Source organism: Rhinoraja longicauda, chromosome 40 (assembly GCF_053455715.1).
Source record: "Rhinoraja longicauda isolate Sanriku21f chromosome 40, sRhiLon1.1, whole genome shotgun sequence".
NCBI lineage: Eukaryota > Metazoa > Chordata > Chondrichthyes > Rajiformes > Arhynchobatidae > Rhinoraja > Rhinoraja longicauda.
This window is the reverse complement of record NC_135992.1, coordinates 8,425,329-8,569,507: the sequence shown is the minus strand read 5'-3', so window position 1 is coordinate 8,569,507 and position 144,179 is coordinate 8,425,329. Positions and strand designations below refer to the sequence as shown.

General features: G+C 45.6%; 5 protein-coding genes and 1 long non-coding RNA gene across 8 annotated transcripts in view; 4 read left to right on the top strand and 2 right to left on the bottom strand.

Annotated features, from left to right (window-relative positions):
- Positions 1-6,463, top strand: part of LOC144611612 (cytidine deaminase-like) — a 9,966-nt gene extending 3,503 nt beyond the window's left edge. The window contains exons 2-4 of the mRNA XM_078430820.1: positions 3,440-3,551; positions 3,819-3,876; positions 4,391-6,463. Coding sequence (XP_078286946.1) covers positions 3,440-3,551; positions 3,819-3,876; positions 4,391-4,504 — 284 coding nt within the window. The 3' untranslated portion in view covers positions 4,505-6,463. The remainder of the gene's footprint in view (positions 1-3,439; positions 3,552-3,818; positions 3,877-4,390) is intronic.
- Positions 6,464-6,824: 361 nt separating this feature from the next.
- Positions 6,825-32,478, top strand: LOC144611396 (uncharacterized). The gene is made up of 7 exons (XM_078430467.1): positions 6,825-6,909; positions 22,859-22,972; positions 23,613-23,850; positions 25,247-25,411; positions 27,875-28,016; positions 28,729-28,824; positions 31,382-32,478. The coding sequence occupies exons 1-7, from the start codon at positions 6,825-6,827 to the stop codon at positions 31,466-31,468; spliced, it is 927 nt and encodes a 308-aa protein (XP_078286593.1). The 3' UTR covers positions 31,469-32,478.
- Positions 13,987-19,759, bottom strand: LOC144611572 (cytidine deaminase-like). The gene is made up of 5 exons (XM_078430734.1): positions 19,711-19,759; positions 19,185-19,332; positions 17,768-17,879; positions 16,891-16,942; positions 13,987-14,088 (listed from the first exon to the last, which is right to left on the bottom strand). The coding sequence occupies exons 2-5, from the start codon at positions 19,324-19,326 to the stop codon at positions 13,987-13,989; spliced, it is 408 nt and encodes a 135-aa protein (XP_078286860.1). The 5' UTR covers positions 19,327-19,332; positions 19,711-19,759.
- A 17,266-nt stretch (positions 32,479-49,744) lies between the features above and the next one.
- LOC144611593 (uncharacterized) lies at positions 49,745-53,348 on the top strand. Of its 2 annotated transcripts, none has more exons than XR_013549544.1 (3): positions 49,745-49,866; positions 50,790-50,890; positions 53,119-53,348. It is a non-coding gene; the product is annotated as an uncharacterized LOC144611593 (long non-coding RNA). The 2 variants fall into 2 exon arrangements; XR_013549545.1 differs by lacking the exon at positions 49,745-49,866 and adding an exon at positions 50,126-50,181.
- Positions 53,349-56,650: 3,302 nt separating this feature from the next.
- Positions 56,651-110,894, bottom strand: LOC144611577 (branched-chain-amino-acid aminotransferase, cytosolic-like). 2 transcript variants are annotated; one of them, XM_078430747.1, is made up of 11 exons: positions 110,871-110,894; positions 72,153-72,227; positions 70,337-70,537; positions 69,301-69,411; positions 68,670-68,789; positions 67,429-67,592; positions 66,273-66,415; positions 64,939-65,024; positions 62,467-62,607; positions 60,634-60,708; positions 56,651-59,553 (listed from the first exon to the last, which is right to left on the bottom strand). In XM_078430747.1, the coding sequence occupies exons 1-11, from the start codon at positions 110,874-110,876 to the stop codon at positions 59,512-59,514; spliced, it is 1,164 nt and encodes a 387-aa protein (XP_078286873.1). In that variant the 5' UTR covers positions 110,877-110,894; the 3' UTR covers positions 56,651-59,511. The 2 variants fall into 2 exon arrangements, with proteins under 2 accessions (XP_078286873.1, XP_078286872.1); XM_078430746.1 differs by lacking the exon at positions 110,871-110,894 and adding an exon at positions 89,965-90,084.
- sacs2 (sacsin molecular chaperone 2) lies at positions 107,141-140,910 on the top strand. The gene is made up of 8 exons (XM_078430466.1): positions 107,141-107,297; positions 110,881-110,970; positions 116,776-116,860; positions 117,086-117,197; positions 121,500-121,646; positions 121,984-123,454; positions 126,366-126,454; positions 129,908-140,910. Exons 2-8 carry the CDS (start codon positions 110,903-110,905, stop codon positions 140,908-140,910), a joined length of 12,975 nt encoding a protein of 4,324 aa, XP_078286592.1. The 5' UTR covers positions 107,141-107,297; positions 110,881-110,902.
- The last annotated feature ends 3,269 nt before the right edge of the window (positions 140,911-144,179 follow it).

Below are 144,179 nucleotides of genomic sequence, written 5' to 3'. Positions count from 1 at the left end.
GCTGCACCATAGAGAGCATCCTAACGCATGGCATCCCTGTGTGGTACCTCAGCTGCACGGAGGCAGAAAGGAAAGCTCTACAGCGGGTAGTCCATAGAGCTCAGAGGGCCATCGGAACACAGCTACCAGACTTGGAGGGCATCTACAACACACGATGCCTCAGAAAAGCCACCAGCATCCACAAAGACTCTTCACACCCCTGCAACAGTCTGTTCGAACTCCTTCCATCGGGCAGACGATACAAGGCCTTCTATGCCCGCACCTCCAGACTCAGGAACAGCTTCATCCCCAGGGCCATAGCTGCTATGATCCGGTCCTGCTGAGCCGGAGGGCCACAACGCATAGATCAACTTGCACTTTACCCTGTCCAAAACTGTTACAACTGTTTCGTTGGGTTGCTGCTGTCTAAATTACCTAAATTATTGCATCGTATGGGAGGCGCATTCCCAATCTCGTTGTACCCCTGGGTACAATGACAATAAAGATATATTGTATTGTATTGTATGACATGAAGCTGGGTGGCAGTGTTAGCTGCGAGGAGGATGCTAGGAGGCTGCAGAGTGACTTGGATAGATTAGGCGAGTGGGCAAATGCATGGCAGATGCAATATAATGTGGATAAATGTGAGGTTATCCACTTTGGCGGCAAGGACAGGAAAGCAGAGTATTACCTGAATGGTGGCCAATTAGGAAAAGGGGAGATGCAACGTGACCTGGGTGTCATGGTGCACCAGTCATTGAAAGCAAGCGTGCAGGTGCAGCAGGCAGTGAAGAAAGCGAATGGTATGTTAGCATTCATAGCAAGAGGATTTGAGTATAGGAGCAGGGAGGTTCTGCTGCAGTTGTACAGGGCCTTGGTGAGACCGCACCTGGAGTATTGTGTACAGTTTTGGTCTCCTAATCTGAGGAAAGACATTCTAGCCTTAGAGGGAGTACAGACAAGGTTCACCAGATTGATCCCTGGGATGGCAGGACTTTCATATGAAGAAAGACTGGATAGACTAGGCTTATACTCGCTGGAATTTAGAAGACTGAGGGGGGATCTTATAGAAACATATAAAATTCTTAAGGGGTTGGAGAGGCTAGATGCGGGAAGATTGTTCCCAATGTTGGGGAAGTCCAGAACTAGGAGTCACAGCTTAAGGGGGAAGTCTTTTAGGACCGAGATGAGAAAACATTTCTTCACACAGAGAGTGGTGAGTCTGTGAAATTCTCTGCCACAGAAGGTAGTTGAGGCCAGTTCATTGGCTATATTTAAGAGGGAGTTAGATGTGGCCCTTGTGGCTAAAGGGATCAGGGGGTATGGAGAGAAGGCAGGTACAGGTTACTGAGCTGGATGATCAGCCATGATCATATTGAATGGCGGTGCAGGCTCGAAGGGCCGAATGGCCTACTCCTGCACCTAGTTTCTATGTTTCTATGTATCTCACTGCCTCAGAGTTTACCTGGCAGGTAGCTGGCTGCCTCAGAGTTTACCTGGCACAAAGGTTCACCTGCACCTCCTCCAACCTGATCTATTGCATCCGCTGCTCTAGACGTCAACTTATTTACATCAGCGAAACCAAGCGCAGGCTCGGCGATCGCTTCGCTCAACACCTGCGCTCGGTCCGCATTGACCAAACTGATCTCCCGGTGGCCGAGCACTTCAACTCTCCCTCCCATTCCCAGTCTGACCTTTCTGTCATGAGCCTCCTCCAGTGCCATAGTGAGGCCCACCGGAAATTGGAGGAACAGCACCTCATATTTCGCCTGGGCAGCTTGCAGCCCAGTGGTATGAACATCGATTTCTCCAACTTTAGATAGTTCCTCTGTCCCTCTCTTCCCCTCCTCCTTCCCAGATCTCCCTCTATCTTCCTGTCTCCACCTATATCCTTCCTGTATCCCGCCCCCCTGACATCAGTCTGAAGAAGGGTCTCGTCCCGAAACGTCACCCATTCCTTCTCTCCCAAGATGCTGCCTGACCTGCTGAGTTACTCCAGCATTTTGTGAATAATTACCTGGCAGGTAGCTCGCTGCCTCAGAGTTTACCTGGCAGGTATCTCTCTGCCTCAGAGCTACCTGGCAGGTAGCTCGCTGCCTCAGGCAGAGTTTACCTGCCAGGTAGCTCGCTGCCTCAGAGTTTACCTGCCAGGTAGCTCTGTAAATTGCCTCTGGTGTGCAGGCCTTTGGTGGAATCTGTAACGAGTTCATCAGAATGTGTGGAGAACGAAAAATGGGATCAATGTAAGGTTAGTGTGAAAGGGTTTACACGAATGACATGGACTTGATGGGCTGAAGGGCCTGTTCCTGTGCTCTATGTATCTCTCTATGACTTTAGCTTAACTTCTTCCCGAATTAGTAGGAGTATAACAAAGGTGCAGATGCCTGGGGAGCCCGTGTAGGTGAGAGGGGGAGGGAGGGCAGAGCCGCGGGACCAGCAGTGGGTGAGGGGAGGGGAGATCCCTGATGCAGACCCTTTACATTAGACTTTAAAGATACAGCGCTATCTAGTCAAGTCAAGTCAAGTCAATTTATTTGTATAGCACATTTAAAAACAACCCACGTTGACCAAAGTGCTGCACATCTGACTAGGAAAAAAAAAAGAAACACAGTGGCAGGCAGCCAAACACAACGGCGCGGCCATCTTGAACAAAATGTTAATTCAATCACCCACAGTCCAACAACAAAAGCATTAAATAAGCATCAAAATTACACCCCCAAAAAAACCCCCCAAAAACACAGTCCAACAATAAAAGCACTAAACAGGCACCCAAATTACCCAACCCCAAAAACCCCCAAAAACACAGTCCAACAATAAAAGCATTAAATAGGCATTCAAATCACACAACCCCAAAACCCCCCCAAAACACAGTCCAACAATAAAAGCGCTATCTACCAAAGCCAATTAACCTACAAACCTGTACAACTTTGGAGTGCAGGAGCACCTGGAGAAAACCCACGAGGTCAATAGACAATAAGTGCAGGAATAGGCCATTTGGCTCTTCGAGCCAGCACTGCCATTCACTGTGATCATGGCTGATCATCCACAATCAGTAACCCTTTCCTGCCTTCTCCCCATATCCCTTGACTCCGCTATCATTAAGAGCTCTATCTAAATCTCTCTTGAAAGCATCCAGAGAATTGGCCTCCACTGCCTTCTGAGGCAGAGAATTCCACAGATTCACTTCTCTGGGTGAAAAAGTTTCGGGGAGAATGTTCAGACAGCACCCGTGGTCAGGATCGAACCCGGGTCTCTGGCGCTGAGGCAGCAGCTCTAGCTGCCGCGCCACTGTGGGTGAGCCCCTTGGGTGAGGGGAAAATCCCTTGGGGGCTGCATTGGGAGAGGTGAGAGCCATGGGGAACCACCGTGGGTGAGTGGGGGGGGGGGAAGGGGAAGGCCTGAGGATGCGAGTCAGTGGTGAGGCAGAGAGTGGGCCTGACCTGTGCTCCTCACTCCTCAGGTTGCAATGTGGAGAACTCGACCCTGACGGTGGGAATCTGTGCAGAGAGGGTTGCCATCTACAAGGCCGTGTCAGAAGGCTGCACCAAGTTCAAGTCGATCGCTGTCGCCAGGTAACCACCATCGCTTTTAGTTTTCACTAGATTAAGTGGACCCGTTGGGCCCAAGCCTCTCCTGCATTGGTGCAGCAGCACCCCTGTCCCCCACCCCTGTCCCCCACCCCTGTCCCCCACCCCTCTCCCCCACCCCTCTCCCCCCCCCCCCCCCCCCCCGCCGCCCTGCCTGTCCCGCTGAGTTACTCCAGCTTTTTGTGTCTACGGTTTAAACCAGCATCTGTAGTTCTTTCCTACAGATTTTAAACATGTCCTGTTGTGTTCCAGTGACAGGAAGGATCACTTCATCACTCCATGTGGATCCTGCAGACAGGTCATGAGTGAGGTGAGAACTCAGTGAACGCACATCCCGACGGCACCCTCACCTGTAGGGTCAGGACACTGGGCTGCAGACAGAACCAGTGGACAGTCTGGGCCTGCGGACAATCTGCAGACAGTCTGGATCTGTAGAGAGTCTGGGTCTGTGGACTGGACAGTCTGGGCCTGCAGACAGGGGGGTCTCTGTATTGTTGGGGATCAGGGTCATGTTTACAACCTGTTCTGCAGCCTAAGAATTCCATTGTTCAACCTGGGACATATAACAATAACAGCCTCTTGACTCTTGGACACAACGGGGTTAGAATCTTAGAATCTAAGAGTCGTCTAGACTGCGGTCTGTGGATACTTTGTGGACCGTCTGTGGACACTATGGGTCTGTGGTCGTTCTCGGATTCTGTGTCTCACTAAAAAAGTTTAGGAAGGAAGATTTGCCAGCTTGGCTTTGAAGAATAGATTGGTGTCTCGGAACCAATGTATCTCCCTCTCACGCACTCTCTCTCTCTCCTCTCTCCCCCAACCAGTTTGGAACAAAGTGGGAGGTGCACATGACGAAGACCGACATGTCCCACAAGACCATGACAGTTGAAGAACTCTTGCCCATGTCCTTCGGACCCAAGGACTTGGAGACCATGTGACGGGGCCGGTGGGGAGTGGGCTGAGCATTCCCATGGTGTGGGATTGTTCAGGCCAGGAACACGGTCCGGATAATAAGGACCTCACTCTTTGTATCATTTTATCAATTGTATTTAATTCTGCAGTGTATTTTGTAACACGATAGTTGTATATTTTAAAAGTCCTGAAGACATTAAAGGTAATTAATAACTAAATTATAGTTTGTTATAATTATATATTATGTTATATTCATTATAATAAATTTGTTTAACATAATGAACAAATTTCTTCGATCATTCCGGCTGGTTTAATGCACATTATATCAAGATAGAGTGAGATTATTGATGATGTTTACATGGAAACTTTGTCTAACCCGCTCCATGCTTACACTGGGAGGGTCTGATTGGGGGGGTGGGTGGATACCTAGGGGAGGTTTATGCTGCATTTAACCTGTGGTGTACCTACACCAGGAATGCCTGATGGAGGCAGTATAAGGAGAGCTTTACATTGTACATAACAGCACCGTGCATTTGTGACACAGCGTGGAGCAGAGTGACGCAGAGGTCCTGGGTTCCATCCTGACCTCAGGTGCTGTCTGTGTGGAGTCTGCGCGTTCTCCCCGTGACCGAGAGGGCTTCCTCCGGGAACTCTGGTCTCCACCCACATCCCAAAGACGTGCAGGTTTGTAGGTCAATTAGCCCTCTGTAAACTGACCTTAACACGTAGGGGAGTGGATGATAAGTTGGGATAAAATAGAACGGGGGGGGGGGGGGGGGGGGAGAATTAATGGTTTGCGCAGACTCGGTGGGCCGAAGGGCCTGTTTCCATGCTGTATCAATCAATCAATCAACGCAATAATACTGAAGATAGATACAAAAAGCTGGAGTAACTCAGCGGGACAGGCAGCATCTCTGGAGATAGAAGGAATGGGTGATGTTTCAGGTCGAGACCCTTCTTCAGACTGATGTAATAATATTTGATCAATAATAAAAAATACAATAAATTAATAAACCTTAATATGCGGAAACCACAACAGTCAGTATTGCAACCAAAGACACGGACCAAAGAAGATCATAGTTGCTGAGGTTAGTGTACATCAGGAGCAATGGGATAAACAATGTGTGTGTAGGAACTGCAGGTGGTGGTTTATACCGAAGGTAGACATAAAATGCTGGAGTAACTCAGCCAGTGAGGCAGCATCTCTGGAGAGAAGGCACCCACCTCATGGGCAAGTGGGAATGTGCAATGCAGTCTTGCCATTGGCACCCACTTCCTGTAAATGAATAGTGAAACTGAGAATCTATGCTATTAGTTGATATAGTTAATTAGAGATATTGATATTTTGTTGTAGTTGAGATGGTTTCTTTTGTTGTTTTAGCTAATATAAAATGAATGCTTATTTTCAGTGGAAAGCAGTAAGATGGATGCTTGTGGCAGAAATGTTATCCTTGGGAACAGAATGTGTTTGTCCCTTTACGAATGATAAGGAGTATACAGAAGAGTAGGGGTATTGTCCTTAAATTACTCTCCCACTACTCTGTCTGACTGTGTGCTGTGTATTGAAACGGTAAAGCAAGGTCATGCAGCTGCGAGATTGCTCGTGTATAGAGATAAAGAAAGTTTCTTTCTTAATAACAACTCCTTATGTGGGTGCGTGTGAAAGTAGGAAAAGTTTTGAATCCACTCTAGGTAAATTGATGCGTTTCCCCAAAAGCATGTGACATATTAATGGTTTGGTTTCTGAGCATGTGACCTGTATTAATGATTTTGTTTTCTCTGTAACCATGGGAATTGTATTAGATTTGTAATTGGTCCTTAATTTTACCTGTTACGCTACTTTTTCCTTTCTGTATAAAAAAAAGTAAACAATTGTGGAAAAGTTGTTCTTCCCCTCCCATGAGTTGAGATCTTTTCAGACACTAGTATTGTGTCTGGAGATCCTCACAGGAAGATCCCCATGGTGGAATAAATCTGATGTGCTCATCCAGTATTACGTGTGATTATTCAGACTGAAGGTAAAGAACTTGATTTATCAAAACAATTAATTAGAGGAAAATTCACTTATCCCAGAGGAGAGTGGAGGAAAGAGGGGAGGGGAGAGTGGAGTGAGGGAGGGGAGTGGAGTGAGGGGAGGGGAGGGGGGGTGGAGAGGGGAGGGGGGAGTGGAGAGGGGAGGGGAGAGGGGGGGAGGGGGGAGTGGAGGAAAGAGTGGTGGAGGAAAGAGTGGAGGGGAGTAGGGTGGAGGGGAGGGGGGGGGAGTGTGGAGGAAAGAGTGGTGAAGTGGAGGGGGGTTTGGAGTAGAGAGTGGAGGGGGAGGGGAGGAGGAGTGGAAGAGGAGGAGCGATGGGGAGGAGGAGGCGCCGCCTGCTGTCCCCGGGCCCCGCCCTCAGTGCCCGCGCTGCCGGAGGAGGAGCAGCAGCGGCGCCGGGTGAGTGAGGGGGGGGGGGGGGGGGGGGGGGGGGGGAGTGGGCGGCGGAGAGTTTAGGCCGCAGCCCCGGCTCTCGGCGTTGGCGGTCGGGGACACAGAGTGGTCACTCCTCCCCTCCCTCTCCCCTCCCTCTCTCCTCTGTCTCCCCCCTCCCTCCCTCCTCTGTCTCCCCCTCCCTCCCTCCTCTGTCTCCCTCCCTCCTCTGTCTCCCTCCCTCCTCTGTCTCCCTCCCTCCTCTGTCTCACCCACACTCCCCCCCCCCACCTCCCCCTGTCTCCCTCTCCCCACCTCTATCTCCCCCCCCCCACCTCCCCCTGTCTCCCTCTCCCCACCTCTATCTCCCCCCCCCCACCTCCCCCTGTCTCCCTCTCCCCACCTCTGTCTCCCCACCTCTGTCTCCCCGCCTCCCCACCTCTGTCTCCCCGCCTCCCCACCTCTGTCTCCCCGCCTCCCCACCTCTATCTCCCCCCCACCTCCCCCTGTCTCCCTCCCCACCTCTATCTCCCCCCCACCTCCCCCTGTCTCCCTCTCCCCACCTCTGTCTCCCCACCTCTGTCTTCCCCTCCCCACCTCTGTCTCCCCACCTCCCCCTGTCTCCCTCTCCCCACCTCTATCTCCCTTCCCCTCCCACACAGACTGGTTTGGGTGTGTTGTGCTGGGTGTGTTCTCTGGGTGAAAGTAACCTGATAATTTTAGACCTGTTTACTGGAAACCAGACGTCATCTTCAGAGTGTAATCAAGTATTGACTATAAAGATGCCCTCTCCCATGCCCACTCCACCTACTACTCTCAAATAATTCACTCTGGCTCCGGAAACCCCAAAACACTCTTCTCTACAATAAACAAACTCCTCAGCCCCCTGGACACCATCTCCCAATCATTCACAGTTGACAAATGCACCACTTTCCTTTCATTCTTCCAAAGCAAAACAGACAACATCTACAGCACCTTAACCACCAACGCACCTGCTCCCCCTCAAACCACCTGCCCCCCCTTATCCTGTCAGCCCCTGCCTCAGTTCTCCCCAATCTCCACCACCGACCTCTCTGACCTCTTCACAGGAATAAAAACTGCCACCTGCTCTCTGGACCCCATCCCCTCCAGCTTTGTCAAGGCCTGCCTTCCTGCTCTCTCTCCACTTATCACTGCAACAATAAACTCCTCCCTGTCCACTGGCATCGTCCCGCCATCCCTCAAAATCGCTGCTGTCACCCCCATTCTGAAAAAACCTGGTCTAAACCCTGACACCCCAAACAACTTCAGACCAATCTCCAACCTACCCTTTCTGTCCAAAGTTTTGGAACGTGCTGTAGCTTCCCAACTAAAATACCACCTCTCTACCAATAACCTGTATGAAACTTTCCAATCTGGATTCCGCTCAAACCACTGTACTGAAACTGCGCTCCTCAAAATCACAAACGACATTCTCCTCTCCTCCGACACTGGCAACCTCAACATCCTCATCCTACTTGACCTCAGCGCCGTCTTTGACACCATAAATCACTCCATTCTCCTCACCCGACTTGAAACCTCCCTTAACATCACCGGCACAGCCCTATCCTGGTTTAAATCTTACCTCTCTGACAGACACCAGTTCATCTCCATTAACAACTGTAAATCCCCCACCGCTCCCCTCCCCCAAGGTGTCCCCCAAGGCTCAGTCCTTGGCCCCCTCCTCTTCATCCTCTACCTGTTCCCCCTTGGTCAATTAATCCGCCGTCATGGTCTCAACTTCCACTGCTTCGCCGATGATATCCAGCTCCTCATCTCCACCAAGTCAATCTCCTCCACCACACACTCTACACTGACAAACTGCATTACTGAAATAAAATCTTGGCTTCAATCAAACTTCCTCAAACTCAATTGCAACAAATCTGAAATCATCATCATTGGTCCAAAAATGCTCACCAAATCCACCCAAAACTTCATCCTCAACATTGATGGTCTCCCAGTATCCACCTCACCTCACATCCGGAACCTTGGAATCATCCTTGATCAAACCCTCTCCTTCGACAAACACATCAAACACATCACAAAGACAGCCTTCTTCCACCTCAAAAACATTGCCCGTCTCCGTCCATCCCTCTCCTCCACAGCTGCAGAAACCCTCATCCACGCCTTCATCACCTCCCGTCTCGACTACTGCAACAGCCTCCTCTATGGCGCACCCTCAAAAATCATCAATAAACTTCAATACATTCAAAACTCCGCTGCCCGTCTACTCACACACACCTCGATCCGTGACCATATCACCCCCGTCCTTTATAAACTCCACTGGCTCCCCATCCCCCAGAGAATCCAGTACAAAATCCTCCTCATAACCTACAAAGCCCTCCATAACCTGGCCCCATCCTACCTGACTGACCTCCTCCACAGGCACACTCCCACCTGCACCCTCCGCTCTGCCGCTGCCAATCTCCTATCCCCCCACATCCGGACTAAACTCAGATCCTGGGGGGACAGGGCTTTCTCCATCGCTGCTCCCACCCTATGGAACTCACTACCCCAAACCGTTAGAGACTCCCCCACACTCACCACATTCAAAACATCGCTGAAGTCTCACCTGTTCAGTACTGCCTTCAACCACTGAAGGTCACCTCACCTACTGTCTCCTTTCTCTGTTCATTTATTTATTTACTTATTTATCTATTTATTAATTTCCCTATGTTCTCAAAATCTCTGTAAAGCGTCTTTGAGTATGTGAAAAGCGCTATATAAATAAAATGTATTATTATTATTATTATTAAGTATTTACCCTGCTGTTTATCGCACTGTCCCGTGTACCGCAGCAGGTGTGTATTTTGGGCGTGTGTCCAGGTATTTGTAAAACAAAGGTGACAGGGTGGGGTTGTGTGGAGACACCCTTTGTACCGTGGCCTTGATCATAATCTTGAGTCATGGGTAGAGCTGCTCGTGCCAGTGGGATGGCGGGTGAGAGGAGTGGGAATCTCTGGTGAAATTGTCCCCTCTATAGAGATGCTGAGATCTCCAAAGATAGACTCAAAAAGCTGGAGTAACTCAGCGGGTCAGGCAGCATCTCTGGAGAGAAGGAATGGGTGATGTTTCGAGTCGTCCCCTCCTCCCTCCAATGACACCCTCTCTCGCTGATCCCTCTTCTGTGATTGACCACCGTCTGCTTTGTTCTGTCGTTTTCACACCTTGCCCTTCCATATCTCTATTCTCCCTCTCCCGTGACTCGTCTCGAACCAAAACGTCACCCATTCCTTCCCTCCAGAGATGCTGCCTGTCCCGCTGAGTTACTCCAGCATTTGTGTCTAACTTCGGTGCAAATGCATAGTTCCTTCCTACACATTTTGTCTGCTCCACTGCGGGTCTCCTCAAGGTACGCCAACTTTGAAGAAGTTCTCCTCTCTCCGACCCTCTCTCGTTGCTCCCCTTCTGTGATTGATCACCGTCTGCTTTGTTCTGTCGTTTTCACACCTCCCCCTTCCATAACTCTAGTCTCCCTCTCCCCTGACTCCCAGTCTGCCCAGTTCTTCAGTTGGACCCATTGTGGATGACCCAGTAGACCATCTACTGGGCCGGTGTGAGGAGATGCACTACATGAGTCTCTCTGGGCCTCAGGACCCCTCTCCAACTGGATTTCAGGTGAGGAGCAGTCATGCCTCCCCATAGCCTGACTTCTCGTTCCAGCCCGTTGACCAAATTCCTTGGAAGAACTTGGGGATGGCTCCTCTCCGAGTGATTCTGGGGGTGGGAATATGATGGCCTATTGGTGCGGTTAGGGCACTTGCCCCACAACGTTTGGGGAGCCGTTGTGTGATCGCCAGAGATGAGACCAATGGTGGTCTCCATTGTGGCCCACTCTGTTCTGCCTCTTCCTTTGGTTTAGTTCATTATTGTCGCGTGTATCGAGGCACAGCAAAAAGCTTCGTTGTTGCGTGCTATCCAGTAAGCGGAAAGACTTTACACGATTACAATCAGGCCGTCCACAGTGTACAGATACGTGATAAAGGGAACAGTATTTAGTGCAAGATAAAGATAGTCTGAGGGTCTCCAATGAGGTAGATGGTAGGTCAGGACCGCCCTCTAGTTGGTGGGAGGCTGGATCATTTGATTGGTAACAGCAGGGAAGAAACTGTACCTGAATCTGGAGTTGTGCACCCTTTCACCCTTCTGTCCCCTCTTGCCTGATGGGAGAGGGGAGAAGAGGGAGTGAAACAGGAACTGGTGTGGCACAGTTTCCGTGCCAAAGACCTGGGTTCGATCCTGACTACGGGTGCTGTCTTTACAGAGTTTGTACGTTCTCTCTGTGACCGCATGAGTTTTCTCCAGGTGCTCCTGTTTCTTCCACACTCCAAAGACGTGCAGTTTGTCTCTTGCCCGGAGTTGGGGAAACAAGGACCAGAGGACATAGGTTCAGGGTGAAGGGGGAAAGATTTGATAGGAATCTGACGGGTAACTTTTTACACAAAGGGTGGTGAACATATGGAACGAGCTGCCGGAGGATGTAGTTGAGGCAGGGACTATCCCAACGTTTAAGAAAGTTAGACAGGTACATGGATAGGACAGGTTTGGAGGGAGATGGACCAAGCGCAGGCAGGTGGGATTAGTGTAGCTAGGACATTGTTGGCCGGCGTGGGCAAGTTGGGCTGAAGGGCCTGTTTCCACGCTGTGTCACTCTATAAATCTATGACTCTAAACAAAGTTGCAATCGTAATCCAGCTGTCCCTGAAATCTAGAAGGATGAGAGGGGATCTTATAGAAACGTGTATAATTCTTAAAGGATTGGACAGGGTAGATGCAGGAAAAATGTTCCCAATGTTGGGGGAGTCCAGAACCAGGGGGCACACAGTTTAAGACTAAAGGGTGGGCCATTTTGGACTGAGATGAGGAAAAACTTTTTCATTTATTTTGTGAATCTGTGGAATTCTCTGCCACAGAAGGCAGTGGAGGCCAATTCACTGGATGTTTTCAAGAGAGAGTTAGATTTGACTTTTGGGGCTAATGGAATCAAGGGATATGGGGAAAAAGCAGGAACGGGGTACTGATTTTAGATGATCAGCCATGATCACATTGAATGGCGGTGCTGGCTCGAAGTGCCGAATAGCCTACTCCTGCATCTATTGTCTATGTTTCTATGTTTGTAGGCTATTTGGGTTTGTTAGGTTATTACACAAAATAATTGTCCTTAGTGTGTGTGGGTTAGTGTATAGGTCTCTAGCGTTGTGAGACAACAACTCTACCGCTGAGCCTCTGTGCCGTCCGTCAATATGGTGACCAGAACTCATGGCACGATTAGATCGGGTAAATGGACTAAGAGTTTTGCCCAGAGTAGGGGTAACGTTTTTACACCAAAGGTTGTGGGTGTATGGAACGAGATGCCGGAGGAAATAGTTGAGGCATTTAAGAATCATTGAGACAGGTACATGAATAGGACAGGTTTAGAGGGGTATGGGCCAAGCGCAGGCAGGTGGGGGGGTTAGTGTAGATGGGGGGGCATGTTGGTCGGCATTGGCAAGTTGGGCCTGTTTCATAAGTAATAGGAGCAGAATTAGACCATTCGGCCCATCGAGTCTACTCCGCCATTCAATCATGGCTGATCTATCTTTCCCTCTCAACCCCATTCTCTTGCCTTCTCCCCGTAACCCCTGGTGATGAATTCCACAGATTCACTACCCTCTGTCTAAAGGCTTTCCATGTTGCATGACTCCATGAGTCTGTGACTGTAACAGCACCCGACACTGGAGATGGACACAGAGAGCTGGAGTAACTCAGTGGGTCAGGCAGCTTCTCTGGAGGAAAGGAATAGGTCGAGACCCGAAACACCGCCACCTATTCCTTTTCTCCAAAGATGCTGCCTGACCCGCTGAGTTACTCCAGCTTGTTGTGTCTGTCTTCAGTTTTAAACCAGCACCTGCAGTTCCTTCCTACAAGATATTGGAGGTGTTGGCCGTGTCGGCTCACATGCTCCACACGCCCATGTGCCCTGCCTTTTGTATACATTGTATGGGCTTGGTGCATTCCAGAGATACTTTAACAAAGCTCCTGCCACTGTGCGCTACGTCACGGGTGGGTGGAGGAGCACTGATCTGGTATCGTGTGTCCATGTATCCTGTGCGCACACCTTGGGCCTCACCTTCATGGGCTCAGAGGACCAGGCCTGGTAGAGGCTTCCTTCCCCTGGATCCGGCAGCAAGGATATTCGTGGGAGAAACAGCCGAGGGCTGGCCTGGAGGGTCGCGGTCTTGTGGATTATCCACGGATTATTCAGCTGTGCTCACCACCCACCCTGACCTGAGGAGGTAGGTCCCCTCCCTCCCCCCCCCATCCCCACCCCCAGGGTGGGGCAGACTGCCTGAGGGTCCCTGGCCTTCCACGTCTGGCCTTGGGGGTGGGGGAGCTTCTGGCCAAGTGACGGGGAAAAGACGAGACGCTTGGTGGGGGGTGGGGGAGCAGGAGGAGAGGGAGGGGGAGAGAGGGAAGGGATGAGAGGAGAGAAGGAAGTGGGGGGAGAGAGGCAGAGGCGGAGAGAGGGAGGGAAGGGAGAGAGGGTGAGGGGGAGAGAGGGAGGCTGAGGGGAACAGCCCCTTCTCTCTCTCTCTCTGCCACTCTTCCTCCATGCCTCTGCCTGCTTGCTCATCTCCCTTCCCTCCCTCTCTCCCTCCCTGTCCACCTCCCCCTCTCGGTCACTCTCTCTGACATGTCTCTCTCTCTCTCTCTCTCTCTCTCTCTCTCCCCCCCCCCCCCGCACTGTTAGTCCCATTAACTATTTGCAGGGTGGTGAGATGTCATCTATAGGTACATACATGTAAAGACCTGTCACGTTGCAGGCATCTTACTGTGAGGCATTTTGCATTCTGGTTCAGTTTGTTGATGATCCGAAGCAAATCAATGGCAACCACTTGCATTGTATAAATGTGTATTTGAGTTTCTGGGCAATGGTACAATTTAGCTTGAGTTACACACCATCATTTCCTGCAGAATCAAATGCAATTGGAAAAAAATCCCAAATGCTGTGCTAAGGATGAGCTTTGCTTCCTCTATGCGGACATAGTTGCCGCTGTGGGCAAGTCAAGCTCAGCATCCCCCAGCATTCGGTTCATTATCCAGCCACTATTTCGCTTCTCCTCCCGAAGACATCGGCAGAAGCTCGGCTAGTGGCACAGTCTTGGGTTTACCATCCACTTGCATGTGGATGTCTATCTTGTCTCCGAACTGCCGGGGGGAGGGAGATAGGGAAGAGGGGAGAGGAGGGAGAGAGACACAGGGAAGGGAGAGGATGATGGAAGGGGGAGAGAGAGAGAGAGGGAAGAGAGGTATAGGGAGGAAGAGGGAGGAACAAATGAGAGAGGTGGGGGAGGAGAGAGATGGAAGGGGGAGAGAAAGTGGGAGAGAGAAAGAGGGGGAAGAAGCGGGAGGGATAGAGAAAGGGAGAGAGAGAGGAGCGAGAAAGGGAGGGAGTGAGGGAGAGAAATGGAAGAGGGGGACGAGGGGGGGAGAGAAGAGAGTGATAGAGAGGGGGGGAGAGAGAGAAGGAGCAAGCAAGGGGGAAAGGGAAGAGCGAGGAGGGGAGAGGGAAAGAAAAGGAGGAAGCGAGGGAGAGAAGGAACGAGAGAAAGGTGGGAGAGAGGAGAAAGGGGAGGGAGAGAGGGGATGAGAGGGAGAGTAGTGGGGAGAGAGAAGAGGTGAGAGAGGGAAGAGAGGCAAGGAGGGGAAGGGAGAGAGAGAAAGGGAGGGGGAGATGGGGAGAGAGAGAGAGAGATCAGGACAAATCTTACTGCTTCTCTTTCTGAAGCTTGCACTCTCTTCAGCCGGACTCGCTCTCATATCATATCATCATATCTATACAGCCGGAAACAGGCCTTTTCGGCCCTCCAAGTCCGTGCCGCCCAGCGATCCCCGTACATTAACACTATCCTACACCCACTAGGGACAATTTTTTTTACATTTACCCAGCCAATTAACCTACAAACCTGTACGTCTTTGGAGTGTGGGAGGAAACCGAAGATCTCGGAGAAAACCCACGCAGGTCACGGGGAGAACGTACAAACTCCTTACAGTGCAGCACCCGTAGTCAGGATCGAACCTGAGTCTCCGGCGCTGCATTCACTGTAAAGCAGCAACTCTACCGCTGCGCTACCTTGCCGCCCTCTCCCCATCTAACGGCGGGGATGGGAACTGCACCCAGGCTGGGCTGGGCTGAGGACCATTGAGCCGAGCAGCCTGGGTGGGGGTGGTGTTTATGTTCATCCCCAGTGTCGGGTGGGGGAGGGGTGACCCTGAGTAGTAGCCCCTGACCCATCACTGCCAGACCCCCAAAACAAAATCAAAATATTCAGCAGGCCAAGCATCATCGAGATACTAGGAACCGGAGATGCTAGTTTATAATAATTTATTCACAAAATGCTGGAGTAACTCAGCGGGTCAGGCAGCATCTCAGGAGAGAAGGAATGGGTGACGTTTCGGGTCTGGACCCGAAACGTCACCCATTCCTTCTCTCCTGAGATGCTGCCTGACCCGCTGAGTTACTCCAGCATTTTGTGAATAAATACCTTCGTTTGTGCCAGCATCTGCAGTTATTTTCCTACACTACCTAGTTTATAATAAAAGGCACAAAGTCCCAGCCTCAACTACCTCCTCTGGCAGCTCGTTCCATACACCCACCACCCTTTCCACACAGAGGACGGTGGGTGTATGGAATGAGTTGCCAGAGGAGGTAGTTGAGGTAGGTCCTATCCCAAACAGGTACATGGATAGGACAGGTCTAGAGGGATATGGGCCAAACGCAGGCAGGTGTGACTAGTGGAGATGGGACATGTTGGCCGGTGTTGGCAAGTTAGGCCGAAGGGCCTGTTTCCACGCTGTATGACTATATGACTCTCTAAGTGCTGGAGTAACTCAGTGGGACAGGCAGCATCTCTGGGGAATATGGATATGTGATGTTTCCGGTTGGGACCCTTCTTCAGACTGAGGATCATCGAGTGAAACAGTCAATGTGGGGAGAGCTGTGTATTTGCATTTCCAGATGGTGTACGACAGAGTGCCACATAAAAGGTTTGTATGGAGGGGAGAAGTATTTTAACATGGATTTAAGTGTGTAAGAAGGAACTGCAGATGCTGGTTTAAACCGAAGATAGACACAAAAAGCTGGAGCAACTCAGCGGGACAGGCAGCATCTCTGGAGAGAAGGAATGGGTGGCGTTTCAGGTCAGGTCTGAAGAAGTGTGTTGACCCGAAACGTCACCCATTCCCTTCTCTCCAGAGATGCTGCCTGACCCGCTGAGTTACTCCAGCTTTTTGTGTCTTACATGGATTTAAGATTGGTTGTGACGTTGACTACGGAGAGTTGGAATTACCAGGTCTTTTTCAGGCTGGTAAGATGTAACTAGTGGAGCATCAGGAATCTGAGGGGCAACATTTTCACACAGAGAGGGGTGGGTATATGGAACGAGGAGGTAGTTGAGGCAGGTACTGAAACAACATTTAAAAGACATTTGGACAGGTACATGGGTAGGGTAGGGTCACATCATAAGGCATAGGAGTAGAATTAGGCCATTCGGCCCATCAAGTCTACTCCACCATTCAATCTTGGCTGATCTGTCTCTCCCTCCTATCCCTATTCTCCTGCCTTCTCCCCATAATCTGACACCTGTGTTTGGTGGAATATTGGCCAAATGTGGGTCGGTGTGGGCTCTTGTTGGTCGGCGTGGGCTCGTTAGCCCCAAGGGGCTGTTTCCAGGCTGTATGGACTCGATGACTATCAGTTCTTTCCCTATAACATTAATGATTTATATAAATGACTTGGACGATGGGTGGGTATCAAGGTTTGCCGGATTCATGAAAGCAGATGGAAGGATGTGTTGTGTTGAGGCTGCTTGGAATGTAGATGGGGATAATGATGGGGGGAGTGAGTGGGTGAAACCTGGCAAATTACGTTGAATGTGGGAACGAACGTGTGAGGTGGGCAACTTTGTTGAGGGGAACCTATAAGAGGAACTCTTCAAAGTGTGGCCTCACCTCTCTCAGCACCTGTCGACAGCCACCGCAAGGGGTATAGTCCTTTTTATCACTGTAAGACAGAGGATGTGGTCAGCAACTCACTGCTACAGAGGTTGGCGCGCACACACACACACACACACACACACACACACACACACGCACGTACACTCAGACACATACACACAGACTCACACACAGACATGCACACACAGACACGCACACACACAAACATGCAGACACTCAGACACACACACAGACTCACACTCAGACACACACACAGACATGCACACAGACACGCGCACACACACACACACACACACGCACGTACACTCAGACACACACAGACTCACACAGACATGCACACAGACACGCACACACACAAACATGCACACAGACACTCAGACACACACAGACTCACACACAGACATGCACACAGACACGCACACACAAACATGCACACAGACACTCAGACACACACACACTCACACTCAGACACACACACAGACACACACAGACTCACAGACACGCAGATACACGCACGTACACTCAGACACATACACAGACACATACACACAGACACACGCACACTCAGACAGACACGCGCACACACACACACGCACGTACTCAGACACATACACACAGACTCACACACAGACTCACAGACACGCACACACACACAAACATGCACACAGACACTCAGACACACACACAGACTCACACTCACACACACAGACTCACACACAGACTCACAGACACGCAGACACACACGCACGTACACTCAGACACATACACAGACACGTACACACAGACACACGCACACTCAGACACACACACACAGACACGCGCACACACACACACACGCGCGCACACTCGGACGCACACACAGGGTCAGTACCTGCACACGCCCAGTGATTTGAACTTGAGGCATCCCTCCGACACAGCCTTCCACACGGCCACTTGCTCGGCACAGGCCGACAGGCTTGGGGTGGCGTTGTCAACACTGCAGCCTGCGGGCGGGAGAGGTCAGGCCAGTTAGAGGCTCACAGGCCCACACATTCTCCCCCTCACCTGGAGGGGCTGTTCCAGCAATTCACGAACCGCTGAGAGTCATAGAGTGACACAGCGTGGAAACAGGCCCTTCGACCCACCTTATCCATGCCAGCCAACATGTCCCATCTACATTAGCCCCACCTGCCTGCATTTGGCCCGTATCCCTCTAAACCTGTCCTACCCAGGTATCATTCTAAATGTTTCTTAAACGTTGCAATAGCACCTGCCTCAACTACCTCCTCCGGCAGCTCGTTCATTACACCCACTACCCTTTGCGTGAAAAAGTTCCCCCTCGGGTTCCTATTAAATCTTTCCCCCCCTCACCTTAAACCTATGTTCCCCCTGGTTCTCGATTCCCCTACTCTGGGCAAGAGACTCTGTGCGCCTGCCCGATTTACTCCTCTATGATTTTGTACACCTCTATACGATCACCCTTCATTAGGGTTGCCAACTGTCCCGTATTAGCCAGGCTAAATTAGTTTGTCCCGTACGGGACCGCCCTTGTCCCGTATTAGTAGGGTTGCCAACTTCCTCACTCCCAAATAAGGGACAAAGGGGCGGTGGCGTCACCTTGTCCCGTATTTGGGAGTGAGAAAGTTGGCAACCCTACCTCTCCATCCTCCTGCGCTCCAAGGAATAGAGTGTCCCAGCCTGCTCAACCTCTCTGTAGGAGATTCATTCTGTGTCCCATGCAGTTGCTCCAACGTGGTCCTGTTGATCCTTGCTGGCTTCACACAGCCTGTCTACCCCCCACCACCACTTCCTGTACTGTCTCTGTACCTGGCTCCATTACGCTCAGTGCCCTGGCCAGTGACTGGAGGTGGGCACATGGTACCCGCACTTAGGGTTGCCAACTGTCCCGTATTAGCCAGGACATCCCGTATTTTGGGCTGAATTGGTTTGTCCCGTACGGGACCGCCCTTGTCTGGTATTAGGCCCGGGGGGGCGCTGTGGGCCCGAACAGTGTAGGCCAGGACCGTGTAGGCCCGGACACTGTAGGCCAGGACAGTGTAGGCCCAGACGGTGTAGGTCCGGAGGCCCGGGCGCCGCCTGACAGAGATTGCGTAGCAACCCGCCTCCTGGCCCCGGCGGCCGCCATTGGTGGAGTGGGAGCACGTGGCCGCTGGCTGTGTGAGGTTACCTGGGACGCGGGGCGGTGACGTTACCTTGTCCCTTATTTGGGAGTGAGATAGTTGGCAACCCTACCTGCGCTGTAGCAGGGGGATGATGAAGTGCTGGCTGGGCTGGGTTGGGTTGCTCACCTGTGAATGTCTTTCCATCCTCGGTCAACAGAGCAGCACCCACGGCATTTTTGCTGTGGGGACAGTACGCACACCCCTTGGCCTCTTGGCTTTTCTTGAGTAACTTTTCTGCCTCCTCGGACTTATTCTCAGGAGTACACATCTTGCTCTGTCATGGACAAAGGTCAGGGGTTTAGACAGTGTGGACTTGGCCAAGGAAGACGCAAGAAACTAGTAGAACAGTGAAAGGCTTGAATAGAGTGGATGTGGAGAGGATGTTTCCACCAGTGGGAGAGTCCCGGGACCAGAGGTCACAGCCTCAGAATTAAAGGACGTGTAGGGAAAAAAAACTGCAGATGTCCATGGGCATCGAGTACCCGTTGGATCATCACCTCCAAAGTCTCCCCTCCACCTCATGGCCATTAATACTCAACGCTTGACGTAAAAATTGGCCATTGGTAGCTAATATCTAACCCTTCCGGAAGGAGATGCTGTGTACAACCAAGGGTTAAGCCACCCACTGAGGATTGCTCCCCAAACCACTTACAGTAAAATGTCCTGTTCAGCGATCCGAATCAAATCTGTGTCAACCTTTCTGGGTCTGAGCCCGACTGAGCCCTCCAGCACTGAGCGATGTTGACAGTATCCAATTCACAATTGGGCGTCAAGGCAACTGGGCCAAACAATGGGCAGGGTGACCTTATAAGGAAGGAGGGCAATAAATGACCCAACAGAGGATGACTGTGGAGTGGGGGGGGGTGCCGTTACCACGTGACCGCCCAATATGGGCGTCCTCTCCACGTATGGAGAGTATGCTCATACGTCCCACCAACCCACTGCTAATTGGACAGGGGCTGCCATGACCCATGCATCACAATGGCCCTGTTCACCCGGTGGGCAATGTTGACCAGAGGGGGATAGGAGCAGATTTTGGCCATTCGGCCCATCGGGTCTGTTCCGCCATTCGATCCTGGCTGGTCTTAGAGTCTTAGAGTGCTATACAGTGTGGAAAACAGTACATCTGCAGTTTCCTCCCACAGATTGAGAGGTTCTTGATTGGTAAAGGTTACGGGGAGAAGGCAGGAGAATGGAGGGAAGAAGAAAAAAAAAATTTTTTTCTTCTTCCCTCCATTCTCCTGCCTTCTCCCCGTAACCTTTACCAATCAAGAACCTCTCAATCTGCATGAAGGAACTGCAGATGCTGGTGTACATCGAAGATAGACACAAAAATGCTGGAGTAACTCAGCAGGACAGGCAGCATCTGTGGCGAGAAGGACCCGAAACATCACCCGTTCCTTCTATCCGCAGATGCTGCCTGTCTCGCTGAGTTACTCCAGCATTTTGTGTCTAGGAACCCCTCAAACTGCACTTCAAAAATAAACGTGTAATCTGGGAGAGACCAGCAATTTTAGCAGCAATATATTATCATGAATATTCTCCTCTGATCTCGTTGGGCAATCAACGAGTATTTAGAAGATCACAGCGGCTCTCGTTTATATTAAAAGGAAAATACCTTCCCCATTCCTTCTCTCCCGAGATGCTGCCCGACCTGCTGAGTTACTCCAGCACTTTGTGAATAAATACCTTCGATTTGTACCAGCATCTGCAGTTATTTTCTGATACCTTCCCTGTTCAAGTTGACCTTTGCTGAGAAACAGGCCAAACTAGTTTAGTTTAGAGATAGAGCACGGAAACAGGTCCTTCAGCTCCCCGAGTCCGCGCCGACCAGCGATCCCAGCACACTAAAACTACCCTACACACACTAGGAACGAGTTACATTTATACCAAGCCAATTAACCTGCAAACCTGTGCGTCTGGAGTGTGGGAGGAAACCGAAGATCTCGGAGAAAACCCACGCAGGTCACGGGGAGAACGTACAAACTCCGTACAGGCAGCTCCTGTAGTCGGGATCGAACCCGGGTCCCTGGAACTGTAATGCAGCAACTCTACCGCTGCGCCACCCTGCTTGCCCTCGCTTGGCTCATTTCTTTTTATATGTTTCCGCAAGTTTCTGGCTACTAAAATGGCGCCGTGACGTACTATGGTTTTTAGGGTCGAGTGGTCTATCTTGCTCTGCTCTAGTATCTTTGGTTCTAAATGTGCATATTTTCCTGGTTAAAATATGGCACCAAGTTTCTTCCAGTTGGCTACCTACTGGCCCAGCACTGACACAGTGTGCATCAGCTTTGTTCTATTTAGTGTAAGAGGAAGTGATTATTCAGCTGTGTAAGTGCCCCACTGTGCTGTGTCCTGAAGATAATATACGTGTGCCTGTAATCCTTTCGGATTCATCGTAGGCCTCCACTTTGAATCTTGTCGCTAAGGTTGCCAACTGTCCCGTATTAGCTGGGACATCCCGTATTTTGGGCTAAGTTGCTTTGTCCCGTACGGGACCGCCCCTTGTCCCGTACTAGTAGGGTTGCCAACTTCCTCACTGCCAAATACGGGACAAGGTGATGTCACCGCCCCGCGCCCACCTTATCCACACCGGCCAACATGTCCCATCTACATTAGCCCCACCTGCCTGCATTTGGCCCCTATCCCTCTAAACCTGTCCTACCCAGGTACCATTCTAAATGTTTCTTAAACGTTGCAATAGCACCTGCCTCAACTACCTCCTCCGGCAGCTCGTTCATTACACCCACCATCCTTTGCGTGAAAAAGTTCCCCCTCGGGTTCCTATTAAATCTTTCCCCCCTCACCTTAAACCTACGTCCCCCTGGTTCTCGATTCCCCTACTCTGGGCAAGGGACTCAGTGCGCCTGCCCGATCTATTCCTTTATGATTTTGTACACCTCTATAAGATCACCCCTCATTAGGGTTGCCAACTGTCCCGTATTAGCCGGGACATCCCATATTTTGGGCAATATTCGTTTGTCCCGCACGGGACCGCCCTTGTCCCGTTGCCAAATTCCTCACTCCCAAAGAAGAGACAAAGGGTGATGTCGCCGCCCCGCGCCCCACGTGACCTCACCCAGCCAGCGGCCATGTGCTCCCGCTCCACCGCCGGGCCTTGTTGTCATGTCTCAGGTTATCAGATCCGGGCGGCACGGTGGCGTAGCGGTAGAGTTGCTGCCTTACAGCGAATGCAGCGCCGGAGACCCGGGTTCGATCCCGACTACGGGTGCTGTCTGTACGGAGTTAGCACGTTCTCCCCGTGACCTGCGTGGGTTTTCCACGAGATCGTCGGTTTCCTCCCACACTCCAAAGATGTACAGGTATGTAGGTTAATTGGCTGGGTAAATGTTTTTTTTTTAAATTGGCCCTTGTGGGTATAGGGCAGCGTTAATGTGTGGGGAACGCTGGTCGGTGCGGGCCCGGTGGGCCGAAAGGGCCTGTTTCCACGATGTATCTCTAAACGAAACTCATCGTGGCTATCCCTCGAGGTCGAGGATGACGGTCTACGTTCCGATGTCAGAACAAAGACGCCTGTGCGTGCGTTTGTTTAACGTGTACTTGATGTTGCACTCCAACAAGCGCACGGTCCTTCACAAACCAATCAACTAATTCCAATGGCAAGGGAACCATGACGATTGGAGCTGGTAGATCTGTTGCAGCCTTCATCCGCCTTCACAGCCTTGAGTTCAAGATAACTTTGTCCGCCGTTGAGGTCTTTTACATTGGATCTATGTTTAGTTTTGTTGGAACTAAACGAAACTATGTATTAAACCTCTTCTCCCGTCTTATCCCACCAGGGATCTGGCTGACCGACGTGACAATGGAGTGCCCAATATGTGCACAAGACTTTCCTGAGAGCCAGATTGAGCATCATGCCTGGCAGTGTATGGAACAGCATACACCCACTGAAGGTGAGCAGTGAATGGCAACGAAGCACAAAGGGTCCAAAAGAAGGACTTGTAGAAGGTCTCTTATAGAGACGTGTAAAATTATAAAGGGACTAGACAACCTAGATGCAGGAAAAATGTTCCCAATGTTGGGGGGAGTCCAGAACCAGGGGCCACAATCTAAGAATAAATGGGAGGCCATTTAAAACTGAGGTGAGAAAAAACTTTTACACCCAGAGAGCCAGGGGCCGTGCTCGGTGGCTCCCTCTGCAGGCTGCGGCCGGCCGGGGGGCATGCTCTGTGGCTCCCTCTGCAGGCCGCGGCCGGCCGGGGGGGGCATGCTCGGTGGCTCCCTCTGCAGGCCGCGGCCGGCCGGGGGGCGTGCTCGGTGGCTCCCTCTGCAGGCCGCGGCCGGCCGGGGGGGCCGTGCTCGGTGGCTCCCTCTGCAGGCCGCGGCCGGCCAGGGGCCATGCTCAGTGGCTCCCTCTGCAGGCCGCGGCCAGCCAGGGGGCGTGCTCGGTGGCTCCCTCTGCAGGCTGCGGCCGGCCGGGGGGGCGTGCTTGGTGGCTCCCTCTGCAGGCCGCGGCCGGCCGGGGGACGTGCTCGTTTTTTTGCCGATTTCTGCTCCATAATGTCGCTCCCGTTTGTGCTCCATTCACTTCAGAACGGGCCCAGGAGGGTGAGGCGGTGGGCGAGTGCCCACTGTGTTTCTGCCCGTTCTCCGCCGAGCTGATATTGGAGCACGCTGCCCTCTGCAACGGGCCCAGTTACGTGGCGTTTCCGGAGCCAGCCTTCTCCCGCCAGAACCAGCCGCAGGAGAAGGATCTCCCGAGCTGCAGTCAGCGTCCACAGCAAGATGGCCCCACCCTGCTCACCCGTAACATCATGCATCTGTTTAACAGGTACTGATCACTTATTAGTTGAGTTTAGTTTAGAGATACAGCGCGGACACAGGCCCTTCGGCCCACTGGGTCCGCACCGCCCAGCGATCCCCGCACACTAACACCATCCGACACACACCAGGGACAATTTTCACATTTATACCAAGCCAATTAGCCTACAAACCTGCACGTCTTTGGAGTGTGGGAGGAAACCGAAGATCACGGGGGAAACCCACGCAGGTCACGGGGAGAACGTACAAACTCCGCACAGACAGCACCCGTAGTCAGGATCGAACCCGGGTCTCCGGCGCTGCAAGCGCTGTAAGGCGGCAACACTACCGCTGCGCCACCGTGCTGCCCAAATTCTTCCCTGTCTTTGCCCTTTCCCCAGGGCTGGTGTGTGTGGAACAATCTCCAGGAGCAGCTCAACATCGGAGAGTGTTCCCAGGAATGGGTCAGTGTTTTGTGGAACGTCCCGAATAGTGAAAGGCTTGGATAGAGTGGGTGTGGAGAGGATGGTTCCACCAGTGGGAGAGTCTAGGATCAGAATGAAAGGATGTTCCTTTAGGAAGGAGATGAGGAGGAATTTCTTTAGTCAGAGGGCGGTGAATGTAGAATTCTTTGCCGCAGAAGGCTGTGGAGGTCGAGTCAGTGGATATTTTTAAGGCAGAGATAGATAGATTCTTGATTAGTACGGGTGTCATTTGTTACGGGGAGAAGGCAGGAGAATGGGGTTAGGAGGGAGAGATAGATCAGCCGTGATTGAATGGCGGAGTAGACTTGACGGCCTTATTCTGCTCCGATCACTTCTGACATGAACTATCTCCGGGATATATCTTTGGAAGCTTGGCATTCAGAGAGTCATTCTGGGAGTGGGCTCGTGTTTGTGGAACACTACCCATAAACCACCAACACACTGCTCTCCCCACTGTGTCTGTACACTGTGTCATGGGAGCACTCAGCCCCACAAACCCAGCCCCATAAACCCAGCCCCATCTGCCCACAGACCTTTTAGGTTAGTTTAGAGATACAACGCGGTAACAGGTCCTTCGGCCCATCGGGTCCGCGCCGACCAGCGATCCCCGCACACTAACACTAGCCTATACCCACTGGGTTCAATTTATACATACACCAGGCCAATTAACCTGCAAACCTGTACGTCTTTGGAGTGTGGGAGGAAACCGAAGATCTCGGAGAAAACCCACGCAGGTCACGGGGAGAACGTACAAACTCCGTACAGACGGTGTCCGTAGTCGGGATCGAACCCAGGTCTCCGGCGCTGCATTCGCTGTAAGGCAGCAACTCTGCCGCTGCGCCGCTGTGACTGCCCTTGATGGGCCGAATGGCCTGTTTCTGCTCCTATCACCTACCTTATGATTCCACAATCCTTCTGAGTCCTCGTTGTTCTCTTCCTCAGCTATGTCAACGGAACGGACCCTGTGGCTCCAAGTGCTGTAGGGTGGAGCGTGTCAAAACCCAGGAGTATTCAGGAAGGAGACGGAGAATCACAGGACATAGATAACGTGGTACATCATCTTGTGAAAGTGGGACTCCAGTTAGACATGGATGTTGAATTTAATCGGTAAGTTGATGGACATCGGTGTTCAGTAAGGCCTCTCTCGGTCATGGCTGACCACGGGTGATGCATCCTGGGTGTTGGCTGCTTGCTCCACACCTCGGCTAGAGCAGTGTGGATGTGTGGTCGGATGCAAGCCTGGGCGATGTCATATGAAGAACAGGCTGTTGCCCATGCAGCACGTCCCCCCTCTCCACGTCGCTGATCGATCCAAAGGAACAGCAGAGCCGTTACAGTTTGGCACCAGCGCCATCGCAGGAGCTGCCAGAACGATGTTGTGGACAACGACGAACTGCCTTAGGGACTCCCACTCCCGATTGTTCTTGAGATTTACTCCTGGATCGTTTTCCGTGACTGGATATTGGCCACAAGGCAGTGGAGGTTTAAGACCAGAGTTTTCCCTCTCCTAGATGGACTGCCTTCCCAGGCTGACGAGCCGCATCTGCCCGAGGGGGCGGGAGGGTCTACCTTACCCTCTGTAGCACCCGCCCACTGCGGCCTTCATCCATCCGCCTTCCCAGCCGTTGTGACGCTCCACTAACGTCAGCCATCATCCTCCGCCCTGTTCCACCGTCGAGGTCTTGGTCGGATCGATCTTTGTCAGGGACCTCCCTCCCCCTCGACCGTACCGCCATGGGTGACCCTACCAGCAGCGTGGTTCCAGACGGCATCGCTCTCAGGATCTCAGGACCACGCGAGCTTCCCCACCACCACAAGGTGACAATCCACGGGGAAGATGGGTGTTGTAAGACCACAGATATCCCTTGACTTTGGCTTCCTTCCGCGCTTCTTTCACTGAGGTTATTTACGGTGGAGATTCCGCCAAGCCTCTGCCTTCCCCAGCAAGGGATTCCCGGACGGATTCTAGGATGAATAAAGAAAATTCCCATTTAGTTTAGAGATACAGCATGCAGGCCCTTCAGCCCACCGAGTCCATGCTGACCACTGCTCACCCATTCACACAGTTCACAAACTGCTCCTGCCACCTTGCTGATCAATGAATGCATCGGGCAGTCATTTCAGTGCTTATTTTTTTATAAGCCATGGCAGCAGAATGAGGCCATTCAGCCCGTCAAGTCTACTCCGCCATTCAATCATGGCTGATCTATCTCTCCCTCCCAACCCCATTCTCCTGCCTTCTCGCCATAACCCCTGACACCCGTACTAATCAAGAATCTATCTCTGCCTTAAAAATATCCACTGACTTGGCCTCCACGGCCTTCTGTGGCAAAGAATCCCACAGATTCACCTCCGTCTGACTAAAGAAATTCCTCCTACTTCCTAAAAGAACGTCCTTTAATTCTGAGGCTGTGACCTCTGGTCCTAGACTCTCCCACTGGTGGGAACATCCTCTCCACACCCACTCTATCCAAGCCTTTCACCATTCGATAAGTTTCAATGAGGTTCCCCCCTCATCCTTCTAAACTCCAGCGAGTACAGTCCCAGTACTGTCAAATGCTCGCGGTACGTTAAACCAATCATTCCTGAGATCATTTTCGTACGAAAGGAAACGGGAGCTCCCAGAGAAATCCCACACGGTCGCAGGGAGAACGTACAAACTCTCTGTACAGACAGCGCCCGTAGTCAGGATTGAACCTGCGCCCCGCAGGTTCTGGCGCTGTAAGGCAGTAACTCTACCGCTGCACCACTGTGCATATGTGCTGCTCATTATGCCATTCACCATGTGCTAGAATAACTTGTTTAGTTTAGAGTTAAAGCGCAGAAACAGGCCCTTCAGCCCATCCTGTCCGAGCCGACCGAGCGATCCCCGCACATTAACACTGTCCGACACACACTAGAGACTATTCACAATTTTCCAAAGCTAATTAGCCGACACACCCGCACGTCTTTGGAGTGTGGCCGGAAATCGGAGCACGGCGGCACGGTGGCGCAGCGGTAGAGTTGCTGCCTTACATCCTGACTACGGGCGCCGTCTGTACGGAGTTTGTACGTTCTCCCCGTGACCTGCGTGGATTTTCTCCGAGATCTTCGGTTTCCTCCCACACTCCAAAGACGTACAGGTATGTGGGTTAATTGACTGGGTAAAATGTAAAAATTGTCCCTAGTGGGTGTAGGATAGTGTTAATGTGCGGGGATCGCTGGGCGGCGTGGACTCGGTGGGCCGAAGGGCCGGTTTCCGCGCTGTATCTCTAAATCTAAATCTAAAAAATCACCCGGGGAAAACCCACGCAGGTCATGGGGAGAACGTACAAACTCCGTACAGACGGCGCCCGTAGTCAGGATGGAACCCGGGTCACGGGGAGAGCGTACAAACTCCGTACAGACGGCGCCCGTAGTCAGGATGGAACCCGGGTCTCTGGCGCCGTGAGGCAGCAACTCTACCACTGCGCCACCGTGCATACAAATGCTCGTCATTCTACTAGCCATGTGCTGGAGTAAAGAACTCGCCGGTACGATCCATGAAGTGCAGGCGGCAGCCATCTCATGGTATTCCCTGTTACTTTGCAGGTTATTGCAGCCCCTCCTGAACAGCGGGAGGCCTCTTCAAGTGCTCCAGTCGTTGATAAAGAAGCTTTTCGGCAAAGGCAACTTCACCAGCGTTGTGCCATTCACCTTCCTCTTCTACCTGGCAAAGCGTTTTTTGGGAGCAGTGAGTACCCGTGTTGTGGGATGGTGAAGACAGCTTCCAGCAGTGGGTGGCATCACCCCACGCTGCCAGCCTTGCATGAGCCTTTCACACCTTCGCTGTGACTTCCATGGAATTGTATGGAGACATGGCTCAGAGACAGCTTTCCCTGGTACCTGACCAGGTCTTTGGGAAAGTCCGATGCACCTTGAGTCAGTACCAGAAGGAGTGGCAGTTCAGAGAAAGGTCAATGAGTGCTGTATAGCATCGGGTATTCAGGTTAATGGTGGATCAGGGCGGCACGGTAGAGGGAGACGATGTGGCTGCACTTTAATCTCTTACAGTTCTTCACCAGATCATGGATTTAGTTGTACAGACACAAACAAGCGTGGCGCGGTGGCACAGCGGTAGAGTTGCTGCCTCACAGCGCCAGAGACCCGGGTTCCATCCTGTCTGTGGGCGCCGGCAGGATCAAACCATGGCCTGCGCGGGTTTTCTCCGGGCGCTCCGGTTTCCTCCCGCAGGCGTGCAGGTTTGTAGGTTAATTGGCTTGGGTAAAGATGGTCAGTTGTCCCCGGTCGGTGCGTGCATGATAGTGTTAGTGTGGATGACCGCTGGTCGGCACGGACTCGGTGGAACTGAGGGCCTGTTTTTGCGCTGTATCTCTTAGAAGCAAAGTCTAAAGCTTGCGTAATACTGAACGCGGCAGACTAGTTGGTCTGGTTCTGTTTTTAAGGTCGTGGAGGTGGAATCGTTGGCCGGTTTGATGAAATGGTTGGAAGTATTCATCCCTGAAGTGGTGGTGCCGTGGATCGGCAGGATGGGCGGCTGGGTGAGTAACCGTGCCGGCCACATGTGGTGTGGTCATCATTCTTCAATGGTGTGGTGTCTCGGTACACTGGCCAGCTCACCTTCCTGGAAGTGTTACCTCTTGCTGGGAGGGCATTGCCTCTGGTCGAGAGGTGTAGAGAGCCCTGAGTGCTGCCCCCTTCAGGCCTACGGACGCACCTCTATCCAGTTCAGTCTGAAGAAGGGTCCCGAACTGAAAAGTCACCCGTCCCTTCTCTCCAGAGATGCCGCCTGTCCTGCGGAGTTACTCCAGCATCTTGTGTCTATCTCAAGATTTCAAGATCAATTTATTGTCACGTGTACCAATTAAGGTACAGTGAAATTTGAGTTGCCGCACAGCCATTCTGTGGTGGTTCTTTGTTGTCAGGTGTACTTGGAACGGTGACATTTTACGTCTTGCAGACAGGATACAAGTATGCAAAGAGTCACCACGTAAAGGGCACAGAGAAAGCTACAACAATACTCAATACAGTCCCTCTTCCTTCTCACTCCCCCTCCCCCCCGAATCCCTCTTTGTTCTCGGTGCCCCCCCCACCCACCGGATCTCTCTTTGGGTCGAGTTGCATGGGTGCCACCCCTTGTCGGGCACAGTTGCTTGGCCACTATCCCTTGTAGGGGAACAGCTCCTTGAATGCTGCCCCCTGCTGGGGTACAGCTCCATACACACTGCCCCTTGCAGCAGTCGAGTGATGTGGGCACTGATTTCATAGAAAATAGGTGCAGGAATAGGCCATTCGGCCCTTCGAGCCAGCACCGCCATTCAATACGATCATGGCTGATCATCCAAAATCAGTACCCCGTTCCTGCTTTTTCCCCATATCCCTTGATTCCGTTAGCTTTAAGAGCTAAATCTAACTCTCTCTTGAAAACATCCAGTGAATTGGCCTCCACTGCCTTCTGTGGCAGAGAATTCCACAGATTCACAACTCTCTGGGTGAAAAGGTTTTTCCTCATCTCAGTCCTAAATGGCCGACCCCTTATTCCTAAACTGTGACCCCTGGTTCTGGACTCCCCCAATGTTATATCTTGCACGAAATGTTGTGCCCTTGTTCTACCTACGTCATCGGTACCCACATGGACCACGACAACTGGATCTTTCCCCTCCCACTCCAAGTTCCCTCATCTCGGTGGGCGGCTTGATTGTAATCATGAAAAGTCCTTTCTTTGCCTGGATAGCACGCAAAGAAAAGCTCTTCACTGCACCTCGGTAATCGAGATCTTGTGATGATGGCATCCGTTCTCCAGGTCACTAAAGCACGCACCCATGTGTCGTAGAGTCGCCCGTAGTCGGGATCGAACCCGGGTCTCTGGCGCTGTAAGCGCTGTAAGGCAGCGACTCTACCGCTGCGCCACCGTGCTGCGCCACCGTGCCGCGCTGTTGGCCCATGCTGAGGGTTGAATCGTTCCTCACGTTGTCCAGTTTCATCTTAAAGCAAATTTAGTTCAGTATTGTTTAGAGAAATAAATGTGTAGAAATCCAAATGTGGATTCCTTCAAGGCGACGGACACTGAAGTTAGTGTAGGAAGGAACTGCAGGCACGAAAAGCTGGAGTAACTCAGCGGGTCAGGCAGCATCTCTGGGGAGAAGGAGTGGGTGACGCTTCAGGTCAAGACCTTGTTCAGACCGAGTGCCCTGATGTGTGTAAACCTGTGGGAAGGCGTGCCGGCAGTTTCTGATTAGACTGTGGCGCATTGTTGGTGGTGGAGGTGGTTCATTCTCTGCTCCCACCCCATCCCGTGCGTGGTCCTGTGCAGTGACTGGTGGTGTTGTGTTGTGTGGCGGGAGCGTTAGTCTCCCCATGTTGTGCTTGCCCGGAGAGTGTGTGGTGGTGTCATGGCGACGAGCCATGACGTTGATACGCAAATATCGTGACGTGTGTATCAGGTGACTGGAGAGTGGAAAGCTGTGCTAAATGCTGCACGGCCTGGAAACAGGTCGCAGTGAGGAGAAACAATGAGAAATAAGGAGAAAATAAGTCATGCAACATCCCACAGATTGTGTCTGCTTCATTATTGCACATCTGAGACGGAGATGTGGCAGGTGGGGTTGTGTAGAGGATCTTATCGAAACGTATAAGATTATTAAGGGGTTGGACACGTGAGAGGCAGGAAACATGTTCCCAATGTTGGGGGAGTCCAGAACCAGGGGCCACAGTTTAAGAATAAGGGGTAGGCCATTTAGAACGGAGATGAGGAAAAACTTTTTCAGTCAGAGAGTTGTGAATCTGTGGAATTCTCTGCCTCAGACGGCAGTGGAGGCCAATTCTCTGAATGCATTCAAGAGAGAGCTCTTAAGGATAGCGGAGTCAGGGGGTATGGGGAGAAGGCAGGAACGGGGTACTGATTGAGAATGATCAGCCATGATCACATTGAATGGCGGTGCTGGCTCGAAGGGCCGAATGGCCTCCTCCTGCACCTATTGTCTGTTGTCTAGACGGAGCTTTGCTGCATTCCACCCCTGCGGTTCCTGCCTCCAAGCTCGGGTCCCCCTGCACATTTCCCTGAGAGTAACGGTCTTGTGTCTCTCTCTCTGTCCACAGGGAGTGGTTGTCTGTGCTCTCGGTGCGATCCTGGCCGGGGGCCTGTTGGTGGGGCTGAAAATGCTGCTCATGAATTCCAAGTCATAGATTAGTGACCCTGCCAGCGCCATATCAGTGCCCCAGGGCCATATCCACGTCCTAGACCCATATCAGCCTCCTACACCCGTATCAGCTTCCCAGACCCGTATCAGCTACCTAGATTCATATCAGCTTCCCAAGGCCATATCAACCTCCTAGACCCATATCAGTCTCCTAGATCCATATCAGCCTCCTAGATCCATATCAGCCTCCCAGACCCGTATCAGCCTTGCACAATCGTATCAGCGTCTCACAGCCATATCAGCCCCCTGGGCCCCTGTCAGCCTCCTAGATCCATATCAGCTTCCCACAGTTACATCAATCTCAGACCCGTATCAACCTCCCACAGGCATATCAGCGTCCCTCAGCCATATCATCCTTCCACAGTTATATCAGCGATCAAGAGACATATCATCCCCCCACAGCAGTGTCGGTGTCCCAAAGCCTTGGAGAGCGGTATCGGCCTCCCTCAGTCGGATCAGCGTTCCGGAGCAGTATCAGCGTTCCGGAGCAGTATCAGCGTTCCGGAGCAGTATCAGCGTTCCGGAGCAGTATCAGCGTTCCAGAGCGATATCAGCGCCCCACAATTTCTGCAGCCACACGGCTGCTCAGTTCCCCTCATACGTCGGCCATCGTTGATGCCCCAGTCCCCAGGTGGAGGGGAATTGCCAAGAGAAGACATCACTACGGTCCTCAAGGACAATTCTGCATCTACCTTCACAAGGGGAAAGCACTGATGTTACGGAGAAAGGGTATGAAGTATTCCCATCAATAGAGCAGAGAACATACTTTGTTCAAGATGGACACAAAACGCTGGAGTAACTCAGCGGGGCAGGCAGCATCTCTGGAGAGAAGGAATAGGTGGCCTTTCGGGTCGAGACCCTTGTTCAGTCTGCCTGTCCCGCTGAGGCACTCCAGCATTTTGTGTCTATATCTTCGATGTTAAACAGTATCTGCAGTCCCTACCTACACACATTTTGTTCACTTTGACCCTCTTAGCTCCCCCCCCCCCCCCCCCCCCCCACTGCCTGAATTTGTCCTACCCACCTCCTCATTACTCAGAAGTCCGTCATAGAGTCGTAGAGCGATACAGTGTGGAAACAGGCCCTGTGGCCCAACTTGCCCACACCGGGCAACATGTCCCAGCTACGCTACGTTCATAGAACACCAAACAGTACAGAACAGGAACAATGTTTGTGCTGAACACCCTGCCAAGTTAAACCGATCTCATCAGTACCTTTTTCCTCAGCCTAATCCCACCCATAACCTCGGTTAAGAGGAGAAGGCACAACGAGGAAATAAATGGGGGAATTGGACTGACGAGCTTCATCAACTGATGAGTGAAAGGATTTCCTTGTATGTTGCAAGGAACCTTGAGAAAATACAGTAGCTGTTTTTGTTAACCGCTGATAGGTCCACTTCCCTGTGGAGGTTTTTATTTCTCAATGGCATGCCTTTGCCAGGAATAATAAAATCTTTATTTAACTTTTCAAAGCTGAGACACAGCCCTTATCTAAGTTCTTATACTTCCGTTGTTTCCCAGTCCCTCTATTTCTTAATTACACACAGTACAACAGCAGAACTACAATTGGGTTTCCCATGCCACCAACGATGATTTATTTGTTATTTCTTAACAGGCCTCCAACTAGTTCTGAAGCAAGATTATTATTTTACTACTATCTAATGTCATGCTTTACCACTGCCGCACTTTTTCCATTCTGCCAATCCTTCTGAAATATTCCTTTCTACTAAATCATGTGAGGAATACATCTAAGATCAACATTTTGTGTACAAAACCATGAGGGGAGTAGATCGGGTAGACAGACGCACAGAGTCTCTTGCCCGGAGAAGGGGAATCGAGAACCAGGGGACATGGGTTTAAGGCTGAGGGGGGAAAAGATTTAAAAGGAACCTGAGGGCTAACTTTTTCGTACAAAGGGTGGTGGATGTATGGAACGAGCTGACGGAGAAGGCAATTGAGACAGGGACAATCGTAACATTTATAAAACATTTGGACAGGTATATGGATAGAATACGTTTAGACTAGAGGGATATGGGCCAAACGCAGGCAGGTAGAACTAGTGTAGATGAGACATGTTTGTCAGTGTGGGCAAGTTGGGTCGAAGGGCCTGTTTCCACACTGTATCACTCTATGACTCTGTGATGTTGGTCACCTTGCTTCCCTTGCCTCTGTAATGGCTACGAGGGCAATCTCATCTGTGTCTTTATATCGAGAGCCTTTCCTTTTGTCTTTTAGTTCCTTGCCTACAGACACAGAATGAAGGGGTAACTCAGCGGGACAGGCAGCATCTCGGGAGAGAAGGAATGGGTGACGTTTCAGGTTGAGACCCTTCTTCAGACTGAAGAAGGGTGGTCTCGACCCGAAACGTTTACCCATTCCTTCTCTCCCGAGATGCTGCCTGACCCGCTGAGTTACTCCAGCATTTTGTGTCCACCTTCGATTTAAATCAGCACCTGCAGTTCTTTTCTGCACAGTTGCTTGGCTATGTTGTGTTACACTTGTTATCATCTGCTCCCACCCTTGCCGTCACACGTTGCTTAATGTTAATGCCCGCACAGTGCTGCCACTTTGCTCACTTTCACCCTCCCAGTTCCCCCCGTCGTAGAGTGATGCAGCATGGAACAACTTGCCCACACCGGCCACCATGTCCCATCTGCACTAGTCCCAGCTGCCCGCGTTTGGCTCACATCCCTCCAAACCTGTCGTATCCACCACGCGGTGCCCTAATTGTCCCGAGGAAAAATTGTGCCGGTGTGGTTCAAGGGGGGCCTGGTCTCCAATGGAACAACTCCCTCTTACCCCAGCGTTGCTACCAAATGCCCCAATGGATGGACCAGGCACTCCCCCCAAGCAGGTCTGGAGTCCTGCACTGAGCTCTCTCAGCTGGTTGACTATCTGTCAGTTTGCAAGTGGCTTAACATTGATATTCTTGCTATTGAGGGCGTGCAGCGTAGGTTTACTAGGTTAATTCCCGGAATGGCGGGACTGTCATATGTTGAAAGACTGGAGCGACTAGGCTTGTATACACTGGAATTTAGAAGGATGAGAGGGGATCTTATCGAAACATATAAGATTATTAAGGGGTTGGACACGTTAGAGGCAAGAAACATGTTCCCAATGTTGGGGGAGTCCAGAACCAGGGGCCACAGTTTAAGAATAAGGGGTAGGCCATTTAGAACAGAGATGAGGAAAAACTTTTTTAGTCAGAGAGTTGTGAATCTGTGGAATTCTCTGCCTCAGAGGGCAGTGGAGGCCAATTCTCTGAATACATTCAAGAGAGAGCTAGATAGAGCTCTTAAGGATAGCGGAGTCAGGGGGTATGGGGAGAAGGCAGGAACGGGGTACTGATTGAGAATGATCAGCCATGATCACATTGAATGGCGGTGCTGGCTCGAAGGGCCGAATGGCCTCCTCCTGCACCTATTGTCTATTGTTCTGCTGGTTAATTTAACCCGTCTAATCCTCCCTATGCACTCCCTCCCTCTCAGGTGTAACCCTTGTCACTGTGCCAGCCATTCCTGGCTAATTATGGAGGGACAGAGGCTCTCATCTCGGCCTTGCTCTCCATTGCAGGTTTAAGGTGAGAGGGAAAGGGTTTAAAGAGGGACAGGTTTTTCACACAAAGGGAGGTGGGTTTGCGGAACGAGCTGTAGGCCAGCAAGGTGGCGCAGCGGTAGAGTTGCTGCCTCACAACGCCAGAGACCTGAGTATGATCCCGTCTGCGGGTGCAGTCTGTACGGAGTTTGTACGTTCTCCCCGTGACCGCGTGGGTTTTCTCCGGGTGCTCCAGCCCCACCCCCCCACACTCCAAAGACGAGCAGATGTGGAGGTTCATTAGCTTCTGTAAGTTGTAAATTGTCCTAGTGTGTGTAGGATAGAACCAGTGTACGAGGTGATCGCTGGTCGGCACGGATTCGGTGGACCGATGGGCCTGTTTCCACGCTGTATCTCTATAGTCTAAATTAAACACTGATGTGCCAACTTCTCATTTCCCTGTCTTGAACAAACCCAGCGTAGAGCTTGACGTTAGACACAAACTGCTGGAGTAACTCAGCGGGTCAGGCAGCATCTCTGGAGAGAAGGAACGGGTGACGTTTCGAGCGAGCCGAGACCCTTCTGTGTCAGAGCTTCTTTGTGTCTTCATCAAGGACTGTAAATAAAGTGCCTTATACCAAGACTGGGCAGAGTTTAAATTATTCTGATTGTGTTAATATAATTCTATTGTCTTTGATGAATGAATAAATTCTGAAGTGTTTAATATTTGACTCGCTTGTCGTCTTGCTGCCCTGGGTGGAGTGTGGTGATGGGCGGGGGATTTGGCAGACAGGATGAATTTCCTGGGATACTCAAGGAAATTTGAGCTGCGCGTTGTTTCCACAAACCGTTCTGTTGCGAGGGATGAGACTGGCGCCCGGAGGAGGGGCAGAGAAGGGGCGTTTCCACGGGGGCGCTGGGCACCACGCTAGCAGGACCAGGGGACCTCCAGCAGATGGCGGCACTGTGGCGCAGCGGTAGAGTTGCTGCCTTACAGCGCCGGAGACCCGGGTTCGATCCCGACCATGGGTGCCGTCTGTACGGAGTTTGTACGTTCTCCCCGTGACCTGCGTGGGTTTTCTCCGAGATCTTCGGTTTCCTCCCACACTCCAAAGACGTGCAGGTTTTTGGGTTAATTGGATTGGTATTAATGTAAATTGTCCCTAGTGTGTGTAGGATAGTGTTAATGTGTGGGGATCGCTGGTCGGTGCGGACCCAGTGGGCCGAAGGACCCTGTTTCCGCGCTGTATCTCTAAAACTAAACTGAAATAGAGAGCCCGGCACTTAGTTCCACGAAACCCACAATGCCAGACCCAGCAAGAATAACATCAGACGGTCATGGTTCTCAAGCTCCTGTACCTTCTTCCTGATGCAGCCTGGCAGCAAAAGGAGAGTGCAGAACGATGATCACGGAGAGATGGAGTCCACAATGGTCCATTGTTGGCTGTGGAGACAGTGATAACACAAGAACACAAGAAAATAGGAGCAGGAGTAGGCCAACCGGCCCCTCGAGCCCGCTCCGCCATTCAATACGATCATGGCTGATCCTACCCCAACCTTCTTCCCACCCAAAAGAACCGTGTGATCTCCTGGGAGAGGCGAAAAACCGGATAAAAACCCAGGCCAATTTGGGGGAAAAATCCGGGAAATTCCTCTCCGACCACAAGCTAGGCGATCGAAACTTGTCCAGGAGATTACTCAGGTCTTACTATACTAACAATAGCTCATGTCCACTTCCCAGCCCGCTCCCCGTAACCCCTAATTCCCTTGTCTTTTAAAAAACAATCTATTTCTGTTTTAAATGTATTTAACGTTCCTGCTTACACAGCTCCCTGAGGCAGCGAATTCCACAGACTAACCTCCCTCTGAGTGAAGAAGTTTCTCCTTATCTCAGTTTTAAAAGAGCCCCCTCTTATTCTAAGACTATGCCCCCTAGTTCTGGTCTCCCCGATCATCGGAAACATCTTTAGCGCATCCACCCGATCAAGGACCCTCACGATCTTATACGTTTCAATAAGATCGCCTCTCATTCTTCTGAACTCCAATGAGAAAAGTCCCAACCTACTTAACCTTTCCTCGTATGTCAACCCCCTCATCCCTGGAATTAACCGTGTAAACCTTCTCTGCACTGCCTCCACAGCAAGTACATCCTTTCTTAAATATGGACACCAAAACTGCACACAGTATTCCAAATGCGGTCTTACCAACACTGTATACAGCTGCAGCAAAACCTCCCTACTTTTATACTCTATCCCCCTGGCAATAAAGGCTAAGACTCCATTGGCCTTCCTAATCACTTGCTGCACCTGCATACTAACTTTTTGTGATTCCTGTACTAGTACCCCCAGGTCCCTTTGCGTTGTATTACCAAGCAGCTCCTCCCCATTTAGAAAATAACTTTATGATTTTTTTTCTCCAAATTGCATAACTTCACATTTATCAGTATTAAATTTCATCTGCCAAGTCGCTGCCCACTCTCCTAGCTTATCTATATCCTTTTGCAGGCTTTTTCTATCCCCCTCACTCCCTGCTTTTCCTCCCATTTTTGTGTCATCTGCGAACTTGGATATATTACACTTGATCCCCTCCTCTAAGTCATTTATATAAATTGTAAACAGCTGGGGTCCCAGCACCGACCCCTGCGGGACCCCACTAGTCACCGATTGCCATCCCGAGTATGATCCATTTATCCCAACTCTCTGCTTCCTGTTTGAAAGCCAACTTCTACCCATGCTAATATATTACCCCTAATCCCATGATTTTTTATCTTAAGTAATAGTCTTTTATGTGGCACCTTATCAAAAGCCTTTTGATAAGGTGCGGCCTGGAACCACAACAGCCTGACCGCGGGAGAAGACGGCAGGGGAAGGGAAAAGACATTGTGGCCTTCCATCACAGTGAGGAGAGGACTGGAGGAGACTCACTGTGATGGATGTTTCTTTTTTTGTGTGTTTTTGGGGTTGTGTAATTTGCCTATTTTAATGCTTTATTGTGTAATCTGCCTATTTTAGTGCTTTTATTGTTGGACTGTGGGTGACTGAATTTCGTCCAAAAAACTTTTTTGGATTACAAATAAAGCTATCTTGAATCTCTCTTGAATCTTTTGGAAGTCCAAGTATACCACATCCACCGGTTCCCCTTTATCCACCCGAGATGTTACTTCCTCAAAGAATTCAAGCAAATTAGTCAAACATGACTTCCCCTTCGTAAAACCATGCTGACTCTGTCCAATTATGTTATGTTTATCCAAATACCCCGTCAGTATTTCTTTAATAATGGTCTCCAACATTTTACCCACCACAGATGTTAGACTAACCGGTCTATAATTACCAGCCTTCTGTCTACTTCCCTTATTAAATATAGGTGTTACATTAGTCATTTTACAATCCACCGGGACCCTTCCTGACTCCAGGGAGCTTTGGAAAATTATCACCAATGCATCCACGATCCCCACCACTATTTCTCTCAAGACCCTAGGATGTAATCCATCAGGCCCAGGGGATTTATCCGCCTTAAGCCCCATTAATTTACCTAATACCATCTCCTTAGTGATCTTAATCGTGCTTAACTCCTCCATTCCTATAGCCCCCTGTTTATCCAGCGCTGGAATATTTTTAATGTCTTCTATAGTAAAGACTGATACAAAATATTCGTTTAATGCTTTTGCCATCCCCATCTTCCCCACCAACAAATTCCCCGTCTTATCCTCCAATGGACCAACATTTACCTTAGCCACCCCCTTTTTCTTTTTATATAACCATAAAAACTCTTGCTATCAGTTTTTATATTTTTCGCTAATTTACTTTCATAATCTATTTTTCCCTTCTTAATTAATGTGTTTGTTATTTTTTGCTGACTTTTAAATGCTTCCCAATCTTCTGTCCTGCCACTATATCTGGCTACCTTATATGCCCTTGCCTTTAGCTGAATACTATCCTTTATTACTTTACTTAGCCATGGTTGGCTGCCCTTTACTTTACCTCTTTTTTTCTGCAGTGGAATATAACGAGTGAAACTAACGAGTGAAACAGTGGAACTCAGCAGGAGGACAGTGAAACTAGCAGGGCGACTAGGGTGGGGGAGGGAGGGATGGTCTCTATGACTAATGTTTTCCAGTTCAGGCAACATGCTGGTAAATCTACCCTCTCCAGCCTAGTCACATCCTTCCAGTTCGGGTTAGTTTCTTGTCACGTGTACCGAGGTACAGTGAAAAGCTTTTTGTTGCGTGCTAACCAGTTAGCAGAAAGATAATACATGATTACAATCAGCGTATTTACAGTATACAGATACTTGATAATGGAATAACGTTTAGCGCAAGGTAAAGCCAGCAAAGACCGAGGGACATCAAAGAGGTAAATGTGTAGGAAAAAAAACTGCAGATGCTGGTTTAAATCGAAGGTAGACACAAAATGCTGGAGTAACTCAGCGGGTCAGGCAGCATCTCGGGATAGAAGGATTAAAATGGATCAAATTCATTTTTTTAATCATCAATCTACACACAATACCCCAGAATGAAGAAGCGGAAACAGGTGTTTAGAAATTTTTGCAAAGTAATTAAAAAGAAATAACTGAAATATCACATTTACATAAGTATTCAGACCCTTTGCTATGCCACTCAAATTTGAGCTTAGGTTCATCCTGTTTCCATTGATTATCCTTGAGATGTTTCTACAACTTGATTAGAGTCCACCGGTGGTAAATTAAATTGATTGGACATGATTTGGAAAGGCACACACCTGTCTATATGAGGTCCCACAGTTGACAGTGCACGTCAGAGCAAAAACCAAGCCATAAAGACGAAGGAATTGTCCGTAGACCTCCGAGACAGGGTTGCGTCGAGACACAGATTTGGGGAAGGTTATAAAACAATTTCTGCAGCATTGCAGGTCCTGAAGAGCACAGTGGCCTCCGTCATTCTTAAATGGAAGAACTTTGGAACCACCAGGACTCTTCATAGAGCTGGCTGCCCGGCCAAACTGAGCAATCGGGGGAGAAGGGCCTTGGTCAGTGAGTAGACCAAGAACCCGATAGTCACTCTGACAGAGTTCCAGAGTTCCTCTGTGAAGATGGGAGAACCTTCCAGAAGGACAATTATATCTGCAGCACTCCACCAATCAGGCCTTTGTGGTAGAGTGGCCAGACGGAAGCCAGTCCTCAGTAAAAGGCACATGACAGCCCGCTTGGAGTTTGCCAAAAGGCACCTAAAGGACTCTCAGACCATGAGAAACAGGATTCTCTGGTCTGATGAAACCATGATTGAACTCTTTGGCCTGAATGCCAACTGGGGGAAACCTGGCGCCATACCTATGGTGAAGCATGGTGGTGGCAGCATCATGCTGTGGGGATGTTTTTCAGCAGCAGGAACTGGGAGACTAGTCAGGATCAAGGGAAAGCATGAACAGAGCAAAGTACAGAGAGATCCTTGATGAAAACTTGCTCCAGAGCGTTCTGGACCTCAGACTGGGGCAGAGGATCACCTTCCAACAGGAAAACAACCCTAAGCACACAGCCAAGACAACGCAGGAGTGGCTTCGTGACAAGTCTGTGAATGTCCTTGAGTGGCCCAGCCAGAGCCCGGATTTGAACCCGATCGAACATCTCTGGAGGGACCTGAAAATAGCTGTGCATCGATGCTCCCCATCTAACCTGACAGAGCTTGAGAGGAACTGCAGAGAAGAATGGGAGAAACTACCCAAATACAGGTGTGCCAAGCTTGTAGCGTCATACCCAAGAAGACTTGAGGCTGTAATCGCTGCCAAAGGTGCCTCAACAAAGTACTGAGTGAAGGGTCTGAATAACTTATGTAAATGTGATATTTCAGTTATTTCTTTTTAATTACTTTGCAAATTTTTCTAAACACCTGTTTTCGCTTTTTTATTATGGGGTATTGTGTGTAGATTGATGATTAAAAAAAAAAGAATTTAATCTATTTTAAAATAAGGTTGTGACGTAACAAAATGTGGAAAATGTGAAGGGGCCTGAATACTTTCTGAATGCACTGTATTGTAGATGGACGGGCAGCATCTCTGGAGAAAAAGAATGGGTGACGTTTCAGGTTGGGACCCTTCTTCAGACCGAGGAAGGGTCCCCGCCCAAAACATCACCCATCCTTTTTAGCCCGAGATGCTGCCTGACCCGCCGAGTTACTCCAGCACTTTGTGTCTATCTTCGTTGTAAACCAGCATCTGCAGTTCTTTGCCCTAACATGAGCCCCAACGGTGAATGGGAAAGTGGTTCAGAACTAACTGAAGAAGGGTTCCGACCCAAGACGTCGGCTATCCATGTTCTCCAGCGATGTTGTCTGACCCGCTGAGTTACTCCAGCACTTTGTGTCTATCTTCGGTATAAACCTGCATCTGCAGTTCCTTTCTGCACCAAAACACCAGCGTTTTGAGACATGGGTTCCCCTGACTACACCTGTCTCATATCACCGGAAGGAAATTGGTCATGAATACTTATCTAAACAATATAACAAATCAAGTCATATTTCCACAGAAAAGTCACGTTATTTTATGATACCAAAACAAGACGTAATCTGTTTCCTTATCACATCTGCCAGGAGATCTATTGATTTTTGAGAAATAGCAAGTAAGGCAAATCAATACACCAGCCGTTTACCAAATTAACCATCCGCAGGTTGGTCAATTACTTCCTTTATTTGCATAAAGTGATTGGGTCGCCCCGTTAAACAGAACTAGGGAGGAGTGTTGGAGACATTGAGAAAGTTAATGAGTATAAACAGGAAGGATTATGAATGCTAGACAACATTGTGAAATGCATGCTAATCACGTCTGTGTGCGTATGTGAGATCATTTATTGTTGAGTTGTGTAGGAAGGAACTGCAGATGCCGGTTTAAACCGGAGAGAGAGACAAAATGCCGGAGTAACTCAGCGGGACAGGCAGCATCTCTGGAGAAAAATAATGGGTGATGTTCCGGGTCGAGACCCTTCTTCAGACTTTCAGGTCACCTATTCAGAGACGCCGTCTGACCCGCAGAGTTACTCCAGCTTTTTGTGTCTCTCTTCATTTATGTTTGGGACTGACTAATGTAATGAAAATGTGTTTCCATCTGTGAGTGTACACACACACGGCTCTCTCTGCAGATAGACACAAAATGCTGGAGTGACTCAGTGGGACAGGCAGCGTCTCTGGAGAGAAGGAATGGTTTCATCCAGAGAGTTGTGAATCTGAGGAATTCTCTTCCACAGAAGGCAGAGGCCAATTCACTGGATGTTTTCAAGAGAGAGTTGGATAGAGCTCTTGGGGCTAATGGAATCAAGGGATATGGGGGGAAAAGCGGGAATAAGGTACTGATTTTGGATGATCAGCCATGATCATATTGAATGGTGGTGCTGTCTTGAAGGGCCGAATGGCCTACCCCTGCATCTATTTTCTATGTTTCTATGTTGACGTTTCGGGTCGAGACCTTCTTCAGACTCTCTCTCTCTGCAGTGCTTGTGAAGTTCATTAAGCAGTAACAAAAATAGAAGAACCCAGTGCAAACATTGCTAAGCTGCAGGATAGGTGTAGAGGTTGTAGGAAGGGAATTATGTGAAGTTGAAGATTAGTTTATTGTCACCTGTACCGAGGTACGGTGGTGAAAAGCTTTTGTTGCGCGCTAACCAGTTAGTGGAAAGCCAATAGACAATAAACAATAGACAATAGGTGCAGGAGGAGGCCATTCAGCCCTTCGAGCCAGCACCGCCATTCAATGCGATCATGGCTGATCACTCTCAATCAGTACCCCGTTCCTGCCTTCTCCCCATACCCCCTCACTCCGCTATCCTTAAGAGCTCTATCCAGCTCTCTCTTGAAAGCATCCAACGAACTGGCCTCCACTGCCTTCTGAGGCAGAGAATTCCACACCTTCACCACTCTCTGACTGAAAAAGTTCTTCCTCATCTCCGTTCTAAATGGCCTACCCCTTATTCTTAAACTGTGGCCCCTTGTTCTGGACTCCCCCAACATTGGGAACATGTTTCCTGCCTCTAATGTGTCCAATCCCCTAATTATCTTATATGTTTCAATAAGATCCCCCCTCATCCTTCTAAATTCCAGTGTATACAAGCCTAATTGCTCCAGCCTTTCAACATACGACAGTCCCGCCATTCCGGGAATTAACCTAGTGAACCTACGCTGCATGATTACAATCTAGCAGTCCACAGTGTACAGTCTAGCAATCTAGCAGTCCACAATCTAGCAGTCCACAGTGTACAGATACGTGATCAGGGGAATGATGTTTAATGCAAGATTAATTCCAGTAAAGTCCGATTAAAGTTAATCCGAGGGTCTTCTCGCTGCTACTATCGGGACTAGCTCTCTAGTTGGTGGTAGAATGGTTCAATTGCCCGATAACAGCTGGGAAGAAATTGTCCCTGAATCTGGAGGTGTGCATTTTCAAGATTGAGTGGCGGCAGAGATCTGGGTGGATTCGGACCTCGGGTGCTGTCTGTGTGGAGTTTTCACGTCCTCGCTGTGACCTTATGGGTTACCGCAGGGGCTCCCGTTTCCTCCCACATCCCGAAGACGCGAGGGTTTGTAGATTAATTGACCTCTGTTAAATTTCCCCTCGAGTGTAGGAAGCAAATGGAAAAATGGGATAACATAAAACGAGTGTAAACTGGCGATCAATGGTTGGCGTCGAGTCCATTTGTCTAATCTGTGTATCTAAACTAAACTAAACCGATAGAGAAATAAGTTACAGAGAAATCGTGCACCTGTAGGAGGTTACATATAATGATCTCATGGGAAATGACACATTTTTAAAGCTAATACCAGGCTGGTTGAGCAGTTTGCTCTCTGAAGTGATAAGACCGATGTATACAACAGGATAAGGAAAGGAAATTTACAATTTCAGAGTATTCCAGAATGGTTCACGTTGAACTGTATTTGAAACGCTATCTCGATGCTGGGAAACACACACGTGGACATTGCCAGCAGGGAGAATCCACTATCATTAAACCATTAGATCCCTTTTTGGTGGACGCAAGGAACTGCAGATGCTGGTTTATTTTTTTAAAAAGACACAAAGTGCTAGAGAAACTCAGCAGGTCAGGCAGGCAGCATCTCTGGAGAACATGGATAGGTGACGTTTCGGGTCACTGAATACTTTAATAAATTGTGGCGCAGCGGTAGAGTTGCTGCCTCACAGCGCCAGAGACCCGGGTTCAATCCTGACTACGGGTGCTGTCTGTACGGAGTTTGTACGTTCTCCCTGTGACCACGTGGGTTTTCTCCGAGATCTTCGGTTTCCTCCCACACTCCCACAAAGACGGACGGGTTTGTAGGTTAATTGGCTTGGTATAAATAAATGTACCAAGAAGAGGGTGTGACACGGATGAGACCGGTTCCTGATGAGGCAGCGTGAGGTTTAGATGGAGTCAATGGAAGGGAGGTTGGTTTGCGTGATGGTCTGGGCTATGTCCATCCACGTCCCTAAGATGTGATATCTCCATCCTGGGGTTGCAGGGTAAATGGGTTAACGTTTAGTGCAAGATACTGTAGATAGAAACATTCCAGTTTCTCTGTCAAAATGCCACCATTTAGAAACATAGAAACATAGAAAATAGGTGCAGGAGTAGGCCATTCGGCCCTTCGAGCCTGCACCGCCATTCAATATGATCATGGCTGATCATCCCACTCAGTATCCCGTACCTGCCTTCTCTCCATACCCCCTGATCCCTTTAGCCACAAGGGCCACATCTAACTCCCTCTTAAATATAGCCAATGAACTGGCCTCAACTGCCTTCTGTGGCAGAGAATTCCACAGATTCACCACTCTCTGTGTGAAAAAAAACTTTCCCATCTCGGTCCTAAAAGACTTCCCCCTTATCCTTAAACTGTGACCCCTTGTTCTGGACTTCCCCAACATCGGGAACAATCTTCCTGCATCTAGCCTGTCCAACCCCTTAAGAATTTTGTACGTTTCTATAAGATCCCCCCTCAATCTTCTAAATTCCAGCGAGTACAGGCCGAGTCTATCCAGACTTTCTTCATATGAAAGTCCTGCCATCCCAGGAATCAATCTGGTGAACCTTCTCTGTACTCCCTCTATGGCAAGAATGTCTTTTCTCAGATTAGGAGACCAAAACTGTACGCAATACTCCAGGTGTGGTCTGTACAACTGCAGCTGAACCTCCCTGCTCCTATACTCAAATCCCCTCGCTATGAATGCCAACATACCATTCGCTTTCTTCGCTGCCTGCTGCACCTGCATGCCTACTTTCAATGACTGGTGTACCACGACACCCAGGTCTCGTTTCATCTCCCCTTCTCCTAATCGGCCACCATTCAGGTAATAGTCTGCTTTCCTGTTCTTGCCACCAAAGTGGATAACCTCACATTTATCCACATTATACTGCATCTGCCATGCCTTTGCCCACTCGCCTAACCTATCCAAGTCACGTTGCAGCCTCCTAGCATCCTCCTCACAGCTAACACTGCCCCCCAGCCTCGTGTCATCCGCAAACTTGGAGAAGTTGCATTCAATTCCCTCGTCCAAATCATTAATATATATTGTAAATAGTTGGGGTCCCAGCACCGAGCCTTGCGGTACCCCACTAGTCACTGCCTGCCATTCTGAAAAGGACCCGTTTATTCCTACTCTTTGCATACGTTGGTATCTGAAAACTGGCTTATCACAATGTTTCAAAGATGGCAGCCCTTGAACAATAAAATTAATATGAAATGATCTGAAGTATTTGAAGGAAAACGTCACGTCTTAATTGTGATTGCTTCCTTCGAATCCATAAACGGCATCTGTAATCTGACTGTATTTATTCCATACCTTTATGACTGTCTCCAGTTGATATAACAATGTAGTCATTCTAATTGCGGTTAACTAATTCATCTTTTCGTCTGGTTTACATTGTAGGATATTCTCCAGAACTATTACACTTCATAATTTCCTGTCATTGTTTCCACTTAATTCTACTTTAATGTTATCGCTTGATTTGTTATAATTTATTAGTTTATCTTTGCAATGCGTGTTTCTGTTCACACTTATAAAACGAATTGTTTTATATTAGTAGAAGGTGTAGATAAGATCACATTTCAATTGTTATTGGTGGGGCGGTTGGCAGTCAGAGAGCAATATAAAGCAGACCACTATCAGAGAGCAGCACAGCTTTGGAAGGACTGAAGGTTTGACCGAGAGGAACATCCTGAGAAACGCTCTGGTCAGTCTGTACCTGTTTTAATTTCCATACTGTTCTTTTCTTTGGTTGCAGCAGCCTCCAGAGATTTCTACAAACACCTATTTCCTTTACCATCGTTACTCTTTTAGCATATCTTTCATTCCTTGTTCGTTATCTCTCCACATCATCGTCTCCATCTCTCTCGTTTCCCTTTCCCCTGACCAGTCTGAAGAAGGGTCTCGACCCAAAAACGTCACCCATTCCTTCTCTCCAGAGATGCTGCCTGTCCCGCTGAGTTACTCCAGCTTTACGTGTCTCTCTTTAGTCCCTATATTTCTATGTATTTTGTGGGTCAATGATTAGTTTGGTTTAGCTTAGTTTATTATTGTCACGTGTACCGAGGTACAGTGAAAAGCTTTTTTGTTGCGTGCTAGCCAGCAATCACAGTGTACTGATGCAGGGCAGAGTATTAGGTTAAGTACAGGATAAAGTCCGATGAAAGATAGTCCAAAAGTCCCCAATGAGGTAGATGGGAGGTCAGGATCACTCTCTAGTTGGTGAGAGAACGGTTCAGTTGCCTGAGAACAGCTAGGAATTAACTGTCCCTGAATCTGCAGAGAGTGAGATAGAGCTAGCGGAATCAAGGGGTATGGGGAGAAGGCAGGCACGGGTTACTGATTGTGGATGATCAGCCATGATCACAGTCTCCTCCTCCTGCACCTATTTTCTATGTTTCTATGTTGTGCGCGTTTTCACACTGCTGCTTGATGGGAGAGAGGAGAAGAGGGAGTGGCCGGGGTGAGACTGGTCCTTGATGATGCTGGTGGCCTTGCCGAGGCAGCGTGAGGTGCACATGGAGTCAATGGAAGGGAGGTTGGATTGAGTGATGGAACTGTTCCCAAGCCACGCTGTGATGCATCTGGAGAAAATCACTACGTTATTAGAGGTACACTTTAACATTGAAATAGTGGGATTGTTTGATGTTACTCAACTAGCGGTCAAGTCAAGCGAGTTACACCTTTAAACTGCAATGTTTCCTGCACTTTCCGAAGCGTGGTGATGGGTTTTCAAAGAAAGGAAAGCATTAGGAATATGCAGCAGGCCCGGCAACAGACTGGTCCAGGTGGCACCTGTGAGTCTGTGGAATTCTCTGCCACAGAAGGTAGTTGAGGCCAGTTCATTGTCTATATTTAAGAGGGAGTTAGATGTGGCCCTTGTGGCTAAAGGGATCAGGGGGTATGGAGAGAAGGCAGGTACGGGATACTGAGCTGGATGATCAGCCATGATCATATTGAATGGCGGTGCGTACAGGCTCGAAGGGCCGAATGGCCTACTCCTGCACCTATTTTCTATGTTTCTATGTTTCTATGGCACAGCGGTAGAGTTGCTGCCTTACAGCGCTTACAGCGTCAGAGACCCGGGTTCGATCCTGACTACGGGTGATGTCTGTACGGAGTTTGTACGTTCACCCCGTGACCTGCGTGGATTTTCTCCGAGATCTTCGGTATCCCCTCCCACACTCCAAAGACGTACAGGTTTGTAGGTCGATTGGCCTGGTATAAGTGTACATTGTCCCTGGTGTGTATAGTGTTGGTGTGCGGGGATCGCTGGTCGGTGCGGACTTGGTGGGCCGAAGGACCACTCCAGAGGTACCTTCTCTCCAGAGATGCTGTTTCCGTGCTGTATCTCCAAACTAAATCTCCCCCCCCCCCCCCCCCCCCCTCACCTTAAAACCTATTTCCTCTGGTTCTTGATCTCCCTACTACTCTGGGCAAAAGACTGTGCATTTACCCGATCTGTTCCTCTGGTGATTCCAGCACCTGCAGAATGTCTCCAGGTCCCCTTTGTCAGGCTTGGAAAGGTGAGAAATGTGTTTTAAATTGCAGAGAGAGGAGGAGATGGCGGAGAGAACATGGGACTGTCTGTGACGAGGGTGGAGATGAAAGTTGCTCTGGTGACGCAATGCTCTTCGTAGCTTCTGGTTAATGAGGGAAGTTCGAGATTTAAAACAACAATGGGACTGAGAATCAGAAGATAGACACAAAATGCTGGAGTAACTCAGCGGGACAGGCAGCATCTCTGGAGAGAAGGAATGGGTGACGTTTCGTGTCGAGACCCTTCTTCAGACTGATGTCAGGGGAGTGGGTGTAGGAAAATTACTGCAGATGCTGGTACAAATCGAAGGTATTTATTCACAAAAGGCTGGTGTAACTCAGCAGGTCAGGCAACATCTCAGGAGAGAAGGAATGGGTGACGCTTCGTGTCGAGACCCTTCTTCAGACTGATGTCAGGGGAGCGGGTGATACATAGAGTTGGCGGTACCTTCTCTATGTACCGCCCACTCCGCTGGCATCAGTCTCGACCTGAAACGTCACCCATTCCTTCTCTCCAGAGATGCTGCCTGGCCCGCTGAGTTACACCAGCATTTTGTGTCCATCTACGGTTTAAACCAGCGCCTGCAGTTCTTTCCCACACATAGTTGTTGGAAATTTGAAATCTATTTGAATCTGATGGCTGTAGAAAAGTAACTGCTCTTAAACCTGGTGGTGTTGGACTTTAGGTTTCCGTGCCACCTGCCCGAAGGGGAAATGCACGGCCCCGAAAGACAACAGACAATGGGTGCAGGAGGAGGCCATTCGGCCCTTCGAGCCAGCACCACCATTCAATGTGATCACGGCTGATCATTCTCAATCATTACCCCGTTCCTGCCTTCTCCCCATACCCCCTGACTCCGCTATCCTTAAGAGCTCTATCTAGCTCTCTCTTGAATGCATTCAGAGAATTGGCCTCCACTGCCTTCTGAGGCAGAGAATTCCACAGATTCACAACTCTCGGACTGAAAAAGTTTTTCCTCGTCTCAGTTCTAAATGGCCTACCCCTTATTCTTAAACTGTGGCCCCTTGTTCTGGACTCCCCCAACATTGGGAACATGTTTCCTGCCTCTAACGTGTCCAACCCCTTAATAATCTTATACGTTTCGATAAGATCTCCTCTCATCCTTCTAAATTCCAGTGTATACAAGCCGAGTCGCTCCAGTCCGATGTTGGGGATTCTCGATGATAAATGCCACCTTCTAAAGGCAGTGCCTCACGCAGATGCTTTTGATGGTAGGGAGTGGCGTGCGTGTAATGGACTGGGCTGGGTCAACCACTCTCTGTTCCCTGTACAGGTGCTCCTCGACTTACGATGGGGTTGTCGCAAACCCAAAATATCGTAAGTCGAAATGCATTGAATACACGTGATCACGTGTCCGGAAGCGAGCGGCGGGTCGCTGCCGTTCGCACCATCGCAAAGTCGAAATATCGTAAGTCGAAGCATCGTAAGGCGGGGAGCATCTGCACATTGTATCAGCCATCTGCAGTTATTTTCTTGTACATTGGAATGATCAGTCAGGATACTTTCTAGGGCAGGAGGACTGCCGTGAATTTGGCCCAAATGTCCTCTTTCCGAACGACATTTAACTCCCAACTTTTAATGTGTTGAACAGATAGATCAGTGTGAATTGCTGCCATGTCCCACATTGCATTCGCACTGGCCCTTCTGCTAATTCTGTCATTGTCTGCGACGAGCTCGATCGAGGGAAGACCGGTGGAGCTGGTCCACAGCAGAGGACACAACGCCAAACCCGGCCAAGCCACCCACCGGCATGTCACCCTCTACGTCCAGATCAATAACGAGGGGCAAGTCAGCAAGACAAGGCATCAGAGCGACCACAGTAAGGAAACAACCACTTCAACTATTCCCCTAATGAAGTTTTGCTTGTTTGTTGATGAATTGCCTGATTTAGAGCGTTTGAAAACCAGGATTAGAATACAGCCCCAGACAATGTAATACAGCACAGGGATAGGTTCTTTGGTCCACAATGCTTGTTCCAATCGTGGTGGTAAGATAAACTAATCTCCGCCTACACTTTGATCCATACCCCTCCTTGGTGATCACCATACTTTAGGGCGGCAGGATGGCGCAGTGGTTGAGCTGCTGCCTTACAGCACCAGAGGCACGGGTTCAATCCTGACAACGGGAGCTGCCTGTAAGGAGTTTGCACGTTCTCCCTGTTCCAGAACAAGGGGGGTCACAGTTTAAGGATAAGGGGGAAGTCTTTTAGGACCGAGATGAGAACGTTTTTTTTCACACAGAGAGTGGTGAATCTGTGGAATTCTCTGCCACAGAAGGTAGTTGAGGCCAGTTCATTGGCTATATTTAAGAGGGAGTTAGATGTGGCCCTTGTGGCTAAAGGGATCAGGGGGTATGGAGAGAAGGCAGGTACAGGTTACTGAGCTGGATGATCAGCCATGATCATATTGAATGGCGGTGCAGGCTCGAAGGGCCGAATGGCCTACTCCTGCACCTTTTTCTATGTTTCTGTGTTTCTATGTGACCATGTGGGTTTTCTCCGGGTGATCCGGTTTTCCTCCAACATTACAAAGACGTGCAGGTTTGTAGGTTAATTGGCTCCGGTAAATTGTAAATTGTCATTCGTGGGTAGGATAGTGCTAGTATACTGGTCGGTGTGGACACGGTGGGCCGAAGGGCGCTGTTTCCACGCTGTGTCTCTAAAGTAAATTAAACTAAGCTTTATGCACTTTGTCGTAGATTGTGAAGTGAGTAAATGTACTGACATTCCCTGTTGTTTTTCAGCTCTGATGGACATTGAGTTCACCAACACTGGTATCTTGATTAAAGGGCGAAAGAGTGCTCGTTATTTATGTTCCCACACCAACAACACTCTCTACAGCACGGTGAGTAGAAAGACATGAAAACCACCCTCCTGTTAGGAAGCAGAGAATCCCATGGTCACCTGTTTGATCGTTACATTATGCCTGGTAGGCACAAAATGCTGGAGTAACTCAGCGGGTCTGAGACCGTACCTGGAGTACTGTGTGCAGTTTTGGTCTCCAAATTTGAGGAAGGATATTCTTGCTATTGAGGGCGTGCAGCGTAGGTTTACTAGGTTAATTCCCGGAATGGCGGGACTGTCATATGTTGAAAGACTGGAGCGACTAGGTTTGTATACACTGGAATTTAGAAGGATGAGAGGGGATCTTATCCATAGGGAGAAATGTGAGGGGGATGGGTAAGAGTATGGAGACCACAGCTAAAATCAAACCTTTCCTCCAATTCGACGACACAGAAAAAATCATTCACGCTTTCATTTCCTCCCGCCTAGACTACTGCAACTCCCTATACACTGGGATCAGCCAATCTTCCCGGTCCCGCCTGCAACTGGTCCAAAACGCCGCAGCGAGACTCCTGACGGGTGCCCGTAAAAGGGACCACATCACCCCGATTCTGGCCTCTCCACTGGCTCCCTGTACGGTACAGAATCAACTTCAAGCTCCTCCTATTCACGTATAAAGCCCTAAATGGACATCCCCCCCCCCCCTACATCAAAAATCTTCTAACCCCCCTCTCTAAGTCCAGGTCCCTCAGGTCGGCCGACTTGGGGCTACTCACTATCCCGCGGTCTAGGCTTAAGCTCAGGGGTGACCGCGCTTTTGCGGTTGCAGCTCCTAGACTGTGGAACAGCATCCCTCTCCCCATCAGAACTGTCCCCTCCATCGACTCCTTTAAGTTCAGGCTCAAAACCTATTTCTACTCCCTAGCGTTTGAGGCTCATTGAGGAGGCGCTGTGAACTGTTTGCGTGCTACTCTGTATGTTTCATTTTTTCCCTTAGTACCTAATCAAATGTACAGCACTTTGGTCAACGTGGGTTGTTTTTAAATGTGCTATACAAATAAAATTGACTTGACTTGACTTGACAAGGGTGCTGGTTTAAAAACAAAAACACTAATTGCTGGAGTAACTCGCCGTTTCAGACAGCATCTCTGGAGAACATGAGTGATATTTCAGTTTGGGACCCTGTACAGACTCCACCTGTAACGTCACCTATCCATGTCCTCCAGAGATGCTGCCTGACTCGCTGAGATTTGGAAAAGGCAGCAAAATTGCCACTGCCCGCATGTGTAAATACGCAAGAAGAATTGCATTGAGCAGCTGTGATAAATAACGCACCGTTTTTCGTTCAGAGATACAGCGCAGAAACAAACAGGCCCTTTGGCCTGCGATCACTGCACATTAACACTATCCTGCACGAGGGACAATTTACACTTATAATTGTCCAAGCCAATTAACCGACAAACCTTGTTGGAGTCTTTGGAGTGTGGGAAGTCACGGAGAACGTACAAATTCCGTACAGACAGCACTCGTAGTCAGTGAGAAAATAACCAGATGCTGGTACAAATCGAAGATACTTATTCACAAAATGCTGGAGTAACTCAGCAGGTCAGGCAGCATCTCAGGAGAGAAGGAATGGGTGACGTTTCGGGTCGAGACCCTTCTTCAGACTGATGTCAGGGGGCGGGACAAAGGAAGGATATAGGTAGAGATAGAGCAGGAGAAATCACAGAGGGGGAGCAGGGAGAGCATGTTGCTAAAACTCTCGTCGAAGAGAGGAGGAGATCAGGATCGAACCCGAGTCTCTGGCGCTGCAAGGCAGCAACTCGACCGCTGCGCCATCAGCAGTTACAATAGACAATAGGTGCAGGAGGAGGCCATTCGGCCCTTCGAGCCAGCACCGCCATTCAGTGTGATCATGGCTGATCATTCCCAATCAGTACCCCGTTCCTGCCTTCTCCCCAAACCCCCTGACTCCGCTATCCTTAAGAGCTCTATCCAGCTCTCTCTTGAATGCATTCAGAGAATTGGCCCCCACTGCCTTCTGAGGCAGAGAATTCCACAGATTCACAACTCTCCGACTGAAAAAGTTTTTCCTCATCTCAGTTCTAAATGGCCCTACCCCTTATTCTTAACCCCTTACTCCAGGCACTGAAAGTGGAAGTGGTGGTGTGACCAAAAGATTGGTTTGGTTATCAGAAGAACTTGTAATTAGACCTGCGAACCTGGAGCATTTATTTCAGCTTCACTCCACAGTAGTCACGGCTCTTTTGAAATGTTTGTTTGTTTCAGTTTCAGCTGATGGAGAACTGCAAATTTAAGGAGGGAGGCGCCGACACAGAGTTGGAATCCGCCTGTCCACAGTCGGGACAAATCAATCCCGATCGAGCAGATCCACTGGGAATGATCGAATGTTGAGTCGCTTACACATCAGGAGTTCAGCGATAAATGGGGGCAACAGCCTCGGATGTTATTTATTTAAACCCTTAATCATCAATGTTAATGAACCGTTATAGTTATAAAGGAGAAGATTGTTTACATAATGTGAAAGGCTGAAACTGGTTTATTTTGATAACCTTTGTATATAAACGTTGTTCGTTATTTGCAAGGTCTCTCTTACCTTTGCATTGTTTTCTTCTGCCATGAAATTGGGCCTCTGGTTCAGTGGATCTTAACCGTCACATGTTCAGGCGTAGAGTGAAATTGTATATTTGTCCTGTGCTGTGGAGTTCAGTGAAGTCTTGCCATACCCAAGCACAGTCCTTCAGGGAAGGATGTGTAGGATAGAACTGCAGGTGCTGGTTTAAATCGTAGACACAAAATGCTGGAGTAACTCAGCGGGACAGGCAGCATCTCTGGAGAGAAGGAATGGGTCGAGAACCTTCTTCAGACTTCCTCATCAGTCTGACCCGAAACATCACCCACCCTTTCTCTCCAGAGATGCTGCCTGTCCCGCTGAGTTACTCCAGCATTTTGTATCTATCTTCCCTTCAGAGTTCTGGTTGAGCCCACACAACCCTTAATTGCCCCCGCCTGGAATGGTGTAGCAATTCTTTGGCCGTAATATCTCAACTATCCTTCTGCCCCCGCAGATGCTGCTTGACCAGCTGAGTTTAGTTTAGTGATACACCGCGGAAACAGGCCCTTCAGTCCACTGAGTCCATGCCAACCATCGATCACCAGTCACACTAGTTCTCTGTTATCTCACTTTGAGTAATTTACAGAGGGCCAATTAACCTACAAACCTGCATTTCTTTGGGATGTGGGAGGAAACCGGTACACCCGGAGAATACCCACGCGGTCACTGGGAAAACGTGCAAACTCCACACAGACAGCCAAACCCCAGGACAGGATCGAACCTGGGTCTCTGCTGCTTTGAGGCAAGTTTTACCATGTTCTTTCCAGTAGTTTAGTGCTTTCCTGTAGATTCCAGTATCTGCAGTCTCTTGTATCACAACACAACGGTTTACATCGGCTGGCATGCTCAAGAGGTAATAGTCACAAGGAAAATGCCACTGTGCTTTCAGATAACTTTGTCACTGGGTAGCATTAACATTACAAATGGGAGGGTTTAAGAACTAATGCTTCAGGAGACCGTATAAGCCAGCAGGAAAGTGCTTGCCTCTAGTCAGATTCCATCTCGACACAGTTGTACAGGCTAGACAGTTACAATCCCGACCCCCGACCCCCCCACCACCCACCAGTGAGAAAACACAAAACACCTTTTAATTCTTTTATTTTAGAATGAAGGAATATAGTGTGATTAATAGTGTAGGCGACTATGACAACCTTTGTAAAGAAAAAAGACAGATTTATAAATAGCACTTGGGAACGAAAGACATAATTCAAAGGTGTATAAATACACTCTCGGATGAACTAAAATACAACTTACAGGTAAATATCAAAGCCCAATGAATGCTGCCAGACACATTAAATAGGAAGGGATGTTGGTCACCTGCAGCAAACCAGAATAACGTAAGGTGCAGCTTTGAGAGTTTAATGGAAGCATTTTTAATTAAACTCCCAAAGGAACGTTTTGGATTTTTGGAGATGCAATTTCACTGATATTTTGTTGATTTTGTCAGGACTAAGCCCAAACAGTTCCAATCCATTAACTTCCCACAGAGCCATGACATGACATTTCATGAGTTAGAGATAGTGAAACAAGGGCACTGTAAAAGCCCTTGGTAAGGACACATGTGGTGCAGGTTCTGGGTTTTGCCAAGATCCTTCAGACAGCACAGATGCTGGTGGTCTGGTAAAGACCTTGAGTATTAGACAAGATGAGCCCCGACAAAGAAAGACACAAAGTGCTGGAGTCATGTAGGTAGCAGGTCAGGTAGCATCTCTGCAGAAAAAGGGTGGATGACATTTCGGGTAGGGACCCTTCTTCAGTTTGATACTGAACACAGAAAGTCTGTCCGTACCAAGGGCTTTTACAGTGTGACATGGACCAAACTCAGGCAAAGGGGGCTCGTTCAGGAAGGCGCCTTGCTCAGTATTGCCTCCGTATCTCTTTTATTCCTCCTTCCATGCAGTGACTCCTCTGACTGAGGCACTCCCTACAGCTCCATGCCTGCCTCCCCCAACTCCAAACTGAGCACCTCGCTGTGTAAATCACCACTCTACGTCTAGTCATCGAATCGTACAGCACAGAAACAGGCCATTCGGCCCACCAAGTCTGTGCACTGCTTTACACCAATCCCATTTCATCCCCCCCCCCCCCCCCCATTCCTGTCAACTCCCACACATTCTACCACTCCCCTGCACACTTCAGGCAATTTAACAGCCTACCGGCCCGCACGCCTTTGTAGTGTGGGAGGAAAGTGGAGCACCCGGGGTGACGCACTCTATCACAGGGGGGAATGAGCAAACTCCACACAGACAGCACCCAAGGTCAGGATTGAATCTGGGTCTGATCCCGCGAGGCAGCTGCTCTACCAGCTGTGCCACTGTGCTGCCCTTACCAGTACATTACCTAACCCGAAGACAGACACAAAAAGTAACTCAGCGGGACAGGCAGCATCTCTGGATAGCAGGAATGGGTGACGTTTCGGGTCGAGACCCTTCTTCAGACTAACCTGGCAGGTGATGAGAACTGCAATTTGGTGGGTTGCCTCTTTACAATGATCACTGGGTAAAACAGTGCTGAAGATGAATTAAAGGATGGGTTTATTATGTAGCTTATAGATAACATAACTGGGACAGTTATTTCTGAGTTTACCCAGTTGGACTCCTTTATTTACTGACACAGCTAAATCCAGAATACCTAGTTGTCCCAAGCTGCAGTTTGTCAAACCACACTGTCACACCCAAGGATTAAGTGAAAATGGCATCCTGCTACAGGGACTCGGAGGTCAGCTTGTTACACTACAGCTGTTCATCAGTACCCAGACAGGAAGAGAAACCAATAGCCATTAGAGTGGAGAAGCACATTGGTGCAGCCTGTTTTAGATGCAATGGTTCAGAGGTTTCTCAATGGACACACAGACGCACATGCACACCGACACACCTACATGCACACACACACACACACCCACATGCACACACACACACACACCCACATGCGCATACACACCCACATGCGCACACACACACACCCACATGCACATACACACCCACATGCGCACACCCACACACCCACATGCACACACACCCACATGCACACACACACCCACATGCACACACACCCACATGCACACACCCACATGCACACACACAGACGCACATGCACACCCACCCAGATGCACACCCACACCCACATGCACACCCACACGCACACACACCCACATGCACACACACCCACCCACATGCACACCCACATGCACACCCACCCACACCCACACACACATGCACACCCGCACACACCCACACGCACACCCACATGCACACACACCCACATGCACACACACACCCACATACACACAGATGCACTCACATATACACAGATACCCCACGTACACACATAAACCCATAGAGGACATGCAATGAAATGCAGATAAGTTTTAGTTTTAGAGATACAGCACAGAAATAAGGCTCCTCAGTCCACACCGATCACCAATCACCCATTCACGGCAGTTCTTTATCATCCCACTTTTACATCAACTCCCTCCACACTAGGGGCAATTTACAGAGGCCAATTAACCTACAAACCTGTACATCATTGGAATGTGGGAGGAAGCAGGAGCACCCGGAGAAAACCTGTGTGGTCAAAGGGAGAACATACAAACTCCACACAGACAGCACCCGAGGTCAGGATCGAACTTGGGTCTGGCGCTGCGAGGTAGCGGCTCTCCCAGCTGTACCATGGTGCTGCCCAACATCCACTTACTACAACACTGGGGTTCACCCATGTTCAGAGGCAGACTGACATAGGTGGATGTGCAGCGGTGAAGTTGACCATGAATACAGACTCCCTCAATCAACTAAATGCCTCCTCAGAAAGCAGGCCGTGCACCACAAAGGTGAGGCAGCCACAAGGCCTCATCTCGCAGATTGAGGTTGCGGACGGGCGATCTCAAGAGTTTCCTCGACACAGGGCAGCTGGATGGAACTAACTGCATGGAGGGCAAGAGATGCTTTCTCAGTAACGTCTGCTGCTCATCAGTGGGGTTATGTGGCGGCAGTCTCAGTCCATCGGCCAAGGTCAACCCGTTAAACAAACAGGGAAAGCACTGAGAATGCTCATGTGACAGTGGAACAAGAAAGGCCAGGTTCTTGATTGGGGGAAGACTGCACACTGACCATGAAACAGATGAGGCATTTCTGCCATCATTCACCTATTAGCCTCCTTCAGCACTGACCGAATGACTGCCGAAGTGCAGCCGTTTGTGTTTTTCTGTTCCCTGTCCTTGGGGCAATCACTGCACTGGTGCTGAGGACAGGGATACTGTCAAGTTATCACAGGTTACCTTAACAAGTTGCTGTGGTTTAGCGAGCAAGAGGAGGGGAGGTTCTACAATACACTTGATGCAGCTTTGTCATTAAAAAACTCAATGTAGCGTTGACTACTTGTACCATTGAGCTCCATCAATAAGCTATTAGCACCACCACAAGTCACAGTAACACGTGCAAATGTGCAGCATTAAAAGTAGTGCTCTAAATTTTTTTAAACTCTCATAGAATGCAGCATAGCTTCCATTGCACATATAAAGACTGATTTGTTCCAATTTTGTGCCACTCGGAAAAAAATACAACTTGTTTTGTGCGTTCTGACACCATTCTGTACAAAAACATGCGATTGTAACAGTAGTTGAATTAACTAGTGCGCTGGAGGCCTGGACTAAACACAGAGAGACCCGAGTTCAAATCCTACGTGGGTGGGATTTAAATTCTTTGCAAAGATGACCACGAAGCTGCTGGATTGTGGAAGAGACCCACCTGGTTCACTAGCGATCTTTGGGAAAGGAATGCGTCACGATTACACTGTCTAGTCTGTGTGTGAGCCCAGCCTATTGCAACGTGACCGACCCGACAGTGACCTAACCAGCCTCTTAGTTCAGGGAAATTAATGCTCCAATCAATCTTGCCAGCAATGTCCAGATCCCAAATAAAAATACATTAAAAAGATAATTTGCCATAATGACATTCTGATGGTCTTAGATGCAAGATATTTTTAGTGACTGTCAGGCTGTTTAACTCAGGGGAATGAATCCCCAATGTGCCTGACCTCTATTCCCATCCCCAACCGGTCCACGACTCTGACCTAGCAGAGCCAAGAGATTCAGGCTCTGTACTGCATGGAAAAAGGCCCTTCAGAACCACCGAGTCCATGTTGACTATCAGACACTGTAACACTATTCCTACATCAACCCCATTTTTAATTCTCCCTACATTCTGGTCAACTCCCTCCCCAAGATTCTACTACCCAACTCCACACTAGGGGCGATTCACTGTGTTAATTAACCCACCAACACGCTCGTACTAGGGACCTGGGAAGAAGCCGGAGCTCCCATCAGTAAGAGAGGGGGAACATGCAATTCCACGCAAACAGCGTCTGTGGTCAGGATTGAACCCGGGTCTCTGGTGCCGTGAGGCTGCGGCTCTACCAGCTGCGCCACTCCTTTTGATTCAGACGGCTCTGGTTGATGTCGTCTGCGAGAACTAAAATGAAAAGCTGAAGAGCTTCAGCAAGGCGGTTGTTCAAATCTCGGCAGTTGACAGGTGGCTGAAGGAAAGGCCAAGCTAAACCAATCGGTTCAACACTGCAGATCAAAGCCATTAATTGATCATTCCTGTTTTTCAGTCTCCTTCTGATTCCCAGCATTTCCTGATCGTCAGAAGCAGCAGACAGGAGCTGAGGACTTCTTCCTGCACGACCGATCTCCTCCAATATCGCCAGCTTCTCACTTCAAAGCCACAACCAACTCCAAGTTCTACGAGTGTCAAGAGCATTTGGAGAGTCACTGATACCAATTATTGTTTAAGTTGCAACAAGTTCCATCCCCATACTGCGCAGCAATTTACTTGATAAGCGATTAAAGGCGACTAAGGCAGACCAAAGAATCTAGAACAAGATAGCACTGCTGAATCCACTTTCCGGACTAATTCTACAACCAGACAAGATTAATAAAGTCTCCAAGATATTCCCTTGAGAAGCAACACAAAGCATTGAAAGCATTCCCAGTACAGACCGAGCTGCCTCTGGCTTTGGGTTGTGTGGAGAGGAAACCAGATTTCCATTATTCAGATGACCAGCTTTGTCCACTCGCTGGAGGTCCGACCATACTGGAATTAAAACAGAAACATATCTTTACCATGCACCTTAGTGTTAAGATCAAACCCCAACATTACATAGCTCTTCCCAGTTATATTGCAGACACAGACAAACAAACAGTAAAGGCCTCCACTATTGAAGTGGAGTAGTATTGAATGTAGAGTTAAAGTAGTCTTGAAATGCTACTTTCCAACAGTAGTGTAAACTGATCCACTCATACAGTGCGGAAGGCTGTCAAACTATACAGCGAGATATAGGTCAGGTACATGAATGGCAAGTGGGAGGTCGAATGCGAGGGCAAAGTGCACAGGTAGTGGCAAGACCCGTAACAACATTGACGTACAGAGGGGCCGTGGGGTCCAAGCCCATAGATCACTGAAGGAGGTGATAGAGTGGAAAAGTAGATAGAGTGGTAACGATGGCGTATGGCATGCCTGCCTTCATCGGTCGGGGCATTGAGTATAAGAGTCTAGACGATATGTTGCTTTGGTTAGGCCGCATTAGGACCGTTGTGTGCATTTCTGGTCACCCCACTTCATGAAGAATGTGAAATCTTTGGCGAGGGTGCAGAAGAGGTTTACCAGAATGCTGCCTGGACTGGAAGGTATTAGCTTTAGGAGAGGCTGGACAAACATGGACACTAGTTCTATCCTACACACTAGGGAGAATTTACAGAAGCCAATTGGGCCACAAACTTGCATGTCTTTGGGATGTGGGAGGAAACCGGCGCACCCGAAGAAAACGCACGTGGTCACAGGGAGAACGTACAAACTCCGTACAGACTTCACCTATAGTCAGGATTGAACCTGGGTCTCCGGCGCTGTAAGGCAGCAACTCTACTGCTGTGCCATGGTGCCGCGCTTAAATATATATTTTAAAAGTTTACTTCAAATCAAAACTTTGCCTCATTTTCACCTCCTCCTTCAGGGAACATTTTATAACGTGCTGTGGTGCATAATATCACAAGATTCTCTTCACTGAAATTCTACCCAAGAATTGGAATGAAGATATGAGCCATCATTAGCTTCAGCTGACACGTGCCAATAGGATTCATTACAAGCTGCTGTACATATAATAGTCCAAAGTTTTACCTGAATGTCTGTCAATTCTTTCAAGAACCTTTTAGCTAACTCTGGGCCATTCTCCATGGTGGGAATGTGATAGTTCTAAATAAAGAAAAAAGAGCAACTTGAGAACTGTGTTATTTTACAATATTCCACCGTCATTAAAAACACCAGTTTTGTGGCATTAGAACTATTTTAATCACATTCAGTATTGCGACTCTCAAATTTCTAACGCTTGTTTTTTTTTCCTTCCGCGTATTTGAGCGTTAATTAGTACATGTGCCAGAGTTTATGGGGAGAAGGCAGGAGAATGGGATTAGGAGGGAGAGATAGATCAGCCATGATTGAATGACGGAGTAGACTTAAAGGGCCGAACGGCCTATTTCTACTATTCCTTATGAGCCCCAGTCATTGGCACTTGGTTCTTTGACTTTCTTTATCACTGGTGCTTAATTCCTGAGCATTTTTTTTTTTTAAACGTAATTTGCTGATGTTGACAAACTAACTGCATGGATAAGCCAAGCAGGTTATTAAGGGGTTGGACACGTTAGAGGCAGGAAACATGTTCCCAATGTTGGGGGAGTCCAGAACAAGGGGCCACAGTTTAAGAATAAGGGGTAGGCCATTTAGAACTGAGATGAGGAAAAAAAATTTCAGTCAGAGTTGTGAATTTGTGGAATTCTCTGCTTCAGAAGGCAGTGGAGGCTAATTCTCTGAATGCATTCAAGAGAGAGCTAGATAGAACTCTTAAGGATAGCGGAGTCAGGGGGTATGGGGAGAAGGCAGGAACGGGGTACTGATTGAGAATGATCAGCCATGATCACATTCAATGGCGGTGCTGGCTCGAAGGGCCGAATGGCCTCCTCCTGCACCTATTGTCTATTGTCTATAAAGTTTGGCCAGCAGCTCTAATTGCATTCAATTCATTGCCTCGGACAGGTCATATCGTTCACATGAATGACTGGAGTCTCCTGAAATAGACACTCCATTCCCAGGGCTGTTACAGGAAGAGTTACCAAGTAGACAGGGGAATGAGGCTAAAACCTCCTCGAAGAAATGCAAGCCCCTACTTACGGCTGGGAAACCCAGCCCCTGTGACCACATGGGATGGAAAAGGAACATTCAGGGAGAGCATTGTGAAAAATCTGGGAGTGCACAAAAGCCGAGTGTTAACTGCTCACAACTGACCTGCCTCAGCTACCTCGTCTGGCAGCTCGTTCCACACACCCACCACCCTTTGGGTAAAAAAACTTTCCCCTCAGGTGCCTATTAAATCTTTACCCCCTCACCTTAAACACATGTCCTCTATGTGTAAAGAGTGTTAGTGGGGGAATAATAGGAGATATCATAACAATCAGCACCTTGCATGGAACAATATGTTCGCATTGGACACTCCCCAGTCCAGGAAAGAAATTGACTAACACAAAGTAGTCTGAAGAAGGGTCTCGACCCGAAACATAACCCATTCCTTCTCTCCCGAGATGCTGCCTGACCTGCTGAGTTACTCCAGCATTTTGTTAATAAACACAAAGTAGACATTCTTTTGGGACCAAAGGTTAAACAACCTGCCCTGGCTCAGTTATAATCTGGTTTAAAATGTTATCAGATATTTGTCATTGGAATCAACTGAACCATGGGCTTCTGTCTGAAGAAGGGTCCCGACCCAAAACGTTACCCATCCTTTATCTCCAGAGATGCTGCCTGACCCGCCGAGTTACTCCAGCACTTTGTGTCTATCATGGGCTTTCGTCTGTCTGCTTGCTGGGTGGAATTTCAGTTTCTTACTCCGCTTTTCAACCCATTAGCTTTAATGATGCCACAAAGCATTTCAGAGAGTGGGGTTCCATCAAATGGACTCACCTGGTTCAGGTAAAGGATTCGATCGACTGGACACACAACACACGCTGTGCCTGCACCAAAGACTTCCTTCACTCGATTCTCTTGCAGTCCTTTGACTAGTTCATGCATCGTCAACCCTCGCTCTGAAACCTTAAACTCTCCCTGGAAATAAACAGTGTTTAATTATGTACTATCAGTGGATATTTTTAAAGCAGAGACAGATAGATTCTTGATTAGTACGGGTGTCAGATGTTACGGGGAGAAGGCAGGAGAATGGGGGTAGGAGGGAGAGATAGATCAGCCATGATTGAATGGCGGAGTAGACTTGATGGGTCAAATGGCCTAATTCTAGTCCTATTCCTTATGAACCACCTTCTGCATTCTGACTCATGACTGCTTGTTAATCTGCATTCATCCTCCTCCAGCCACACAATGACAACCCCAAAATGCCCCACTTTACGTCATTGAGTTTAGTTTAGTTAAGTTTAGAGATACAGCAGGGAAACAGGCCCTTTGGCCCTCTGAATCCATGCCGACCATTGTTCACCCATTCACACTAGTTCTATGTTATCCCACCTTCGTTCACATCAGGGGTGATTTACAGAGGCCAATTAGCCTACAGACCCTCGTGTCTTCTGGGATGTGGGAGAAAACCGGAGCACACAGTGGAATGAACGTGCAGCTCCCAAGTTCAGGATCAAATCCAGGTGTCTGGCGCCATTAGACAACGGCTCTACCAGCTGTACCACCGTGTGGCATTCCCTCATCCAAAAACCCACCCGCACTGGCCCAGGGCATGTAGGGCTGGCAGGAACCATGAACATCGCCTGACATTTACAATTAAAATTGAGACCGCTTCACACATCTTCAAAAGTCATAAAAGTCATAAAAGCCATCTTATCATCCATATAGAGCAGGCAAGAGGATTTCTGTTTACCCTTTCCCTAGCCAAGAAATAAAGTCTTCAGTAGGTCTTATTTTGTAACAGTACGGACACAGGTCGATTCCAGTCTGTGCCACAGCACTGATATGGAGTCAGGAACCACAATTTTGAAAGCACCCACTCTCGTGAAGTTATTGGTGTTCACTGATATCTCTGATGAAATAACCCAGTTTGTTGAGTGACAGCTGCGTGAAAATGCCTGACTGAAGTGTTCTTCAGGAGATGGGAAGTGTACATGAGATGGCAACATGCAGTTTACAACATGATGGCCAGACTGCAATGCTGCACCAGTGTGCACCATGCATCCGGTGTACAACTCCACACCGATCTGCAACCAGGCATTCATTCCACACAAAAGATCCCGTTGTTTAGACTCCTGAATCATGCAACTGATTATTCAGGCATTGGGCAGCGAATTACACTGGATACAAAGCCTGCTTTCTGGACTGACTAGAATAAACATTGACACACACTGCCTAGTACTTTGACTCTACCTATTATCTTATCATATCATATCATATATATACAGCCGGAAACAGGCCTTTTCGGCCCACCAAGTTCGTGCCGCCCAGCGATCCCCGTACATTAACACTATCCTACACCCACTAGGGACAATTTAAAAAAAAAACATTTTTACCCAGCCAATTAACCTACATACCTGTACGTCTTTGGAGTGTGGGAGGAAACTGAAGATCTCGGAGAAAACCCACGCAGGTCACAGGGAGAACGTACAAACTCCTTACAGTGCAGCACCCGTAGTCAGGATCGAACCTGAGTCTCCGGCACTGCATTCGCTGTAAAGCAGCAACTCTACCGCTGCGCTACCGTGTCTTGTGACACAGATATTCCTCAGTGGGGCAGTGGTAGAGTGGCATCAGACATCCGGATTGGATCCTGATTACGGAGCTTGCACCTTCTCCCGGTGAGCGTATTGATTTTCTCCTGGTGTTCCGGTTTCCTCCCACATTCCAAAGATGTGCAAGTTTGCAGGTTAATTGGCCGCTGTAAAATTTGCCTGGAGTGTGTAGTGTGAGCGTGTGATGATCATTGGTCGGCACGGACTCGGTGGCCCGTGGGACCTGCTTCCACGCTGTATCTCTAAACTAAACTCGCTGCTTGAATTCAGTGGCAGCAACTCCGTTATCCAATCTGTCAGGCAGTGTGTGACAGAGGCAGAACTTAAAACAACACGGAACTAGCTAGCTTGGGAGAGTGATGGGATTTGATTAGAGAAATCCCACCCAAGGCGGAGGCAATGAGAGTGCATGATATCACTGTGATGACATCACATGAAGGAAAGCTTTACATTTCCTTGGTTATCTGTTGCCTGCTCCGATTTGTTCTGGCCTTTTCCTGCCTCCAGTTCCCCCCTCCTCTACTTTCAACCCGAAGAAGGGTTCCGACCCGAAACATCACCTGTTCCTTTTCTCCAGAGATGCTGCCTGCCCCGCTGAAGTTGCTCCAGCACGATGTGTCTATCCTCGGTATAAACCGGCACCTGCAGTTCCTCCCTACATGCATGAAGATTTATTGCTGACATGCCAACATACCCACTGCCGTGCCAGGTCCAGCAAGCTCTGCCTTGTGACGCCCGGAAGGATTGTACCATCCAGTGGAGGAGTGAGCAATTCCACCTCTGGAGGAGGAAGTCTAGAATTACTCAACAAGAAACCAAAACATTATCACCTCTAGTCGGGCATACGTCCCCAACCATCTGCTTAACATGGACGACAGCTCTGGGAACTGACACACTTAAAATCCACAACCAGTTATCAGCAAGTGCAAGTGAAAAGGCAGACCCTGTATGGGAGAGGCAGGAGGGAGGGGACGTAGGAGGGAGAGAATTAGGCCAGGGCTCTACAATACGCGGTGGCGCAGCGGTAGAGTTGCTGCTTTACAGCGAATGCAGCGCCGGAGACTCAGGTTCGATCCTGACTACGGGTGCTGCACTGTAAGGAGTTTGTACGTTCTCCCCGTGACCTGCGTGGGTTTTCTCCGAGATCTTCGGTTTCCTCCCACACTCCAAAGACGTACAGGTATGTAGGTTAATTGGCTGGGTAAATGTAAAAAAAAAAAATTGTCCCTAGTGGGTGTAGGATAGTGTTAATGTGCGGGGATCGCTGGGCGGCACGGACTTGGAGGGCCGAAAAGGCCTGTTTCCGGCTGTATATATATGATGATATGATGATATGAATACAGGAGGGAGGTAAGGCTGGTCAGGCTTCACAGTGAATGAAAGACAGGCAGGGATGACCGCACAGGACATGCAGGGGAATCAGGTCATGGCCCTACACAGCAGGAGGGAGACAGGGCAGGGCCAGGTCTCAGTACACGGGAACGGAAAACAGCCTGGTTCCACAGGGCTGGAGAGATACATAGGCCAGGCCAGGCCTCACAATGAGGGAGAGGCAGACGGGCCAGGCCAGACAGGGAAGGAGAGAGAATCAGGCGGCAGGTGGGTGACAGGCCAGGGCTCACAGAGCAGGAGGGAGGCAGCATTGGCCCCACAGGGATGGAGAGGCAGGCAATACACGCCAGGCCTTGCAGTGAGGGGGAGAGAGGTAGACCTGGCCACACAGGGCAGGAGGGGGCAACAGGCTGGCCTGCAGGAGGGACAGAGGCCAGGCCCGGTCTCGCAGTGAAGGAGAGATAGGCAAGTTAGGCCTCACAGGGCAACAAAGGCTCCACCAGGCTGGAAGACGTAAGAGGAATGCAACAGGAGGAAGGCAAGATTACAAGAATCTTGAACTGTGGCTATTAGGCTTGTAAAATGTGGGCTTGGAAGGTATATATAAAGGCAGCAGTGTGTGTGAGTGCATTGGATAAGGGCTTGCACTGATACTAGCGGGCTGGGTGTGCAGCTGGCATGGCCTGCAATACTCACCGCCTTGCTCGTTCTTCCAATAGATGAAGATGTTCATGGTCCCCACTTCTGTGACCTCGTGCTTGTCTCCATAGAGCCACAGCACCTGCTGGCAGCCTTGCTTCAGAGCTTCATTCTGAACATAGATCGTGGGGCCGTAATTTCTACACGGTGAGGAAGTAAGTGAGAGGAGAATTTGGTCAGAATTTACACAATATAACCCTTAGAAACAGGCCCTTCGGCCCACCGAGTCTCCGCCGACCAGCGATCCCTGCACACCAACACTAACCTACACACACTAGGGACAATTTACAATTATACCAAGCCAATTAGCCTACAAACCTGTACATCTTTGGAGTGTGGGAAGAAACCGGAGCACCCGGAGAAAACCCACGCAGGTCAAGGGGAGAACGTTCAAACTCCGTACAGACAAGCACCCGTACTCAGGATGGAACCCGGGTCTCTGACGCTGTAAGGCAGCAACTCTACCGCTGCTCTGCCTTTAACCTGATGATTCAATTCTTGCGATCCTCTTGCCCATCATTCTGGACACAGACAGCGTGACAAGGATCTTGCACTGGAGTTTTACAAACTGGGATAATTTAAGCATAATCAAGTTAATAATTAAAATGAAGGTGCTAAGTCCTCAAATTGCCCTCCCCTGCTGCTTGGATAGTCTTTCTGCTGATTGGATGGCAGGCAACAAAAATGCTTTTCACTGTACCTCGGTACATGTGACAATAATAACAGGCCAAACTAAACTAAATTCTACTCATCACAAGTAATTTTGGTCACAACACATCCCGGCACACCCAGAATGCTGGAGTATCTCAGTGGGTCAGGCAACATCTCTGGAGAAAAGGAATAGGTCACGTTTTGGGTCAAGACCTTTCTTCAGACTGAAGGGAAACTAGTGGTACGAAGAGGTTTAGAACAAATCCGAGCCGGCACCGATGGCCAAGGAAAGGTGGAGCCCACAATGGTCCATTGTTGGCTGTGGAAGAGGATTTTCATGGCTCAGTGCTGGGAGTTTCCGATCCCGGTGCTCCAGTGTCGGGGGTTCCAATCCCCGTTGCCCAGTGCCAGAAACCCCTGATTTTGACATTCTCTCTCCATTAAATCATATCTTTAAAAGTGCCATCTGAACAAGGACCTCATTCCTTTCGAGCTCACTTACCCTCCCATTTTGCAGTCACCCACGCCTCCTTTCCAAGCACGCACAAACTTCGGATCAGCAAGCAGCGAGACAGGGTTGAAACTTCCTGTCGCAAAATAGGGTCCAACAGGCCCAATGATAACAAAGAGTAGGGCGTGGGTAGTCCGAGACACTCCGAGGGAAGGCTGGGGAAGAGAAAGCAAATGTGCAGCGGTGAATGTGTGGCCCACAACAGTTGCTTCTTAGTGAGCGTTTAGCTGGCGCCACTTGCTGTGGTGCAAACTGTCCCATCTTCTCAAAGGAAAGCTAAATAATCCAGTGATCAGCACAATATCTGGGGCAAAATCCGCAGAACGAGTGGCTAGTGGTAGAGTTGCTGCCTTACAGCGCCGGAGACCCGGATTCGATCCCAATTATGGGTGCTTGTCCGTACGGAGTTCGCACGGTCTCCCCGTGACCGCGTGGGTTTTCTCCGAGATCTTTGTATTCCTGCCACACTCCAGACGTACAGGTATGTAGGTAAATTGGCTTGGCGTATGTGTAAATTGTTCCTAGTGTGTGTAGGATAGTGTTAATGCGTGGGGATCACTGATCGGTGCGGACTGGGTGGGCCGAAGGGCCTGTTTCCCCGCTGTATCTCTAAACTAAACTAAACTAGTGTTCAGTGGCTGCACAGTGTAGAAAGGGTTGAGGAGTGTGCGGGGATGGGATCACATTGCGTGCATTAATAACAAGGGAATGCAAGTTTAAGGTGGATAAGGTAAGGTCAGAGAAAATTATCTGCTTCAATGGAATCCATCTGTATTCTGTGATATCTCGATTGAAGCAGTTACACTGTCTTTTATACAATTCAACTGCACACTTTTGTTTTAGTTTTTACTTTTAGCGATACAGCAACGGAAACAGGACCTTTGGCCCACTGTGCCAATTAGCGATCACTGTACACGAGCACTATCCTACACGCGAGGGACAATTTGCAATTTTACCGGAGTCAATTAACCTACAAACCAGTACGTCTTTGGAGTGTGGGAGGAAACTGGAGTTCCCGGAGAAGACCTTCGCAGGTCACGAGGAGAACATACAAACTCCATACAGACAGCACCTGTAGTCAGGATCATACCCAGGTCGTTGGCGCTGTAAGGCAGCAACTCTACCGCTGCGCCACCGTGCTGGTGGTTTAATTAAGTTTTGTTTAAATAAGCAACTGGTAGGCAAATCTCTTAAAACACACGGCACCGACATGCAAAACAGAGGCCTCCTACCTCAGTGCCAATGAAGGTGGGTCGGATGTAGAGACTTGCTTTATCAGAATACGGGACCCATTCTCTGTCGACCTCAATCAGTTTTCGAATACACTCCGTCAACTCTCCTTTGTCAAATTCCTATAAACACAGGCAAACAGGCAGCAATTCCCAGAAGTTCTAGCAAAGAAAGTATCAATTTCTAAAGGGCAGCATGCACAATAATGTACCTTGCAATAAAAGTGTAAAATTATACCATGAACAGCTTCAAACACGTGGTGTCAAAGAGGCCACAAGGATGCATGGAGCCTGCTGGAAATGGAAATTCAGCACCACAGGGTGCTATGATTTGAATTAAGTGGCTTTGTCAAATTGCAGTTTGTGTCGTTGAACCAGGTAGGATTTGCCAAACAAACCAGCAGGGCTTTAATTGAATGTATTATTCAAATAGTTACATCTTGGACAATGCAACACCCTCTCAGTACTGGATTGAACGTTTGCAAGTCCTGGCGTGGGAGCTGAACACTGGAACATCGCTCTCCACATCTGGCATCGTGACACACCACGTCATCCCCTGCGAGCACTGTGAATTGTTGCGTGTCTTTGTCTTACTCTCTTCAACGCGGAGAATGTAAGCGAGTGCCCAACGTACCGGCAGACTGGCTCTGACCGCTGACCGGTGCATCCGCTCCATGTTCAAGTCCGGTCGGAACATGCGAATCTTGTTGTCCACACCACGAAAAGCCTTCATACCTTCAAACAGCTGTTGGCGAAAACGGGAGGAGGAAAAAAAAATGTTTTGTCTTCAAATTGTCCCATGTGCCCCCCCCCCACACACACACACATTCGATGACAAAAGGACACTTTCATCAACCATTCCTTCCATCCCCACCAAACTTCCCTCCAGGACCAACATCCCAAGTGGGGTTGATTGGCGTAGTTTTAATGGAGCCGATGTCAGGATATCTAACCCTTGTCTATCAGGGTTCACAATGCATCTGCTGGCCAATTTTTTAACTGATAGTATTGGAGATTCAGCATGGAAACAGGCCCTTCTGCCCACCGAGCCCACACTGACCAGTGATCATCCCCATACACTAACACTATCCTACACACCAGGGACAATTTACCATTTTTACCGAAGCCAATTAACCTACGAACCCGGACGTCTTTGCAGTGTGGGAGGAAACCGGAGCACGTGGTCACAGGGAGAACGTACAAACTCCATGTAGATAGCACCCGTAGTCAGGATCGAACCCGGGATTCTGGCGCTGCAAGGCAGCAACTCTACCGCTGCACCACCCCAAAGTTCTGACACAGAAAGGAATGAATGGTTGTGGATGGAAGAAATGAGGAGTGGGAATTCCGAATCATGGTTCAGAGAACTGCAGGATGCCATGGGAAGGGCAAGTTCAGTTTAGTTTATTGTCACATGTACCGAGGTGCAGGGAAAAGCTTTTGTTGCGTGCTGTCTAGTCAGCAGAAAGACAATACATGAATACACTTGAGCCATTTACAGTGTACAGATACATGATAAGGGAATAACGTTTAGTGCAAGGTAAAGCCAGCAAAGTCAGATCAAGGATAGACCGAGGGTTACCAATGAGGTAGATAGTAATTCAGCACTGAGGTATTGGCCCTGGTGTTTAAAAGTATTACTTCTCGGATCTTGTAAGGAAATTGGTTACCTCTATAGAGTAGTGCAGAACTGAAGATGCAGGATGAATTGAGAGGTTCTGCAGAGGTTTAATATGGGGTTTGCTCCAGCCCTTCTCTGCGTCCCATTCCACTGTCAACATATGGTCTGAAAACGACTTGCCGAACACCAGGGTGTCGTTGTCGGGCTTCTCCCTGGGTTGTTTAGTGAGTTCAATCTGCAAATCAGCCGCCTGTTCGAAGCAGGAAGACAAAGAGTATTGTGTTATTGAAGACAACTGCAGCATCAACTCTGCCTGGTATCCTGCGTTTCCCTTTCCTCTGCTGGTGAAAGGTCATCAAACTCGAACATAGACTCTACACATAAGGTCAAAGGTAGGAGGGGCAGCATTAGGCCCATCAAGTCTACTCCGCCATTAAATCATGGCTGATCTATCTCTCCCTCCTAAACCCATTCCCCTGTCTTCTCCCCATAACCCTGACACCCGTCTTTCTCTTCCAGCTTTCTGCCCCCTGAGCTTTTCCATTTCCCAAAACGTTCTCTACAGATGCTGCATGAACCACTGAGTTACTCAAGCACTTTGGACCTATTTTTGTACGCTGATCAGATCTGCTGAGTATACCTAGCATTTTCTGTTCTATTTCCAGTATTAGATTGGTTTTGTATAATATTAGTTGTCTGGTAAGCATTTTCTGCTCCTTTGCTACTTCATAGCCTATTTTGTGAATAACATTGTAGGCCTACTTCATATCCTATTTTGTGAATAACATCTCAAATGTTTCCATTTTTCCACCAGTTTCCTTTCCCAATTCCATGACCACCTCTGAATAGTCTCCCCACTCATTTCCTCCCAGTGCGAGAAAACTGAAGCTTGGGTCTCGGTCTTAGTTTCTTTCCAAAGGTTTCTAGCTCCGCTAATCACTCCTTGCTGGTCCTTACCTCCCCTAAGGATCTCTGACTGGCCATTGAAGCCAAACAAGGTATTCCTGGATTTCTCTCCAGAAGAGTTTAGGTGAAGATGCTGGAGGTAAGGAGGTGCTGTGTACCTTCCTTCCATTCATTCTGAATCAGAATCCTGGCTGTTACATACCCCAGATAGACACAAAATGCTGGAGTAACTCCGAGGGACAGGCAGCATCTCTGGAGAGAAGGAATGGGTGATGTTTCGGGTGAGACCCTTCTTCAGACTGGGAGTTAAGGGTAAGGGAAATGAGAGATATAGATGGCGATATATAGAAATATAGAACAAAGAAATGAAAGATATACAACAAAGTAACGATGATAAAGGAAATAGGCCATTGTTCATCATCGTTACATCACCTTTATCATCGTTACTATTTTGCATATCTTTTATTCATTGTTCTTTATCTCTACATCATCGTCTATATCTCTCGTTTTCCTTATCCCTAACTAGTCTGAAGAAAGGTCTCGACCCGAAACGTCACCCATTCCTTCCCTCCAGAGATGCTGCCTGTCCCGCTGAGTTGCTCCAGCATTTTGTGTCCATCTTTGGCTTCAATAGATGCTCAATCACATTGCAGGATCACTTCAAACCTGATCCTCTGCGTACACAGGATCCTTCAGTAGGAAGGTGATCAAGGGCATGGATGTGGGTAATTGACCCTAGCACTCCAAGCCCCCTGATGCTGTCCAGGATGATATTAGCAAACACTGCACCAAGCTGGGCCACAACCTAGGTTTTAACCAGGAGAGTAACAGTGGTACATCACTGTATGGTGGCCATATGTTGACACCTGCACTATATTGAGAACGAGCTGCAAATATCGCAAAGCTACAAGAACCGGTGGCAAGGTACCGTTAAAACACAATGCAACATTTTAGGTCACCTTAAATGCTGTGCAAACAGATCTCCGCGATCCATTGGCTAAACGATGAGGAGGGGTCAACTGCCTCAGCAAAACCTGCAAAAGAGAAAATTAACATGAGATTAATTCGGGTGAAACAGTGGCACAGGTGGTAGAGCTGCTGCTTCACAGCTTGAGAGAGCTGGGCTCAATCCTGACCTCAGGTGCTGTCTGTGCAGAGTTCGTAAGGTTTCCCTGAGACTGTGTAGGTTTCCGTTGGATGCTCCGGTTTCCTCCCACATGCCAAAGACATATGGGTTTATAGGTTAATTGGCCTCTGTAAATTGACCCTAGTGTGTAGGGAGTGGATGAGAAAGTGGGATAACATACAACTAGTGTGAACAGGTGATCGATGGTCAGGGTGGATTCGGTGGGCCGAATGGCCTCTTTCCACGCTGTTTTAAAACTTAAAACGAAATATGAAGTTACTGCTGAAGGAGAAACTGCACTGAAAACAGCTGTTCTCTGTGATAATTTTCAGGCATTTATACGCAAGCTCTATTAATTGCCTTTTAAATAATCACCAAACAGCTAATAGTTCCAAAAAACGTTTCTTTAACCTAATTTGTGCTGTCAGCCCAGCTACAACAGATTACACATTTTAGCAGTTAAATAGTTATAGGTTTATCTTATTTATCTGAATGAGTAACGTGTGACTAATTGTAAGACTGTGAAAAATGCCCTGCAGGGCAACCTAAAAACTAAGCTAAAATGATGTGTTCAATTCGGATACAGACTGAAAGAAACAGTGAGTTCTTAAAGTTGAAGAATTCTCTGTTGAGCACTGAAGACTGCAACATATGCAGATGTAAGATGGCGGTGAATCTGTGGAATTCATTACCACAGATGGCTGTGGAGGCCAAGTCAATGGATATTTTTAAGGTCCGCCTTGGCGTAGATGGAAGAGCAGACCAGGGCATGGCAAAGCTAGTATACTGTATCTCACTCTTTCTTTCTGTCAGGTCGGAACTGCCCCTCATCACTTTGCAGATACACACAAAATGCTCGAGTAGCTCGGCGGGACAGGCAGCATCTCTGGATGGAAGGAATGAGTGACCTCACCGATCCATGTTCTCCAACGGCTGCTGCCTAACCTGCTGACTTACTCCAGAACTTTGTGTCTATCTTTGGTATAAACCAGCATCTGCGGTTCCTTAATTCTACACTCTATTACAGGTTACAACTTATTTTTCAGAATGTGCCAATCAAGGCAATAGTTATTGGTCACCCCGATATGCCATTTTATTTTGCACTAAATGTTATTCCCTTTAGAAATGTACCTGTACACTGTGAACGGCTTGATTGCAATCGTTTATAGTCTTTCCGCTGACTGGTTAGCACGCAACAAAAGATTTTCACTGTACACGTGACAATAAAGTGAACTGAACTTAACTACCCCACAGGATGCCCTGTCAGCATTGAGGATGGAAATGTCCTTGCTCCTCCTTCTCATGTTAACAACTAATTTTTTAATAGACAGGCAGTACAATGTGGATATCAGTCCTGGATTCACTGAAGCACTTGTTATACTTTTCATTAATCTGTCTGGGAAATATGGTGAAATCCGAGGTAGCAGCAGCAAGCAGCAGTAGCAGCAGCAAGCAGCAATAGCAGCAGCAAGCAGCATAGCAGCAGCAAGCAGCAAGCAGCAGTAGCAGCAGCAAGCAGCAGCAAGCAGCAAGCAGCAGCAAGCAGCAGTAGCAGCAGCAAGCAGCAGCAAGCAGCAAGCAGCACCAAGCTGTGTTGCTTGGGAAGTAGTGTGTGGGGATTGTGTGGGGATAGTAAGGAGTAAGACCTGTGTGATCTCCCGGACAAGTTTCGATCGCCTAGCTTGGGGTCGGAGAGGAATTTCCCGGATTTTTTCCCAAATTGGCCTGGGTTTTTTATCCGGTTTTTCGCCTCTCCCAGGAGATCACTCAGTTCTTTTGGGTGGGCGGTTGGAGCGGTTGGAGCAGCGGCCAGGCGGTAGGTTTAGTAACCGAGCACGGGGCTTTGTTTGGAGAGTATGACTGCCAGGGCAGTTTTTTGTTCTGGGTGTCAGATGTGGGGAATCTGGGAGTCTGATAGTCTTCCAGACATCCACATCTGCGCCAGGTGTGACGAGATGGGGCTCCTAAGGGACCGTATTAGGAACCTGGAGCGGCAGATTGATGACCTCCGTCTGATCAGGGAGAGTGAGGAGGTTATAGATAGGAGTTACAGGGAGGTGGTCACTCCTAGACCACGGGAGGTAGACAAGTGGGTCACTGTTAGGGGGGGCAAGGAGCAGAGGCAGGGACTAGGGAGTACCCCGGTGGCTGTACCCCTTGGAAATAAGTACTCCTGTTTAAGTACTGTTGGGGGGGACAGCCTACCTGGAGGCAACGACGGTGCCGGGGCCTCTGGCAAGGAGTCCGGCCCTGTTGCTCAGAAGGGTAGGGAAAGGAAGAGGAGAGCGGTAGTAATAGGGGACTCTATAGTGAGGGGGTCAGATAGGCGTTTCTGTGGACGCAGTCGGGAGACCCGGATGGTGGTTTGCCTCCCTGGTGCCGGTGTCCGGGATGTGTCTGAGCGTGTCCAGGATATCCTGAAAGGGGAGGGAGAGGAGCCAGAGGTCGTGGTACATATAGGTACCAACAATATAGGTAGGATAAGGGAAGAGGTCCTGAAAGGAGAATTTAGGGGGCTAGGAAGAGAGTTAAAAAAAAGGACTTCCAAAGTAATAATCTCAGGCTTACTGCCTGTGCCACGCGATAGTGAGAATAGGAATGGAGTGAGGTGGAGGATAAATACGTGGCTGAGGAACTGGTGCAGGGAGCAGGGTTTCAAGTTTCTGGATCATTGGGACCTCTTCTGGGGGAAGTATGACCTGTACAAAAAGGACGGGTTGCATCTGAACCCGAGGGGAACCAATATCCTGGCGGGGAGATTTGCTAAAATAACTGCGGAGACTTTAAACTAGTACGGTTGGGGGGAGGGACTCAAACACAGATAGCTAATAGGCAGTGTGTGAGGCAGGAGGCAGAAAAAGGAAACACTCAGACCCAATATGTAGGAGAGAAAGAAGGGAAAAGAAATAAACTGAGAATAAGAAATGATGGGTCCCTTAAATGTGTATATTTTAATGCTAGGAGCATTGTAAGAAAGGTGGATGAGCTTAGATCCTGGATTGACATCTGGAAGTATGATGTTGTGGCGATCAGTGAAACATGGTTGCAGGAGGGTTGCGATTGGCAATTAAATATTCCAGGATTTCATTGTTTCAGATGTGATAGAATCGGAGGGGCAAGAGGTGGGGGTGTTGCATTGCTTGTCAGGGAGGATATCACAGCAGTGCTTTGGCAGGACAGACTAGAAGACTCGATTAAGGAGGCTGTTTGGGTGGAACTCAGAAATGAGAAAGGTTTAACAACACTTATAGGGGTGTATTATAGACCGCCAAATAGGGAACGAGAATTGGAAGAGCAAATATGTAAGGAGATAGCAGATATTAGTAGTAAGCACAGAGTGGTGATTGTGGGTGATTTCAATTTTCCGTATATAGACTGGGAATCGCATTCTGTTAAAGGGCTGGATGGTTTGGAGTTTGTAAAATGTGTGCAGGATAGTTTTTTGCAGCAATACGTAGAGGTGCCTACCAGAGAAGGGGCAGTGTTGGACCTCCTGTTAGGAAATGAGATGGGTCAGGTGACGGAGGTATGTGTTGAGGAGCACTTTGGGTCTAGTGATCACAATGCCATTAGTTTCAATATCATTATGGAGAAGGTCAAATCTGGACCAAGGGTTGAGATTTTGGATTGGAGATAAGCTAATTTTGAGGAGATGAGAAAGGATTTAAAAGGAGTGAAATGGAAATTTTTGTTTTATGAAAAGGATATAATAGAGAAATGGAGGATATTTAAAGGTGAAATTTTGAGAGTACAGAGTCTTTATGTCCCTGTTCGGTGGAAAGGAAAGAATAATAATTTGAAAGAGCCGTGGTTTTCCAGGGAAATTGGACACTTGGTTCGGAAAAAGAGGGAGATATACAATAAATATAAGCGGCAGGGAGTAAATGAGGTTCTTGAGGAATATAAAGAATGTAAAAGGAATCTTAAGAAGGAAATTAGAAAAGCGAAAAAAAGATATGAGGCTGCTTTGGCAAGTAATGTAAAAGTAAACCCCAAGGGGTTCTACAGATATGTCAATAGCAAAAGGATAGTGAGGGATAAAATTGGTCCATTAGAGAGTCAGAGTGGACAGCTATGTGCTAAGCCGGAAGAAATGGGGGAGATATTAAACAATTTCTTTTCTTCGGTATTTACCGAGGAGAAGGATATTGAATTATGTGAGGTAAGCGAAACAAGTAGAGTAGTGATGGAAATTAGGAGGATTAAAGAAGAGGAGGTACGGACACTTTTGAAAAATATAAAAGTGGATAAGTCTCCAGGTCCTGATAGGATATTCCCTAGGACATTGAGGGAAGTTAGTGCAGAAATAGCAGGGGCTATGACGGAAATATTTCAAACGTCATTAGAAACGGGGATGGTGCCGGAAGATTGGCGCATTGCGCATGTTGTGCCTTTGTTTAAAAAAGGTTCTAAAAGTAAACCTAGCAATTATAGACCTATTAGTTTGACGTCTGTGGTGGGAAAATTAATGGAAAAGATACTTAGGGACAATATATATAATTATTTGGATAATCAAGGCCTGATTAGAAACAGTCAACATGGATTTGTGCCTGGAAGGTCATGTTTGACTAATCTTCTTGAATTTTTTGAAGAGGTTACCAGGGAAATTGATAAGGGCAAGGCTGTGGATGTAGTCTATATGGACTTCAGTAAGGCATTTGACAAGGTTCCACATGGAAGGTTGATTAAGAAGGTTAAATCGTTGGGTATTAATAGTGAGGTTGCAAGATGGATTCAACAATGGCTGAATGGGAGATACCAGAGGGTAACGGTTGACAATTGTATGTCAGGTTGGAGGCCAGTGTCTAGTGGAGTACCCCAAGGATCTGTGTTGGGTCCACTGTTGTTTGTCATTTACATTAATGATCTGGATGATGGTGTGGCAAATTGGATTAGTAAATATGCAGATGATACTAAGATAGGTGAAGTAGTTGATAGTGAGGTAGATTTTCAAAGTCTACAGAGAGACTTGGGCCTTTTGGAAGGGTGGGCTGAAAGATGGCAGATGGAGTTTAATGCTGATAAGTGTGAGGTGCTGCATTTTGGTAGGACAAATCAAAATAGGACGTACAGGGTAAATGGTAGGGAATTGAGGAATGCAGTGGAACAGAGGGATCTGGGAATAACTGTGCATTGTTCCCTGAAGGTGGAATCTCATGTGGATAGGGTGGTGAAGAAGGCGTTTGGTATGCTTGCCTTTATAAATCAGAGCATCGAGTATAGAAGTTGGGATGTAATGTTAAAATTGTACAGGGCATTGGTGAGGCCGAATCTGGAGTACGGTGTGCAGTTCTGGTCGCCAAATTATAGGAAGGATGTCGATAAAATGGAGAGGGTACAGAGGAGATTTACTAGAATGTTGCCTGGGTTTCAGCACTTAGGCTACAGAGAGAGGTTGAACAGGTTGGGTCTTTATTCTTTGGAGCATAGAAGGTTGAGGGGGGACTTGATAGAGGTTTTTAAAATTTTGAGAGGGACGGACAGAGTTGACGTGGGTAGGCTTTTCCCTTTGAGAGTGGAGAAGATTCCAACAAGGGGACATAGCTTCAGAATTGAGGGACAAAGGTTTAGGGGTAACATGAGGGGGAACTTCTTTACTCAGATGGTGGTGGCTGTATGGAATGGGCTTCCGGTGGAAGTGGTGGAGGCTGGCTCGATTTTATTATTTAAGAGTAAATTGGATAGGTATATGGATAAGAGGGGATTAGAGGGTTATGGTCTGAGTGCAGGTAGATGAGACTAGGTCAGGGAGAATGGTCGGCGTGGACTAGTAGGGCCGGACAGGCCTGTTTCCATGCTGTAGTTGTTATATGTTATGTTAACAGATGTGATCTTCCTGTGCGTCTGGCAAAGAAACCAGTGAGTATGTACAGGAAGGAACTGCATATGCTAGTTGACACCAAAGATAGACACCAAATCTGAAGTAACTCAGCGGGACAGGCAGCATCTGTGGATAGAAGGAATGGGTGATGTTTCGGGTTGAGACCCTTCTTTAGACTTCTCGACCCGAATCACCCATTCCTTCGATCCAGAGATGCTGCCTGTCACCTACGTAAGGACAAAAAGCTTCAGATCCAGAAAGATACACTCTCTAAATGCAGTCTTCAGCCTGAAACGTTAGCCGTTTCCCCACAGATACAGACTGACTTGCCGTGTGTTTCCAGCATTTCCTATTTTTATTTAGGATAAACCCCTTTTTGTACAATGCAAACTTCAATTGATTTGTTGAGTTATTCACATCAAGTATTGTTATCCTTGCACTATATCTGGCGATAATATTCCCATTCCCACATTTTGCGGAATTTGGGACGGGTTCCCACGCAATAAACGCTTTTCACTGAACTGTAATATATTGATGTATCAGAATCTCATGTTGATAAACTCAATATTTAGCTGCATTCTGAAAATCAAAACCTAAAGGTCAACCTAAAGAGCTCGCTTGGATTCCAGTCAACAATTCTCCTTCAACTATCAATAATTTCTACTATTTCATTAATCTTTTGTTAGATCTCACTGCTGCTCCCACTTTCATCAACACAACAGCAGTAATTTGGACTTAAAAAGGAATTCATTTGCAAGCATCGCGAGACAGTTTGAGTGCAACATCTGATTTAAAAAAAGGTAAATGTACAGAGTGCAGAAGTTTCAGAATCGTGCACAATCTGACACTGAAGAGGCGAATCAAAAGCATCCCAATTGCAGCAACAGCACAAATCATTGGATCACACGACAAAGGAACAGAACTAGGCCATTCGGCCCAGTGAGTCTGCTCATGGCTGATCTATTTTTCCCTTTCAACCCCCATTCTCATGTCACCTCCTAATAATCTTTGACACCCTTCCTAATCAAGAAACTATCAATCTCCGTTTTACAAATACCAATGACTTGGCCTCCACTGCCGTCTGCAGCAAGGAATTCCACAGATTCACCACCCTCCGGCCAAAATCATCTGTGAATATCAGCAAAATACTTCAGAAATGAATCCTACAGACTGATCTTTGAAAGAAAGTGAAATAATTCAGCCTGACAGAAAATTGCCGGTTAGAGCAGAACTCATTAATTCAAATTCCAACCTCCACACAAAGCAGACTTCAACAATCATTTATTGCTCAGGCACATTTGCATTTTGTCTGCTCAGCTATTCAAAGGTTAAAGAAAGGGATCTTTTCTGATATAAACCTCCCTGCTTGGTTCAAAGTACATTTCTCTGCCTTTGGTCACGTTGAAAGGAGAGTGAAAAACTCATAAGAAGCTTCGACGGAGAAGGGAGTTAGATCGAAACACAGCTTTACACACAGCATGTTTATTCTACATTTTTAGCCTTGGGAATTATCCAGGAAGAATCAAGGTAAGAAACCTTTTTTTTTCCACTCACGCATTGAAACTTAGGTTTCAATGCAAGGGGTGATCGGTTACAGAAGGAAACATGATCCAAACCTACTGAGTTAGAGATTGTAATATATTGATGTATCAGAATCATATGTTGTCTCCCCAATATAATGTCTTTGCACTGTAAAAGATATTGCATTAAGCAGTAGAGTCTTAGAGTCACAGGGCGTGAAAACAGGCCTTTCGGCCCAACTAGCCCATGCCAACTAAGATGCCCCATCTATACTAGTCCCACCTGCCTGTGTTTGGCCCATGTCCTTCTAAACCTATCCTATCCATGTACCTGTCCAAATGTCTTGTAGATGTTGTGATAGTATTTGCCTCAACAACCTCCTCTGGCAGCTTGTTCCATACTCACACGACCCTTTGTGTAAAAACGTTGCCCCTCAAGTTCCTATTAAATCTTTCCCCATTAATCTTAAACCTATGTCCTCTGGTTCTTGATTCCCCTACTTGGGTAAAAGACTATTCATTTAACCTATTTCATCCCCTCAAGATCATATACACTACATGATCTTATGCACAGTAAACGTGAAAACTTCTTCAAAGCAGTCATACTTTGAGGAGATTTTGCAATGGAGCAGTAAAAACAACTTCTTCAAAATAGCCATACCTTGAAGAGATTTAGCAGTAAAAAGTACCTATCTTTTTGGGGAACCTTCTTGAAGAAAGGTCCTGATCCAAAACGTCACCTGTCCATTTCCTCCACAGATGCTGAGTTACTCCAGCACTTTACGTTTTGCAAAATACATTGCACTTTGGCCAAGGCGAGCATGCTAGTGTACTGTACCCTCAACTCCTGACACTTGGTGAATGAGCCTGTAAAGGTGCAGACTGCTCTCTTCCATCAAGCCCTGCCAGTGTCCTGAATGTGTGCACAGAGAAATATGAAGCTGTACCCACTGTCCCAACAAGCATCCAGCCCTGGTCAACAGTTAGAGCCCAACACGCTGCCTCAAACATTTCTAACAATCATGTTGTGCTCCTTCCCATTCACTGATTCTTCATCCCCACATCTACAGAAGAAGTCCATCTTTTCCCTCAATAATGGGAAGGACTTGGGACCAAGTTTACATGCACTATCATGCATTCTTTCAGAGTTGCGTAGGAGAGTCAGTTGTGATCCTGGCAAGACCCACAGGCAAGGCAAATCTATTCACGAGGATCTCAACATATTTCCTGGAGGATTAAAGAAGATCAACGGAGGGAGTGCAGTGAAAGTTCACCAGAGTGATTGATGGTACGGTTGTACAAGAGATTGGATTGATGAGGCCTATGTTCACAAGAATTGATCCCAGGTGACACTGTGTCATGACCTGCAGCACCAATGCCTCAAAGCACCCCTGGCCCACTTTCAATCCTGACCTTGGGGATTGTCTGTGTGGAGTTTGCACGTTCTCCATGACCACGAGGCTTCATGGATTCCCGTTGGTTTTCACACTTATTCCACAGACGTGTAGGTTGGTAGGTTAACTGACTACTGTAAATTGTTCCTAGTGTGTAGGTAAGTGGTGAAATCTGGAAAGGGGTGGTGTTTTATGAGAATATGGGCAATTTAAAAAAAAAAGGGATTCTGTACAATGAGAGTGACTGAGTGGTTGAGAGGACAGCATGGACTCAGTGGGCTGAAGGGCCTGTTTCTACACAGTACCTCTAAAATAAACCAATAACAAAATCAATCAGCGTGTATCCTGCTCCTGCTCCTATTGGAATGAGCCAACTAATTCTCACTCTCAAAGATAGACACAAAATGGTGGAGTAACTCAGCGGGACAGGCAGCATCTCTGGCAGAAGGAATGGGTGACGTTTCGGATCGAGACCCTTCTTCAGACTGATGTCTGAAGTGGGCAGCCTAACCAGTCTGGCTGGCAAAGCCAAACTCATGTAAAAAAAAACGTTGGAAGGAAGACCGTCTAGGTTACTTATTATATTCCCCAATTCTTCAACAATCTGAAGAAGGGTCTTGACCCGAAATGTCACCCATTCCTTCTCTCCAGAGATGCTGCCTGTCCCACTGTGTACTCCAGCATTTTGTGTCTATCTTTGATTTAAACCAGCATCTATAGTTCCTTCCTGCTCCTATTTTTCTATGTTGATACGTTCTAAACTGACATAAACACAGTAAATGGTGGAACCCTGTTTGTTAATGTGCAGAATAAAGATAAACTCTGAATAAAGACTGAAGAGGAGAATGATGAGCCAAAATCGGTAGCTACTGTCCCTATTTAATGTGATGTCACTGACAGATTGAAATCCAAGCCCAAGAAATCCATGCTTCAATCATCATTATAGCGAGTGAAGGCCTCTACAATAGAGCTATCACAAAATGCTGGAGTAACTCAGCGGGTCAGGCAGCATGTCAGGAGAGAAGGAATAGGTGATGTTTCAGGCCGAGACCCTTCTTCAGACTGATGTCAGGGGAGGGGGCGGGACAAAGATAGGATGTAGTTGGAGACAGGAGGACAGTGGGAGAACTGGGAAGGGGGAGGGGAAAGAGAGGGGCAGAGGAACTGAAGTTAGAGAAATCAATGTTCATACCGCTGGGGTATAAGCTGCCCAAGCGAAATATGAGATGCTGTTCCTCCAATTTGCGGTGGCCCTCACTAGGACAATGGAGGAGGCCCATGACAGAAAGGTCAGAATGGGAGTGGGAGTGGGAGTGGGAGTTGAAGTGCGGAGCCACCGGGAGATCAGGTTGGTTAAGGCGGACTGAGCGAAGGTATACAGCGAAACGATCGTCGAGCCTGCGTTTGGTCTCGCCGATGTAGAGAGGTTGACACCTGGAACAACGGATGCAGTAGATGAGGTTGGAGGAGGTGCAGGTGAACCTCTGCCTCACCTGGAAAGACTGTTTGGGTCCTTGGATGGAGTCGAGGGGGGAGGTAAAGGGACAGGTGTTGCATCTCATGCAGTTGCTGGGGAAAGTACCTGGGGAGGGGGTGGTTTGGGTGGGAAGGGACGAGTGGACCAGGGAGTTACGGAGGGAACGGTCTCTGGGGAAATCAGAAAGTGGAGGAGATGGGAAGATGTGGCCAGTAGTGGGATCCCGTTGGAGGTGACGGAAATGTTGGAGGATAATTTGTTGTATAGGCTGGCTGATGGGGTGGAAGGCAAGGACAAGGGGGACTCTATCCTTGTTACGAATGGGGAGAGGGGGAGCAAAAGCAGCGCTGTGGGATATGGAGGAGGCCCTAGTGGGAGCCTCATCATTAATGGAAGAGGGGAAGCCCCGTTTCCTAAAGAAAGAGGACATCTCTGATGCCCTAGTATGAAACACCTCACCCTGGGCGCAGATGCGGCGTAGACGGAGGAATTGGGAGCAGGGGGTAGACTTATAATAGAGCTGGTGAAGTCAATGGCTGCTAAAACTGGCCAATCTCACCATGGGCAACTGATGTCTGGGAATATAATAAATAAACTAGATGGTCTTTCTTCCAATGTTTTTTTTACAAGAGTTTGGCTTTGCCAGCCAGGCTGGTTAGGCTAATGTTTTCCCTCTCCCTAATTATTCTCAAAAAGAATGCGCCGCTGGGCAAGTTCAAATGGCAATTAAGATCTGACCATATTGATGGGTCTGGAGACATATTTTGACTGTGTAGAAATGTTGAATATCCTTCCCTGAAGGACACTTGTGTAGTAGACAGGATTTTATAACAATACAATAGTTTCGTGGCCACCGTTATTGAAGCTAGCTTTTTTGTTTCTGATTATTTATTTACATAATTAAGCCAGGTTATCTGTCCAGGCTTCTACTAATCCATTAATTTAATCACGTTCGCAGGGGTGCAGTTGGTAGGGCTGGTGTCTCACACCACCAGAGAACCTGGTTCAATCCTGACTCCAGGTGCAGTCTGTGGGGAGTTTGCATGTTCTCCCTGTGACCACGTGGGTTTCCTCTGGGTGCTTTGGTTTCCTCCCACGTCCTAAAGACATGTGAGTTTGTAAGTTAAATAGCCTCTTTAAATTGCCCTTAATGTATAGGATAGCATACGGGTGATCGAAGGTCGACGTGGACTTGGTCGGCCGATGGGTCTGTTTCCTTGCTGCATCTTTCAATCAATCACCATGCCTCCATGACACAGAACAGCACATGATTTGAGAGCCAGCCAACGTTTTCTTCGTGAGTTAAACATTTTTGGGAGATACACTTCTCAAAACTTCGAAGCAAAATATTGGAGTGTCAGTGTTTTAGTTTTAGAGATAGTGTGGAAACAGGCTCTTCGGCCCATCGAGTCCACTCCAACCACCAATCACCCGTATAGTAGTTCCTATTCGACAAACTAGGGACAATTTGCAAGAATTCAATTAACCTACAGACCTGCACGTTTTTGGAATGTGGGAGGAAACTGGAGCACCCAAAGAAAACCCACGAGGTCACAGGGAGAACGTACAAACTCCGTAGACAGCGCCCGAGGTCAGGATCAAAACCAGGTGTCTGGCGCTGTAAGGCGGTAACTCTACCGTTGGGCCACTGTTGTGCCCTCAGAGTCTGAACTCTCAGCACTGATAGCACAAAACCCAGTTGAGATCCGCAGAGTCAAGTCTCAGATCTTACTGATTAGTGCTACATCTATAGTAGGAAGGAACTGCAGATGCCGGTTTAAACCGAAGATAGACACAAAATGTTGGAGCATCTTAGCGGGACAGGCAGCATCTCTGGATCCAGAGAGGTTGCCTGTCCCACTGAGTTATTCCAGCATTTTGTGTCTATCTTCAGTGCTACATCTGTAATGAGTTAACTGATCTCTTGTGGTGACTGTTAGTAATGATACCCAGGTTCAGCCAGTAACAATGATCCTAATTGAGACAGGGACGAAGGAAAGAGAGAGTTCAGGTTAGACGGGAAGTTGGCCTTCATTAGCCACCATGGGTACATATTTTGTATAGGAAGATATCAGGCAATGTTTAGATCAAATAAAGTCATACAGCAGGGAAACATATCTTTTGGCCAACTATTAAGCACCCATTAATGCTAATCCATTGACACTAATGACTATGACGTTATTTTATCCCACCCCACATATTCCAGCTCTAGTTACTCTTGGTCAAATTCCCTTCTGTAAAGAAGGAAGGTTTTTGTGCCGGTGGAGTTGGATTTCATTAAATTGAGCTTTTCAGGAGAAAAAAGTAACGAAAATATCAGTGGTCTGTTTTTCAGTAGTCCAGGCCTGGGCTACTCTGTATTGTTAGTGCACATTTCAGGCAACAGTGAAACCACTTCTCAAAGATTCCACTGTAGAAGGACAGCACAGTGGTGCAGCGGTAGAGTTGCAACTTTACAGCACCAGACACCCGTGTTCGATCCTGACTACGGGTGCTGTCTGTACGGAGTTTGTACGTCCTATCACCATGTGGGTTGTCTCCAGGTGCTCTAGTTTCCTCCCTCATTCCCAAAACAAAGGGTTTGTACGTTAATTGACTTTTGTAAATGGTTCCCAGAGTGTTTCGGATAGAACTAGTGTACAGGTGATCGACGGTGCACACAGAACTCTTATTTAACTTTTTTTTACATGCCGCACGGTATTGTACACAATATATTTTCAAATGAACCATGTTAGTTTGAAGGGACTGCAAAAATAGATGAGGAGGAATTTCTTTAGGCAGAGGGTGGTGAATCTGTGGAATTCATTGCTGCAGAAGTGCTGTGGTGGCCACGTCAATGGATATTTTCAAGGCAAAGATAGATAGATTCTTGGTCAGGGGTTACGGAACGAAGGCAGAAGAATAGGGTTGAGTGGGAAAGATAGATCAGCCATGATTGAATGGTGGAGTAGACTTGATGGGCTGAATGACCTTATTCTGCTCCTTTCACTTATGAAACTTTGAAAATATGCAAGCGCTCTGGACCCTGGCTTCAGCTGCAGGCCTACCATGGCCACTGGTAGTTTGGGTTCCCAACTCCAACCACACAACTGACCCACAGTCCAGAACTACCCCTCAACTCCTTCGCACTGCCTCTGCACCCCAATGGTACTCTGGTCCCCCAGTTCACATTCCAGATGCTGGGCTATCAGAATTTCCAGATGCCTGATTAACCGAGTCTTGATGTCATTCTAAAAGCAGCTTATAGCTGTAGTTTGATAAGAATATAGAATGTTAATTGCATGGCGTGTAGTCCAAGAAGGGGATGAGAGGCTCACATTGCGCAAGTTACGACCAGGTTGAAATCGGACACTTCGAGTTTACAGAGTAGGAATAAAGGCAACAAAACAGAGCAAAGGAAAAGTTATGTGCAGGAAGGAACTGTAAATGCTGGTTTACACCGAAGGTGGACACAAAATGCTGGAGTAACTCAGTGGGTCAGGCAGCATCTCTGGAGAAAAGAAAGAGGTGACATTTCAGGTCGAAACCTTCTTCAGATTGAGAGTCAGGGGAGAAATGGATGGTGGGGGGGGGGGGGAGGGACTAGTAGTAAGGCAAGGTTGAGAACAAATCAGAGTTTGCACTGATGACCAAGGAAAGGTAGAGCACACAATGGTCCATTGTTGATGTGGAAGAGGTGATTACGAATGTGTAAGAAGGAACTGCAGATGCTGGTTTACACTGAGGATTGACACAAAATGCTGGGGTAACTCAGCGGGACAGGCAGCATCTGTGGAGAAAGGGAATAGGTGACGTTTCGGGTCGAGATCCTTCATCAGATGGGTGATAACAAATGTCTGGTAATGACAAAAAAGGACTTGCATGGTTGATGGTTTGGAATACAAAGGTGGACGATTTTACGGGGGTGGGAATAAGCAGAAAGAGGTGGAGAGAACAGGCAACTGGACTGTTCGCCCTCTCGTTCTGTAGGTTATGAGGAAATTTATGGATAGTGGTTCAAAGTCAAGATTTGATTTGATAAAATAAAGATAATCTATTTCCAGTAGCAATAACTGTTAGAGATAGATTAACGTAATTGGCAACATTATCCAGCGATATGGTGCTGCCTGAAAGGATAGTTTATGAAAGGGAAACAGCAGAACACAAAACAGAGACTATAGCAAACAGTATGCCAAAGGTAAGGTGAAATTTCCTGAGAAAATATTTCAAGGACAAATTCTTGGGTCTGAATTAACAAAGAGAAAATAAACAAAACAAAGCTAGGGCTTTTGACGCCAGAGATTATAAAGGAAGTTTTCCATTGTGACAAAGAAAATAACTGACAATTCAAAGGTTTTTTTAAACATAAAAGCAACAGTTTTAGCATTGCTCCTTTGGAAGGAATTGATAAGGTTGTAACAAAAACAGCAGAAGATTGCAATTTGGATTTTTTTTCTTTGGGCAGAAGTGTGTTGACTTACAAAATGATAAATTTATTGTGTTGAATAAAGTCAAACTGAATAAAATTATGCCAATGAACCTTCGCTGAAGAGCAGTTATGGAAGAGAGAAGGAGGAAGGGGGTGGGGGAGAAGGGTTTGAAGATCCTTCTTCAGACCTGTGGGCTTGAGTTGTGAGGAGAGAATGCATTGGCTGGGACTTATTTCTTTGGAGTGCAGGAGGCTGAGAGGTGACCTTGCTGAGGTGTGTAGGATCATGAGAGACATGGATGAAGTGAAAACACACTGTCCTTTTCCCAGGTAGAGCATTCTAAAACTGGAAGGCATCATCCTTAGGTGAGAGGGTAAAGATTTAAGAGGGACTTTAGGGGCAACTTTTTCCACTCAAAGGGTAATCCATATCTGAAATGAGCTGCCAGAGGAAGCTATAGAAGCAGATACAATTACAATTTTTAAGACATCTCTACAAATGTATGGAAACAAGGGTTTAGAGGGTTATGGGCAAAGTGCAGGCAAATGGGACAAAACCAGTATGCCAACTTGGTCAGCCTGGACAAGGTGGACCCAAAGGCCTGTTTCTGTGCCATACTGCCCTATGATTATAATTGGGGGCCCCAAAATACCTTCCAGGTGAAGCACATTGGATTCTTCTAATAAAATCTATTATATTCAGTGCTCCTGCGGTTGGGAGAAATTGAATGCACGAAAACCTTCATGCAGTCTGTAGGGGGAACCCTAAGTTTCTAGTCGCCCGTCACTTTAATTTTCTGGCCATTCCGGTGTCACTGTTTCAACTGTGTACAACCTCTAACCAAAGGAATTTAACATTTCAGCATTCATGAATTATACAGGCTGCATCTCTAATTCAAAACTGTCCCAGAATATATGTTCAGAGTCAAAGCTGCAAATGTTTTGACACACAATGCGTTGCTGCATTACCTTAATGGTAATTGTACCATGCCTTGGGGCCCTAACCTAAGTAAAGTCAAGTCAAGTCAAGTTTATTTGTCACATACATATACAAGATGTGCCGTGAAATGAAAGTGCCAACGCCTGCGGATTGTGCTAAAACTACAAAACAGAATAGAAAAAAAACCTGTTAACACAAAAAATAAATTAATACAGTAAATTAAATGAGTCCCTGGTGATATGAGAGTTAACAGTCCTGATGGCCTGTGGGAAGAAACTCCGTCTCATCCTCTCTGGTTTCACAGCATGACAGCGGAGGCATTTGCCTGACCGTAGCAGCTGGAACAGTCCGTTGCTGGGGTGGTAGGGGTCCCCCATAATGTTGCTGGCTCTGGATCTGCACCTCCTGATGTATAGGTCCTGCAGGGGGGGGCGAGTGTAGTTCCCTTAGTGCGTTCAGCCGAATGCACTACTCTCTGCAGAGCCTTCCTGTCCTGGGCATAGCTATTACCAAACTAGATTGTGATGTTTCCGGACAAGATGCTTTCTACAGCCCCAGAGTAGAAGCACTGAAGGATCCTCAGAGAGACTCTGAATTTCCTCAACTGTCTGAGGTGGTAAAGGCAATATAATCTACCCACACCGAGCAAATGAAGCCTCGAGAAGAGAGGGGGAGGCAAGAGGAGAGGAGAAAAGAGTTGAAGAGGGACTAGAGGAGAGTGGAAAGATGCAATCAATTGGTCAGAACCAGTTAGCCTTCAGCTCTCTGGTTGTGTAGTCTTCCGCTCTCTATTGTATCAGATCCCCTCCCTCCTCATTAGCTCCACATTCTCTTCCTCTGCAGTGCACCCTCCTACAATCCGCCTCCATTGTCCCGGATCTCTCTCCCTCCCTCCCTCCCTCCCTCCCTCCCTCCCTCCCTGTGTCTCCAGAATCTCGGATCTCCCTCCCTCCGTGTCTCCAGTTTCTCAGATTACCTCCCTCCTCTGTTTCCAATGTCTCATATCTCCCTTTGCCTCCAGTTACTCGAATCTACCCCCTTCCCGCTCTCGCCCCTTATCCAGTCTCAATCTTCATCCCACAGCCTCCAGTGTCTCTGGTCTCGCTCCCTTTCTTTGCCTCCAATGTCTCAGATCTCCCTCCTTCCTTCCACCTGTCCTTCACCCTCCAGTGTCTTGGATCTCCCTCCCTGCCTCTGGCTCCAGTGTCTCGGATCAAACTCCCCTTCTTTGCCTCCAGTGTCAGATCTCCCTCCTTCCTTCCACCTGCCTCCAATGTCTCAGATCTCCCTCCTTCCTTCCACCTGCCTCCAATGTCTCAGATCTCCCTCCTTCCTTCCACCTGTCCTTCACCCTCCAGTGTCTTGGATCTCCCTCCCTGCCTCTGGCTCCAGTGTCTCGGATCAAACTCCCCTTCTTTACCTCCAGTGTCAGATCTCCCTCCTTCCTTCCACCTGCCTCTAGTGTCTCAGATCTCCCTCCTTCCTTCCACCTGCCTCCAATGTCTCAGATCACCCTCCAGTGTCTCAGATCTCCCTCCTTCCTTCCACCTGCCTCCAATGTCTCAGATCACCCTCCAGTGTCTCAGATCTCCCTCCTTCCTTCCACCTGCCTCCAATGTCTCAGATCACCCTCCAGTGTCTCAGATCTCCCTCCTTCCTTCCACCTGCCTCCAATGTCTCAGATCACCCTCCAGTGTCTCAGATCTCCCTCCTTCCTTCCACCTGCCTCTAGTGTCTCAGATCTCCCTCCTTCCACCTGCCTCTAGTGTCTCAGATCTCCCTCCTTCCTTCCACCTGCCTCTAGTGTCTCAGATCTCCCTCCTTCCTTCCACCTGCCTCTAGTGTCTCAGATCTCCCTCCTTCCTTCCACCTGCCTCTAGTGTCTCAGATCACCCTCCAGTGTCTTGGATCTCCCTCCCTGCCTCTGGCTCCAGTGTCTCGGATCAAACTCCCCTTCTTTGCCTCCAGTGTCTCAGATCTCCCTCCTTCCCTCCAGTGTCTCGGATCTCCCTCGTCCCCCTCGCTTCCCGTATGTCGCATCTCCCTCTACCTCCACGGTTCTACTACCTTCATTGACTCACTCACCCTCAGCTGTCCTGCCGCAGCCACTCTCGCCGCCGCCATCACTCGGTCTCGCATGTAAACGACACCCCCGTCTGTCCCCGCAGCCCCAAAGAAAGGTTCCGCCTACGGAGCCTGAACAGGGCAGCGAGCAGGTTCAACCCCCCCCCCCCCCCCCCCCCTCTGTAACAGCAACTCCTAATGCCAGTAAAAGCGACAATGGGGGGGGAAATCAACCATGGAGAGGATTGCAGGGAGAGGGAAATTGATCGGGGAACTGAATGCAAAACTAGGGAGGCAATGCAAAAGGAAGAAAATTTGCCTGGGGTTGATGAGAGGTGCAATTGGATCCGCCTTGACTTCACATTTTCATTTGTGATCTTCTTTAAACCTATTCAGTTAGTGTGTCGATTTCAGTGCTTCTGATCGTCACACTTTTGATTTTAGTCGTAATGGTTAAAGTCTGGAGCTTCCCACTGGGCTGAGGAAATTTACCCACAGCTGCAAACGTCTACTAGCCACATCTAATTATTCCTTCACCCTTCTGGACCTATTCTCGGCACGTACTGACGTGGCATGTTTCCCACATGAAGTTGGCGTTCCAGGAGTTCTGCAGTCATTCAGCAGCAAAGTTTGTTTCAAGGTTTTGAATTGCTCGCACTCTGCTGTGCAGAACTTCCACCCACGTGTAGTCTCTGCGTTAATCTCATGACAGATGCATTCCATACCTGACAAAACCAATTTCTGATTGAAATCTGAAGTGCAAGGTCATTGGGGTTAAATATCAGGGGTGAGGTTTTTTTAAAAATATACACAATTTGTTTCTTCTGTGTGTTTTGGGAGTTGAAATCACCGTCTGGAAATCTAAAATCACCAACAGTTATACTTGGGTATTGGACTTTTTAGCAACTGGGGAAAAGACCTTGGAGTCTTCAGAGTTTTAGATATACAGCGTGAAAAGGGGCTCCTCGGGCCACCGAGACCATCTATTGCCCACACACTAGGGGTAATTTGCAGAAGCCAATTATCCAACAAGCCCGCAGGTCTTTGGAATGTGGGAGGAAACTGGAGCACCCGGAGAAAACCCACGGGGTCACGGGTGGAACGTACAAATTCAGTGCAGACAGCGCCCGAGGGCAGGATCGAACCCGGGTCTCTGGGGCTGTGAGGCAGCAGCTTTGCCGCGGTGTCACTTTGCCGCCCTACGTCCCTTGAACTTTGGAGTTGGAGATGGAGGTATCACTAATTCTAAAGTAAAGTTTTCATCAGGAAAGCTCTCAGCGTCACACAGCTAGATGTCAAATTGGAAGATCGTCTACTGACTATATTCTCTCGACTAACAGATGAGGTCCCAGAGGACTGGAAACCAGAGAATATTGTCCTTTTATTTAATAAGGGATAGATGTTAAGCAGGAAATTATAGTCCATTAGACCACGTCAGTGGTAGGGAACAATTGAAGAGAATTCTTAGGGATAGGATTTACTTGTAATAGAAAAGGGAATGAATTAACTGGGAACTGTCAGCATGGCTTTGTCTGGGGCACGTCATGTTTTACAAAACTGATTGAATATTTTGAGGAAGCGATGAAGGTGAGAACTAAGGGTAGCGAGGTAGATGTCTACATGGAATACAATAAGGCATTTGACAAAGTCCCTTATGGTCCTACGGTTTGGATTCAGAATTGGGTTACTCATAAAGGACAGAGGGTAAAGGTGGAAGGGTAGTATTCTGACTGAAGGGGGAAAGATTTAATGGGAATCTAAGGGGTAACTTTTTTAAACAAAGGGTGTTGGGTGTATGGAACAAGCTGCCAGAGGCAGTAGTTGAGGCAGGGTTTGGGTTCCTCCCACTTCCCAAAGACGTGGGTCTTAGGGTAGCCAGTGTAAATTGCCCCTAAATTATAGCCAAAGGGAGATTAGTGAATAATGGTACTATAGCAACATTTAAAGGTACTATAATGACATTTTAAAGACATTTGGACAGATATAGTTTTAGAGGGATACGGGCCAGGTGGAACTAGCGTAGATGAGGCATTTTGGTCGGCATGGGCAGATTGGTTCAATGTTCTATGACTCTGAGAACATGCAAACCCTACATGGACAGCATACGAAGTCAGGATTCAATTTGGGTCTCTGGCACCATGAGGTGTGATTCTACTATCTGTTCCACTATGCTGTTCCTATGTGTTATTCTGAACTGTTCCATGTCAGCAATGAATAACGTTCCTATCCATTTTTAAATCGTTCAAAGCATTCCATTCTCTGTAACTCTTCCAGTATTCCAAGTCTCATGGTTTTTTCCATTCCTGCCATTGTGAGGATTCTTAATTTTAAAGGTGACCTTTTGTTCCTCCATTTTTCTTTCTTCAGTTTAGGAAATCCTGTAAAGTCTACTTCCAGACTAAGCTTTTGATTACCTTTGATAATGAAATTAATCAATACGAATATCAAAATCAAAACTACAGATGCTGGAAATCTGAAACAAATACTGGAAAAAAATCACAGCAGTTCAGCAGCATTTGTTGGAGCAGTACATGGTTTTGGTCTATCATTTCTGAAGGGTCACAGACCCAAAACTTTGACGAGTTATTTTTTCCACAGATGCTGCCTGATCTTCTGAAGTAAATCAAATAACTATTTCATTTCAATCTTGTTCTTTCTTCGCCAGGCATGCATAAGAACGGGGGCTTTTGTTCACAATAAACTAAGTCCACAGCAGAGAATAAAAAAGCTTAATAAATATGCTTCAATCCAAAACTAATTTTAATTCTAAAATAAGGCTGATTAATCTGCTGCTATCAGCTCTTTTTTTGTTTGATGTTATTTGCTTTCTATCTACTACTTTCTATGATGATCCCATATTCTTGACAACTGAGTTTCCTAATAATATGTATTATATTTTTGTTTAAGGTTCTGAAATCTTAAGGACAACAATATTAATTCATGTATTGAGGCTTTATATAATGTCTTGCAGCCTCATGACTGTCATTTGATCTTTTGGACTGGTGTACAATGTCAATTCTTTCCAATGCGGTCTCTTTCTTTGTTTACTTTAGTGTTTGTGTATGTATAAAGCAGGTTGCTATGCTTCTTAAGATTAACACATTATGTGATGTTCTTTTTGTTTCCAATAATAAAAAGGCATGGAAACTGGTGGTCTGTTTCACAGTATGTGCCAATTATATCAGGAGGTATTGGGCTGTGTACAAAACTTGTGAGCAGCAACAGTTTCAGTGGGTGGAGTGTCCTTGTAGTTGATTGGTGCAGCAAGGGGTGGGGGTGAGGGTGGAGATGGAGAGGTTGCAACTGATTGGCTTGATGCTCGGAGTGGGGATGTGCGTCTGCAACTGACTGGAAAGTGAAAATGTCCCAATTGATCTAGTCAGAACTCTGAGGAATGAAGGGGTGGCTAAATTAGAGACTGGAAAAGTCAGATCTGTAATTAGCTTTTCACTTTAACCCTTTTGTTACTCATACTGAAATTTTCCATAATCAGTGTAAGAAAATAACTGCAGAAGCTGGTACAAATCGAAGGTATTTATTCACAAAATGCTGGAGTAACTCAGCAGGTCAGGCAGCATGTCAGGAGAGAAGGAATGAGCGACGTTTCGGGTCGAGACCCTTCTTCAGACTTTCCTTAATCAGATCATTATCAAAAATCAATGAAATTGAGCAAGTTACAATTACAGCATTTTATTTTTCTTCCATCTTCAAACGCCCCAAACATTATTCTCAAGTTTAAAATAAAAAAGCTTAAAAAAACTCAGCAAATCCGAAGTTGAGGTTTTTTTTCCCAGCATTTTCTGTTTTTATTTCAGATTTCAAGCATCTACAGCTTTTTCTGGATTTTCTCAAGGTCATGAGCCATTGGAAAGAAAATAACACAAGAAGTAGAAGCAGGAGAGGTGATTTGTCACCTTGTGCCTCTTCAGTCATTCAATAAATATCATAATTGATCTTCTAACTCAGCGCACCCATCCCATATCCATTGATTCACTTTACATCTAAAAATCCATTCATCTCTGTCTTGACTGGTGGAGACCATGAGCCTGGTTAGAACCATGGCCCAGCCAGATGAACCATAAACTCATGGAACATGAACATAAACATGGAACAATTGGAAAAACATATAACATATAGGGACAGGACAAGTGCCGCATTTTACAGAGCCGCTGCCTCACTGCATCAGAGACCAGGTTCAATCCTAACCTCAGGTGCTATCTGTGTGGAGTTCTCCCAGTGGGTTTCACTGAGAGCTTCAGTTTCCCTCCATACCCCAAATGCATGTGGGTTGGTAGGTTAATCGGCTGCTGTAAATTTCCCTAGTGTGTAGGTGAGTGGCAAAATCTGGGGAAAATTTATAACAATATGCAGAGAAAAATCTAGGTGTCAGTTTTAGTGTAAATGGGTGGGTGATGGTCAGCGTGGACTCTGTCGGCCAATGCGTTGTTTCCATACTGTATCTCTCTTTAAAAAAAAATCCTATGCGACCCTGTGAGACTTCCAATGAGATCACCACACATGCTTCTAAATTCAATAGTTATAAAGCCAATCTTTTAATCTTTGTCTGGAGATACGAAACCATCCCAGAAATCAATCTGGTAAACCTTGCTGCATTCCTGCTATAGAAAATATATCGAGAATCTGTGGAAATGCATCCGCATTCACCGTAACCATCTTGTTTAAAGTATTGCCTTTCTATTCAAAAGAGCACAAAGTGCTGGAATAACACAGCAGGCCAGGCAGCATCCCCAAAGAACATGGATAGGTGACGTTTCGGGTCAAGACCCTTCTTCAGATTGCCTTTCAGTCTCACTAATTTCTCAAGTACTAATTGTTCACTAAGGCTAGTTCCATAAGGTGATCTTTTTATATATTTAAACACTTTCTGTTTTTGCAGCCTACTCTCATGTTCCACTTTCCATTTCTTTATCCGCACTTTAGTTCTCCTTAGCTCTATTTCTTCCATTGAATCCATTCCTTTCCCCATATTTTTAAAATGGAAGACTGTGCTTTTCTGAGTCACTTGTGCTCAACTGTGAGTGTCCCAATTTCTTGTTTTGGCAAAGGTTCTGCAATCCCTTTTCTCATTACAATATTAGCAGGACCACTAGATGAGCCCAGCAATCTAATTTAACCTCATTGACACTCATGATTCGCACGGAGGAATATCAAAGCCATCTGCCTTCATTTGGTCACATATCAGAAAAGCCTTGATTATCTGGTGGTTTGAAATGGCCTTGAGGGTTCGCAGAGTGCAATGGAATGCAGCTCTTCCCACCTCTCTGCTAAACCAGCAAAACTTCATTTCATCATTTCAAGCCAGCACAGGAACATTTCCATACTGAAACACTTTACCTCCATCCCATTCCCATACCGACCTTTCTGTCCTGGGCCTCCTCCTTTGTCACAATGAAGCAAAACGCAAATTGGAGGAACAACACTTCATATTTCACTTGGGCAGCTTACAACCCAGCGGTATGAATATTAATTTCTCTAACTTCAAGTGGCCCTTGCATTCCCCCTCTCTCCGTCCCTCCCCCACCCTAGTCGTTGTACTAGTTTCACTGTCGTTCTGTTGAGTATCACTGTCTGTATAACTCGTTATTACCTAGCCCATAGCTAACATTTGACCATTGTGGGCCCCACCTTTCCTTGTTCGTCATTACTTTTTGCATATCTTTCATTCATTTGTTTTATACATCTCCATATCACTGTCTATATTTCTCATTTCCCTTTCCCCTGACTCTCAGTCTGAAGAAGGGTCGCAACCCAAAACATCACTTATTCCTTTTCCCAAGAGATGCTGCCTGAGCTGCTGAGTTGCTCCTGCTTTTTGTGTCTAACTGCATCTTACAGTTCACTATTCTTGTTAAGACATTAGATTTTGCAGGCTGCAAGTGTTGAAATAGAAAATAGGTGCAGGAAGAGGCCATTTGGCCTTTCAATCATAGTGTAAACTAAGATCTGGAAAGCAAATGCTTGAAAAGGTAAGGAATACCATCACTATGGATGCAGCTATGATCCAAGGTGAAACAGAATTACCCATTTCTCATTCAACTGACCCAACAAAGAAATTGTGCACAATCTAGAAATAACATTCTCAATATGCTAAAATAGATATTGTAATCAAATCTGCTAATTGTCAGTCTTTGATCCTGTAAATCTTACATAACATAACATAACATAACAACACTTTATTGTCACTCGGCACAACACCGAGCGAAATTTCAGCAGTCACACAAAATACAGCAAAAAGAAAAGAACACAGGACACCCGACCCCAACACAAACATCCATCACAGTGACTCCAAACACCCCCTCACTGTGATGGAGGCAACAAAACTTCCCCTCTCTTCCCCCCGCACCCACGGACAGGCAGCTCGACCCCTACCGAGGCAAACGACACGCACAGCCCCCGCAAGGGGATGGAAGGCCCCCCGGCCGAGCCGCCCCGGGCACCGAAACGTCCCGCGGCCACACCGGGCGATGTTAAGTCCAACGGCCGAGCCGCACCGGGCACTGAAACGTCCCGTGGCCGAACAGCGCTGACGATGTTAAGTCCAGCGGCCAAGCCGCACCGGGCACTGAAACGTCCCGCGGCCACACCGGGCGATGTTAAGTCCAGCGGCCAAGCCGCACCGGGCATTGAAACGTCCCGCGGCCGAGCCGCACCGGGCACTGAAACGTCCCGCGGCCACACCGGGCACTGAAACATGTGTGTAATTCAAATAAAAAGTGCTCATACATGATTGAAACTGTCAGTTATACTGTTTTATTGTTGTTATCGTGATCGTAAATGCGTTAATATTGTGATACTAAATCAGTGCATTGACTTTATTCGCTGATTTTTTTCTTTATAGAGACATCGATTTTGTTTTCTTTTAGTTGCTCATCAATAACTTTCCGCTTTTATCAGGCCAAGAGAAGGAAGGTTTACTGATTATTTGTGACATTCAACTCCATTTACAAAATTATTGGTGTGGATAATGGCTGTTTTTGGCAGCACTTGGCAAATTTGGGCTTGAGCTGACAAGTCTTCCCTTCGATTCATGCCATACAAGGCCAAGCCAATAATCACCAATAAAAAGAAAAGATAACCCCATAGCTCTTCAGGGCATTTTAGCAGTACCATCAGTGACAAGATCTCCACCATCATCAACACTTTGAGATCACTAATTGGAGGCTTTAAAAGATTAAATAGACCAGCACAATGCCTACACTACTGCCACACAGCAGCTACAGTATGTAATAACTATGGAATTCACTGCAACGATTCAGCTCAACAATACTTGCCAGCCATGTGATCTTTCACCCTTAAAATGTCATGGATATATAGTTGGCTTCACATTATGCACAATCTAAACTTGAACTTGCAGAAAGACAAGTTTTATGGCTATATTCTAGTAGCCATCAATTTTTTTATTCACGACAATCGGTAGCAAAATGAGTATTGGAAATCAAGGTAATGGGAAAAATGACTCATTATTTTAGATGACATCATTTAAATGACATCATTATTTTAGAGCTTTGGAATTTCCCATCCATTATTTTAGTGCACAAGTATCTAGCGATCATCACACGGTTTACTGACGCTGATTACTGGCAGGTTTCTAGCTACTTATCTGGTTGAATACACAAGAGCACTAAATGTAGGGTTATCAGGAACCTAGTGAAAAGAATCCAAACCCAATCAGGTACACCCTTCGCTTTCTATTTTTAATCCAAGTTTATGGTCAATCATTAATTACCCTGAATTTCATTTGTAAGGCTTTTCAGTAAAATCAAACGTTTTACTGACCACTGATAAACACCTGAGATTATTGACAACTATAATTACATCATGTGATTGTGATGAAACAGAGCAGGTTTTATGATTCAAGCAGTATATGATAAGGGACCACTTGCATGCAGCTTGGTCCAGCAAACCTATGCTCATTTTGAACTCAGTTGATTTGGTCCATTCAAGCCAATTTTGCTGGGAATTGTTAAGTGAAAGCAGAGTTTTAACATTACAGTAATCTGTACTGGATTTAATCTGAGATTCCTGAATTGAAGGTGCGCTGTTTCATCACGTTATTTTCTTCTATTCGCTTCTATTCTTTTGGTAAGTTGATTTCCTATATTCCTTCTCCAATCCTGATCCTGCATTGCTCAGTATCAACTGCCACCTACAGCAAAAGAAGGTGAAATGCTCCTGGTCTCAATCTGATCCTAGCCAGAATGATTCATTATAGTTTCCACATGCTGCATGTGTAAGGTATTAGATCACCTGCACGAGATGTTTTGGCAAAGCAGCAGTGAGATCACAAAGATATATAAAGAAGGCTTTGGAATAGAAAATTCTGTTCTAAAATTCTGTGGCACGTTGTACCACAAAATGGTAATCAATGTTAAACTATTAATTGTATGAGTAAATTATTGTTATAAGATGATGACAGAAACCTCTTTCTTACAGCACTGGCCTGGAAAAGGGAAATAGATTAAAAGAATTTAGCCCAAAATAAAGTCTTTGCTTCTTACTGCAGTGATCAAATGAAAAATAATTATGAACATTTCAGACTAGCTGTATTAAATGCAGCCACGAATCAAGAACTACCTCTGACATCAATTTAAAAGCCCAAGGACAAATGGTATGGGGATGCAATGCATGATTAAAGTACTTGGGTCGTGGTGGGTTAAGTCACAGATCCTTTTGTATAATGGAACAGGTTTATGAGGTTGATGATCTTATATAATAATAATAATAATAATAATAATAATAATAATAATAATAATAATTATTATTATTATTATATAATATAATAATAATAATATTCATTTATTGTCATTGCAACGAGTACAACGAAATTAAAAAATAGCCAATCCTGACGGTGCGTAAAAACATATATGCAATAAATGCAAAAACAAATAAATACAATTATATTAAGTACAAAAGCTTTAACAGTGTTGCCTAGTGCAGAAGGTAGTGTTCAGTTCTCGTATGGCCCTGGGGTAAAAACTGTTCTTAAGTCTGTTTGTTCGGGATTTGATCGACCTGAAACGTCGACCAGAGGGCAGATGAACAAACAGACGGTGGCCGGGGTGGGATGGATCTTTTATTATTTTGCCTGCTCTACTGAGGCAGCGTAGGCTGAACAGGTGCTCCAGGGAGGGCAGTGAGCAGCCGATGATCTTCTGGACCGTCGTGATGACCCTCTGAAGGGCCTTCCTGTCCTTTTCTGAGCAGCTGGCATACCATGTGGTTATACAGTATGCCAGCACACTCTCGACCGAGCAGCGATAGAAGGACATCATGAGCTTCTCCTGCAGGTTGGTCTTCCTGAGGATCCTCAGGAAGTGGAGTCTCTGCTGTGCCTTCTTCACTGTGGTGATGGTGTTGGTAGGCCAGGTAAGATCCTCTGCGATGTGCGTACCCAGGAACCTGAAAGCGGGTACCATTTCCACACAGACCCCATTGATGTAGAGTGGGTCGTGTTCTGCACTGGTTTTCCTGAAGTCTATTATAAGTTCCTTTGTTTTGGAGGTGTTCAGGACAAGATTGTTCACTGAACACCATGCTGCCAGCCTTTGGATTTCATCCCTGTAGGCTGTCTCATCTCCTCCTGAGATGAGTCCAACCACAGTCGTGTCATCCGCGAACTTGATGATGGTGTTGGTGGGATGGGTGGGGGTGCAGTCGTGAGTGTAGAGGGAGTAAAGGATGGGGCTCAACACACAGCCCTGTGGTGAGCCGGTGCTCAGTGTAATGGTTGAGGAGAGGTGAGGGCCTATTTTGACGGTCTGGGGGCGGTTGGTCAGGAAGTCCTTGATCCATTGGCAGATGGTTTGGGAAAATCCAAGGTCAGAAAGCTTGGTGACCAGTCTGCTCGGGATGACCATGTTAAAGGCAGAGCTGAAGTCGAGGAAGAGCATCCTCACATAGCTCCCCTGGTGTTCAAGGTGGGTCAGTGCAGTGTGAAGAGCAGTGTCGATGGCATCCCCTGTAGACCTATTTGCTCTGTAGGCAAACTGGTATGGGTCGAAGGTGGGTGGGAGGCTGGCTTTGATGTGCTGCAGGACCAGTCTCTCGAAGCACTTTGTGATGACCGGTGTGAGTGCTACCGGACGGTAGTCGTTAAGGCCGCTGATGACAGACTTTTTCGGCAGTGGGATGATTGTGGCGGACTTCAGGCAGGGAGGGATGGTGGATTTTAAAAGGGACAGGTTGAAGATTTTTGTGAAGACCTCAGATAATTGGTCTGCACATTCCCTCAGCACTCTGCCGTCACACCATCGGGGCCTGCAGCTTTCCTGGGATTCACTGCTCTGAGCACGCGCTTAACATCATACTCCTGCACAGTGAAGGTGTTGCTGTCAGGTGCTGGAGAGGGTGTTATGTCTGCCACTGCAGCTTTCACCTCGAAACGAGCAAAGAAACAGTTAAGTTCCTCTGCCAGCGAGGCGTCACCGTCGGCAGTCGTGCGGTTGCTGGTCTTGTAGTTGGTGATGTGCTGGATGCCTTGCCATACCCGCCGTGGGTCATTGTTGATAAAGTGGTCCTCAATCTTCCTCTTGTAGGACGCTTTGGCATCCTTGATGCCTCTCTTCAGGTTGGTTCTAGCAGCACTGTATAGAGCTCTATCACTAGACCTGAAGGCGGTGTTACGGTCCTTGAGGAGAGACCTGACATCCTTTGTCATCCAGGGCTTCTGATTGGGATACAACCGGATACGTTTGTCGACGGTGACATTGTCAACACAGTTTTGGATGTAGCAGAGTACAGTTGATGTATACTCCTCCAAGTCCTGATCCTCAAAAATATCCCAGTTGGTCCTTTCGAAGCAATCCTGCAGCTGCGAGGATGCTCCTTCAGGCCATGTCTTAACAGTCTTTATGGTGACTGGAGCTTTCCTCCTGAGTGGGGTGTATGCTGGAGTTAAGAATATGGACAGGTGATCTGACTGCCCCAGGTGTGGTAGTGGTGCTGACCTGAAACCCTTCTTAATATTTGAATAAACCTTGTCTAGTGTGTTTTTCCCCCTGGTAGCACATCTTATGTGTTGTTCAAGTTTCGGGAGAACTGACTTTAGGTCTGCATGATTGAAGTCCCCGGCTATGATGTGGGCTGCTTCTGGATATGTGCTCTGTTGTGAGTTTATTGCACCGAGCAGGTAGCCTAAAGCTGTGCTAGCGTTGGCATGCGGTGGGATGTAGACTGCTGTTACTATAACCACTGTAAATTCCTGAGGAAGGTAAAAAAGCCTGCATTTAACTGTTAGGAACTCCAGATCAGGAGAACAATGGCTATCCATGATTTGGATGTTAGTGCACCAGTTGTTGTGCACGTAAATGCATAACCCCCCCCCCCCCCCCCCCCCCTTGCTCTTACCGGAGTCGATGTTTCTGTCCCAGCGAAACGCTGTACGCCCGGCTAGCTCAATGGCTCCGTCTGGGATAAGTGGATGAAGCCATGTCTCTGTTACTAAGAGAATGCAACAGTCCTCCACGAGTTTGTTTGCTGATATCTGTAGTTTTAATTCGTCCATTTTGTTGATGATGGATCTGGCGTTGGTGAGAAACATGCTAGGTAGCGGTGGTTTGTGTGGCTGTCTCTTTAGCTTGGCAAGTATACCGGACCGGCGTCCTCGCTTTTGCTTCCTGTTTCTCCTCCGCCTGCGACGCCTGTTCACGCCGACAACTATCCACGGAGAGCCCGGTGTCCTGGCTATCTCCTCCGGTATATTTCGTGGGTGTAGCAATTCGCTCGTAAGGTCCCGATTGCCCTGGAATCCTATGATCAGAAGATCCTTGCGGTTGTAAGCAGGATTTGCCTGATTTGCATGACTAAAATTGACTAACAGACATAACACAGATAACACACATAAAAAGCACCGAAAGGGAGAGCTGTGAGCCGCTGCGTCTGTGCGCGCCGCCATCTTGCTTCCTTTCTATGTTAGTAACAATAAAAATGCACTACTTTGGATAATTTCATGGGAAGGGCCCTCAGTAATAATCTTGTTCACCTTGTTTTTGTATTGAAAAGAAACTCAGCATCCTAGAAATTGGATTCCTTGCATCTTCGGAGAACTAAAGGGGAACTACATTTTGCCCTAATACTAAATGTGAAGTACACAAAAAGTGAATTGTGACAGTCTCACTTTAAGAAATCACAATTGTAATTTTATCTGATTTCTAAGCATTGGAAGTCAGTTTGCATATTGACAGATAGTAGCCGTTGCCTAAGTTCACAGCTACAATCTGATTTGTGCATTGCCTATTGCTCATCGCAGGTTGGTACTGTTAAAGAAAAGCGAATGGAAAGTGTGGAGGGGAGGGTGTAGAAAGCAGAGGATGGGGAGAAATTGGATGGACAGTTAACTAGCACTATGTTGGTTATGGTGGTGTGGCCAAAGCAAGCTTCGTGTTACAATCAAACCTCCATAGCAATCATCAGACTTATAAATCATTGATGGTGATTTTTGTTGTTGTCAATATTGCCTGCCTGTGAAAGCGTAACATGGGAGCCCGGGTGACTGGGTCCAGAACCAGTCTAAGAATAAAGGGGAGGCCATTTAAAACTGAGGTGAGAAGAAACTTTTTCACCCAGAGAGTTGTGAATTTGTGGAATGCTCTGCCACAGAAGGCAGTGGAGGCCAATTCACTGGATGAATTTAAAAGAGAGTTAGATAGAGCTCTAGGGAATAGTGGAATCAAGGGATATGGGGAGAAGGCAGGCACAGGTTACTGATTGTAGATGATCAGCCATGATCACAATGAATGGCGGTGCTGGCTCGAAGGGCCAAATGGCCTCCTCCTGCACCTATTTTCTATGTCTATGTTAAGATAAACTTTAATTCAAGATTGATTTTCAAATTACTGTCCTCACTTTACTATGAATGGAAAAAACAAAATTTGTCGTTCATGAACTGTTGATCCAAATTCCACGTCAAGAATGTGCATCTTTCAGTATGATGGTGTCTTCATAAGCACAAAATGGGGAAATAAGGCCAAACAGCAAGTGCAACGTTTAATTGCCAATGCATGGGACATCGGGTGGAAATTAGCACACACTTAATATATGTGACCAAAACTGCTAATCTATTCCAATGGTCAATGCTTTACTATCATTATTCTAGTTATTAGTTTCTGGGCTACATGTTTTTAGTATCACTGTGGCATCCAATCCCACTGATTCAGTCCAAACGGACCTCCTTCAGTCATATGGATTCAAAAAGCCCACAGTTTCTGCTGCTTTATAACTTTCCATCTGGAGTTCAACAATAGCTTTATTACCTTGCGTCTGATCATCATCTAGTTACCCCCCGCCATGGAAGATTGTGGAGGAGAGTTCTGGACTTGAAAGTGATGGTTGCTTGATCAAATAATTATTGGTATCTAAGGTGTGGAGAATCGTAATGTACTATATTGTTCAGTTGTACCAAACAAGTATCAGCACCTTTAAAGGCAAAAGAGAAAATTAGCAACTAATAGATAAAAGGGAAAGCACAATCATATGTCATCCATACCTTTGACTTCCTCTGGACTCTACCTTTGCAGTCCAGGCAAGACTCTGATTACACTTTCCGTAAAATGAAAGTCATGTAAAATGCTGCTGCCTGTTTAGTTTAGTTTAGTTTTACAGCATGGAACTTCCGCCCACCGAGTCTGCGCCGACCTGCAATCACCCGTACACTAGTTCTATCCTACACACTAGGGACAATTTACAGCAGCCAATTAAACTACAAACCTGCACACCTTTAGGATGTGGGAGGAAACCCGAGTACCCGAGAAAACCCACACCATCACAGGGAGAACGTATAGCTGCCGTAGTCAGGATTAAACCCAGGTCTCTGGCGCTGTAAGGCAGCAACTCTACCACTATGCCACCTGTGTTCTAACCAACATGAAATCCAATCAATCCATGCTTAGTGGTCAATATAGAGCCATTTTGAGCAATGTCTTTATTTTTTTTAATTCTCCTTTTTTCAAATCCCACTATAGTCTCACTCTGCTATCCAAAGAGTCTCCTCTAACTCCAAAATCCTGAAAGATTATATGTGCTCCTCTAATTCTCGTTTCCCACTAGCTTATGCTTCAAACTACGTCCTTAAATGTCCTCACCTCTTCATCTTTCTTTCCTCCTTTGAGATGCTCCTTAATCAATAGTTATCAGATAATGGGGACCTGGCGTGGGGGAACCGCTGTGGGGGAACAAAAGGAGGAGCCGGCGTGCTTTGTAATTTTGTCAGTGCCATAGGTGGCTACTATTTGTATACATTGGGTATGTAGCAAAGAATTTCACTGTGCCCTAGTCACATGTGACAATAAAGTATTCCATTCCATTCTAATTAGAGTTTGATAAACATTTCTGTGAAGCACCCTGGAGGTGGTGTTTAATAGGATTGTTTGTTTGAATGTATATGCTGATGCTGTTTTCTTCTTGACAGACAATGGGTGCCCAAGAAAATGCAACAATCTAAAAGGTATTGCTAACAAAAAAATTAAAGATAAATAATTGATTACATAATTGCCAGAAAAAAATATTACATTATTATTACAATGATTGCTTAAACATTTTGCAATGTCAAACATTAATACCACGTCCAATGGAAAGCGGAATGCTAATAGTTTCACAACTGATTTTAGAAACAGCGATGAAATTGCTAAAAATGATGGTAAATTATCCAGTTATAGACTGGATTCATGATTTTAGGAAAGGGTATGAAGACAAATTCCAGTTATGAGGCATCCATAGAGAAGTTAGTAAAGACTGTCGTGCAGAAAAAAATTAGTTTGAAATAGGCACAAGCACCTTAGGCAAAATGGACACTCTAGATATAATGGCATCATAGAGCATGAAAACAATTTGAACCACTGAGTCCACGCTGCCCATCAAGTATCTATCTACATGAAAACCATTTTATTATCCCGTGTTCCCTTCACTTCTCTCCAGATTCCATAATTTTCTTGCATATCAGAGACAATTTATAGTGACCAATTAACCTACCAATCTACACATCTTTGGGTTATGGATGGAAACCAGAACACATGGAGGAATCCCATGTGATTATAGGGAAACCGGTACAAATTTTATGCAGCAGCATTGGAGGTCAGGAATAAACCCAGGTTGCTGGAATTGTGAGGTATAGTGAGTGGCTATTCGCTACTCCACTGTGCCAATTATATTTGGTTTGTAGGAAAATAACTGTAGATGCTGGTTCAAATTGAAGGTAGACACAAAATGCTGGAGTAACTCAGCGGGTCAGGCAGCATCTCAGGAGAGAAGGAATGGTCTCGACCCGAAATGTCACCGATTCCTTCTCTCCTGAGATGCTGCCTGACCCGCTGAGTTACTCCAGCATTTTGTGTCTACCTTCAACTATATTTGGTTGACATTTTCATTTTTTTTAATATACAGTAAATGGAAATCAAGAATCTGTCATTTCCAGAAATCTGAATTAAAACCAGAAAATGCTGGAGACACACAAGTCAGGCAACAGTTAAGGAAAGAAAAATAGAATTAAGGTTACAATTCAAAGACCCTTTATAAATTGAAATGGAAGGATATCTAACTGGTAGAGAGAGCCTGTTCGGAAGGCTCTGGGGAGGAAGAAAAATAGTGATGAAATGTCTTTGATGCAAAAATATCAATCTATTTCCATTGATTTCCATTGTTTTCCAGCATTTACTGTTTTTACATCTTAAATACTGAAGTTGCATTGAGAGTTTGGATAATGTAGTACCATTACTTAAAAGTACAGTTAGATATAAAGTTACTGATTGATAATTACACAAGATATTTCCCCTCTCTTCCACTTGAGTTCTCTAACACCTTTCAAGTTCCCTTCCCCTCCACTCTCCACATTCGGTCTAGGTTCTCCTTTCTACCCAAGCTTCCTGTTCCAAAGGAATCTCCACCGCCACTTTTACCTCTTCCCCCAAAGACCGTATTGCAGTCTTAGGACTCTCTCTCTTTTGCCTCCTCCCAATTCCATCCTTTTCCTCCCTCGAAAAACACAGAGCTCTTCAATAACTTCCCACCTGGGCTTTCGCCCTTCCCTTCTTTCCTCTCTTCTCCCCTGTTCTCCCAGTTCTCTACCTTCTCTCTCAATATTTTCCAGATTCTCAAATTCTCAAACTACTACTACTCTAAATTCCTGGGCTCTTTCTACCAACCCTCCCAACATCAGGAGCACTCATCTGCTACACAACACCTTTTCAACCTTAATCTCTCTTCCCTTCATCTTACCCTACACCCACATCCATCCACCCAGACCTCAATGCTCCTACTATCATAAGGTCATAAGTGATAGGAGCAGAATTAGGCCATTCGGCCCATCAAAAGTCTACTCCGACATTCAATCTTGGCTGATCTATCTCTTCCTCCTAACCCAATTCTCCTGCCTTCTTCCCATAACCCTTGACACCCGTACTAATCAAGAATGTATCTATCTCTGCCTTAAAAATACCTATTGACTAGGCCTCCACTGCCTTCTGTGGTAAAGAATTCCACAGATTCATCTCCCTCTGACTAAAAAAAATCCTCCTCATCTCCTTCCTAAAGGAACCTCCTTTAATTCTGAGGCTATGAACTCTGGTCCTCGACTCTCCCGCTCGTGGAACCACTATCCCCCCAACTACCAATTCATACCTCAGGATGTCCCACGTGGAAGCCCACCACAGTACAGTTGCACAGCGGTAGAGTTGCTGCCTTACAGCGCTTGCAGCGCCGGAGACCCGGGTTCGATCCCGACTACGGCCGCTGTCTGTGCGGAGTTTGTACGTTCTCCCCGTGACCTGGGTGGGGTGGGGTTTCTCCGAGATCTTCGGTTTCCCCCCACACTCCAAAGACGTGCAGGTTTGTCGGTTCATTGGCTTTGCTTTGGTGCATGTGTAAATTGTCCCGAGTAGTAGGATAGTGTTAGTGTGCTGGTCGGTGCGGACTCGGTGGGCAGAAGGGCCTGTTTCCGCGCTCTATCTCTAAACTGAAAAAAATGAAAGCCACCCCCCCACCAATTCATACTCCAGCATGTCCCACATTGGAAGCCCACCAATTCATACTTCAACATGCCCCACATGGAAGTCCACCTCAGCCAACACTCCCCGGGCTCCCTCCCTCCCTCGCGCACGCGCGGCACGTTCCCTCGCGCACGCGCGGCACGTTCCCTCGCGCTCGTTCAAGCGCCAACGGCGGCTCCGACACCGCCCACCCGCCCTCGCCTCGCGCCAAACGGCCGCCGCTCCGCCCGGGCGTCGAGCAGCGGCCATGAAGCCCGGCAACAGGTTTAAAAAAAAACCCATGAGGACACCACCGACCGAGCACGGACGTGAGCGGTGGCCTGCAGACAGGGAATTGTGTCGATGATGATGATGATGGTGGGGTTTTGGTGGAAGCTGCGGAAGGAGTTGTGGGGGTGGGGTGGGGGAATGGGTGGGGGGGGGGTGAGGGAATGGGTGGGTGGGGGGGTGGGGTGAGGGAATGGGTGGGGCCAAAGGAAGCTGGGAGGGTTGGAAGGAGTTGGAAGGAGTGGGTGTGAGGGAAGGAGGAATGAGGAGGAGTGGTGGGGTGGAAGGAGGGGGGGAGTGAGAGAAGGGGGGGGGGGTGAGGGAAGGAGTGGGGGTGAGGGAAGGAGTGGGTGTGAGGGAAGGAGTGGGGGTGAGGGAAGGAGTGGGGGTGAGGGAAGGAGGGGGGGAGTGAGGGAAGGAGTGGGGGTGAGGGAAGGAGTGGGGGTGAGGGAAGTGGTGGGGTTGAGGGAAAGAGTGGGGGTGAGGGAAAGAGTGGGGGTGAGGGAAAGGGGGTGAGGGAAGGAGTGGGGGTGAGGGTTAGGGAAGGAGTGGGGATGAGGGGGGTGAGGGAAAGGGGGTGAGGGAAGGAGTGGGGGTGAGGGAAGGGGTGGGGGTGAGGGAAGGAGTTGGGGTGAGGGAAGGAGTGGGGGTGAGGGAAGGAGTGGGGGTGAGGGAAAGAGTGGGGGTGAGGGAAGGAGTGGGGATGAGGGGGGTGAGGGAAAGACGGGGTGAGGGAAGGAGTGGGGGTGAGGGAAGGACTGGGTGTGAAGGAAGGAGTGGGGGAGTGGGGGTGAGGGAAGGAGTGGGGTGAGGGAAGGGGTGGGGGTGAGGGAAGGAGTGGGGGTGAGGGAAGGGGTGGGGGTGAGGGAAGGGGTGGAGGTGAGGGAAGGGGTGGGGGTGAGGGAAGGGGTAGGGGTGGGGGTGAGGGAAAGAGTGGGGGTGAGGGAAAGAGTGGGGGTGAGGGAAGGAGTGGGGGTGAGGGTTAGGGAAGGAGTGGGGATGGGGGGTGAGGGAAAGAGTGGGGGTGAGGGAAGGAGTGGGGGTGAGGGTTAGGGAAGGAGTGGGGATGGGGGTGAGGGAAAGAGTGGGGGTGAGGGAAGGAGTGGGGGTGAGGGAAGGACTGGGTGTGAAGGAAGGAGTGGGGGAGTGAGGGAAGGAGTGGGGGTGAGGGAAGGAGTGGGGGTGAGGGAAGGGGTGGGGGTGAGGGAAAGTGGGGGTGAGGGAAAGAGTGGGGGTGAGGGAAAGAGTGGGGGTGAGGGAAAGAGTGGGGGTGAGGGAAGGAGTGGGGGTGAGGGAAGGAGTGGAGGTGAGGGAAATAGATGGGGGAGGGTGAGGGAAGGAGGAATGGGGAGGAGTGGTGGGGTGGAAGGAGTCAGTGGAAGGAGTGGGGGAGTGAGGGAAGGACTGGGTGTGAGGGAAGGAGTGGGGGTGTGAGAAATAGGTGGGGGAGGGTGAGGGAAGGAGGAATGAGGAGGAGTGGTGGGGTGAAGGAGTCTGGAAGGAGTGGGGGAGTGAGGGAAGGAGTGGGGTGAGGGAAGGAGTGGGGGTGAGGGAAGGAGTAGGGGTGAGGAAAGGAGTGGGTGCATGAGGGAAGGAGTAGGGGTGAGGAAAGGAGTGGGTGCGTGAGGGAAGGAGTAGGGGTGTGAGAGCAGGAGTGGATGTGGGACGGAGTGGGTGAGAGTGTAGGGGTGTGAGAGAAGGAGTGGGGTGTGAAGGAAAAACGTGGGGGGTGAGGGAAGGGGTGGGGAGGAGTGGTGGGGTGGAAGGAGTGGAGGTGAGGAAAGGAATGGAATGGGGGTGGAAGCTGGGGGGGTGGAAGGAGTAGGTGAATGAATGAGTGGTGAGTCAGGGGGGTAGATGGAGTGAGGAGTGGAAGGAATGATGTAAGGGAAGCTGTGGGGGTGGACGGAGTGGAAAGAATGTGGGGTGAGGGAAGAAGTGGGGGTGAGGGGAGGGTGGAACCAGTGGGTAAGGCAAGGTGGGACGGGTGAGATTGAGGATGGATAGGATCAGGTGGATGGGGCGTGGGTGCATGTGGTGAGTGGGTCAGTTATGGATGGTTACACCTGTCCCTGGCAAGGATCAACATCCTTGTGGTGAGGCCTGTTTGCCGTTGCCTATGAGGGGTTTAATTAGAATGGCAGGGGGAGGGGGCAGCAAAGAGCAAAATGAAAGGCAAACGAGGGAAACAAAAGTGGAAGCCAACAAAATAGGAAAATGGCAAATAGTCCCATTGTGCAAAAAAAAGAAGGCTCATAGAATAGTACAGCACAGGAAAAGGTCCTTTGATCCACAATGTCTGTGACGAACATGAAGCCAAATTAATCTTTACTGCTTGCATGTAATCAAAGCCCTCCATTCTCTGCATATTCATGTGACGATCTAAAAGCCTCTTAAACACCATTACTGTATCTACTTCCACCACCAACCCTGGCATCGAGCTCCATGCACTACCACTCCCTGCGTAATAAAACTTGTTTTAAAGATGAATAGATTGGGCAAGAAATTAGGATGAGGGTGGATGGGTCTGGTGGGAAATTGGGGTGAGGGTTTAATGGATCAAGTAAGAAATTGGGATGAGGATGGTTGAGTTGAGTGGGAAATTGGGCTGAGGGTGGATGGGCTGGGTGGGAAAGTGGGGTACGAGTGTGTGGGCCGGTGGGTAAGGGTAGAAGGGCCTGCTGGGAAGGTAGAGTGTGGGAGGGTGGGATGAGGGCAGATGGGGTAAGAGTAAATAGGCCAGGTGAGGTGTTGGGTGAAGATGGATGAGATGTAGGTGCAATGAGGTTTTGGTGGGATTGGATGGGTAATAAAGTGAGATTAGAGTGGATGGGGTGGGTAATGAGTAAGGTGAGATGAGGATGGAAAGGGTTGAGGGTGGAGATCAAGATGCATGGCTTAGGATGGTGGGTGAGAATGGGATTTGATCATGTCTGTAGAGATTCAAAAGGTGGGTTTGGTTGACGCTGGTATGGGTGACAGAAGGATTGGAAGTACTGTGCCTTGGAGATAGACGAGTGGAAGATGGGTGATAGGATGGTGTGTCACAGGAGGGAATGATCTGGTGAATGGTGGTTTAGGGTACTGTGATTGTAGCTGGACTGGAAAGGTGGGTGTGTAAATTGGGATAAGGTGGGTGTAGATAGGGTGCAGTGGGATAGTGAGTGAATGTAGGTTATATTGCTTCCAATGGGTGAAAGTGTTGAAAGAGAAATTGTGGCAGTTCATACACTTACCTGCATTCAGAGTTAAAGGAGGATATAGCCCCTATTTTTTTAATTTTGATTACAAATGCATTTTCTTTACCTCTGGAAACTAACTCCAGGAAAATTAAAATATGTTGACTTAGCTGAAGCCTCTTGATATTCCACAAGCAATACAGTCTACCTTTGTTATAGTGGATCTCTTTATAACGATTTTTGGATATAGCAGATGAAATCTGTTGTAACCGAGGTGTTCATTCATATCAGGAACCAAAGACTGAGTTTGTTGCTCCACAGAGTGACCACTAACTAGGTGATTGGAGTGAATCTTGTTTCAGTCTGTGGTTATCTTTTCTGTTTATTGTGTGTCTTGTTTAGTGCATGTTTATTAACTGTTTTTCCAATACTGTATATATTTACCCTCCCCCCTTACTCAGTTATAACAAAATGTTTTTTTTACCTTCATTTAGGTATGCGGCGGCCTCTCTTATGATGTCTTCTCTGCTGCATCGTGAAGATCAAGCCGATCGCAGTGTCGACAGCAATAGCAAAAAAATCAGGTATGATGCAGGAAAGGCTTTTGAAGCAAGTTATGTTAAGAAGGTGTTCATGTATTTTGTTCAAATGGAAATTTGCAACAAATTTGTTCAATAGAAAATAAGACTAATCTGATTAATGTTTAGTAATGAACATGGAATAATGCATTTATGTGTAAAAGACAATAAATTGCCAGGCAATTATTTTTAAAATATTGATCCACATTTCTTTACATAACCACATTTGAATTTAACCTTTATAACTAATGAGTCTGATCAGTCTTTCTGGTCTTTATAAATTGTACATTAGAGCAGAAGAAAATTCAATGATAAAATAAACTGTATAACCGAATAAAATTTATTCTGCTGGGCATGCTATTCTATTTTGACATCCAGTTCTTTCTCAGTGTACCCGATTTCTCGATTTCTAGCATAGAAGATAATTCTTGGCACATATTTGAGTTCCTCTTTTCTTTATTGGATCTATTTTTAAATTGGGCCTAAAAATTATTCCGCACCGTGCCCCCAAATATACTGGATTGCACAAATGAAAACATTTAAATGAAATGAACCAATTTTGCGCATATTTTCAAGTGAGTTCGCATCATTCTCAGACCATGTCTAAATTATAGGATGAAATTCAAAAAGATGCAGCTAAGTTGCAAACAAAGTAGAAGGAAAAGGGTAGAATTTTATCACCTTTGGCACTAACTTCCACCGTGCCCCCAAATTCACACAGACTGCTTCTGACACATTTCTTTCCTTTCTGGATCTATTATAAATCTATGGACCCCCACAGCTACCTTGACTATACCTCTTCTCATAGTAAGGATGGCATCTCCTTCTCACAGCTTTTCCGTTCGTTCTCAAGATGAAATTTTCCATTCTAGGACATGAAATAGAACATTCTAGGACATGTTCTTCAGGAAACATGGCATCCCCTCTGCCAAAGATGATGGAGTCCCTGCACGCATTTCCTTATTTCCTGCATGTCTGTTCTCAACACTGCCCCCTTGCATACTCCTCCCCCCAGATAGAAAAGAGTTAGGGTTCCCGTCATCTTTCACTCTATCAGGCTCCACAACCAGCATATCATTTTTTGTTACTTCTGCCAGCTTTAACAGGATCACACCATGAGCCACAGCTTCCCTTCTTTCACTCCTGCTTTCTGTTTCCTGCAGAGATCGCCCGGTCTGCTCATCACATCCCATCCACCTCTCCCTGTAACCAACACCTTCTCTCTCACCAGCGTTTAATGACCTAAACACCCCTTACAGGTGAGGCAGAGATTCATTTGATGCTTATGATGTGGCCCCCTCTACATTGGCAAGACGAAGCAATTGTTTTGCAGAGCACCTATGGCCTTTCTATAGTGGTCATCTTGAGCTTCTAATTGCTTATCATTTCCACTTCCCTTCTCATTCCATACTGACCTGTCTGGCCTCAGCCTTATTTATTGCCACAGTGAAGCTAAATACAAACTAGAATATCAGCTTTTGTTTTAGTAGCCTACAGCCCAATGGAATGAATTTTCCAATTTCAACTGATTCACTCTCCATGTTCCTTTCCCACTCCCATCAGTCCACCCAGGGTCTTTCTCCCATTGTCCACTTTTGCTATCCATTTTGCCCTTGTTTCTTGGATATCACTCTCCTCCACCTGGGTCCATCTGCTCATCACCCACTTATATCTCTGGGTTTCTTCCCCCTAGGTTCATCTCTCCTATCACCTTCTCCACCTTGTTACATATGCCCGTCATATCTCCCTTATCTGGTTCGATGTATCACTATCAGCCTCTGAGTCTACTCTCTCCTCCTCTATCCTCAATTCCCCTGCCTTTTTTAACATTTGTTTCCATCTATCATCTGCCAGCATCCGTCTCCACACTCCCCCGCGCCTCCTCCACCCAGTTCTGTTCAATATCCTCCCCTTCGTCTGGGTCCACTTATTATCTGCCAGCCTCTCCTGGTATCTGGCTGTCTTCTTACTGCACTGTCAGCCCTGATCACAGGGTCTTGACCCAGAACATCAACCATCCCTTTGCCTCCACAGATACTGTTTGACTCACTGAGTTCTTGCAGCAGTTTTTTTTGCAGGAGAAAAGTAGTACCGGCCTTTAATAGCAATGTCAAAAGTTATTATTTATTTTGGGGGAGAAACAGTTTAAATTATATAAATATAAATTATATAAATGTTTTTGGTTGAATCAATTTAAACGTGATAATAACAAGTTGTTTTGAGGCTACTCTTAAGAACTGGCTGTCCCACTGACATCCTTCCGTCTTCAGCAAAGACCAGGGAGTGAGTGGGGTAACAACATCCCTTATAGCTTGGAATTTTGGAGTGGATGTGTTTGGGGTTGGAGATGCATTGGGGGGTTTGGTTCTACTTAACTCCCTTTCTTGGCTGGTGAAGAATGGCAACAACTGTTTAGTTTAGAGATGCAGCATGGAAACAGGCCTTCGGCCCAGTGAATTCACATCTATCATCAATCACCTGTACACTAGTTCTATGTTTTACTAAAGCAGGGGCAATTTACAGAAACCAATTAATCTGCATGTCTTTGTTAAGTGGGAGGAAATCGGAGCACCTGGCGGAAACCCACGTGGTCACAGGAAGAACATACAAACACAGCACAGACAGCACCTGTAGCCAGGATCAAACCTTGGTCTCTGGCCTGTTTCCATGCTGTACCTCTAAAGTCTAAAGTGTCCATGCCAACAATCAAGCATCATTTACACTGGTGATACTGCCTGACCCACTGAGTTACTCCAGCATTTTGTGTCTACCTTCGGTGTAAACTGGCATCTGCAGTTCCTTCTTACATCATTTACACTAATCCAACTTTATTCTTTCCACATTGCCTAAACAACCCGTTCCTGACCACCAAGTTTCTACCACTCACCTACACGTGCATAATTTACAATGGCTAATTCACCTACTGCCCCACTCAACTTTGGGATGCAGATAGACACTGGAGCACCCAGAGTAAACCACAGTCACAGCCAGAAAGTGCAATCACCACACAGACACCAAGGATCAGGATTGAACCAGGGTTGCTGGTTGTAGTGAGGTAGCAATTCTACCATCCGTTCCACTATGCTGCTGGCAAATTTATTTTACCCAAATGATGTAAACAGTAGTGGATCACCCAAAACTTGTTTCTGGTGACACCGACAAACTCATTGATCTGACAGGTGACTGGTGCTATTCTCTCACAAACAAACTAGCTTCTAATTACATTGAATGCTCAAACTGAGAACTCTCACATACGTATCTGCTGTAGTCATAGACAGCATAAGCAAAACCTTCTGCCAAGCATTCCTTAATAAGGGCCTGTCCCACTTAGTCGATTTTTTAGGCAACTAGGCTGTCACCATATGGTCGTGAGTCGTCTCCTCAGTCGCCCAAAGAGTCGTAGCATCTTTCTGGTCGTCACTGGATTTTCAGAATGTTGAATATTTTTCAGCGACAGTCAGCGTCAGTGGGTTTGACGCGTAGCTTCACGTTTCCTGACGTAGGTGCTGTCGTAGGTTGTCGCCAGGTGACGTAGATTGTCGTCGATGCTGACTTTGGTGAATTGGTTCACTGCCATGGTACACTGCCTAGTTCGGAGTTGTAGTAAGTGCAGAGATGGTCTCTCTGGCCCTTGGCTCTCTTGCTGAAGGTTTTCCTGGCAATATCTCCAGTCCCACCATCAGTGCAGCCTGTCCTCCAGTTCTCCCAAGTCGTAGGGGGGTCCAGTCGCCGGCAGTCGCCAAAAAATCGTCTAAGTGGGACAGGCCCTTTTGTAGACTGATCCAGAGATGCCACACAAAATCCTGCATAACAAAAGTTGTTCCATGTTATTAGACCACAATTAAGTGATTTGTTATGGCATGAGTTCCCTCCACAAATGACTGCTCTTTTGGAAGCTTTGTACTTGAACCAATTTGTGTATGCAAAGATGGAATTTATTGCATTGTTTCCGGGATACTCTTGACAAGGCAGCAGTGAGCAGCAAAGTATCATTTGTGGCATATCTGAGTTGAGAAGTTTCCAGGAATCCTGAGTCAAGGTTACTGAGAGCGTGGCTGACCCTGACTTTGCGAGCAGCGAGGGACATATGTTTTTTGCTAGATAAACCTCAAGTAGCAAGTACCCTGTTCTTCTCATACGTTTAAAGGAGTCATAGAGCACAGAAATGGTCCCTTTAACCCAACCTGTCCACGCAGACCAGGCTTAATAACTGTTCGTCCCACTTTCCTGCATTTGGCCTATCTCTCTGAACCTTTTCCATATACCTGTCTAAATGTAATTTAAACATTGCCTCTGTATCTGCTCCAACCGCTTCCTCTGTCAATGTATTCCGTACACACACACCAATCTCTGGCATGAAGAAATTGCCCTTCAAGTCCCTTTTAAATCTTTGCCCTCTCGGCTTAAACCAATGCATCTAGTTCTGCATTGTTCTATCCTGGGAAAATGACAGTAACCATTTAACTTATCTATGTCTCTCATGATATTTCTATCAGGTTACTCCTTGCCCTCCTGCGCTCCAGGGAAAAAAAGTCCCAGCCTATCCAGCATCTCCATATAACTTGAGCTGTCAAGTCCGTGAAAAATCCCGGTGAATATTTACTACACCCTTCCTAGCTTAATTACAACCTTCCTAAAGCAGGGAAACTCGGAACTCCATACAATTCTCTAAAAGGGTTTCACCAATGTCTTGTAGAGCTATAACATGATGTTCCAACTCCTGTACTCAGTGGTCTAACTGATGAAGGCAAGTGTGCCAAACACCCTCTTCACCACCCTGTTGACTTCTGTTGCTACTTTTGGGGAAATGTGTATTTGAACCCCTAGGTTTTTCTATTCTACCACACTGCCCAGGACTCTACCATTTACTGTGTAAGTCCTGCCGTGGTTTGACATACCAATATGGATCACCTCAATTTTGTATTAGTTAAATTCTATCTGCCATTCCTTGGTCCACTTCCGTAGTTGATCCAGATCCTTTTGTAAACATAGATATTCTTCCTCACCGTCCACTATATTATTAATTTTGCTGTCATCTGCAAATTTACCAAACATTATCATTCAAATACATTGGAAATTCAGCATAATCTCGTACTAGAGGGCACAGCTTTAAGGTGAGAGGGGCAAAGTTTAAAGGAGATGTGCAGGGCAAGTTTTTCATACAGATATTGTTGGGTGCCTAGAATGTGCTGCCAGGAGTGGTGGTGGCGGCTGATAAGATCGTGGCATTTAAGAGGCTTTTAGATAGGTGCATGGATATACAGGGAATGGAGGGATATGAATCAAGTGCAAGCAGTGGAGATTAGTTTAATTTGGCATCATGTTCAGTATGGACATAGTGGGCCGAAGGGCCTGTTCCTGTGCTGTGCTGTTCTATGTCATATCTCCAACCACTCTAACCAATTTCTGCAAATGCACCACAGAAAACATTTTGGAGTGCATTCATGGTTTGGTTTGGCAACTGCTCTGTCCAAGACTACATTGAATTGTAAGCAGTTGTAGATGCAGCTCATTCCACACACAAACCATCTTTTCCATCTTTGACTCCCATCCATATCATGCTGCCTCGAAAAGCAGCAAACATAATCAAGGAGCACTCACCCTGCTCATTCTCTTTTTTTTCCTCTCCACAGTCAAGACTGCACTGTTTGCAACCAACAGTTAGTTTATTTTCATACTAAACAGTCCCTGGACTATGATGGCACAGTGGTAAAAGAAAATAATTGGGTGTTGCAATTACAGAAAAAAGCCATGGTACGATATTTATTTGTAATGAAAGTACAAGTCATAGATTATCTTTTATTGATATAGGAAGAAATTTGGTGCAACTTCATCATTTATTGATTACCTGAAAGAGATACTGCGTCGATACCCTGATGGAGGCCAGATTCTTAAGGTAAATGCTCTTTATATTTTATTCTGTCCAGTAATATACAATTACCACTCCTATCATTTTTCATATGTGACTGTGACCTTAACATATGTTGCTCTAGTCTCAATGTCATTATTGTGATCCAACAGAGTAAATTATAAATTAATTGGAGACAATGGAATTGAGCACTGAAAGAATGGGACTGCTTATCCATGTAGTTAATATTGTGCTCTATAATTTATTTCTGAGGAATTACTTCAAAATGCAGATGATGCAGAAGCCAATGAGGTGGTGTTTATATTTGACGAAAGAACTTATGGGTCAACATCTTTGTTTATAAAAGATCTCAAGAAGTTTCAAGGTATGTGAATTCCAAATGTTAAACTAATGAAAAGCAAGAACAATTCTGAAGCCAATTTTGATTTTATTTTCAGGGCAACTTATAGAAGTTCAAACAAAATGGCATTTAAAAGGTACAGCCCTACAAAGGTACATGTAGGGTAGCATTCTAATTTTGTCAGCATTAGGCAAGTTGGTAGATTTCTGATACATCTAATTACACTTCTCCTTTTTGTTTTGCAATATATTTCCTTGATTTTGGAAAACCATCTTAATCAATGAAAATCTCACATCTCTTCCTCTTAACCCAACCTCTGCAGATGTGCCATTGAAAGCATTTAATTGGGGTGCATTATAGCATGGTTTGGGAACAGCTCCATCCAAGACTGCAAGAAATTGCAGAGAGTTGCAGAGACCGTCACGTAAACCAACCTCCATTCCATCAACTCCATCTGCTCTTCACACTGCCTCGACAAAGCCACCAGCTTAATCAAAGAGGCGTCTCACCCCAGTCACTCTCCTTTCTCCCCTCTCCCATTAAGCAAGAGGTACAGAATTGTGAAAATGCATACCTCCAGATTCAGGTACAGTTTTTTCCCAGCTGTTATCATGCAACTGAACTGTCCTCTCATCAACTAGAGTGCAGTGACTAGTGGGGTACCGCAAGGCTCGGTGCTGGGACCGCAGCTATTTACAATATACATTAATGACTTGGATGAAGGGATTAAAAGTACCATTAGCAAATTTGCAGATGATACAAAGCTGGGTGGTGGTGTGAACTGTGAGGAAGATGCTATGAGGTTGCAGCGTGACTTGGACAGGTTGTGTGAGTGGGCAGATGCATGGCAGATGCAGTTTAATGTGGACAAGTGTGAGGTTATCCACTTTGGTGGTAAGAATAGGAAGGCAGATTATTATCTGAATGGTGTCAAGTTAGGAAAAGGGGACGTACAACGAGATCTGGGTGTCCCAGTGCATCAGTCACTGAAAGGAAGCATGCAGGTACAGCAGGCAGTGAAGAAAGCCAAAGGATATTCTTGCTATTGAAGGTGTGCAGCGTAGGTTTACTAGGTTAATTCCCAGAATGGCGGGACTGTCATGTTGAAAGACTGGAGCGACTAGGCTTGTATACACTGGAATTTAGAAGGATGAGAGGGGATCTTATCGAAACATATAAGATTATTAAGGGGTTGGACACATTAGAGGCAGGAAACATGTTCCCAATGTTGGGGGAGTCCAGAACCAGGGGCCACAGTTTAAGAATAAGGGGTAGGCCATTTAGAACGGAGATGAGAAAAAACTTTTTCAGTCAGAGAGTTGTAAATCTGTGGAATTCTCTGCCTCAGAAGGCAGTGGAGGCCAATTCTCTGAATGCATTCAAGAGAGGGCTAGATAGAACTCCTAAGGATGGCTGAGTCAGGGGTTATGGGGAGAAGGCAGGAACGGGGTACTGATTGAGAATGATCAGCCATGATCAAATTGAATGGTAGTGCTGGCTCGAAGGGCTGAATGGCCTACTCCTGCACCTATTGTCTAATATAGAAGTAAGCTTTTGCCAATAGATGTGAAACTAGAATAAGTCTATTAATAGTATGTGGAATATTTTGTAATTTGTTAAATTAGCTGCCATAGACTCGATAGGCTGAATGATCTCCTATGTTGCAAGAGGATATAAAAAATGTTAAATTTATTTTGACACTAAAATAAAAGGTATTGATCATTGATGCGGGTCATGGAAGAAAACTTAGAATACTGTTGCTCTAAGAAAGGGTTACACTATTCTCTATTTGGATGACACTGGCAAGGCTAGCATTTAATGACTCTCCTTGACTACCATGGAAAATAAATTGATGAGTTCCTGAACTGCTGCAGCCCTTACATTGACAATACAAGATAGAAGTTCCATGTGTTAACAAAATGACAAAGAAAGAATATGTCCAAATCAGAGGAGTGATGACAGGGAACATTTAGGTGGTGGTGTTCCCGTGTGCCTGCTGCCATTGTCCTTCTGAAGTTGTGAGTTTGAGACATGTTTTCAAAGACGCTTTGGGGATCTGTCACAATGCTTTTAAAAAAATAAATGGTGCACACTGCAGACAAAACCTTTGAAATTGAAGAATTAAATAGCTATGTCAAAAAAAATAGCTATGTCTGAAGAAGGGTCTCGACCCGAAACGTCACCCATTCCTTCTCTCCCGAGATGCTGCCTGACCTGCTGAGGTACTCCAGCATTTTGTGAATATGTCAAAAGGATGTCAGTCAAACAAGTTTTTTGTCAAGACTGGACAGATACATCATTGTTAATTAGGTAAGAATGAGACCACTTCAACTTTTTCCTCTCTCTTGTCACAAGCTTTATCTGAAGCTGTATCCTTCTGGCCTTAGCCTGCTTGATAGCGTGGGAACTTTGTTGGATGTTGAAGTACCCTTGTTGTTAGTGGTGTTTCATTCAAGTGGTGTTGAGAGGTGTGTTGTTTCATTAATGGCAGAATGGTAAATGGTAATTAGCAATATATTTACGTGCCTGTTTTTGCCTGAATCCCCGAGACTTAATGTATTCCAGAATCAAGGTTGTTGACTCCATAATGACTGTATACCACTGTTCTGCCACTTCTGGGAAGTCCTTGGCTGTGGGACAAGATGTATAAAAGGAATGTTGATGGAGGAGTCAGTGACATTGGCTAATAGGTATGTTCCTATGACTCAAACCTCAAATCTCAAACCTTTGTTTGGCTGGTCTGAGGATCGGTATCCCAATTGAGCTACCAGTCTTTGAATAACAAAACAGAAAATATTGGAAAGGGAGACAGTTAATGGCTCAGGCAAAAGAAGAGAAAATAAGTTAGGGTTGGGTGGCAGAGAACATAATCATGGGATGGTTATGGCAAAGGGAAAGTCTGCGATAGGCTGAGGCCTGGTCTCCCATGGGAATAATTTGTGGAGGTCGTCCATAGAAGAGTTAATGAGTATTTCCAGCATTTTCTGTTCTTATTTCAAATTTCCAACTTTAGCAGTTTTTTAAATTTTTATCAGTCATTGGATGTTTGCAAGGAAGAATTTATTGAGCTAGGTGTGCTTGTGGTCATTACATTTGTTATCTAGATCAATTCTCGGCAAGCTCTCTCATTTTATTCTTGTATTTAGGTATATTTGTGTGATACAGCTGAATGGCTTACTTATTCAAGTAGGGGGTGCCCGCACGATCGCTGCCTCGCCTACAGTCTCGTTTTCAAACTTTTTTTGTTGTTTTTGGTATGTTTTAAAGTCTGTGTAAATGTTTCTCTGGTTTGTTTGATGTGGGGGAGGGGGTCGGAGGACACTTTTTGTCAATCTCTTACCTTGCCGGAGATGCGATTGTTTTCCGGATCGTATCTCCGGTCATTCTGCGGTCTATCATCTTGGAGCTGGAAGCCTTGCCTGGAACTGATTTTGAGCCCCCGCGAGGCGAGGACTTAACATCTGAGTATGCGATCCCTTGTCTGGGATCGACGCTCCAACCTCGGCCTGCGGACTTCACCGTCGCGGAGCTCACAGTCTCGGGTTGAGACCGGTCGGGTGCTCCAAAAGCCGCACGAGGTTCGAGTAGTCCCGACCAGAGGTAGATCGCCAGCGTGGGGGAGCTGAGATTTCTTCTCCCCCTCCCCCCCCCGATGCAGGAGCTGGATCGCCCCGACGAGGAAGGCCCGCCGCCGGCTACGGGAGTCAAGATCATCCCGTCAACGGAAGGTTGGAGGCCCCTGAACGCTGGAGGACAAAGAAGGGAGAAATTGAACTTTTTTTGCCTTCCATCACAGTAAGGAATGTGGAGGAGTCACTGTTGTGGATGCTCATGTTAAAATGTATTTTGTGTGTCCTGTTGCTTTTTATTGTTATGACTGTATGGCAAATGAAGTTCCTCATATGTTGCAAAACATACTTGGCTAATAAAGTATTATTGTGATTGTGATTGATTGTTACTTATTCAAGTAAGCTATTTTAGTTCAAAGTCAGTCATTGTTTAGTGAGTATGGAGCCACTCAGACTAGATAAGGGCATCAGGATTTATTTCCCTGAAGGATAATAGTAAACCAGGCAGATTATTTTTCTGGGAATATTCTTAGTTTCATCGTCAACATTAATGAGGTCATCTGATTTCAGATTATTGAATCGTTTGATTAAATTCTATAATTGCTATGATCAAGGAGCTTGAGCCCAAATCTTTAATTCAGGCTTTTGATAATTGGTGCAATGATTTAACCATCCTAGTAAGTATGTTGAATTGCCGAAGCACTTGCATTAGCTGGTGTCACATTTGCCACCTTTACATTTTGTTTTCCTCTATTAGGTCCAGCTCTAATAGTGTACAATGATTCAGTGTTCTCAGAAGAGGATTGGCATAGCATTCAGACTACAGGAGTCAGTAATAAACGTAATGATCCCAGCAAAGTTGGCCAATTTGGCCTTGGATTCCATACTATTTATCACATCACAGGTGAAAAATTATTTTGAACTATAACAAATAGTATAAAGTCATGATAAACTAGCTAAGTTTCATTTAGAATCTTTTCTTTATAAAAGTTAACTATTCCAGTATATTATTGTGCAGTATCACTGAGTACAATATCATGAAAACTATATTTACATTTGCTGAAGAGGAAAACAGTTTTGTTATTTGCTCCTATATTGATCGGGAATGTTTAAGGCCATTCATTTTAGTTGAATCTAAAATTTGATTGCTGTCTATTTTTGGGAATTGAAAGTTAAATTGACAGCTGAATTTAGACAAGAGAATTATGATCTCTTAAAATATTTATTATTTTCTTTTCCAGATGTACCAAGTATATTCAGTGGTAAATATATTGGTATACTTGACCCACAAGAAAAGCTGTTTGGAGAACAGGAAGCAGGATATATATGGGCTCTTGATGACCCTGATGACAAAAAGGTTCTTGAACACTCCAAAGATCAGTTCAGACCATTCAAATATGCCATGGAAGCTATTGGAACAACAACATGGACTAATGCATTGAAAGAGAATTATTTCAAAGGAACATTGTTTAGGTTTCCATTGAGAACTGAACCTTCAGAAATATTAGCTGGCTTGTATGATAGAGATAAAATTTTTGATCTCTTTGACTCCTTCAGAGCAGATGAAGATATGAATCTCTTATTTCTAAGAAATGTTTCATCTGTCTCAATTAAGCATATTGACAACAGTGGAAATGTGAAGGTCCTTTCAAAAATAGCAGCTTTGCAAACTGAACACATGTCCTGTTTTAATCGAAACATCAGTGTTCAAAGCCAAGAACTAGTCTCTAAGATTAAAACTTCTACCAGTATCAGAGCTATTTCTCAATTCATTGTAAAAGAAAAGAATCACAATCACTGGTTAATAACAAATTGCACAGGCATTAGCGGTGAATGGGGTAAATTAGATGAGCTGGCTGAGAAGCTGAGTTATACACCATGTGTTGGATTGGCCTTTCCTTTGAATAAACTGGAATCTACAGAAACTAGCACAATAACAGATTTCGAAGGACGTCTTAATTTCTTTCTACCACTTCCAAATAATGAGGCCAACAAGACAGGATTGCCAGTCCATGTAAATGCCTTCTTTGGACTTTCAGACAACCGGAGACATATAAAGTGGATCGAATCAGACCAAAGATATGATGAAGCAGCACAATGGAACGAGCTCCTGATAGAAAAGATACTTCCCTATGCCTATTGCCAACTTATCTTGGATGCCATTACTCTGACTAAAACTTCAGTGTTAAAACCTTTATCAGTGTATCATATATGGCCAAACCTTGAGAAAATGAATCATAAAGACCGTTGGATTAAGATATCTAAAGAAACCATTAAATCTTTGATGAAATTTGATACACTGTGCTTGGCTGCCAACGAAGAAAACTGGATATCTGCTGCCAAAGGCATCTTTTTACAGTGCTATGATCAGCTTGACATGAAGCAGGCAATTGAGAATGTTTTGATAAAAGAAGCTCAACCTTTGGTTAGAATCCCAGTTCATGTATTCAAGGCCTTGAAATTTGCCTTGGAAAATCATAGTGAATTAAATGTTATCACTCCAACATCCCTACGAAACATTCTTCAATATTGTGATTTGTATACTTTCCCATATCAACAAAAATTACTACTTCTAGAATATGTTTTAAGTGATGAGCAATATAGTTCCCTCAACAATCTTCCACTACTGCCACTCACCAAGGGATCCTTTGTAAGATTTCAGATCAGTTCCTGTGAAGAACTCGTATTTACTGACTCAGCAAAATTTCCAAGGTAAGCTTTTTTTTCCCCATTTCTTTTTCCCATTTTCTGACAACCATATTAGTCCATATAATCTATGTTAGTTTACCAAGTCATCCCCTTCCCTGACTAATTTTCACTGCAAGCTATTCCCCCCCCCAGATTCTACCACTCACCTACATACTAGGAGCAATTTGTAGAGACAGATTAAACTAACCAACTCGCACATATTTAGAAGGTGGAAGGAAACTGGAGTTTCTGGGCTAAACCCACATGTCATGGGGAGCACATGCAAACTCCACAAAGAGTACTGGAGTAGTGTAGATGGTTTGAGAATAAGAAAAAAAATAGTTGCATTCAGGATTGGTTGTGTAATTTTTAATATATAATTTAGCTCAATATCCTGTTGGAAACGTATTAATATAGTAAAGAAACCTACAGTGCAGTACTGACAACATTGTTATTTTCCATGCATTTAAGGAAGTTTCTTTATTTATGTTGTTCACTAGACTTAGCTAGGGTAATGGAGCAGTTCAAATAGGTAATAATAAATGCAGTATCAACCAGAGTCACCTTAGAAAGGAAATACATATCAAAATCAAAAGAAGACACCATTCAGCTAATCTCTGATTTTTACCAACAAACATATTATTTATGAACAATGAGGCCTTCAGTAAACTAGGAGAAGACTTTAAGTTATAGAACTTTTAGAGAAGCGGAAATATATTTGCTGAGAAAATATGTTTTTAATATCAGTGTTGAAAATTATTTCTGAACCCTAAATATTACTTTGTTTTCTGAGCCTTATTCAAACCTTAGGAACTCTGCATATTTCCTCACGGACAATATCAATTGGTTAGGGAAAGCAGGGTCAGAAGTAAGATAAATCTGGGCTGCGAGTGAAACTTTGGAGATGAACCATCATAGTTGTGTTAAATGAACAAAGCATTCTGTTGTAATACAATTGTATTAAATACAAGCATGTGAAGGATCTTGAAAGGATGGAAACGGAGAGAATCTTTCCCCTTGTAGAAGAATCTAACACTAGGGACCATTATTAAAAAATAAATGGTTGACATTTAAGACAGACAGTGTGATGTTTTTCCTTAGTTGTCAGTCTTTGGAACTATCTTCAGGTCCCAACCCAAAACTTCATCTGTCCATTCCCTCCAGAGATGCTGCCTGATCCGCTGAATTCCTCCAGCACTGTGTTTTACTCAAGATTCCAGCTTCGGCAGTTTTTTGTGTCTCCTTTGCAATTATTTTCCTTAATGGAGAACTAAAGCAAAATTGTTTAATACTTTATATAGATAGATAAAGGTGAACGTTTACCAGAACACGAACAGGAAAGTGGAATTGAGATTACAGCCAGATCAGCTGTGATCTAAATGAATAGTGGAGCAAACTTGAGGGATTGAGTAGCCTATTCCTGCACCTAATTCATGTGTTCTCATGTAAAAACAAAGTGCTGCAGGTTATTGGGAAAATAACCAGGTTCATGGAACAATTTAACAATGGATTCAACTACATATAATGCAAGAATATTTTTAGCTAGGTTCTCTCCTTTTAAGTCTTTTTCTCATTACATTTGGTACTCTTTCATTAATTATAAGGACATTTTCATTTCTATAACATTTTTCCTGGTCTCAGATGGCACAAACAGATTTAAAATGCCATTAGATAGTGACTACTAAAGTAATATGGGGAATACAGAGCCAGTTAAGAAGTTCCCGTACTCAAGTAGAATCAAGAACTGTGATGTAAGCAGGTAATTTGTATTTAGTAATGTTTCTACAGACGTTTGATGCAAGGTATCCAATGATCTTGTTTGGTACTATTGAACAATTAACTAATAAGCAGTGCGATGGGCCATATTTTCTAAGCAAGCTTTATTTCAACTTTTATTTTTACAAAGCATAACATATATTCAGTACATTCATTAAATAATCACAGATTATCAGATTCCATCAATGAGACTGCAATGAAACATGCACAGAAGTGATGACCTAGAAATCTTCTTAATGTCCTTATACTGTATACAAACAGCTGCTGGATTTGCAGGAAGTCACTTTTAGTTTCAAGAACTTGTTGGGAATCACATATAAATTATAAAATCATAAAGACTGCAGCTTTTGTAATATAAAAAAAAATGTTGGAAACCCAAGCAGCATCAACAGCAGATAGGCTGTACTGGTCGAGAAGTGAAAGCTAATTCAGCAGTAAATGAATATCAAAAGAACTGTTTGATGCTGGAAATCTGAAATAAAAACAAAAAATGCTGGAAACTCTCAGTAGGTCATGTTGGGTGTTTCCAGCATTTCTGTTTTTAATCACAGAATTATTCATTGGTGGAGGCTAGAAAATGAAACAAAAGTATTTGGTACTACCAAGGTAGCTCAATGAATAAAGGATTATGCACAATGTGGTAATGAAACATAAGTCATGTTGGAAGGTCTGTGACAGTGGCTGTCAGTAGAGAGAGCATTATTGAGCTTTGAACATAATACAATGTTTTTTATTTTATATTCAATGCTACTTAATATTTACATCACTAACAATAAGTGCAGACTAATTAAATTACTTTGGAATCTTTTTGGGGCATAGTGAGGTCATGAAAGCTCTCAAAATGCAAATCGTCTTTCTGATTAGAGAAGCATTAGTGAAATGGAGTGGAATGGAAGAGGAAAAAATGAATAGGATAGATTATAACGAAAAATCTTCTTGCAGTATGCGTGGTTAAATCCACAGTTATATTGCTCCATAATCTTGGTTATATTCTTAATGAACATCAAACGCTTTACTTTTACAACCTGGTGTGGTTACATTTATTCCAATGTAAAGCTTACTTCATTAAGCAGTACTTAACAATTTCTATCTCCTCCTTTTAATAGACATATCATTGCTATGAAAGGTATGAACTGATCTTTTTTTTTTATGTTTGTAGGATTTTACTTCCAGGTTTTGAAGAGAGATTTCTACCTGAAGATCTTAATGATACATTGTTGGACCATCTAAAGAAAATTGCTTACAGTCGTAAGATTTATTTCTTCTTGAACTTTGATTACTAAAGTTGTGGACAAGTAATCTGTGACAGCATAAAGATACACTTAGATGTTTGCATTGTGGGTGGAAAACAAAAAGAGAACAAATCTGGGTTATTGGGGTAAGATTGGTCTCATAGTCTTCAGTGATAAATGTGTGGCAGGAGGGAGGGATCCAGGTTCTTGGACAGTTGGGATCACTTTAATGTAAGAAAATTGACTGTTAAGGTAAATTAACTCAGGGCATACATACAACTGGCGTATTATGGCTATTACAAAACATGGTTGAGGGATGGGCAGACTGGAAGCTCAAGAATTCCAGGGTACGGATTCTACAGGCGATAGAGGTGGAGGTAAGAGAGGAGGAGTTGTTGGATTTTTGATTTGGGAGAACGTCACAGCAGTACTTAGGATATTCTTGGGGAATTATCGAATTAGGCCATATGGGTGGAACTCAGAAATAAATAAGAAGGGGGTGATCACTTTCATGGGATTGTACTTTAGGCTGCCCAACTGTCAGTGGGAATTGGAGGAGCAAATATGTAAAGACAAAGCAGATAGCTATAAGAATAATAGAGTTGTAACATTGGGTAATTTTATCTTCCCTAATATTGATTGAACGTCTCTTGCAGTAAAGGCAAATGGGGGGCTTTTAACAGTGAGATTGGGAGAATTCAGAGCGGGCATGTCCCTGTTAGAGTAGCATGGTCGGGAAACCCTGGTTCACGAGAGATATTGAGATTCTGGTTAGAAAAAGGAGGTGGCATATGTCAGTTATAGGCTGCTGGAATGAAGCAAATACATTGAGTAGTATAAGTGACGTAGGAGTACACTTGAGGGAAATCAACAGGGCAAAAAAGAGATCATAAGATAGCTTAGAGGCAGATAAGGTAAAGGAGAATCCTATTTATAGTCTAAATATATGAGGGAGTGTTAAGCAGCTATCATAAGAAGATGCACCAGCACATTTTACACCAACACTAAAATTCACATTCAGCGTTTGAGAGTCCTTGGAGAGGTACATTTTAAAGGTTTTGTTTGACATGTAACTTTTTTGTGAATCACAGCCATATTACTCTATTTTTGGAGTCACGATTAGTTGAAAATCTGCTCTTTAAAGCACTTTCCATGCCTAAACGGATACATTCAATGTCATGAATTAACCAAAATGTATTGATACCAGTTTAAAGTTGCCATTTCTAACAACTTTGTTAATATTAGTTCTTAGCACCACTTTTGCATGTAATCATGTAATACGGTTCAGAGTTTACAGTATGGGGAAACTGTATGTTTTCCATGGAGACAGCTTCGCTTCCAACTGAGATAAGTGGTCTGATAGCACAATAAAAGCTTTTGTGTATAATCAGACAATGCAACTGAAAATGTTGGAAAAACATTAAAGCATGATAATGGAATAATACGGTATAGATGAAGGCCACTCAGCCTCTTGTTCTTGTGCTGGCGCTTTGGTATAACCATCAATTTGTCAACAACCTTGTTCATTTGCCATGCCCCTGTAATTATCTTCTTCTCAGCTGCTTATTCATTTGTCTTTTGAAACTAATTAGAGCTCTTCCACCATCTTTACAGGCAGTGCATTCCAGATAATAACATGTACTGCACAAAAAAATGATTATTTACAAGTCCATCCCAGGTTACAAGGTTCCATTCCTTAAAACTGTCCATAACCCAAACAGTTCATAGATCAGAAGTGCAGCCACCCGGCAATATATAAAAACATAGGCTAACCAAGTTAAACCAGGGCGTTAAATTTGCACGAGCTGTGGGTAGTTATGACAGTTTAAATTATGGAGATACAATGCTTGAGAAGAAAAGATAAGTACAGACCTATAGGAAAAAGGCAGCTTGGACGGGCATGATTAGCTATACTGCTGTGCAGACTTGCACGTATGAACTTGAAAGTCGAATAGTCTCCTTTCATCTTGTCACTATGCTATGAATATATGGACTTCAACTGCTTGAACCTTTTTACCATTTAGAAAGCATTCAAGACTACAGTGTTTATTTTCAAGGTGGATTGTCTCACATTTGCCTACTTTGGAGTTGATTGCCATTATTTTCCCTATTTGTTTAATCTATTAAATATTTATTTTGTAATTCAAACTTCCATCCAGCTTTGCCCATGCTTGTCAACCCTTCTCATGCTTAAAGTATGTAAAAGCTTTCAACTCTAAAGAAAATCAATTATTAAACAGAAAACACATTTTGAAAGATAACAATAACACTAAATTAAAAAATGAAAGAAAAGTTGCAGAACCATTACATTTTGATAAGCTCTACTTCCATTCTTCTATGGGGCTTGATAGGGAACTTGCAGGGAGGATGTTTCTCCAAGCTGAGAAAGCTAGGACCAGTGCACACAGTTTTAAACTAACGCGTGGACACAAAGTGCTGGAGTAACTGCAGCATCTCTGGAGAAAAAGGATTGGGTTAGGACCCTTCTTCAGACTGAAAGGGGGGGGGGGGTGAAGAGCTGGAGGTGAGAAAAGATCAGGACCAATCAGCCAGCCACAAATGACCTCAGGCCTGGTAGGTCCATAGTTGGCTCGGGAAGGTGTGATCTCAAGGGAAACAATGTGGAGAACTGTGGAACTGGTAAAATGACAAGGGAGGGGGGATGGGAGAAGGGGAGGCGAGTATGTGATGAATTTATTTAAAATTAAAGAAGTCAATGTTCATACCGCTTGATTATAAGCTACCTAAGCAAAATATGAGGTGCCGTTCGACCAATTTGCCTGTGGCCTCACTCCAGCATTGGAGGAGGCAGAGGACAAAAAGGTCAGTATTTGAATGTGAAGGGGAGTTAAAATGGTTGGCAACTGGGAGAACCTATACGCCTAGCCGGACCAAGCGTAAGTGTACAGCAAAACGTCCGTTGAGTCTGCACTTCATCTCAAACTCTCCTCCCCTTTCCCTCTTTACCCCCTTCCTCCCCCTCCCTTCAGTCTGAAGAAGGATCCCGACCTGAAACGTCACTCATCCTATTTCTCCAGAGATGCTGCCTGACCCACAGAATTACTCCAGCACTTTGTGTCTATCTTTGGTATAAACCAGCATCTGCAGTTCTTTGTTTCTACTTTAAACTAAGGGGTTGGCTATTTAGAACTGAGATAAGGAGAAATTTCTTCAATTAGAGGGAAGTGAGTCTTCAAAATTCTCTACCCTGGAGGTCTGTCGAAGTTCAGACATAATCATTAAAAATAGGAATCGATAGAATCGAGGGATATGGGAATTCCACTGCAAAATGTAATTGAAGTAGAAAATCGGCTATGAGCTTGAAAGAAGGAGCAAGTTTAAATTACCAGATTTCATTCTTTTATTGCTATTTATGATGTTCAATCAACTGATTAATTGAAAGTGTTAAAGTTTATTAATGATATTGGGAACCTTGCACTGGAAATTCTTTGTTCTGTTCTTTTTCCAGAAATATTTGCAAATGTCATCTGCTTGAATGTGAATGCTGTGAGGCAGTACATTCGAAAAGCTCTACCTGAAGACTGGACTAAAACACTTGGTCATGTAACATGGGATCTAAATAGACAGCACCCTCCAGTGCACTGGCTTTCAGGATTTTGGGATTTCCTGAATAAAAATTGTAAAACGCTAGAGAAATTTGAAGGGTTGCCACTCATACCACTCAACTCCCTTAAAGATTGTGTGAACAGTATCCAACTAGCACATTTATCGAAGAACATTACGACAATTTTTCGAATGCAAAATGGTTACAATTTACCAGATACAATTACAAGTATAATTATGAGAGTTGGAGGCAATATTGTTCAAGACTATGACGAATTTCTAAAGCATCAGCAGTTATCTGAGTATGTATTTTCACCCAATCCAAATAATGTTTTAAAAGTATTTTTGAATCTGGGTTGTGATCAAGTAGTAAAAGAGATTAGTTGTATGTCAATTGAAGACAGAAGATCTTTGAGAAGTTTTCTTGCCGAAGCATCCATTTTTGAGACGGATGAGATAAATATGTTATTCAAGTTACCAATCTTTCACCAGATGACTTCCCTTCGGCCTACAAATAAAGGGCTTATCACAGCTGGAACACACGGAGCCCTAAGTAATGATGTTTATCCTGAGATCCCAGATGATGTGCCTCTACCAGAAACTATACTTAAATGTGTTGATGAAAATGACAGGAAACTGCTGCTGATGAAAGGAAAGTTATTGACAGCAGCAGATGTTGCTTTGCTTATGATGAAGGGAATAGAGACCCAAAAGTATGAGCCTGAGCAAATTGAAAAGGTGATGCTCTGGATTCTAAAAAATAGTGAGATACTTTTTAAACAGAAGCCAGAATTATTCAATAAGTGCAAAACACTTAGATTTTTAACTTCAAATGACAAGGTTGTTGAAGCTTCTACTTTATTTGATCCAAATAATGAGGCTTTTCAGCACCTCTTTCAGCCAGAATATCAGCACTTGTTTCCCCCTCCACTTTATTGTAAGGATGAGAAAAGTTTACAGACATTGCAAAAACTTGGGCTGAAGTCAAAAGAAGACAATATTTCACCAGAAGACCTTTTAAAGGTTGCACAATTGATAGATAAACAACAAAACCATACTAGTGAAATTGATGGTCTTTGTAAAAAAGCAGAAGCTTTGATTAAATTGTGCAATACAACTTCAGTTTTGGCTATTAGTTCTTATCAAACTGTGGAACAATTATGTTCTTTGCAGTGGGTGCCCTGCAACAGTTGCCCAAAAGCATTGACAGAAAATAAGAAAGACAAGATTGATTTTAATAAACCTGAAAATGTAAGAGATTCAAGGTTTGCTAACCTCGTTGGGCTAGTGATGCCACTTACCGACAAGTTTACAGAGAAGGCAGGCAAAATCTTGGGACTGCTGAACTTACCGCCAGCTGGGAAGGTAGTTGAAAATTTCCTATTAATAGTTGACCAGATGTCCAACATCAGCAACACTCAGCACAATTTTCTGGTGGATTTGCAAACCATATATGATTACATGCAAAAAAACCTTGGTCAATTTAAGTCACTCCTCTTGGCTATAGAACAGCCATGGGTATGGAATGGGGCTGGGTTTGCACAACCTCAAAATATTGTTTTCTCCTATCCTGACGATTTGGATCTCAGTGGTTATGTCAGGAAAGTCCCAAAGGAAATATCTCAGTACAGAGAGTTGCTACTTGAATGTGGGGTGAAAACTGGCTACAGCAACCGTGAAATTATTCAAATACTTTATCAAATAAGAGATAATACAGTTAAAATGAATGCTGGCTATGGTAACCCAAATGAATTGAAAACTATTATTTCCATATTAGATTGGATGCGTAGAAATAACTTACCACCAAATAATGACCTTCCAGTGCCTGTGTGGAAAGGCACCCAGGGTGGATTCTGCTTGACACCATGTTCCAAGGCTGTTTTATGTGATTTAGATCAGGGAACATTGGAGGCTTTTAATAAATGTGAAGAAAATATTCATATTCTTCATAAAGAAATAAGCCTTGCCATTGTCGAGTGGCTTAATGTGCCCCCTTTAAGCAGCAAAATACAGCATTCTGAATTAATTGGAATTGAGCAATATGGCCAAGTGGAACCCATTGTACTGCGAATTAAGAACATTTTGAAAGAATATGATCAAGAGCATGATCTCTTCAAAGAGCTGCTTCAGAATTCTGAAGATGCTGGTTCTGCACTTTGTAGTTTCCTAGTAGACATGAGACAACACAAAGATTCACCAGAAAGTCTAATTGATCCTGGTATGGCTGCTTGCCATGGGCCAGCACTCTGGTCATACAACAATGAGTGTTTCACTGATGAAGATTTCCACAATATAACTAGAATTGGAACAGCTTCGAAAGAAAACCAAGCTGATAAGATCGGTAAATTTGGACTTGGATTTAATTCTGTTTATCACATAACTGATGTACCATCGATCCTCAGTGGAAAATATTTACTTATATTCGATCCAAACGTTACCCATCTCAAGAAATATATTCATTCTGTATCGAACCCCGGAATAAAGCTTAATCTTTTTGAGCATAGACGATTAATTCAAAAATTCCCTGGACAGTTTAACCCCTACAATGGAATATTTGGATGTAATTTTAAAATTTCCACTGGAGAAAATTTCTATTATGACGGGACTCTCATTAAGTTACCCTTCAGGACTCCAGAGGAGGCTGCAGTATCAGGGATCTCCAACAAATATTATAATCAGAAACACATCATGACTTTGGTGGATAGTTTCAAACAGACATCAAAAGATCTTATCATATTCTTAAAGAACGTGAGAAAGGTTTCACTGAAATTTATTAATGAGCATTCTTCTCACGATAACCAGCTAATATCTGTATTCAAAATGGAGAGGCAAATAATTAACATAATTGAAATGGCAGATAATTTCCCACTAAAGAAAATGCAAGAAAATGCAGTGAACATATTGGAGAGCACAAATAAATTCTCCAAAAAAATCAGAAATCTGAGGATCTCAACTATCATACAGATTACAGAAGAAACAATCGATAATCCCAATCATGTAAAGTGTTGGTTGGTTCATTCATGTTTTGGAATGGCAAAGGCCTTGCAGATTGCATGCAGTAAAATGGCAAATGCTTATTTTGCCCTTCCTCTTGGAAGTGTGGCCATTCCACTCAAAAAGAAGAAGGAAACTGGACACTGGACTCCAAACACAGAATCCCATGTGGGACAAGTGTTTTGTTTTCTGCCACTTTCTCTTCAGTGTGGTCTTCCCATTCACATAAATGGATCTTTTGCTGTAACCTCAAATAGGAAGAATCTTTGGAGCTCTGGACCAAAGGGAGATTGGAATCAAGCCCTATTGGAAGATGCTGTTTCTGCAGCTTACATCACATCTATTTCACTCATGCAGCAAATGTCTCAAAAAGGAGAATTTGAAAATTATGATTACTTCACATTTTGGCCTAATGTGAAAAATGTGGATAAACAGTTTAGAATTATTGTGGATAATTTCTACAGAGCAATTGCACATGGAATTAATGGTGTTAGAGTGAAAGCATTTAGCAATGGAAAAGACTGGTGCCCAATAAATCATGCTCGATTTTTGGATTCTTCAATTATTGAATGCAAAAGAATTGGAGGCGCTGCAATTACTGAATTTTCCAAATACCTATCAAAGCCCTTAATTTCAGTTACTTTACCAGAATGGGTTAAGCAGGGCTTCATTGCCAGTGGATGTGGGCATTTGATTGAGCAAAACACATATATCTGGGAATCATTTTACAAGGAAATTATATTTCAGAACTTAAAGGATATAAATTCCAAGATTAGGAATGATTTTATTATTAATGCAATTGATATGAGAGATTCATCTATTGATGAAATGCTAGTGACAAAACCATGCATTCCATCTAGTGGAAAGAAAGATCTCCAATACATTAAACATCTTGTACATCCAGAAGGCAAAGTTGCTTGTCTTTATGATGAAGGAGAAGGGCGATTCCCCATTGGAACTGTTAAGGATTTTCTCCATCCTGAGAGATTGTTAAGATTGGAAATTCTTGGGATGGTAAAAGATAAAATTGCTTTTCTTGATTTAATTAACAGGGCGGAGACAATTGAGCAAATATGGCCCCTTGATAAGAACAAAGCATATCAAAGAGTTCGTCAGATTTTGGAATTGCTCAAAAATTTCGAAAAAGTCAACAGTTGTGACCAGGAAATGTTACAAAATGTTCCATTCCTCCCTGCTTTTCTCCCATTTGGTCAGGAAAAAAATAGTACTTTAGATACTGTTGTTTTAATGAAAGCAAAGGAAGTATACAGTTGCAAATACTATGCACTGGTAAATATGACAGAAATGGTTTTAGACAAAGAGCTGTTGAAAGGGATCAAACTGTCTACAGGAGCCATTTTTCTTCTAAGTTTGAACAAACAACCACCTGTTGAGATTGTATTGAAACAACTGAAGCAGGCGTCTATGTGTAATAATTTGGTAATGAGTGATCAGAAGAGATTAACTAAAGAATGTTACATCTACTTGACTAAACAATTAAAGGGAGATCCAGAATCAAAAAAGCTGATCATCAGTGCTGCTCAAGAATTCCCTTTTATTTTAGTTCATGGACAGTTTATCCCTGTGAACCTGGTTGCACGGAAGGTTTCATTTGATGCTGCTCCATACCTATATGAACTTCCCAAAGAATATATAGAGTGTGATGAATTGTGGAAATGCCTGGAGATCAAAGAATATTTTAAACTACAAGATTACATCTCTGTCCTGAAAAGAATGTCGGAAAAATACAATGGAGCAAGGCTCTCTGATAGCGATCTTGCTGTGTGTCTTAGAATTGTTACAACAGGATTCATTGAGGCTTCAGAACAGGAGGAAATCTTGCAGAATGTTCTCCTACCCAATCAACACTGCATCCTTCATTCTGCTCAAAGTTTACAATACAATGACACACCATGGCTTGTTGCAGGAGATGATGTCAATCTCTGCCATAATCAGATAGCTAGAGAAACAGCTGTCCGTTTCCTTGTTCAAACAACCAGACACAAGGCAATGAAAAATCTGCAAGTCAAAGATTTGTCCTTATGGGCACAGGAATTTGGTCAACAGGAAAAATTAACAGTTCGTTTAAAAAATATCATAAAAGCTTATCCATCAAACAAAGATATACTAAAGGAATTAATTCAGAACGCAGATGATGCTGAAGCCTCGGAAATCCATTTTATTTGGGATCCTAGAAAACATGGCAGCACAAAAACCTTTGGTGAGGAATGGAACACACTTCAGGGACCAGCATTGTGTGTTTACAATAACAAACAATTCACAGATAAGGACATTGAAGGTATACAACAACTTGGGGAAGGAGGCAAATGCAATAGTCCAGAGAAAACTGGAAAGTATGGGCTTGGTTTTAATTCAGTGTATCACTTGACAGACTGCCCCTCTTTTCTGTCAGGTGACAGTATGCTGTGCATCTTTGATCCTCATTTAGCTGTGCTTGCCACAGCAAAGCCACATTCCCCAGGAGGAATGTTTACGGTCAACCAGAAATTTAAAGCTACTTTTGAGGATGTTTATACTACTTTTCTTCCTACCTTCTTCAAGCTTGAATTGGGTACCATGTTCCGATTGCCATTGAGAACAGCAGAAATGGCTGAAAAATCACATATCTCAAAGCTAGCAGTCACAAAGGATGTAATTCTAGAATTGCTGGAATTGTTGAAAGCAGATTCTGATAGTCTCCTTTTGTTTTTAAATAATATCAAGAAGATTTGTTTCCATAAAGTGGACAAAAAAACAAGTGAAATACATGAAATATTTACTGCGGAAATAGAAATATCACAGGAAAGCATTAACAAACAGGAGCAACTGAAGAATTATATACAGAAGTATTCAAATTCAAAAGCTGTAGTATCTAAAGAAGAATTTCTTCAAGTAACATATGAAATGGAGATTCGTTCTTCTATCAAAAATACGACCAGATGGATTTTGGCAAATAAAGTGGGTGTTCATGAAGCAGACGTTACTGAGACAGTGCAGAACCTTTATTCCAACCTGGGTCAGACATTTTTGCCCCGGGGTTCTGTTGCTGCCTGTATTAACTGCAGCAGTTTTCAAGGTAAAGCCTTTTGCTTCTTGCCCTTGCCCATAGAAACTGGGCTGCCCATACACATCAATGGAAACTTTGCTGTTGACTTTGCCAGGCGAGACCTTTGTAAACAGGATGGCCAAAGCGGAAAGATGAAATGGAACAACTTTTTAAAATTACATCTGATTGCACCTTTGTATGCAGATTTACTTGATTACATTCGGACACATTTACCTGGTAAGAGAGCAGATCCACTAAAATTTAACAGTTTGGAATTATGCAGAAACACTATTGAACCCAATTATCTCTGGTTCTTCCCTCATGTCTCTGAAGAAGTTCCTCAGGAATGGCAATTAATGATAAATCAAGTTTACAAATGCATATACCAAAAGAGCCTGTGTCTGATCCCTGTAGCCAAACATGAAAGTAGTGTATTGCACAATGAGAAGAAAGTTATTCATATTTCTTGGTCCAGTTTGAACAAGGAGAAAAAAGACGAAGTTCCTCACTTTGTAACGACTCACATACCAGGAAAACTGACTGAAATTTTAGAAGATATTGGTATGAATTTAGTCTTACAGTCTATCTATATGTCCAAAGTTTTGAAAGCTTTAGAAAGAGCTTGTTTGGATATCTCTGTTTTAAACCCTGGAGCAGTCAGGAAGTTTCTTCTAATCCATCCACTGAACAACACAGAGTTAACAAATAGCAACTATCCCCTCCCACTTAGTGAATCCTTGATTAAAGATGCTACCAGATGCATGGCTCTTTTAGACTACTGTCTCTCTGATGTCAAGGAAGGAAATTATAATGCTCTAAATCATTTACCTCTGTTGGTCACGCAAGATAATATGCTGGGAAAATTTAAACGAGCTGCTCCCAAATATATCACTAAATTCTACGATTTATTTCCAGAATCCTTGGCACATTTTGCAAACTATGATGTCAACAAAAAATATAAAGATCTTCTCATGGCAGCTCTTATTTTAGAAGATTTCACAATTTCAAAGGCAGAACAATTCATCCGCAACAAACTTGGATGTAGATTTCAGATTAAGTCTACTGATCCACACTTATGGATAAACATTACTGAAAATGAACAATATACAGAATGGCTGAAGAAACTGTGGAGGTATTTTGAGGCCCAGGTAAAATGTGATAATGACAATGAGAACACATTTGATAATCTCAAATTAATATTCTCAGATCTTGCAATATTGCCTGTAGTATGTCCAATTTATCATGGCCAGTGTCTACTTGCACCCTTGGGATCGTTAAATAGTGTTATCTGTGAAATGACTCAAACCACTATTGCACAAATTCTGCTAAAGCTTGGTTTTGCTAAAGTTTCTACAGATTACTTTTCCATGAAAGTATTATTTAATTGCATTAGACCTCATTCGTTAAGAACTGATGACAAAGCCTCCATTTTACAACATCTGCGGTTGACAAAATTAAGCTGGAATAATTTAAGTGAGTGGGAAATTGAAACTATATTGAGGTTCCTTCACTCTGGAATGGAATCAAGTGATGATAGACATAAATACCAGGATCAGCTAAAAACTCTTCCACTTTATGAAACAATGGAAGGGAATTTTGAAAGTATTGAGATGTACAATAAGATTTACATTCTAAATACTCAATTCATCAATACATTTCCACATTTATATAAATTGGACAGCTCATCTGTATTTTTGAAAAAAACAAGGATAAATACTGAGGTGTCAGAAGATTTGGGAATTCATATAATTGACGATGTACAATTTTTTATGGATTACATCATTCCTAACATTGAACAAATATTTAATGATCAAAAGTTGGATGTCTTACGTTTCTTGTATAATATAATCTGCTCTTATAATACAGATTATGAAATGAAAAAAGAAAAAATTGTGTCTAATCTCAAAAGCATAAAACTGATCAAAGCCAAGAATGGAATATTTCAAAAAGTGTCATATTTTTATGAGAAGAAAGAACCCTTATTTAAAATTATGATTACAACAGAAAAGTTTGTTCCTGAGAATTTTTTTAAAGGTATGGGTTGTTATTATGATGATTCCAATTTAATCAAACTGCTGAAGGATCTGGGAATTAAGTGCTCTGTTTCTTCAGATGATTTTATCGCTTTTGCATTGCAAGTTTCAGAAGAGGTGAACATGCATGCTCCTTTGAAAGAATTAATTGAAAAAAGTGATGCTTTGGTCACATACTTCTGTAATGTAGACGAGGAGAACCTTCAAAAGGAATTTTATGAAAAAGTGGCAGATATTAAATTTGTTTATCCACACAAAGTTCAAGAGTTTTTACGTAGCTTACATCCACCTTATGCAGAAGGGAGGAGTTTTGTTCCATTGAAGAACTCATTGGTGAAACAGCGGGAGGAAGACGAGGACTTGGTTTGGACTTCCATGCCTATTTTACCATCAAAATGTGCACTGTCAAGAAATATGAGTAGGTTAAAAGCTGTTGGTGCTCTTTTTGTTCCTCCAGAAACAATAGTCATAGCAAACCTTAGGAAAATTTGCTCAACTGTCTGCAAAAATCACAGTGCCTTAAAAACCAGATCCAAAGTGCTTCAGACTGCGTATGGCTTCCTTCAAAATCATTCATTTGATGTGCTGTCTCTTGCTGATCTTCCAATCGTTCTTGTAGAAGACGACACTCTGCTGATAAAAATCAGCCAGGTAGTGTTCTCATTACAAAATTATGATGAGTTTTATCCTTATTTATATCGGCTCCCTCCAGTGCTAGCTCCGTACCATGAGTTCTTCCAGAAGTTGGGTGTTGCTCTTGAGCCATCAGCTTCTCATCTTGTTCAGATACTCATATCTCTTTATGAAGACTCCAGCAAAGTGAATAGCTTAAATCCAAACCAAATGATAACTGTGAAACGAATCGTGTATCATCTGTTTACACTTTTGGAATCTAGAACAGAGGAACGGACGGTTGAAAAATTAAAGCCACTGCATCTCCCAGCAAGTGATGGTATTATGTACCTATCTAATACATTATGTTTCAATGATAGAATTAGTACAGGTTCCAGAATAGATGTCAGTGTGTTAAAAGGAAAGTTTAATTTTCTTCTCGATCTGGGTGAATGTCATTTGAGTTCTGATCCTTACAAGCAGATAAATCTTTTACAATTTCTACCTGAAGAAATTCGTCCAAAGATGCTTTCACAGTTAACAGAGGAAATTCTCAATGAATCGGTTCTGTGTCTTTGTCCATATGGAGATGATTGCATGTTCAGGAATGATTTCTACAAGCTTCTCGTGTCCTCTAATTTTAGAGCTGGGTTAGTGAGCTTGTTAAAGGGCCAGTGCTGTGGAGAGATGCCTGTGAGTGACATTGAGCGTGATTGTGAAAATGTATTTTCTAAAATACAAATTATTTGCTGCGAAAAACTGGAAACAATTCTTTGCTTAGGGTTAGAACAGCTGATTAACACCAACATTGAGAAACAAGTCTACACCAAGATAAGCAATACAGGTACTGGTGTGGTGTACCTAGAACACAGAGATAATGTACCATTCAGTATGAGAACTGTCATCATACATTCTTTAGCGACTGAGCTCAATTTGCTGTTGAAGAATGCCTTAAACAAAGATTCACTGTTAATTCTGGTGCTGATGCTCAGCTGTGAAAATCCACATGACATACAGAAAGTATTGGAAGACAAAGGCATCCTCTCTCGTAAGTTTAAAGTCCAGATGCCGACGAACCAGCCTAGTCCTGGAGATCCTATTCCAGAAGAACTGATTCACACACTGGAAATGGATATTGCACATAATTTCAAACCTGGTGAATATGTAGCTTACAAGGACTCCTCTGCAAATGATTATGTATATGCCATTTTTGTTGAGTGTTGCAACACAGATAAGTTTACCAAAGATATAAAGATAGAAAAGTGTAAGATAAAGATAGGTATAGATATCCTTATTACCGTCAACCATCTGGATTTGTACAAATTTAGTCAACAAAAGATGTCCGAGGAAAAATGCCAGAAAGCCGTTGTATTGGATACATCAAAAGATAAACAGCAAACATCCAGCCAGAAATTTGAGTCATTGGATAGCATTAAGAAAGGAATTCAAGAATATCTAAAGGAAGTAAGAAATCTCCCTAAGGATGAGAGACAGAAAGCAATTCGTCGCCTGTACCTGAAGTGGCATCCAGACAAAAACCCAAACAATGTGGAAGTATCGACAAAGTTATGTCACTTTATTCAAGAGAAAGTGAAGCAGCTGGACATAATCGGAGCGGAGAGTGGAAGCACCTCATCAAATTACAAAAGCTCCTTTACCAGAAAAGAGGAAGATGTTTCATCATTTTTCAATCAATGGAATAGTGAGGCGTCAAGACATAAGCAGAGATCAGCACAGCAGAAAAAAAGTCAATCTGCCAGTGAGTTCTGGTCATTCCCAAACAAAAATCAGTCCAATCCAGAGGAGGCTCAAAGATGGCTTAGACAAGCAAAATGTGATCTTCGAGCAGCTTTCAATGACCTGAGGTCTGCCGGCCCAGACTGCACTGCCACCGAATGGTTGTATTTTAAAATTCATCAAGCTGTTGAAAAAGCTTTAATTGCTGCAGAGTACAAGAAAAGCGGAAAATGTGATAGTGACCATAGCATCACCTTCCTTGCCAAACAGGTGTCAAAGTATGGTGCAAAACTATCAGAGCTGGGGAGCTTGGTGAATAAACTCAAAGAACATGGAGTAGATAGCAAGAAGACTCAATATCCCAACTATCACATAGAGCCCCTTGTCCCGAATGATCATTTCAAGTCGGGTCATGAGCAAGAGGTTCTGAGTTTAGCACAAACAGTTCTGGACAGTATTGAAGATTTCATCAGAAGTAACACATAGGCAGAATCCTTTATCATGATCAGTAGTGTTACAGCATAAATTAAAAATCAATATCTAACTTTAGGCTGGAAATATTTTTTATGTAAAGTCATTGGAGTATTCAAGCTTCTCTTAACAAAGTCAAGTCAAATCGGATGCCTTTAGGTGCTGATAACCTTTGTTTACTTTGTGGCAGCTGGCTTTCAAACAATTTACTGGAAACGAAAATGTCAATGACTGATTAATTGTAAATTGTTCTCGTGTAAATACCTGTTAAATAAAACGTTTTTGCTCAGTGAATGCAAAATGTGAATCCAAACCCATTTTCTACCTACATTCATTTTATTCAGTTTTGTAAACAGGAATAAAATAACATAAGGTTGATGGTTATGTCTGAACAAAACATTTTTGTATGATTCAGATAATATAATTGTGACCAGTCCCACTACTGACGGACTTTCTAATTAAAAAATAGTAAAGCAATCTACCCTCAGGAATCGAATAAATGTTTTATCGTATAATCTGCCTGACTTTATGCAGTAGAAAACAGTTAATAATTCCCAAAGGTTTGAACAAATATTGGGGGAAACATGATAGCCTCTTTACAGGAGCTATGATTAATTAGAAAAAATGTACTTTTATGAATTTTATGTAAATTTTAATGTAAAGTACAGTATTAAACTGCATTTGATTCAAACATTGTGATGAAATCCATTAACTCTTAAAGCTATAATTTTATCCCATATAAAATCTTTCTAGCCAGATATCTATCCTGAGTTATCTGAGCTCAACCTCGCTCTTATTAAGGACACACCGGAAATCAGATTTTGAGAGCAATAATGACAGTTTGCAGGATGGTTGACAACAAAATTTGGTTTGATTTTTTTATAATGCTCCCATGATTAAATGAAGGCATCCCCCCCCCCCCCCCCTCATCACCACCCACGTCACGGCAGTTCAAATAATGAAAAATCTCCCTTATAGAGTTCACAAATCACTACCAAAGTATTTGAGATAAGGAATAAAAAAACACTCTTACAGAGGTTATGTGAGAAAGAATAAGTAAGTAAACAAAATGTGAAAGAAACAACAAATTTAGTCAATTTTTGTCAAGGGTTCACATACAGAAAATTAAAATGTAGATGGTTTACTAGGAATACAACAGCTCCCTAATGAATGGGTGAACCATGATCATTATTTGTGTGACATAGCATCTCTTGGCACTGTAAAGGAGCCCTATATCAGGAGCCAGGCCCTCCTAAAGTGGGAACTGTGGTCAAATTAAACTATTTACAAATGGGATTTTGTTGAATCCCAGGGGGAATACAAGGGGAAACACAGATACTTTTTTTAATTTAGTGAGACTTGCTGTTGACCTTTCTGATGACACCAGCCACTGGAATGTAGAGTAGACAGAGATTAGAGCCTGTTTTCATTCAGAAATTGTGCAAATATTCACACAATCTGAGAATCACCAAGCGTTGAATAAATTTTCAAATACAAACTACTTGATAAAAAGTTTATATATCTTCAATAATGCTATCACTACAGTTGGTATTTATTCATGTATAACCCCAGACTCTGGTGTCAAGAATTAAAGTTTATAATGTTTGAGAGGCAATTCCACTTTTTCAGACATTTCAATTGGGTTAATGCCTTAATACAATAAGAGGAATTAAGTGCAGTCTGAAGAAGGGTTTCGACCCGAAACGTCACCCATTCCTTCTCTCCAGAGATGCTGCCTGTCCCGCTGAGTTACTCCAGCTTTTTGTGTCTATCTTTGGTTTAAATCAGCATTTGTAGTTCCTTCCTACATGCAGTCTTTTAAGTGTTCACCTGCGATTATCACAGTGGTGGATTCTAAACCGAGGTACAGATGTATATTGCAAAGATTTAAAGTAGATTTTAAGTCGACCATGTTGAATATGCCGTGGATAGGTTGCATTAAAGTAGGTTCTACAAAACAATACATTTCTGTGACGAACCGTATATTTTGGTTCCCAGTTAGTGTAGAACTATAATAGAGCCCCATATCTGATGAAGGATATGCTGGCGTTGGAGAGTGATCCAGAGGAGGTTTACGAGAATGAACCCAGCGATGATTGGATTAATATATGATGAGCGTTTGACAGTACTGGGCCTGTACCCACTGGAGTTTAGAAGGATGAGGGGGGACCTCATTGAAACTTACCGAATAGTGAAAGGCCTGGAGAGAGTGGATGGGGAGAGGATGTTTCCACTAGAGGAAAAATCTAGAACCGGAGGCCATGGGTTCAGAGTAAAGGACATACAGAATGGAGATGAGGAGGAATTTCTTTAGTCAGACGGTAGTGAATCTGGAATTCATTACCACAGACAGCTGTTGAGGCCATGTCATGGGTATTTTTAAGGCAGAAATTGACATTCTTAATTAGTAAGGGTGTCAAGGGTTATGGGGAAAAGATAGGAGAATGGAGTTGAGAAGGAAAGATAGATCAGCCATGTCTGAATGGTGGAGTAGACTTGATGAGCCGAATGGCCTAATTCTCCGATAATTTACGAACATGAATACAGATCCATCAAGATGGAGTCTGAAGAAGGGTCTCGACTCGAAACGTCACCTATTCCTTTTCTCCAGAGATGCTGTCTGACTCGTTGAGTTACTCCAGCTTTTTGTGTCTGTCTTCCACTAAGATAGCTTCAGGTTGCAATGAGGAAAGTTTAAAGGAGATTTGCAAGGCAGGTGTTTTACACAGATGTCCGGAACGTGCTGCAGGGAAGTAGTGGAAGCAGATACAACAGCAAGTTTTTCAACAAGCAAAATGGAGGAATATAAACCATGTGCAGGCAGATGGGATTAGTTTGGCATCAGGTCAACGCCAGCCTGTACCTGTGCTCTAATGTTCAAGCTTCAGGTATGTATTCAGCAATACTCCGCCTCTTTAAAACTGAGGCTGTAGTTCACTGTACAGTTTTACAGCAGCTCTTGATGGCACCTCGGTTGCTTCTTGGTTACTAAATTCTAAATCTGAACAATCGTTAAATACATTTGTCACGGATAATTGTATGGCAGATAGATTTCCATTGCATATAGAAACCTTACCCTTCATAATAGCATCTATACACAAGATTACAATTCATCTTGCAGCAGAATGAAATGTTTATTATATTAGACCCACCCAGTGAGGAATGACCAGTAACTTAACACTACATAGGAACAGAGAGAATGGCTTCCTGATATCCCAATCCCTGACATACCAGACTCTGAGCACTTTGAGAGGCAACTGATCAGAAATGAGATTTAGGTCAAT

Coding starts and splice junctions, on each gene's coding strand:
- LOC144611396 (XM_078430467.1), top strand. CDS start 6,825: ATGGGGAGGAGGAGGCGCCGCCTGCTGTCCCCGGGCCCCGCCCTCAGT. Junction 6,910..22,858: donor AGGAGCAGCAGCGGCGCCGG/GTGAGTGAGGGG, acceptor TTATCCCACCAG/GGATCTGGCTGACCGACGTG. Junction 28,825..31,381: donor TCGGCAGGATGGGCGGCTGG/GTGAGTAACCGT, acceptor CTCTGTCCACAG/GGAGTGGTTGTCTGTGCTCT.
- LOC144611572 (XM_078430734.1), bottom strand. CDS start 19,326: ATGTGTACTCCTGAGAATAAGTCCGAGGAGGCAGAAAAGTTACTCAAG. Junction 17,880..19,184: donor GGATGGAAAGACATTCACAG/GTGAGCAACCCA, acceptor TCCCGCCCGCAG/GCTGCAGTGTTGACAACGCC. Junction 16,943..17,767: donor AAATCACTGGGCGTGTGCAG/GTACTGACCCTG, acceptor TCTGTCTTACAG/TGATAAAAAGGACTATACCC.
- LOC144611577 (XM_078430746.1), bottom strand. CDS start 90,018: ATGCGAGACCGAGTGATGGCGGCGGCGAGAGTGGCTGCGGCAGGACAG. Junction 68,790..69,300: donor CGGTCAGAGCCAGTCTGCCG/GTACGTTGGGCA, acceptor CTGTGTTTATAG/GAATTTGACAAAGGAGAGTT. Junction 65,025..66,272: donor TTGGAAGAACGAGCAAGGCG/GTGAGTATTGCA, acceptor TTCCTCCTCCAG/AGGTGGAATTGCTCACTCCT.
- sacs2 (XM_078430466.1), top strand. CDS start 110,903: ATGTCTTCTCTGCTGCATCGTGAAGATCAAGCCGATCGCAGTGTCGAC. Junction 110,971..116,775: donor AGCAATAGCAAAAAAATCAG/GTATGATGCAGG, acceptor TTATTGATATAG/GAAGAAATTTGGTGCAACTT. Junction 116,861..117,085: donor ATGGAGGCCAGATTCTTAAG/GTAAATGCTCTT, acceptor TTTATTTCTGAG/GAATTACTTCAAAATGCAGA.